The 121,896-nt window shown below is 42.1% G+C and overlaps 6 protein-coding genes and 1 pseudogene across 7 annotated transcripts; 3 read left to right on the top strand and 4 right to left on the bottom strand.

The window, feature by feature from the left end:
* Nucleotides 1-2,708: 2,708 nt before the first annotated feature.
* Nucleotides 2,709-30,163, top strand: sh2d3cb (SH2 domain containing 3Cb). The gene is made up of 12 exons (XM_084024990.1): nt 2,709-2,810; nt 6,644-7,376; nt 13,529-13,568; nt 15,007-15,135; nt 15,249-15,625; nt 16,242-16,327; nt 23,996-24,438; nt 24,615-24,730; nt 24,878-25,049; nt 25,843-25,954; nt 28,400-28,606; nt 29,238-30,163. The coding sequence occupies exons 1-12, from the start codon at nt 2,792-2,794 to the stop codon at nt 29,405-29,407; spliced, it is 2,604 nt and encodes an 867-aa protein (XP_083881116.1). The 5' UTR covers nt 2,709-2,791; the 3' UTR covers nt 29,408-30,163.
* Nucleotides 16,429-23,971, bottom strand: LOC311023272 (UDP-glucuronosyltransferase 2A2-like). Its single transcript, XM_084024991.1, has 2 exons — nt 23,180-23,971; nt 16,429-19,416 (listed from the first exon to the last, which is right to left on the bottom strand). Exons 1-2 carry the CDS (start codon nt 23,427-23,429, stop codon nt 17,822-17,824), a joined length of 1,845 nt encoding a protein of 614 aa, XP_083881117.1. The 5' UTR covers nt 23,430-23,971; the 3' UTR covers nt 16,429-17,821.
* Nucleotides 30,164-31,136: 973 nt separating the features above from the next.
* Nucleotides 31,137-35,050, top strand: tor2a (torsin family 2, member A). The gene is made up of 5 exons (XM_084024551.1): nt 31,137-31,315; nt 32,020-32,285; nt 32,511-32,686; nt 33,253-33,380; nt 33,982-35,050. Exons 1-5 carry the CDS (start codon nt 31,195-31,197, stop codon nt 34,224-34,226), a joined length of 936 nt encoding a protein of 311 aa, XP_083880677.1. The 5' UTR covers nt 31,137-31,194; the 3' UTR covers nt 34,227-35,050.
* Nucleotides 35,051-52,672: 17,622 nt separating this feature from the next.
* On the bottom strand, nt 52,673-56,475 carry ptrh1 (peptidyl-tRNA hydrolase 1 homolog). The gene is made up of 5 exons (XM_084025877.1): nt 55,816-56,475; nt 54,372-54,591; nt 53,985-54,084; nt 53,798-53,843; nt 52,673-53,673 (listed from the first exon to the last, which is right to left on the bottom strand). Exons 1-5 carry the CDS (start codon nt 56,008-56,010, stop codon nt 53,401-53,403), a joined length of 834 nt encoding a protein of 277 aa, XP_083882003.1. The 5' UTR covers nt 56,011-56,475; the 3' UTR covers nt 52,673-53,400.
* An 812-nt stretch (nt 56,476-57,287) lies between these two features.
* Nucleotides 57,288-58,929, bottom strand: LOC311023725 (natterin-3 pseudogene; annotated as a pseudogene). The gene is made up of 2 exons: nt 58,839-58,929; nt 57,288-58,379 (listed from the first exon to the last, which is right to left on the bottom strand). The product of its transcript is annotated as a natterin-3 pseudogene (transcript).
* Nucleotides 58,930-62,381: 3,452 nt separating this feature from the next.
* On the bottom strand, nt 62,382-64,625 carry LOC311023244 (natterin-3-like; the record flags this gene model as incomplete). Its single annotated transcript, XM_084024949.1, has 3 exons — nt 64,485-64,625; nt 63,667-63,760; nt 62,382-63,469 (listed from the first exon to the last, which is right to left on the bottom strand). Exons 1-3 carry the CDS (start codon nt 64,536-64,538, stop codon nt 62,382-62,384), a joined length of 1,236 nt encoding a protein of 411 aa, XP_083881075.1. The 5' UTR covers nt 64,539-64,625.
* Nucleotides 64,626-69,997: 5,372 nt separating this feature from the next.
* On the top strand, nt 69,998-71,017 carry LOC311023724 (natterin-4-like; the record flags this gene model as incomplete). The annotated part of the gene is made up of 1 exon (XM_084025714.1): nt 69,998-71,017. The coding sequence occupies one exon, from the start codon at nt 69,998-70,000 to the stop codon at nt 71,015-71,017; it is 1,020 nt and encodes a 339-aa protein (XP_083881840.1).
* Between the last annotated feature and the right edge of the window lie 50,879 nt (nt 71,018-121,896).

Here is a 121,896-nt window from a genome sequence, read left to right as displayed (position 1 = left end):
AGAGTAAAGGATGCATACAGATTCAACATTTTATTCATTTGGCTTCTCGTCTGTCATTGTGTCAAGCTGACTTTGTGCATCTGTAAAGTGGAAACCAGCCTTACAGATGTGAGTTTAATAAGAGGACAATCATTTAATAAGCAATCCATACAAATACACATTTTTAATGTGTCAATATGAATTTGTGTTTTGGACTATTTGGGTGTATACGGAGTGTCACCCATTCACAGTATCACTATTTAAAAGTGACTTATTATTACTTTTTTTATTATTCTTAAAGGAGTCATCACCTGGAAATCGCAATTTCTCTTGTTAAAACATGCATATCTGTGTTTGACCTCAGTTGAAACTTGCCTGAAAGGCTGGAGTTTGAAAGTGGCGCCGTTTTTTCGCTTCTGCTCTTTTTCCGAACAGGAATAGCACACAAGGGTGTGCATTCCTAAAGCACGAGATTTTGATTCTGCGCCTTCGGTGACGTCACCGTGGCGGCTACTTGCATAAGCCCACCCCTCTTTCACCACCCAACCCCGCCCCGTCCGCTACCTGAAATCGCCGAAGCGCCGCCATTATGTTTTGGAGTCTGCATGCAGGCAAGCCCCCCCGGCTCTGTCCTTCCTGCGGCGAATCAACGCGCGCCTCATTACATATTATACAATGCACATCCGGACCAGTCAAAACCTCGCGCGTAATCTCGCGTGATAAAATCGCGGTACGAAAAAGGGTCAGAACAAGCTCAATGTTTGATAAATTTTTTTTTTTTTTTTTCTAATAAGTTTTACGAATTGATCCAAAGCGATCCAAGGGGGGCTGGATACGTATAAAACCAGGTGATGACTCCTTTAATGTTGATTTTCAGTATGAATTGAAAACGACAAAATCAAAACTCAACTAAACTAATCCAAACTTGAACTAAACTAAACTAAATCAAACTTTAACTAAACTCAACTAAACTTTAACTAAACTAAACCAAACAGGAAGTTAAACTCCACCCAACGATTTTAGGAACTGAAACAGGAAGTGAAATTGTTCTGATGTGTCGTTCTTGTTCTAAATGCTGTTGTGTCATTTAATGACCTTCTTGCCCTCTTTCCTTATTTCTCCTTTTTCCTATGAAAAATGATTTCATGTTAGTTTCTGAAATAGAATTTTCTTTCCATTTTTCTTTGGGCTCTCAATAAAAGAACATCAAGTTTTTTTTGCATAAATATCTCTCTTGGATAATTCATTTGTTATGATATTTCATTATTTTAAGCCCAACTGTGATGTTTTTCCTAAAACATCATTAACTGCTCGTTAACCATGTTTTCTCCGGGGATAAACAAAGCAAGTGTGATTGAGAGTGTAGTTTAGTTTTATGGGAATTTAATTCTACTGAGTTGAACAGTGTAGGCCTAAAGCTAGAAAAAATATATAAATGTAAATATGTAAATATCTTGCTATTTATATGCCTTCCTATGAGATTGGCTTGTAAGTCTGGTAAAGCACAAAAGAAGTGCATGAAATTATTTCATAAATCAGATGTGTACATATTTTTCTTTACTTTGGAGAAGTAGTATTTACACAAACTTTTCTGCTTTCACAGAGCAATCTGTGTTAAAAGACTCAACTCTTTAAATAGACTCATTGCTTGACATTTCAAAATCATTAAACACGGTTTAATTATTGGATATTTTACTATAAAAAAATGCCAAATTAGCACATTATTATTTGACCAAAATGTCAATTTAGGTCAACATAATAAGCCCGACCTGGAGGAAGTATTCAAATAAAATAAAACTCTTAAAACATTTAAAATCGAACTGCAGTCAATGCTAAATTATTGTCGTGTTCGTGTATAAGCATTTCTGTGTTGTGGCCCATCATGGCACTTATACATCAATGTGTCAGGTTCTTGCTGTCAGTGACAAACCTCCTATTTCCTGTTCTCAGATCAGTTTCAGGATAACAAGACACTCTTTAAGATGAGGGAATTTCCTGAAACCATTGACAGCAAATCATTGCAGCTTTTTAAACGTTTTATGTGTCGTTCACATTAAAAACATTTTGATTAGATTTGACAGTGCAATGAAGTTATACTTCAAGAGCTTATTATTAATGATCAATTATTAGTAGAATCGGTATCTCACAGAGACACTGATGGTGGGAGGTGTTCAAACAAACACAGGACTTGCAGCCAGGAGACCTGAGTTCTAGTCCTGTCCATCGTTTTTGATGACATTAGTCGTGTTTGCGACGTGTTTTCCTTACTTATGTTATGTTGTCCATACTTATTTTACTTAGTCTACACACTTATTTTAAGACCAGTTTTAAGGGGTTTTGCTGTCTAAATCTGGTTACGTTGATGACGAGACGTTACATGACACGCCTAACAGCCTAAAATGCTTAATAATGACATGTGGAAATGTCATGCTATTTCAACAGTCTCACGGTGCCATTTGTCCATTTATTTGTGTCGCTTTCATGCCTTCCTCATGCGATTGGATTGATAAATGTAGAATCAATAAAATGTATGAATTTATCAATTAGTTGGCATTTTCTTTTCTTTTTTTTATGTGATTCTTATGAAAAATGACTCTTTTCTGGCCTTCAAGTGGAAATCTAAATCCTGTCAGAAAGTGACACGCCAACCTGTTTGCATCAGTGCAACATGAAACTTCCTCCCCCATGTTGACAAGACGGGAAGTAGAGTCACTCTGTTGAGTAAAGGGCACACGGCTCATTATCACACTGTAGCAATAAGTCGCACAATCGGTTTTTACATGAAACATATGAGGAAGTCAACGTCTGAACCATGAACACACGAAAACTCAGTAAGTTATATTTTTACTTTGCAATGCTGATATCAAATATTTGGGTTTGTTTTCCAAAATGATCTCATTTAATATGAATATGTATTCCCTGTAGCACCTGAGTATGAAGAACAGGTTTCCTTATACTCAGAGTTTTTACTTATGTAAAAGTACGAATACTTTATGTAAAAATATTCTTTACAAGTTCCTTCATTCAAAATCCTACTTCAGTATGTCGCAGCTAATTGTACTTAATGTAAGTAAAAGTACTCGTTCTGCATTAAAAAGTCCCCTCTGACTGATTTGTTATAACAGATTGGATTATTAATACTGAAGCATATTAGTCTAGTATTGAGTATTTCCATTTGATGTTACTTTGCCACATTTAAGAGATGAATATTCTTTTTTCTCCTTTCACATTGATTTGACCGCCGTAGTCATTAAAAACATGATGAGTTTCAATTTATGATTATTCAAACAGCATCAAAAATGTTTTTGAAAAAATGATTTGACTGATCAATATTTAATACTTTGTCCCTTGCATAGTCACATGGATGCATCTAATTCATGTTAACCATGAAAAAGGATCCTAATTTGATTGATTTGTTGGAATGTGGTTTCACGTCGGAGGCTCAAAGAGAACATCATTTGTAATGATTTATGTTTTATATTTTCAAGGGAGTCATTACAGTTTTTTTTAAATGTTATGCTTAAATAGGCAAATTAGTATTCTCTTGCATTACTGTCAGAACATAAATGTGAATATCAGAGAAAGAAAAAAATACAGGTTTAAACTTCTTGTTTCATTTTGTCGATGTATAAGAGTCAAAGATCTCTAGAGAGGGAACTTTGAATATCTCTGTGTATCCTTCCATGCATCAGAGAAACAGAACTGGCTAGAGCATTAAAAACATTGTGTCTCCCCTTAAATGCACAGTTTAAATCTAAAAGGGAACTTTGTGTTGCTGTCAGATATATGTAATGTGGAACAATATTTCCTTCTGAGATTTAGCAGAGAAGAACTTCAAACAAGCAGAAAATGGAATTCCTGTAAATAATATAGCCTAAAGTACAAGTACCCGTTAGTAGTAACTAGTTAAATACTCCAGTGAATGTACTTAGTTACTTTCCTAACTCTGGAAAATGAATCCTAATAGAGACAGAGACTGTTATAGGATGAGTCGAGGAAAAAAACAGGCTGATATAAGTGAATTTGTGTAATCCCGTAAAAGAAAGTGAACTATTGACACTTGTTGCACTGTGAGTGTGTGTTTGTGTGTTTGTGTGTTGGCTCTTTGTTCCACTCACAAACAGTTTTAGGTCCATTGTAAATGAATCATAGTCGTGTCTTTGTGCAGTTTGAATGGACAGACCGAGTTTAAGAAAAGACAGCGAACGTCTCCTGAAAGGACAACGCCTCACTGTGCTTCTCTTCTTCTGCTGTTTGACTTGTTGTAGTTGTCCACTATTTAAAGCTGAATTCCTCCCATGATGCATCTGAAGGCCTGTCATTCAGTCCAGCTGGAAACGTTATGACAGTAAACGAATGGCTGTGCGCTTTACGGGCTGTCAAAAAAACACAGTGCATCTGTGTGGAAAAACACTTGACTTTGGAGCAACGTCGATGTCTTCACTTTCCTTAAAAAGTAACAAACATTTCTGTGATGGTTCAACCCTGTCTGATAACGTTCCCATACAACTAAACTACACTCTAAATTCAAACCATACAGACTTCACTGGGCTAACTTTAATTTCCACAGCAGAATATATTTCCCTCGAATGTAATTCCCAACGTAGTTTATTTGTGTGGAAATGAAATCTTTAGGCGAGCAGGCTGGAGAAATGGAGACCTTGACACTGTATAGTGCTATTTTTGGATAAGTGTATCAATTAAAAAAAAAAGATAAATGTTTTGGAAAATCCTGATTCCCTGAGCAGAGGGAAACTGTTGGCCTTGGTCCATCAAAAGTGAAAGAATCCAATTTAACATCAATGTTGACGCCTGATTTCATACATATCTTTAATCATATTCAAGTGAACAGCAAACATTAAAATAAAGGAAGTAAAGTCTGATGTAACTGTTAAAAAACAAAAAACAAACATGCAGCTTCTTTGCATCTGCACCTCCGTCATCTCCCCCCTCTCTCGTTCTCAAAACCATTGGTCTATATTTAGCTGAGGAAATAAATATCTGTCAGTGTTTTGGGAGTCTAATAGGTCCCCGGGGCAGAAACATAATCAAACTCTGCTGAGAGCTCGAGGGGCTGCAGTTGAGAAGAGAAACAATAAGATTTCAGCACATGAGGGTACAACAACATTCCTCACACGGCTCCAGGGAGGAGAAAACATTTCTCTCAGAATTTCACAGGGCAAACTGAAAATTAAATGTTTGCAGCTGCTGGTGACTGAAAGGTAATTATTTTCTCTCTAAAATGGACGATTACATCTCACATCTCTAACGTATCACCTGACTAAGACCATGACTCCGAGCAGGTGGATGTAATGATGGATATCTTATCAGATTCTTCTTTAAACAGCCCGGATAATGAGGTGAACACCGATGCATCAAAGGCAGACTGGTGTTTAGAGCTTGGTGTTAAAGTTGTAAAGACATGTGAGATCCAGTTTGTTATCTCTATAAACCATTTCTGTGCTCTTCCTTCCTGCTTTCTTACAGTGCAGATGATTTTTTTCCCCGCTTGCTCTCACAACTGCTTATATTTTTCTGATACTTCTCTTTTTTCTCTTTCTGTGATAAACCCTGAACGTGGTTCCTGGGACTGAAATTATTCATACTTATCATAATGATTGGAACTACTTTGATTCATTTGGTAATTATAACTTTGAGTAAAAGTAAAAATCACATGTGAAGTTCCTCAGGGATACATTTTCAGGCCACTTTGGTTCAATATCTACATGCAGGAAGCACTAGCTCAGATTATGGAGTATTTCAACATCTCTTACCATCCCTATGCTGATGACACACAACTCTACATTCACCCAATGACTACAGTCCCTTATGTTAACTAAGTAAGTGTTTCCAACAAATCAACGAGTGGATCACTCAAAATTTCCTCCAGCTCAATGCAGAAAAGACAGAAGTAATTGTTTTTGGTCCCAGAGATGCAAAGTTGGAGGTCAGTGCTCAACTTGATTCAATGACACTACACACCAATTCCGAAATATTGTTTTAGTGATGGAATCATACTCAGAATCTTACAATATTAAAAACATAGCAAGAATTAAGGGATTTCAGTCAAAACAAGACGTGGAAAAACGTATTCATGCGTTTACTTTCAGTAGGTTGGATTATTTTATTGGTGTCTTTAAAGGTTACGCTGTTAAGTTGTAACGACGTTACGCTGTTACGTTACGCTGTTACGTTACGCTGTTACGTTACGCTTTACGTTACGCTTTACGTTACGCTACGTTGTTACGCTACGTTGTTACGCTACGTTGTTACGCTACGTTGTTACGCTACGTTGTTACGCTACGTTGTTACGTTGCGTTGTTTTGTTGTTACGTTACGTTGTTACGTTACATTGTTACGTTATGTTGTTACGTTATGTTGTTACGTTATGTTGTTATGTTATGTTGCTGTTATGTTGCTATGTTATTGTCCTCTGTTATTATTTTAACCCAAACGATTATCTTTGCTTGTGAATGCGTGCGTACTGTGCTGGTGTGATTTGAGCCAACCCTGTGTGTCTATAAAAATGAAATTATTAGTTTGATTCGTATTTGTGATTTGTTTAAAAGTAGATATCTGTTTTATGTCTTCCATAAAGTCCCTGTAATGATATTGACAAACTAATGTCTCTGTGAACATAAGTTGATGTACTTCTACTTTCCAGGTTTCAAATGGTTTGGAAACCTCACCAATCTGTCTGTCCGCCGGCCGCCAGAGAAGCCCAACATCAAAGCAGTTTCAGAGCATGATGGGATCCTCAGCGGCGCCAAATCAGCGGTGGGGGTGATATCGGTGGACGACATGGAGGCCTGCCCCCGCAGTCCCAGCTATGCCTGCTCCAGCGAGATGTACACGCATGTGGGCACTGTGCCACGCAGCCAGAGGCAGAAGAAGAAGAGCTGCAGGGCACCAAAGGAGAAGAAGAAGAAGAGAGAGGAGGAGGAGGAGGAGGGGCAGAGCCAGATGAGGGCGGGGGAGCATGTCCGAGACTCTCCTTTGCTCAGCGCCCTGTCCAGCCTCAGTTTGACCAGTCTGGACCCGCCTCTGTCTATTTCTGCATCGGCCCGGCCGCTGCCCGCAACCCCGACACCCAGACGGGCTTCACCTTTGACCTCAGCACATAAAAGCTGCTTCATTGATCCTTCAGTAGACCCCATTAAGAGCCAGACAAGGAGCAGGGATGCTTTAGAAAACGCTACAGCCGTAAGAGAGCCTTCATACATGGAAACCAATGGCCCCAAAAAAGTGGCTTCGTCGCAGGATGTTTACGTACCGATGGACCCGATAGCCGAAGCAGCTCGCAGCCAAGTGGGCGACCACACTGAGAGGCAGCGAGGTGTCACACAGGAAACCAACAAGATCGTGAGCAGCTGGCAGGAAGTGAAGCATGTCACCAGGTGAGAAAGTGGATTCATTCATTATTAGGCAGCAGAAGAGGATGCTCCCAATAACAGTTGATTGCCTTATAAAGTTCAATTCAAGGTTTAAACAAGATTGAGAAATTGTGTCAACCTGTTAGAAGAATGTGAGTATCTTGAGTCAGAATAAGGGAGATTACTGCACTTCAGATCTAAGAAAACGTTTTAAATACGTTTATTTTTGTTAAATTGTATTATATTGCAATAGATGTTTTTTTTTTAACGAGGCATAAAAGCCAATTAAACTCCTAGCAGCAAAATACCCAAAACAAAACAATTCTTCCAAAACTCTTAAAAAAACTATTTTACAAACAGAACCATGTTTGCAGGTTTGTTTTCTAGAAGTGTGACATTAGTGTGTGTAAAGCAGAGCACGTGCACATAGTTTGGTACACTTCGTAAAAACAAGTGTTAATGGTTTGGAGAGTCTCTGTTAGCGTTTAATCGCAGTTGTGCGAGCGCACATGCGCAATGACTCCCTGCCTGCCCGCTGCGCTCCAGCAGTCAGCTGGTTCTCACACTGAGCAGCGGTGCGCGTGTGACGGAGCGGGAAAAGATGTGCGAAGTTGGGGCCGTGAAATGTCGCTCGGTCCGCTGCGGAGAACCAAAGATGAGGTGAGAGACCGAATCCGAACAACCGAACTAATCCTCGTGAATATGAAGTCAGTAGACGGTCCAGGACTCAACGACTTGCTTCATATCTGAATCATCTTTCCCCTCCTTGCATGTAGTTTGTTGTTTGATGCGTTCAGGGCAGATGTTTTGGGTTAGTTCGATGCCTTATAAAACATGAAAAGCTCCTGACTAGTAAAACATTTACGACGACTAGTCTGCTTTGAAGTCGGTGGGGTACCCTACCGGGCTGGTCCGAGGTCTGGCTGAAACTGGACCGGACTGCATGTTACACAAGAGGAGGAATTTGAGCCTGCTCTGCCCTCAGTCAGACTAGTGATAAGGCTTTTATTTTTGGCAGAGATGCAGCAGCCTGTTTTTTTATTTCATCCCGTCTGTCTGACCTGATTCACACCTGCCTTTGATCTTTGACTGTTACAGGAAGCTGTCTGATGTGTGACACCAGATATGATCTTATATCATCTGGAGCTAAAATATTTTTTCTCAACCTGTTTAGATCACATCCCCGTGTATAGTTTCACTATAATTTAAATCAAAATCCATTTTCTTTTTCTTTCTGGAAAACAAAATATGAGGCCTGCATACATCAGTTATTAACCAATAATATGATGACAGCATATTGAAGATACTCTGGAAATGAGGTTTCAGTTCCACGTTAAAGTCTTCTTCAACATATGACCAGTTTTCAAATTTCTGCTGCTTATTCCATCATAATTTCTGACTGACCACTTGTCAAATAAGTATTTTTTTTTCTCAAATATTTGTGATTGAGTTTAGGATTAGATGTTAAACATTAATTCACCATGAAACAGATGCAGGGTTGCATTTTGCGAACTGTATCAAAAGTAAGTAAGTATACCAAAAGACAAAATAAAATAAAAAATAATAAGATTGACAGAGATCAAATAAATAAGAACAGACAAGTAAAACAAAATAAAATAAGGCGACAACTTGAATCTGATTGTATAGGACTGTGTCAGGTTTTGCTTTTATTTTGGAGGCCTGAAAAAAATATATCAGAGGAACATATTAAGTCATCAGTTAACACGGTCATTTGTTCAACTGAAACACCTGTTGAACGATATGATCCGGGTTGAATTCTCTAAATCTTTTTGAACATTGATTTCTGACAATCGAACACGTAAGAAGCAGATGTTTAGGCACACTAACGTTGACAACATGAGCATGAACACAACATGAGCATGAACATTAATGATGATGTCGGCTGTAAAAGGGTCTGTGCTGACAACCTTTGACCAAACTAAGCAACCAAACAGAACCAGAGAGGTGGCAGGACAGCGTTTGCCAGCTCACAGTTTGATGGCAGGCTGGCTGGTTTCAGAGCAGCTGAGCTGGCGGTTTCCTGACCAGATTGCACTATAACGACTTCTGTTTTCCACTCACTGAATCAATCAGAGCAGAATTGGTTGTTCAGGTCGACCTTGACCTTTCGTTAGAAAGCCACGTTGTGTTCGTGCCTCTGTAGTAAATCTCAACAGCCTGTTGCTGTTGGTGGTGTCACATTTGTTTTGGGTTATTTCAGGGGCTTTGAACCACAGCGAGTGTGTATGTGGTTGTGTGTGTGTGTGTGTGAGAATGTTATGAGCGTATCTCATGCAGTGGTGTAAGAGTTGGCTGACTGAAGGAGCAGGAAGTGCTGTAAAATGTTATGCTGGTTTGGGGAGCGCGTCCCCAGGCGGAGGAAGTTCCCCCCTCACTGGGCTCTTAGAGCAGCTACTTCATGACCACAACAACGTTATTTTGAAGGGTAACTAAACCCCCAAACCACTTTAAGCTAAAAAACAACGTCTCCTGTCCCTGCCGACTGTGGAGAAAGGTCCCTTTGAATTAGCCTGTGAAACGCTTATGCTATAATTGGTCATGCTAATTATAGATGCTACACGTATCCCAGCCTTGCATGCAAACTCAAATCCACAAATGTTTCTAAGAGTTCAAACTGTATCTTGTCACTATAACAGGCCTTAACAGCACTCACCCAACCATAATGAAAACAAATGCCAGCATGCTAGCGATTACCAATAGCAATTAGCATAGGCTAATTTAAAGGGCCATGATGAACAATAAAATTCAACTGTTAAAGTAATGTAGACCGAGTCCAGCAGTTCATGTGAAGCTCTGCAACTGTAGCATGGAATTAGAAAGCTAACTAGCTAGCTAACTAGCCAGTCACAGTGGAAAGCAGATTCCCATCACCAGATAACCAATTTGAAGTCTGCACTAAAGAGAGAAAAAGGCCTGTACTGTGATTGGAAAATTAATCAATGATAGACCTTAACGCATGTGTCTCTATACCCACAAGGCATTTATCTTTTGAATTTTCAGGCAGGTTGAATTCTTAATTCCAAATTAATTGAACCACATGCATTTAAATGGTTGTGTTATGAGGCATTTATTCTCACGCTGAAGCTGAAAATCACTTTTTTCCCCACTTTCATGACACAAATTTCCTCCACACAGGTGTGTTCAATTATTTTGACTGATTAAGCTCATGCTTGATCGACTGTCCTCTGTGCACCTGTTCATGGTCGGGATGTCAATCACTCTTATTGATATGTTGAGTCTGGCGACTTTAAATACATAATTAGCAACTTGACGGCAGAGGTCTATGAACTAGAAACACCTATGCAGTCTGGCATCATTCTGTTTACGTTTGGTCCTCAGAGCCTGACCCAGAATGCAATGGGGGCAGAGCCCGGTGAAGAGAAGGATGATTGTATTTTGTGTACATGTTAAGTGCGAAACCAGTTCAGGTTTAGTGTCGATAAACATCGAGTCACGGAGCCGTTATGTGCACTAGCAACAGAAGCAGAAGATTACAGCGTAAAGAGAACTGATGAAAACATTCAGGGAATGTTTGGGTGGAATACAGTTACTGTGGTGCCACATTTGTGTTCCCAGCTACAATGAGGAAGTGTTAAGAAGTAAAGCTACAGTACCCAAGGCTCATGGGTATTGTAGTATTGATACTCGTCTGGTGCCCATGAAAGAAATGTTAAAATTGGAATGAGCAGATAGGGAAAACCCACTCACTTAATCATCATTTTTTTTGCATGTCTATTCATTCTATTTAGATGAGACTACGAAAATGATTGGTTTTGTAGAATTAGATTCCAGTGTTGGCTGCGTAACTTTGTTTCCGACTTGTGTGATCCAAACATGTTGAAACGTCCAAAAGTCAACATTTATTGAAAAAAAGATAGATAATAATAATAAGATAATAATTTCTGCTCAAATACATATTTGTTTGCATTTAGCCATTCAAAAACAAGACTTTCACTGCAGCCAAAACATGTTTGTTCTCCTGTTTGCTGAAAACAAAAGGGGACACCACTGACAAGTTTTATTCTTTAAACAAAGTAGATTTAATAATTAAAAAAAACCTCACTTTTCAATCCAATCATATATAATATTGACATTGAAGATTTTATTTGAGGATTTAACTTTTTCCCCCCCAAAAAGCAGCAATTTGATCACTTTCTCTCTATGAACCACAAGGGTTTAGACTAAATAGGGAATTTATTTATTAAGGAATTCCAGCCATAGAACTGATGTAAAACTCTCTTCAATCGTATGACAACAAATTGTAGGGACGGTATAGGCGATCAGAGCACTTGTAATGATGGCCAGATGATGGAAGATATTCTCTCATGGTCACGAGGAAGTTATTTCATGATAAATCAAACTTGTTTTCTTTGTGCTGATGGAATGATTATTTCATAATCACAAAAAAAAAAAAAATGCTTGCACGTCCTAAACACCTCATCGGGAAGTCATTTTAACAAATAGTTCATCTGATGTCACCCGTTGAATTCCATACTGATGCAAGCAGTAATCCGGGAGTCTTCATGAGGTCTGTGAACATGACTTTTGACTGTCAGGGAGTTTCTCATGCATTATTTCTTACTTGTAAGATGTTCACATCTGTGTGTGTGTGTGTGTGTGTGTGTGTGCTCTCAGAGTTTTTGTTTGGGAACAAAAGGTCACCTCCCCTGACATCGCCCATGGAAATAACTATGCAGCATGTTGAGGAAGAGCAGAGTGACCCCAAAAAAGTTTCACTTTTCACCGTTTGAAAGAAATCGTAGTTTGTTTTTCCTGTTTTTCTAACGTCCGTTGAAAGTCGTTGACTCCCATAGCCTCTGGACGCGGCGAGAAGCCAGCTGGCGTGATCGCTGGATGGACTTGTGGGGTGGGGGCCTGGAGACGAAAAGGCGCTTCCGTTTACGTCACTCACAAGTCAAAAAACAGATTTCACACGGCAGCAGAGATATTCCTCGTCCTCCCTACAGAAGTTGTACTCAAGTTGTTGTGTAGCAAGCCGTTGCTGGGTGGTGTCGCATTAACACACTGCTGCAGTCAGAAAGTTGTGCAACAGGATGGATACAAAACATGTTCTGCCTTCACTGTAGCACTAACACTACTGAACTGCAACCACAGTAATACTGCTTTTACACCACTTAGGGATAGTTAATTAGACATTTTAGGACCTTTTAGGCTTTTTTTCTGTTTGAATGCGCACTGTTAATAGGAGAGCTGAAGTGGCGGCCGGCGGCACTCGCACACGCTCCCAGCTGAGAGATTGGCGAGCTCGCTACATTCCACAAGCTCTCTTAACTTTTTAAGAAATAGAAGAATAAATAAGAGACTGTTAAACGCCACAATCAACATCAGCAAAATACCTTTAACGATTTGAGTTGGATTTGGCTATCATTCTTTGGTTCATGTAGTTGTACATTGTGCTACTGATTTAACCTTTGTGCTAATGTTACTGGGTTAGTCTTTACTAGCCTTTGTGCTAATGTTACTGGGTTCTTCTTTACTAGCCTTTGTGCTAACGTTCTTGTGTGAGCCTTTGTGCTGAGGTTACCGGTCTTTGGGCTACTGGGTTAGCTTTTGTGCTAACGTTCTGTGTTAGCCATTGTGCTACTGGATTAGCCTTTGTGCTGAAGTTACTGGGTTAGCCTTTGTACCAAAATTACTGGGTTAGCCTTTGTGCTACTGGATTATCCTTTGTGCTAACTTTATTGGGTTAGTCATGCTAACATCACTGGGTTAGCCTCTGTGCTAATATCACAGGGCTAGCCTTTGGGCTAACATAACTTGGTTTGTCTTTGTGCTACTGGATTAGCTTTTGTGCTTATATTACTGGGTTAGTCTTTGTGCTAACCCAGTAGCATTGGCAAACACTGCTCATGACTGTTGCCTATAACATATTTATTTTAAGAGGCCCAAAACTTCCTAATACAGTTTTGGAAACAATTTTGTAATCTGACACAAATTAAACCTGAATGGGATACACAGTTTGGTTAATACACTTTTAATTTCAATTAATTGTACTTAATTGGTAAAGACTTTTATGTCAATAGGCACTGAACATCTCATATTTGTTAGCATAGCCCAGCCTCGGTCAGAAAACAAGCATTTCAAAAGTGATTTGCTTGTAATCTTGCTGATGTAATCTCTCTTTTGTTTTTCAGTCAGCAGGACCTGACAGACAGCAGTGGAGAATATGTGAAGGTAACTTTCTCTTTACATGACTTTAAACCTGTTTTCATCTCTTATCTCATGTATTTGTGGCTTAATTTTGCTGCGATGCCACCGTTCTCTCTCCATCTTGTTAGATGGGACACTTTCTGTTCCCAGCGCTGGCACCATTGTAAGTGAAGGTTAAATTAAAACTTTGCCACTGTGATACTCTACACACTCAGGCTCTGATTCAATCAGGACGAGTGACAGAAAAGACTCGGCGGTTCCTCTCTGGCGAAATACTTTGAAGCCGCTGCGGTTGCTGCCGGCAACCGTGGTGGCCTCAATTCGGGCGGCAGCTCTGTCTGGAAAAGGTGGACACAGAGCGCAAGAGGATTTCCAGTTCATTGACTTATAATTGGATACTTGACAAACACGCTTGTCTGAAAGCGACAAGCTGGCAATGAATGATAATGCTAATTAATTTAAGGCTATTCATTATATGGTTCCAGGTCTTTCCCCCCTCCAAGACACACACACACACACACACACACACACACACACACACACACACACACACACACACACACACACACACACACACATACACATACACTCCTTTGAGTTGTTTTGAAGTGTCCTGGCCCGGTTCCCAGCCCTTGATTCACAGTCCAGTGGGACAAACCATTCTGTCAAAAAGTGAGGGGTGGGAGGTGTCAAGATAACTAAACCAACATGTCACCTATAAAACAGTGTAATAACCAGTGTGTGTGTGTGTGTGTGTGTGTGTGTGTGTGTGTGTGTACGTGTTGGGGGGGGGGGTCCCTCAAAACAAAAGCATTCACTGCCCGTCGTTGGTGCAAACTCTTGATATACAGTATCTTCTCTTGTTTTGTGTGTGTTTGCATAAAGACTTGTTAGACAAAGCGGGCACTGAGTGATGACCCCATTGCACAATGACGTTGCCACAGTGACAAGGCCAAGACTCCAACATGGGTCTGTGTCTCGGGCCCCTGGTGTCGCCAGTGTGGATGCCAGTGTGGGAATGCCAGAGCTGTCCCCCCCATCCTCATCCTCACAAATTCACACAAAAACAACAGAGACATGTACCCACAATGTTCCCTCAGAGGATGAACAATTTAAGAAGATTTTACAAAAAGTTTTGATTTGGTTAACAAGCACAAAAGAACACACCACCACAGAGCCTCAATTCTGTTTTTGCACACACAACAAACAACGTGCAACCAACATGTGTGTGTGTGTGTTTAGGGAAATAATACAAAATTAAGAAGCTTTTTTTTTAAAGAAAGACGGACTTCTTTGCTTTTCCAGACTCTCTTCAGAAATTCGGCAGACAGTAGACCTCTGTCAGGATTTGAACCCAGAAGGTGCTGCATGAATAGTCTCAACTGATGGTATTGTTTTCTTCACTGTTTGTTTTGTTGGGTTTTTTTTACATCTGATTGTGACCCTTGTGTTTCCCTTTAAGTTCTCTAAAGACAAGTTCTGGTTGGAGCCGCCGTCGGACAAACTGAGGAAGCAACTGGAGGAGGAGCTTAAGATGAGCGGCAGCAACCTGAAGAGCCACGCCTGGTACCACGGACAAATCCCCTGGGAGGTCGGCCTCACACACACACACACACACACACATGCACGATTGCAAATCTACAGACACAAATTAGTGTGATTTCTCTCTCTCCATCAATATTAATGAATGAAATGTCCCGTCAGGTGTCCGAGAGTCTGCTGGTGAACCACGGTGACTTCCTCATCAGAGACTCTCAGTCCAGTCAGGGCGACTTTGTCCTCACCGGCCGTTGGGAGCAGAAAACACTTCACTTCGTCGTCAAGAGGACGGTGGTCCTGCTCGGCGAGACGTACACCCGGGTCCAGTACTGTCTGGAGGATGAGGCCTTCGACTCTTTACCGGCTCTGGTGCATTTCTACGTGGGGAGCAGGGCGGCGCTGACCCGGTGCAGCGGAGCTCAGATCCACCAGCCGGTGAACAGGACGCTGCCCCTCAGCTTCCTGGAGACGGCATTCTGCACCGCTATCAGCTCGCCGTCCTGTGACTGCGTGAACGGAGAGGACAGGGTCTGTCCCAGAAGGTACGGTTGAATATTTATTAACTTTTTTTTTTTCATTCAGATGAACTCAAACTATTAACTAAACCTGCAAAAGGAAATTTCTAGTGACTCATCTTGATATTATCTATCTTATTTAATTTTAGAAATTGGACACCTTGCCTTTATTAGAAAGGCAACAGGAAACAATATGTTGTATTTGTCATTCCTAGCTTTTTTTAAATTCAATTGTTTTGTCTATAAATATCAGAAAATCGTTAAAAATGTCACATTCGCAGACAACAAAGTGACACGTTTCTATTACGTATTTTGTCCAATCTCAATTTCTGGTTATAAAATGTAGAAAATCCTCCATTTAGAGGAGCTGTAACAAGTTAGTTTCTCACTTAAACAATCGCTAATCACTTTGACACACAACGATTAATCAATTGTCATGTCTCAGTTACTTTCTCCATGTTACTCCTCTCCGTTACCGTCCTTTTTTGTGGCTGATAAGTTGTATTTTTTCCAAGTGCAACTCTTCTGTGAACTCAGAACTCCCTCTCCATATAATTTAATTAGTCTGTGACAGTAAACAAATTCAAAATGAGATACAGTTTCCTGTATATTGATAACCATCTGTGTGTGTGTCTGCATGCAGTCCTTCCTCTCTCCACCAGAGGGAGCAAGACAACCGGCCTCCACTGACTGCTGCAGAATCCTCTCTCTCTACTCTCTACAACCTCAGTGAGTTAAATCCTTTTTGTTCTGAGGCTTTATATGTGAAATCACACACTGCTAAATGTTGGATATAGTTCATAGTAGTTTATTATAGTTATATAGCTTGTTGCCATAGTTGTCCTTGATAATTGGGATTTATGCAACTATAATAATAGCTGATTGTCACAATTTCACAGGTAAAATGAAAAGGCGGTTTTAATAACTAAAGCTGCTATAAAAAAAAAGGGCAAAATCGACTAGAAACAAAACCGAGGGAGCAGCTGAGTAATACAAAGGGAAAAACACCAAAGTGATGAAACTAAAAAAGAAACCAGTATGTCAAACATAGAGACCAGGAGGTAACATAGACCCCAGAGAGTAAATGAGACAATGTGACACTAACAAAGGGAAAACGTGGACTAAATACACCAGAAACAAATGAGCCAACAAGACACAGGTGGACAGACGTGAGGGCAGAGATCTGATTGGTGGAAAAAAAGGGAACAGCTGGTAGGGAGGTGCTGGTGATTCACCAAAAAAGGAGACAGGAAGTCAAACAAGCACAGGACATAAGAGGCAGCTTCAAAATATAACAGGAAATTTACTTAACAAAGTCCATAACACTGATACTACACTGATATATTTATTGACAAGGTACCGGTTTGATTAACTTATTTACATCCAAAATAAGATTGCAGAAGAATGTTTTTAATGTTGGTGCTATAGATTTAATTTTAATACATTATTGTGTCTGTATTTGCCGGAACTCTTCAGACTCATTCAATTAAATACTGCTTAGGATTTTTTTAGACGCCTCCACCAAGCACTGTGGTTTGTGTTATTTGCTGTAAAAATATATAAAGAATATTTCAGACTTTTATTTTAAAACAACTAAATATATGGCATCTCATGGTTAAGGCTCACATAAAGGCCAATAATGCCAAAAATCTTACAAAAAAATACTATGATGTAAAAAAAAAAGTGAATGCGAAAAATAAAAGGAAACTTCAAAGTCCTACAAGTGCTATCTGATTACAATAAGCCAAACGAATGCAAGTTTTGTAAGGAGATACCAATAAGCTGCTTGGCTTTGGTAGTTCATTCTAAAACCTACTTCAAGGATCACAACAGTAATTGAATATGTCACCTTTTTCTTAAGTTATCCTACATTTAACACAGACAATACCATTATTGATCATTTACACTAAATGTTCTCGTCCTTGTGCCTTCCATTAATCACATATGCTTGTGTAGTCTGTTTTTAAATGCAGAAGATTTAGAGAAAATAGGAAGAAAAGTTCTAATCACAAACTTAAAAACACATGGGCATGGACCAAAAACTGATGAATTTCCACCAAACTGCATTGTAAAATATTTACAGTTTTTTTGAGACACAAATAAAGGAAGAGACAGGAGCAAACATGAGTGTGACTGCTTCCTCCTGCTCAGGACTCTAAATACAGTTTACAAATGTTATTGTTTTCTTTACAAGAAATCAGGATGCACATCTATCTCGCAGCATCACTCCTTTTTGACTTTGCTTTGAGAAAACACTCTCCGCCACACAAACTTAACTGCAGTAACAAAAACAAGAAATACTAGCAGAACAACTGCCAGCAGACATGCCACCACGTCGATGGAGTAGTACTGGATCATGGGCATCTTGTAGGACTCGGTCCTTAGATGTGCCGCTCCCTTGTGCCTCATGACAAACTCGATCCAGAACATGGCCCGGTCCAGCGGTTTCATGGGCTGGTCTCTGTGCAGGTTGGACAGCACCTTCATCTTTTCCCTGTAGGTGGCATCGTAGAGTACCTCCTTCAGCGCCCCCAGGAAGTTGTCTTTGTTCACCGTTGCAATGTCCAGGACTTTGGCCACGCCTCTCGCTTCCATCCTGAAGAAGTTGTCGGGTTGGTCGAACATGAGGGGCAGGCCGACCAGGGGGACGCCGTGGTAGATGGCCTCCTGGACTCCGTTGGTGCCTCCGTGGGCCACAAACACTCTGGTCTTCGGGTGGCCCAGGAGGTCGTTTTGAGGCAACCAGTCCAGGACTAAGGTGTTGTTGCCGAGGGTGGACGGGCGTTTGCCTTTGTGCCTCCAGATGACCTTCTGAGGAAGTTGGGCGAACGCAGCAGCGATGTCCTCGGTGATGTCCTCGGGAAGTTTCGACACCAGAGTTCCCAGCGTCATCACGATGACGCCGTGTTCCCCAGAGCCCTGGACGAAGTCCTCCAGCTCTCTAGAGAGGGGCTTGGAGGGTTTGCACTGGAATCCCGACATGTAGACGACATTTGGCATCGTGGGTCGCGGGAACTCAAAGGTGAAGTCGTTCCTCATGAGCCAGATGTCTGCAGCCTGAAACAGCTCCATGTAATGCACATCGCTCCCGAAGTAACGGTGGACAAACGGCTTGTAGTTTGAATTGGTGACGTACCAGGTTTGAAAACAGGTGAAGAAATAGTAAAGTAAGTTTTTCACTCGCTGGGAGAACGCCATCTTATCGGTCAGCTCTGTCCCCGGTATCGGGACGTATGACAACGGGGAAGGTGCGATTGCATTATGCCCCTCCCCCTGAATGGTCCACCTCACATTAAAGACCATTGGAAGACCCAAACGGTGAGCCATAAGCACCCCTGTACCGACTGCGGGGTCCGTTAGGACCAAGTCGTATTTGGCGTCCTGCAGGCTCTGCATCAGTTTTGGGTTCTCAAACATCTCTCCGACCATCTGAATCAGCTGCTTATTCATCTGGTAGAACTGCTCCACCAGTTCGAGCTCCTGAGATATACGACTCCAAATTGAAACTCCCTGCCGACGCATGTTTATCATCATGGTCGCGAATAACCCAAAGCTTTCCTCGTCAAAACCGGCTGAGGAATTTACGGTGATGGACTTGTAGTGGGGGGACTCAGGCTTGATGTACCAGCTGTCCGATGGCCGCACCACTGTGATTTCATGGCCTCGGGCGTGAAGCTCCTCGACAAGGACTTTCATGTTGACCCAGTGGCTCCCGTCCAGAGGAAACACCAAGACTTTCCCTCCATTTACGACGGGTGAAGAGCAGAGCAGCACCATAAACGCCACCAAGGCCGGTCGGCACATTTTTGAATGAGATTCTGGCAAGAAACATGAGAACTTTAAAACAGTCAGTCAATAAAACGTCACAGAGTTACACATTGACTTAAATGACTGAACATAAATCTGGAAGCTGAACTAATTTAAAAAGAAAATTGCATGATCTTGTGTGGCAGAGGTCCTGAACTATCTAACATTGAATATGATTAGATTAGAAGCACAAACAGCTCCTCATCCACTCACGCAGGTATCTTCTGCATCTTCTCACTATTAGTCATTCATGTTTTAGAAAATAATTATTACTTTAATTATATATAATTAACATAATTATATGAACCTGTGGGTAACATTTCACTGCTTACATTTTATTTTCACTGACCAGAATATCATAAAAAATGTGATTGGGATCAGCCCTGCGACTGTTCTGTAAATACTAATGTCATTATATTGACATGACATCCAGAGTGATTTTCCATGCGTAGAGACCCATCTGTACAACAATATCTTTATTAATGTTAGACACCTTTTGATAATGGACCAAGCTGGTCCTGTAAATTGTGTTAGAAGTGGCTTTTACTTTGTTCACTTTAGACTTGTACTTTTCACTGAACTGATATAAATAACTGGTTGTGCTGGTCATTAGAGCAGTGTGACATGTTAACCTGATAAGCAGGAACCTGTTGAATCTTCAAGGCCCTCTTCCTATTATGCACAGGCCTGGCTCATCTTGAACGAGCCTATCAACACTGCAGGGGGCCTCAACAATCGCGATCATCAATAATGCATCTCTTTTCCGTTTAACATACTCATCCGCCCATTTCACGTGTTACAAATAATCACAATCACACTTTGCTTTCATTTCAAGTGCTTTGTGTATTTGTATTGAGTCTTGAGTGTTTAAAGTTTGTCTTACCAGGGTCTGTTGTCCGTCTTTAAATTGTATGTCCGTATGGGCACGAGCGGCCCGCTGGCGCGACTTTTACGAATGCTACTACTTCCGTGTTAGCAGGGAGAAAAGTGGGAAGGTGTACTATGTGTGCTATATTTAACTTTGACTCTGTCAATATTTAGCATTAATTAATATATTATTTGTCAAATGGTTTGGGCGGAGTACAAGTCTTTATGTGTATATAAGTAAGTAATTTCACTACCTCATATCCTGGTACTGAAGCACCCCTGACAAATTGGCATTTTGGTTTCTACCAATTAGGGTGATGAGCTCAGGGCACCATCTCTCTCACACCATAATGTTACATCTACATTTAACACACCCATTTCATCTTTTAACTTTTTATGTGTGTCATAAATAACATTTTTGGAGACCTGAGAGTTGAGAGCAATGGATCACATAGCAAAGTCCATGTTCTATTCATAAAGACAGAAAAAGCCAAGAAAAAACAAGGTCATTTTTTGTTAGCTGATACAAATTCTGTTTCCAAGATAATCTTGGTTTCATGTCTCCTGTTGTTGTTGAAATATTTGTTTCGTGTACAAATTGCAATTATTTTCTGTCTCTCAGCACTGAAGCAATGTCAACGGAAGGTTAATTACCGTAAATCCTCTAATATAGGCTCGGGCCTTTATTTTACTCAAGGGCATCGCCCAGGCCTTTTTTTTTAGAAGGAGGCCAGAATTAGAGACAGGCCTCTATTTCTATTTGAGCAAAACTGACTACCAGTAGAATGAATAAAAACAAGATTTTGTGTCTATTTGAACCTATAAAATACTAGGTTTATTTATTGAAAAAGTCTCCTCCCTGGCTCCGCAGCTGCCATATTACCGTAAATTACCGTTAGCCCTATGCCTAAGCCTACCGGTGACTGAAGTCTCACGTGCGAGTCAAGAGCGTGGTGATTGACATGACCAGGCTACCGTAGCAGGGCTCTCAAGTCTTACGCATTGGGCGTGAGACACGCGCATTTCAACCTGTTCAAACGCTCACACGCCACATCTAGTATTTCTCACGCAGACAAATTATTGGGATAATTAAAAAAAACGTTCTCTTATTTTACGAAAATAGTGTTTCTGAAAACATTTAATGCGAGAAATAAGCTATGCAGTTGCTGATTCGGTCTTTATTTTAGATCGACAACGGTCAGTTTAAAAGATTTTCGAGAGCTTGTGGGAGGCGGCGCCCTGTCTCTCGAAACTCGCCAGGACACAAAGGCATTGCACGGCTTCTTACATACCGTAGACAATGAATGGGAAGTGTGGAAATAACGCTGCCTGTGGACACGTACCTTTTCATAGACAATGAATGGGAAGCGTGGAAATAACGCTGCCTGTAGACACGTACCTTCAGCCAAAATCTCACGCTGAACCAAGTTAAAAAACTTGAGAGCCCTGCCGTAGCCATGGCTTGGCTTCGTGAGCAAACATTGCGCCCCTGTGGTACTTGCATGTTACTATCACAAGCATAATGTTGAGGCCTGCCCAGAAAGACATTGGTTCTAATAATAGCCCCAGCCTCCATTAGAGACCGGCCTTTATTTACCTCCGTCCAACAGCGAGACCGGCCAATGTTAGAGACCCGGCCACTAAAGCCCCGATTATGCTTCCGCATAGTGATAACGCAACGGCAACGCAACGACCACACAGTTGCTTGGAGACCGTGATGGTTCTGCGTTGGGTTTACGTGTCGAATTGCAATTCAATGCCACACCGGTAAAGGGCGCTATGTTTTTTGTAAAGACTGACCGACCGACCGAGACTCTTGACGTATATCGTCGTAGCCTCGTTAAAGCGTATTTGTTTACTTTCCGGCTTTAAACATCCACAATTTTTCAGAACTTGGTGTTTTATTTCTTTGTGCAAAAGCGAGAAGGTGCAAACAATAAAACGAGGTGCAAACAATAAAAGTAGCCTTTTAAAAGTTTAAATGGCGGTGTTTATGAGTGGAAACCGGATAGCGGTCTCCAGCGGATGTAGTTAGCGGACCAATCACAGCCAATGCCGCTGCGTTGGCGTTGCGTCACCTCGACGCGCGTCTACGATTTTTGGGAGGTACACGTCAGGCCCTTGCGTTGGACGTAAGGGCGGTCCGCAAGGACGTAAGGGGTCCGCAAGCCCCCTTGCGTTGTGTCGACACGGAAGCATAACTCAGCCTTAATGGAGTACATGCTTATATTAGAGGATTTACAGTAGGTCATTTTTCATGGTGGAAACACAAATTAAACACATCCATTTGAGATCTTATTATGCAAGGAGCTTTGTGGGGGGTGGACAGGTCCAACTACACACAGGACTTCCAACCGTGAGACCGGTGTTGGGTTTTTGTTGTCTAAACTTCACGTTGGTTTTGTTGTCTAAACCTAACAGCATTTTAAGTCCAACCATGATGTTTTTCCCGCCTAAGAGGCTTTTCTCACTAACAAAGGTTTTGTAGTGTGATGTCGTCCTGACACAAAACAAATAGTGCTCAGCATGAAACCAGAGATTATAATTTGTGAAATGCAGTGAGACCGTTTCTCGCCGTCACAAACAAACTTCTTTTCTTCTTGTAGTCCACGAACTGAACTCTAGTAACACCGTAGTTGTGAACGAGCCAGGTTGCTCAAAGCGTTCGTAAACTGCAGCCCTGCTGCTCTTGAGCTCGTAAGCACATAAACATCTGGAAGTCACTAGACTATGAGACATTAACATCCATCTGGAAGTCTTCAGCGTTCAGCTTCACATAACGACTAACACTCATCCAACATGAAGACGAAACCAATTGCAGTGCAGCATCAGTTAAACAACATTCTTTATCTTTGTATTAACGTTTCTATCGGAGGCTGTGAAATCGTGATTCTTTGATCCACTTACCGAGAGCGTTCCAGTCAACAGTTCTCACCGGTCCAGCCTTCTTCGCCGCAGACGGCCGACTGGCCGACTCACGTTCAGCTCCGAGAGAGCAGCTCGGAGGGTGTTGGCACTGAACCGGGCTAAAGTTCACGGTGTGAGTGTTATGTAGCTGCAGGTCGGTTACACAAGGTAAAATCTCGATCAAAGGGAGTCTCATGTGGCTCGGACCTTGAACTTTAGATGTCGTATCGAGATAAGGCTCATTCCTCATTCGGCAGATCAATATGGGACATAGGCAATATGCCCATAAACTAATTAAATCATATTGTTTTACGCCTCCAAAGTGCCTTTATTTGAGCATCTTTAGCCAAGTATAAAAAAACCCAGCAATAATAAATAATAGGAAGCTATAATAAACATTAGATTGGACAGGTAAAATGAAAATGTAAGGTGTTATAAAGAATAGATTTAATTCTCTCCTATTCAGCCCCATTGATGTATTGTTTTCACGTCTAGTCCTCTTTAAAGGAACCAAACTCTTAAAGTGGACTTCCTCCTCACACTATAGTTCCCACCTTCATCACTCTGCTGGTCAATGACAGGTTTGCTTCCACACTGTGCTTTTTTTCATTCCCTCCAAAACATCAATTCAATATTCTATGTGAAAAAGATCTCCTTCAAACAACTGGATTGACAAGATTACATTCAAACACATCATGATTAAAGTTATGATTTGTATTTGATGCTCAGTAGAGATGAGCAGATGAGTGTCTTTGGAGGGCTGAAAGGGATCAAGTATGAGTCCATAAGCAGCCTCCTCTCCCTCTCTTCTTCCAGCTCCAGACCCTCAGCCCAGAAGCCCGAGCCGAACAGCCGGCGTGGCTCCATCCCCGTCTCTCTCCAGGCGCATGGACACCGGCCGGCCCCTCCCTTCTCCCAACAGCACCCTCCACAGACCTCATCTGAGCCAGAACTCGCCGTCCTCCGATGCAGGTGGAAGCTGCTACACAGAGCTGCTGCCTCAGAGCTACGTGGAGAGGCTGCGGGTGGAGGAAGTGTCCGCGGGCATCGACTCACCGAGGGTGGCGGAGGACGGGAACGTGTTCTCGACCCCGGTGGTGGAGACAGTCTCTTCGTTCAGACCCAGCAGGTACCAGTCGCCGCTGATGCCCGGGGAGAATAAGCCTTTGGAGGTGGGCATCCTGCGGAGGGTGAAGGAGCTGCTGGCCGAGGTCGAGCCCAGGATAGCGGCCCAACACATCACCAAGGCCGACTGCATGGTACTTTTTCAAATAGAGCTGCCTATAGATCCCATCCCCGCTCATATTGTTCAACATATTACACATTTTTAAATCTGTACAGGAAATAGTTAGGAAGTAAGCGATGACCCATGATGACCAAATATAAAGACGCAAACACAGGAGCAGACCAATAACCTTGCGTCCATCTTTCCCAGGTTGCCAGAATTCTGGGGGTGACTCCGGAGGTGCAAAGGATGATGGGAGTTAGTTCTGGGATGGAGCTGCTCACGTTGCCACATGGCCAACAGTTGAGACTGGACCTGCTGGAGAGGTGAGTAAAGATTAAAAAATCCTGGACCACTTCCAACCTTGGATGTGGTCCAACAGTCCACCAGGGTAATTATCAGAACCTAAAAAAAGCAAACCAGCCCTATAGACATGTTTAGCAGGCATTTAAACCCTCTCGCCCCTCCTGCAGGTTCCAGACCATGGCGACCATGTTGGCCGTGGACGTGTTGGGCTGCACCGGGACGACCGAGGAAAGGGCCGGTCTGCTGCATAAGATCATCCAAATCGCAGCCGAGCTCAAGAGCACCACGGGCGACATGTTTGGCTTTGCCGCCGTCATGAGAGCGTTAGAGCTGCCACAGGTACGCATGCGTTGTCACTCTTGGATGGTTCTTGCCTGTATTGATGGAGATTGTGGAAACAGACAGGAGACATGAGGAGAGACAGATGCAACAGATATCTCTGGGTGAACATGAACAACTGTAGTTGAGAAGTGATATTGATGCCTGAGTCCCCAATTTCTTTTTTCAATTTTACAATCCATATCTTTCAAGGCCATTTTGTTTAAAAATAATTGTAAAAAGCAGCACTAACATACACCGAACATTTCAATTTAATTCCTTTCTATATTCTGAAGGTTTTTTCAGAGGGTTTTTTTATTATCATTTTTAACCTAATTTTTACATTTTATTGCTATAAATCTGGGTTTTTTATGGCTGTTGACAGAGATATTCTAAATTCCTGACCTAAAAACTTTTGAACCAAGAATCTTGAACCTGGTTTTATCCAATTTTCACATTTACGTTTTGGAAATTGATGCAAACCATTACTTATTTTTATATAATTTATCATTAGATAATGCCTCATTTGCAATTCAGAAACTTTTCCATTAAAATTAAGTTAAATTTGTTTTTATCTCATGTTGTACAGGTGAGTGAAGATCATCATCACATCGAGTCCATCAAATAAATGTCTTGCACCAAATACAATGTTGTAGCTAAAACCCTATAGATGTAATTTATGTTTAATTACGTTCAAAGAACAGTGTGAGCTAAATGAAATGGTCCAAATATATTTCCCAGTGCTCAGTTTAAAGCCCTGGTTCTTCTGGGGCCCATCTAGAGGTTTTAATGGTGATGGTGTTCTGTCTCTCAGGTGTCCCGCCTGGAGAAGACCTGGACGGCGTTACGGCAGCGGCACACAGAGGGCGCCATTCTCTACGAGAAAACTCTGAGGCCGTTCATGAAGAGTCTGAACGACGGCAGAGGTAAGGCCCGTTTGTAGAGCACACTCCCCCTTAAAGGTCCCATACAATACTGATTTTCATCAATTTCACACAGCTGTCAGAGGTCCAACAACACTGTATTTGATATGAGAACAGGCTGCTTCTGTGCCTGCACCTTTAAATGCTAATGAGCTCCGTCTGTCATCGCCTACTTGGAGAGCCACGGAGACGATGCTGCTTATGCTACGCGGCAGCATGCATCAATGTTTACGGTGAATGCATCGCTATGGCTCGCCATGTGGCTCAAGTTAAGTTGCTGGGTCCCGTATGGTTGAGAGGGTCAGTGTCGAGGCAAAGCCAGCTTTGTACTGCATGACCCCCGTTACTGAATCAGTCCGATGTGAAGTGGTTAGTACACACATACAAGCTAACATGAACCGTAGCCGGCACATTGTCATTAAAATGAAACACAAGAGACCAGACCCGGACCGTTGTGCACGGCGCTCTGATGGACACGAGAGAGGAGTTCTGCCTATGCAAATGACTCCCTTTGTTACGTAACGACGGGAGCTGAATCTGAACAGTCCTTGTACCATTCGATGGGCTGCAGAGAGGGAGTAGGTTTGATTTTGAGATTGGTGAGGACACAAAAGTGCTCCAAGGCAGCACTCCTGAAAGTTGACGTTTTTTTGCATTAGCAATCATAATTTCACGTCATGAAGATGTTATAGGTTAGATTACTTAATATTAATTAATTATATTTTATAATTATAAAATCACATGATCATCTGGAATCTGAGGTTTTATTGTATTTCCACCACAAATTTCCTTTATTTGTGTTTTTAAACCATTGCTCTCTTCTACACAAATACATGAAAATAAGAATTAAAAATAACTTTAAAAAACGTGTATCTCTTTGGCATTAAATGTTCTCTTTTATTCAATATCTGTATTGTTGAGCCTCTACCTATACACCCTTGAAGTAACTTACACTTTGACTCCTGTTGGGGCGACTGTGGCTCAGTTGGTAGAGCGGGTTGGCCAATGTTCGGAGTGTCGGCGGGTCGATCCCCGCCCTTGTCACTGTGTCATGGTCGTTGTGTCCTTGGGCAAGACACTTCACCCAGCTTGCCTCGTGTGAATGTGTATGACTGCTGTATGTTTGAGGTGGGGGTCGGAGGGGCCGTAGGCGCTGAATGGCAGCCACGCTTCCGTCAGTCTGCCCCAGGGCAGCTGTGGCTACTATCGTAGTTTACTACCACCGGTATGACTGTGTGTGAATGAATGGAACCCGGAACCCTGTCAGAGCGCTTTGAGTATCTTGAAAAGCGCCATATAAATCCAATCCATTATTATTATTAAAGAAGTCTCTTATATCCACTTTTCTTTTCTTTGACATCCTTCAAATCCTGTACAGCACACACGCACGCACACACGTACACGCATGCAAACAGACACAAACACAAATGTAAATGACACCACTGATATTAAAATCCATCTAGCTGACGTGACCCAGGAAGAACAAATACCAAACATGTTGACAACTTGCAGATAACATGCACTGCCTCCCGTCCGGTCCAACTAGCAGGTTGCAGGTAGTTTTAACAAGCAGAAGGAGTGGCAGTGGGGACAGCCAATCACATGTAAGTTAGCGAGAAACCGGCAACCGATCAGGGAGCGGTATTTAGGTTAGAGGCGGGACTTCTAGCAGAGACCGACATAACCCTTTGTGTGCCATAATCATTGACTAAACACTACGGACAGCGGTTGTATTGATAGTGACTACACAGTAGCGGCTGAATATTGGTAGGGACGTGTCCCTAGCGTCCCTACCCAATTCTACGCCCTTGGCAGAGACCATGCAGGAGGACAGGCTCAGGGAGGACCAGTTTATAGGTGTAGAGACAGGTGAAAACGTGTTTTTCTGTCAAACCTTGGGCATGGAGGGAGGACTCAGATGCAGGGCAAGCAGTTTTTAAAAGGGCTTTTATTCTTAACGTAAAAACGAACAAACAAAAACCGCTCCAACCGGAGGAAAAACAGGCTCCGGGAATAAACTATGAACAAAATGAACAAAGACGGCAAAAACACAAACTTAACTGACAAAGGCGTGACGTGACGTGACGTGACGTGACGTGACGTGACGTGACGTGACGTGACGTGACGTGACGTGAAGAGGACCGTGACGTGGATCGTGACGAGAGACAGGGACGAACTGGCACAAGACAAGGGGAGACGCAGACTTAAATACACAGAGGGATAACGAGCAACAGGTGACAACAATCAGGGACCAGGGATGACATAAGACCAGGGAACACATGAGGAAGGGCAAGTGACCTGAAACGAGAAGGGAGTTATTTTCAAAATAAGACAGGAAATGACAAGACAAAAACCCAAGACGAGACATTACCTCACCGGCGTGACATTTTCATAATATGGGACCTTTAAACAAAATCAAACCTGACCGTGTGTCTGTCTGTCTTCCAGAAAGCTGTCCACTGTCCAGCACCACCTTCCCCCATGTGCTTCCCCTCCTGTCTCTGCTAGAGAAGAGCATGGCGGTGGGTGATGGGGTGGAGCCGTGGGAGACGGTGGAGGTTGGCGTGGACGTGGTGATGTTCCACCTGGGTGCGGCGAGGACCATTGCTCAGCTGGGGGGCATCTACCGCTCCAACGCTGAGAGCAAACTACAAGGTCTGCTGGCTGCGTTATACCTGCATTTAAATGACCACACTAAACTAATTATTTAATTAGTTTAATTAAAGCGATTCAATAAATACTTAACAAACCACTACTGTGGCGCCCCTCAGTGGTCATTTGACAAAAAGACTTGACTTTAATAAACTCCTTAATCAGGCAGGACTTAACCTGCCATTAATATAATTAATTAAATAAATAAAATATTAAGTAAATTAAATTTATATATTTTATTTTTTCTTCTATTTCTGTGCATATTTATTTATTTTCACATTGACCTAAATTGTAAAGTAAATTAAGGCTTTTATTTCTATATTTCTTTCTTTATTTTTGTGTTCATTTATTTTTAATGTAGATAATAATAATAATAATAATAATAATAATAATAATAATAATAATATTAATAATAATAATAATAATAATAATAATAATAATAATAATAATAATAATAATTAGTAAACATTTCCATTCAGGTATAATGAGATTTTATTTTGTACATCTGTGGTTTTTTTTAAGAAGAATTGACAAATGGGGCTGAAATAGAAAAAAACAAAAACAAAACAAAAACAAAAAGTTTCATAAAAAAACGTATTATAAGCAAATCTGAACTGATGCGGTGATGTTGCAGGTTTCCAGGAGCAGGCAGAGGTTCGGGAGCTCTTCCTGACTGACTTCCAGATGAGGCTGCTGTGGGGGAGCAGGGGTGCCGAGGAGAGCCAGAATCTACGATATGCCAAGTTTGACCAGGTGCTGACCGCCTTGTCCAACAGGCTGGAGCCGCCTGTCAGACCGCGCTGACCCCAGCCCTGCTTAGATCCAGGACGAGCTCAGAAACCATGAGAGACACTGGAAGCATCCTGGAGGACAGACGATACAATATACGTTACTGTTTCACTGCCAATGAAAGAGACAGAAATCAACTTTATCCTGCCAGTATCTTTTATTTAATATGAGGACTTCATATATCCCTCAATGAACCAAAATGTGAACGGGAGATGTCAGTGGAAATATGTGGTACTGCTCCAGGTTGTGTTGCTTTTCGTTCTGCAAGAAAGAAAACAGGAAGTTGTTTTCTATTTTTGTGAAGGTGAGGCTGTGCCTCGGTGTGTTGTAGCCTTGTGTATAGAAATGCTTTTATGTCTGTCTGAAGGCTGGACCTTCGCTAAATCTACAACCGTATGTCATATTGTACAAACCAATAACACAATAACATTGTAGCTACATTTCCACTTTTTCTACCATCATGTGTTAACCATTAGGATTTTCCAATTTGAATATTTAATGTGATTGGGGTTGGCATTACTGGTGCTACTGGGGTCAGTTCAGCAGCTTATTTCACGTTTGCTTCCAGTTTCCTTTAATAAGTAAAGCTGTGCAGTTCTTTACGTGATCACGCCTGCTGTATATCTCATTATCACTGTGAACTGGAAGTGACTGAACTGACCCCAACCACACAAGTACAGCTCATAGGTACAGAGCATGCCTATTACCTTATAATGCATAGTATTAATGTCAAATATTTATCTAAAATGCAAATAAACATGTTTACCTCACTGTCAAGCCAGTTTGTTGGATGAAACTGTCATATACATCTGCCTGATGCAGATGTTTTGGTTTCCACTAGCTCACTCATTTACCCACTTATTTTAAGATTTTTTTTTAAACTGCCTTTTGAGGCATTGTGAAATTTGAGGTCACAAACTGACATCTTTTGGTGCGTGGTTTGGTGACCACAGATGTGTCTGTGAACATCTGTCTTGCATGCAGCAAGATATGACAACAACCTTTCAAACACTCAACGAACACAGACTCTGAATTAGAATTAAATCTATTTAATTTGGTTGTCATCCAGTCATAAAAAGTTGTATTATCCCCAACTGCCATGTTGGTAATGACCGGGAAAATCAATGAACAAAATAAAAAACATTTCCAGTTCAGTATTTCTGTCTGGCCAAGTTTTCTGTAAATTTAAAATAATTTGACTGCACCATGGCTCACAAACTAGACTATTTGCACATTAATAGCACCCTCTACTGTATAAAACCGTTCTATTTCTATTCTATTTTTACTGTGGTTTATTTATACTATACTAAGATTACAGCTCTAATATAAGTATCTAAACGATTCTTATGTTATATTATTATTTTAATCTAAAGCTTTATTTTGCGTTGAAAATAAACCTTTAGATGATTATTTGCTAATTAAACGTGTCTACGCCATGAAAACAACGTTTTTATTCTATCCTACCATGTTTTGCAATTACGTCCAGTAAAGTTACATACATTTTGATTTTAATGTTCATCCAATAAAACACTGGGTATACAGCGATAAAAGAAACAATATTATCCAGTGGTTAATCCAGTTGTTTAGCTTTCTGGACTGTGATCCTCCAACGTGTCTCCGCAAAAGACTGCCTCACGCAAATTACGCCCTGTGACAGATTCTTACTGGGAAATGTAGTCCCTTCTGTCGCTTCGCTACGTGTGTCTGGACGTCTTCCTCGAAGTAGAAGAACTACAAACTGACCAGTTGTCGTTGTGAAGCAGTTTAATTCGGGTTTTCCGTCTGCCAGCAGGCAGCCAAAAATGTTGGCCACCCTGTCTGTGCTGTTGTTATACCTTTATAATCCGGTCTGTGGCGTTTTTCAGAAACTTTACTGCAGTTTATCGGACAACTGTGAATGCGACTTTAAGCCGAATATGAGAAGTAAGACGATAACGTTCTGTCTTTGCTAGCTAATGCTAACTAGCTTGTTAGCAAGCTAGCTAGCCTTAAAAAAGGGGGAAGCATCGCAATGTTTTTCTCAAGTAACTTAAATGTATGCGATATGTTTTGTTCGTGTTTAAATATGGTTAGCTAACTAGCGTTTTAGTCTGTGGTGTTCGCGAAGAGCCAGTTAATGCTGTTGCTGTAATCTCTGCTTTACTGGTTGGCTGTTAACCACAGCAAAACACCGGAAGTCCTCTTCGCCGTTAGCTAACGTAAAGCACTGAATGTAAGAGGTTGGAAATCATTGTGGTGCAAGCTCCTGTGATAACTTATATTTTATATTTTAAATTAATTTGTATGTAGAGTTACTGTAATTCTGACACCATTGATTGGGCAGTTGAGGAATGTAATTTAAGTACATTTACATAATTCGAAGTACTTGTACTTCACACATGAGATGAATACTACATCTAAGAAATAACTATTAGTACTTTTTACTGCAGTTATCTTTTTTTTTTACCAGGATATAAATTAGCTCCTCAGCTGTAGTGATGGCTCCCAAAAGTAAATTTTAGTCGCAGTGCTAAGTTCCTGTGGCTCTGTAGATCCTGGAAAACTTTGGTCGAAAAGGGGCAACACGTTTTAAGCTGTTGAGGATGGCAACATTAACATCACAGGGGTCTTTATTTCCCAACATCCAGACCTGGAGTGGGACCTCTACAAGAATGTTTACGGACAACATCTGGCCCAGGACATCGTGTCAGAGGAGGTGGAGAGGTTCCTTAAGAATAAAACCCCCGAGCAGCCCCTGGTGCTGTCCTTCCATGGATCCTCGGGGACAGGAAAGACACTTGTCAGCTCCATGCTGGGGAATCATCTGTACGGCTCGGCAATGAGCAGCCCGTACGTCCACCAGTTTATTCCCACCCTGCACTTCCCCTTACCGGACCGTGTTGAGGAGTACAGGGTAAGTTAGGGATCATTGTTTATCTTCATTTAAGAGCAGTACTTTCAGTTTGTGACTAAATCTAAAATAAGATACAAACAAAGAACAAATTAAATGTATCTGGAGATTAAATGAGACTTATTCCAGCTTACCGAATGCTTCATTTTGTGAACTTGCAGAAAGAAAATGATGGTGGGTGGGAAAGGAATGTTTGTCAGTACTGAATTTCCCTCCTTTGGTTTGTAGGAGGAGTTGAAGAGCTGGGTGCAGGGGAACCTGACGGAGTGCGCTCGCTCAGTCTTCTTGTTTGACGAGATGGAAAAGATGCCTCCGGGTCTCATCGACGTCTTGGAGCCCTTCCTGGGTCCCTCCCATGTTGTGTTTCGCACTAACTACCGCAAGGCCATCTACATTTTCATCAGGTACACACACAATGTGCAAACTAGTGTTGCATGATATACGATACGAGAAAAGTATTGCGATTGCCTGCCGTTAAAAATGGTACGATACATCTCTTCTTAGCAACGGTACTTTAAATATGACAGTGTTTTAATAAGAGCCGTTCCTATGAGTGTGTGAGAGCAAGGCAGTGATGTGTGAGCAGCTCTGCTAGAGGACTGACTGGATCCACAAGAGATAGTTTTAACTTTGCAGCAGTCAAAACATAACTACAGGTCCCAGGATTTAGCTAGCACAGCTAACTATAAGGATGGAGTCAGTCAACAAATACATTTGAAAAGAATATTAAAGCAGAACACAAACCACTCACCGGCTGCACAGTCCCGCTCTGAGCTTTCTACATTTACTGTGGTGTCTTCCTGATTTTAGCAACTTCTCACAGAACTTCACCTGAATTTATTATCATTTTGTGTGATTTCGGAAGCCTCTCTCCAGTCTCCCGTGCTGCTGTACCGGTCTCCACTGGAACAGTTATTAGTTTATATCATAAAAGATTGACACTTGATCCGGTTTGTGTGTTTTCCTGCAGCACCACAGGAGAGGAGGTCATTAACATCATGGCTCTAGAGAGCCGTGAAGCTGGACAGGACAGAGAGGAGATCCAGTTGGCGGACTTGCAGGACACCATCGCACAGACGGTTTACAACAGCACAACCAGTGAGTGTCCTCACTTCTCAAACTGAAAAATATATTTCTCCATATTTAAATTCACATATAAAAGTTGGAAATGCATGGCATGTTGTTCAGCAGTTCACCAGCCCAATGATGAGAAATGATCATTTGCCGTTTTTGTCACTACCAGTCTTCTTTTTCATATATTTGAAAAGCCTGTTTTTTTAAATGTATGCGTTTATGGACATTCACAAAGTATATACATATGAGAAAAATACCAAATATAGGCTGGTCCATTTCTGTATCAGGCTTGTTCAGGCTTGTTACATGTTATATTCCTTATATACTCCAGCCCCCCGCGACCCTGAATACAGGTTAAGCGGTAGACGATGGATGGATGGATGGATGGATGGATTATATAAAGCCACACATTTATCTTAATTATGACCAGTTGTGCTGCTCTTCTTTGTATTGTGGCATTGGCTGAATGTCTTTTGGACTTTTGTTGATTACCTATTTTGTGACATTCATTTCTGGATTGAAGTGGAATAAATGTTCAGAACTATATTCTATTCTATACTTTTATACATTGACTGAGTTACAGTTACGTTACTAAAAGAAACTGAAATTAGTTTTCTCTCTCCAGGTGGCTTCTTCCAGTCCAGCATCATTCAGAAGAAGCTCATCACCCGCTTCGTTCCTTTCCTGCCGCTGAGCAGACGCCACGTAGAACGTTGTGTCCGCTCGCAGCTCTGCCAGCGGGGCAGCTGTGGCCGCAGTGACGTGGTGGAGGCGGTTGGCAACGACATGATCTACATGCCCGTCCCTGGACATTACTTCTCCACCACCGGCTGTAAGGCCATCGCCGCCAAAATCAACCTCTTCCTGTGAGCTGTCAGGAACTAATACATTTTTAAGGACTGAAAGGGAAACGCCGCCTGAGGTGAGTAGTGAAGAGAAACCGGATTCTCCCGAACGGAGGCCGGAGCAGCAGCATCATGGACCTCCCAAATTCAAAGCAGCTATGTGCTGTTAGTGCTGAGGTTCCCTGAAGGCATCATCGTTACACGTCCAGCTGTGAGGACAGGAGAGTTTATTCCCTGTGCATTATTCAGTGGCGCGCTCTACCTCAAACACACCTCCAGCTTTCATTTAGGAACTCTAAAGTCGGTACAGTGTGCTTTCAAAATGCCTAATGTCTATTTAATCAATATTTATTAATCTGTTTCTCAACTCCACCCTCCTTTCATGTTGATGCAGTCACACCAGAGACTCCCAGTTCACCCACAGGTGTGATCCCACCCGGAGCAGCTGGAGGTTCCCTGCTTTCTCACCTGTTAGCCGACTAACAGTTGAAAGCAACTTGGCTTTTCTGTTTTGTTTGGGAGTTCTACTTAAAAGAGATCTAAAGCAAACGTTTTGTTCATTTTAATACATCCAAATATTTTAATTTGTGGGGAAGAAATCTGTATGGTCAACACAAAGTTGCAGATGCATGCAGCGGTTAAACCAGGAGTTTAAATCTCAACTTTGTGTCCCTAAACTTTTTGGGATCTAAGGAAACTTGTATCCTAGCTGGATTATTATGATGCATTTTTGGCTTTATTTAATATGAATAATATTAGCTTGTGTGAAATTGTAAAAGGAATAAGACATTTCACTGAGCAAAACTTGAGGAATTGGCATGAAATTCCAATCCAAGAAATATATCAGAGCTTTAAGCAGGACATTTGGAGCTTAACCAAAATATATAATTAACAATATACAATAATTATAATATCTACCAATACATGTCTTGAAATAATAACCCATTTATCATTGAAATACCTGCTCCCTTAATAAATGCATCTTAGCTCAGTATAACAACGTGTGTCATACCAAACATTGTGTATGCACTCAGGATGTATGAACGTCTGGTTGTTTTCTGGAAGGCTGTTCATTTAATGGAGGAAGAAAAGGTGGATTTTTACTTGAAAATAGTTTTGCCTGGAAGTTTTCAGAGGACATCATCAGTTCTGCCAGCAGGGGGCAGCAAATGCTTCATTTTGCCAAGTGTGGAAGAGGTGACACAGAGTTCACCTGCAGCCGAGTTCTGTAAAACATGATGTTATACTTTGTGTATTTTTAATTTAAAATGTATTATAAAGATGCTGCATGTGTGTGTAGACACACTCAAAGTGCACTTTACGTCTACGGAGGATAAAATGGACCTGATGTGTTTTTAGTCTCTCTCTCTGCCTTTGTGAAGGCAAAGTGTGTGGTGAGAAGTCAGTAAGCTGAAACGAACACTTAATTCAGATATACTGCCATGAGTTTAAATTGTATACATGTACTTAATGATTGTTAACTGGTAATCATTTGTAGTCGGACAATTAAAATGCAATGAAAATCAATCTGAGTAGTAGTTTAGTACATGGAGGGGATTTTCTCAAGAGACAGATTGGTTAGTGCCAAGAGTCCACAGAAGGTTTATCAGTAAAGCTTATTTTCCCTCCTTCCAGCCAAATATTGTTTTCTGTCTGTTCTTTTCATTAAAATGCAGATACTTAAACATTGTTGAACCTTTACTGTACACAGAGAAGACAGCCTGTCTACTACCACCAGACTCTCAAATATCAGTTGTTTTTGGCAAGTAGGTTTCACTGCCTTCAGAGGCCGGGCAGTGAGAGGTTTACTAGTGGTACTTGGACTTCTTCCCCTTTTTAAGCCACGATCAGAAGACAGTATTTATAGGGTTGTTTGTGTCTTTTAGGACAATATGGCCACTAAACTTCCACTGAAGTGCCTGGACTTTGCTGCCAAAATCCAAATGCAACTTCAGGTACTGTACGGTGTTGTGAAAAAAATAAAATTTAAATGCACAACAAGACTGTTTTATTTCAGACATTCAAAATAATGTGATTGATTGTTGGTTGAACATGTACTTTTTCTCTGCACTTCCCATGATGAAATAATCATTTACAATTAGTCATACACTTTCATCATTGTTTATTTGTTCTCTTTTTCCATAAATATATTTTTGCTGAATATGTCATTGCATGCCTTCGCCCAATGATTGCTGGGATCTTCTCCAGCCCCCCGTGACCCTGAATACAGGATAAGCGGTAGACAATGGATGGATGGATGGATGTCATTGCATCAAATATTGCTACATTGCAACACGACACATCTGAATGGAGTGTTTTAGGATTAAGTCGTGTGTGAAACGTTTATTCCAGCTTTAGGAGCATTCTTTAGACATGAGTACAGCACATTCACAATATGCAACTCCACTCACTGGGCCTGAGTTTTGGTATTTCGTCAGCTCATAAAAGATGTTGTCTTTTCTCCTGTCACTGATGGAGAACCAGCGGAGCTGCTGTTTGTCAGCTCTGAACAGGAAGTAGCGGAGATGTGATCTCTTGTGACAGAGACGTATCGCCACTATCGCATCCAGCAGGAAATTAATAGTTTCTCCGTCGGAAATGAACAGGTGTCAGAGGTCTCTGTGTGTGTCTCACAGCTCACGTGTCTTGTGGGGACATTGTGGCTTGTGAGGACATTTCAGGTGGTTCACAGACGACCGTCCGGCACCTTTATGAGCCAATGGCTGCATGTATCAGCTGCAGCAGGTGGCTCCCATCAATGTCGCTGCATTTTTGTCTTAATTTGTTGTATTTTCATGTTAATTAATAGAGTTTCTTATTTTGTATCGTAGGAGGAAGTGTTGGATTAAAGTGGAGCTGGAACATAATTTCCAAAGTATCTGTAGACGTTGGGAGGAATTTGATTTGAAGGTTGAAAAGATGAGATCACAACCTTCCAGCTCTGATTGATTGATGGATGGATGCTATGATATTATTGGTTGTCACCAGCTGATATAATCACACATCATATTTTGTTTCCCAGAAAGAAAAGATATTGATTTTTGATATAAAAAAATGAAAAAATAGATTTAAAAAAAAATGTGCGGCATATATCGAGTAGCTGTGATCGGGAATGTGATCTAAAAGAGTTTAAAGGTCACCAGAACTTTCAGACCAAATGCCACCGATAAGAGGACAGCTGAGATGGAAGCTAGGCTAACCCAGCTAGCACCGAAGAGGCCGGTGGACTCTGTTTATATCAACGTTTCCCTGATGTTTAATGTTATAGTGTCGGCCACGTTTTCTGACCAGAGAATTGTTTTTGTTGTTGCTGCTGTTTCTGATGCAAATTCAAAAACATTTTTAATCGTTCAAAATAGTTAGTAGTTGTTCTTGCAGCATCAGTGAGCTACAGCTGCGTTGCTATGTTGCACAATGACAATAAATGATCCTTGAATATGCCACGTCTCTCCGCGATCCTGCAGTGATGACTTCATTACCCCCCACCACCACCATCACCACCACCACACAGGCGGCGTGAGGAACGGGGGTGGGGTGGGGGGGGGGGGTGGGGGTCGGAGGTCAGCTTAGAGGCCTCTTCCCCCCCCAGCTGCTGTATCACCATCGCCATCCTTCTGGACAATGACACACACACACACACTATCCTGTTTTCCACATGCTCCCTGTGAAACAGCTGGACCAGAGTATGGTGTGGAATAAGTCCAGACTCTACTCTATAAGTAGTCGACTTCTTTCCACTTTATGTTCTTCTTTCCTCTCTCTCCTCTCCTCGTCCCCTACTTTCACCCTTTTTTCCTCTTCCTCCTCCCCTCTGCTCCCTCATCACAAGACGGGTGTAAAAAGCCACTTTCACCTCCTACTTTACCTCCTCACCCCTCCCCAGCCCTCCCTTCTTTCCTTCCCTCCATCAGGGATGGGGGGCAACAATGGGACGCTGCTCCTTCCTCCCCCCTCCTCCCCCACCTCCACATCTGTGAGTGCCCCTCTGTCTCCTCATTCTTCTCCCTAACCGCTCCATTATTGGGCCTCTTTCACTTGTAAATGTGGCCAGCGATACTTGTGATGGGTCTTTTATGCACGCGGCCGGGGTCAGGAGCGAGGTAGGGGAGGGAGGGCGAGGGGGGGTGGGCACAATGAGGGGGTGGGTCAGGGTTGAGGCTGGGGGAGAGGGGGTTGGTTTAGGGGAGTCTTGTGCTGTTTTCTCTTGCGGGGACAATTGTGACAAAGAGTTAAATCCTTTTTTGTGTGTGCAGTCATTTGGGACGGTTGGGACGGGCCCGACTCTCGCATTCCTGCAGCCGGCAGGACGGAGAGGACGGGACTGAGACGGAGGGACGGCCGGAGCAAGAAGATGTGCTGGAGGAGAACCTCAGCGTAGTACAACGTTATGATCCACAAGACAATATGTTCATGTCGCCCAGCGCGACCTTCAAATGTAGAAGTAAAAAAGAGACTATTAGTGTTGAATACATTCATATATGTGATCTGTGTTTCTTGGTTTCCTGCATCTCCATGCTTCCCCGGTGGAAACGTGGATGCAAATTTAAGAGACTTGGGATGCCCCAATATATCTGTGTCAACAGGCTTGTTGGAGACAAACTGGGCCTGCACAGAATCAAAGAGAGAGGCATGCTGGGTAGATTTGTGTCCCACTTGTTCTGACACATGTGGACCTCGCGAGATTGAGGCAGCAACCAGCAGATGAAGGTGGTCAATAAGACTATAGGCAGCCTACAGATCCAACAGGATGTCACTCTTTCTAACTAAGCTTTGTGGCTCCGCCTCCTGCTGATGTCACATGACCCTGTCTACTCTCCCGGTGAGACGCAGCTCATCTCCAACCAGCCGACAGTTGAAATGTTTTTTCTCCCTACCTTTGAGAGTTTTGTGTATCATAAGAACGTGAGCCATGCTTGAGATGATTCAGGCTGAATTCACTGACAGACCAGTTTCTTGTAATAGATGTCACATAAAAGTGGTGTTGATCATCTGAAAGATGTAGACCTGAAGATTCATTTAAAGATGCAGAAATAAAATAAACTGTGAAAGTTAAAAATGGCTTAAAACATTATTAAGTATATGATGTCCATCCAAGCTGTTATCTTTGGGTTGAAATAATTACACATATTTTGTGCTAAATTAATCATTTTTATACCACTCAAGACTTGATTAAATGATCAAAAATCTCTTTTCATTCAAGAGTCTCTGGTTTCCAGTCAGACACATTTATGCAATTCGAGAGATGCAAGGGACCCCAGTATGGAACAACTATTCAAATACACCATTTTGGAATAAGAGAAAAATTCAAATGTAAAAACGTGTCTCCTCTTGACACACATGGCCAAAACTGTATGTGATTATCATGTTTGTAAAGGGAAGACTAGTTGGTCACATGGAACCGTTTTCATTCACGTATCTTCAGGTCAGAGGTCACGCGAGAACCCTTTAAAAATCGCCGTGCCAGATTTCCCCTTGCCAATATTTAGTCTGACATTGCAGCGTCATTCAGCCGATTTCTTATTTTTCTAGTTTCATATGAAATTAGTAGCTTTGCTCCAGCTTTAAAGCTTACTCTGCTACATCAGAAACATGAGGACTGGACTCTGCAGTAACACACACATCAGACAATCCAACAGGAAGTTCGAGGTGGCTGGATGTATATACTGTATATCCTGGCAACCTGATGAGATGAATGAGCGTCAGGTGTGTAGGCAAGTAATCAGTCGGTGAGTTCACATCTGCTGGCAAACTGACGACAGAGACATTAATACAAGTGGTTAACTGTTGTTTGCATCTGAAATAAAATGGAAAAGGCTGATATGTTTAATGACTTTGCAACTTTGCAGATACAATAAAAATGTTCATTATGTCAGCGTTAGATTTAGCAGCCAATAAAAACGGCATTTACGTTTTGTAATTCCTAAGGCTGCCTGGCGTTAATTTTTGTCTTCGCATTGACTTCATATGCAATTGTGCCGTTTTGGTGAACGCACCTTCATGCAACAGAGCAAATACCAACATTTACCCAGCTCTAGATATGATGTATGAAGTTATCTGTTCCTCTGTTGATGCTGCTGATCGGCCTCCATGGTGTCATGGCCTGGCTAGTGTTCTGGGAGATTATCTGTTATTTTAGCTTCTGTTCTGACCTCTGCCACACACACACACACACACACACACACACACACACACACACACACACACACACACGGTACACAGTAGAGGGGTGGTCTCAGTGGCAGTAGTCTCCAGGACAACAGGTGAACAAAGGGGACGTGGCGGGGGGAATGTGTGTGTGTGTGTGTGTGGAGGGGGGAGTGAGGTTGAGGATGAAGGGTGGCTGCAGGAGAGGGCTGATGGGAGATGAAATGCTGGGGGGGGTCAGGCTGACCTTGGCCTCTGTGCCGTGGTCAGATGGGGTGCGAAGGCCACCGGCCGTGAAGGAGGAGGATGAAGGAGGAGGATGAGGAGCAGGATAAAGGCTGCGACGCCTCTCGCTCTCCTCAAAACAAAGTGATTAATGACAAAGCACACAGAGAGCACCCCGGCTGACCCCTCTGAGCTCGCTGCTCAAACAGCGGCCCCGGGTCCTCGCCGTGGTCACTTTCCCAACACTTCTGATTGATGAGCGATTCCTTTCCCACCACAAATTATGGTAATAATGCTGAAGGAGGCGAGGAGCTGCAGCTCTGCAGCTGCTCTGCACGGCTCTCTGATCCCGGGGAACACGTGGGATCACCACCTTGTGTGTTCACGTCTGAAAGTAGACGTGGTTAGTTAAAGGCCGCTCCTTCAAGCTGCCAACAACATGCTTCTACATGCAGGGATTATTCCTGAAAGCCTTTAAACATAAAATACTCACCTGCATATATTGAGCATTAAAACTCGACATATACTCAGCAATGCAAAGTTGCAACAGCTGCAACTCTTTTTCAATTAAACGTATCAGGGTCCTGTTGACCCAGATGATAAAATGATCTTAGTCAATTTGAGCTCCTTTCTGATTCCGATTCTGATTCTCTGTTCTGGTAAGCGAGATGTTCGAGGTCTGAGAAAAGATCAACAGGTTCTGAGTTCTTAGCTGAGATGGATCAACATTATTATGAACACTTATTGCCTGAGACAAAAACAGCACTGATTTATCGCTGACCTCGGCCTTTCTGCTCAACGCAGTCTCACGTGTCTTTTAATCTCCTAATTGGTGAACGTAGACCCAGATTTTTCGTGTTGCATGGCACAACTCTCTCACAAATGTATTCGAATTGGAAGTATTGTCGGTGCCTGCACCAGTCTGGATGACATTTCACTCTGAAACCCATGGTTGAGTTTAGGAAAATGGAAAACATCAACAATTTGGGACGTGGTTGAACGTCCTGTGTTGTCTTTCTCAGTATTAAATAACTGATATTTTGATGCTGAGAGAAATGGACAATCCAGGTCCCTGTACAGGAAACCAATTGAATTGGTTGAATAAAAGATTTAAGCATCTGCTGACCTGCTGTCAGCCCGGGTCGTTGCCTGCAGGTCGGTCTCGGCTGCTGCATCTAAACTCGACAACACGATGCCGTGGCTCACCCTCCGTGTGATCGGAAGTGATTTCTACATTTACAGCCAGTGTTTTCTCCTCATCGTCCAGATACTTTTGCGCTTATTAAAGCGTCTTGTTGCAGGAATTGAGTGCGATGGACACGTCCTCTTCCGGCCAGGCAGTTAGTGCTGCTTAAAATAAATAAAGCAGGTGATTGGTTGGGAGGAGGCGGTGATGTCAGGGCGCCCCTGCTGAACCGCAGCTGTGCATCTGCAGCTGGGACTGAACGGTGGTGCAGTGTGGGGGTGGGGGGGACCGGCTGCTGTTTGATACCAGTCAAAAAGGGTGATGTCTGTGTGTGTGTGTGTGTGTGTGTGTGTGTGTGTGTGTGTGTGTGTGTGTGTGTCACGTATGAGCTTAAATGGCGTCTGCATCATAAAGGGACAATCTGTCTGGTGTTATGAGCATCCAACATGGCTGCCTGTTCGCCGCAGCACACGGCGGCAGTGACATTTTGTTGCAGGAGGTGATGGGTCAGAGAAGATGATGATGATGATGATGATGATGATGTGATTTTGGGGGGAAGCATCTGAGTGGAGGCGGGGGAGTGGACCGTCTGCAGCCCCCCCCCCCCCCCCCCACACACACACACACACAGGAACTCGTTGCAGCCTCGTTATGGCGCTCAGTGGTGATTCGCCCTCCGACTGTTCCTGTCAACGAGGACACACGCGAACTCTGTATGCAAACACTCACGCACGCCAAACATACAAATGGCCGCTTCGCCACCACTCATGAAGACGTCACGCGTCTTTTGGAGTCAGAAGGTCATTTCCAGCGACGGACCTTCAACCTTCATCGTACATTTCTCAGACGCCTAAGATGTTGTGTGTGTGTGTGTGTGTGTGTGTGTGTGTGTGTGGGAGGGATGCTGGGAAGGAGGTCGTGATGTGACGTCACCCCTGTGATGCTCCCACACCTCCTCCTCCTCCTCCTCCTCCTCCTCCTCCTCCTCCTCTTCTCCTACATCCAGTCCCCTCCCTTCATGTCCTTCCGCATCCTCCCTTCGTGTACGCTGCAGCGTTGGTGGCGGCGTGTGTGTTTGTCACATTGATGACACAGTCCAGGTCATGTGGTGTGGAGGTGGTGGTTTCGGGTGGGAGGAGGAGGAGGAGGAGGAGTAAGAGGAAGTGAGTGACCCGGAACAGAAAACAGCAGGACGAGAGGCTTTCAACGGTGTCCAACATGGAGGCCGAACCCGGAAGAGGAAGACTTTTTAGAGCCTTTTTTTTTAGTGCTGCGTCAATATCTGTAATCACATTTGTCCTCAGTCCGCTCAACAGCCAGATTGACCTCCGATGGAGATGAAGACAGCGATAAGTGTTTGGTTTTGAGGAAGAGGAGAGGATTTCAGGCAGAAGCTGTGAAAGATTTCATGAGATTCAGAAGAAGAAGCAGGAGGAGAGCCGGTACCATATGGAGGCCGGCAGTGGCTCTAAACCTCATCAGCAGAGGTTAAATGGCTCTAATGATCTCTCTAATCATTACACTGCTCTCCTAATTGTTTCCTCAAGATATCTTTGTCATCAATATCGCTGCCGATACCGATCAATTCCTCGCCGAGGCGCTCAGCTGCAAGTGCACCTGACGTAGCTTCAGCTGCCTCAGCAGATTCCAATGAGGGATTTGAATTGTTTATGTGGGACATAAACAGAGGGTTTGGTTTTAGATGTGAATCCAGATCCAAGCAGATCAAGGGACCACATTCTTGTTGAGTCTTTATGTAACAACATATTCACATCGGAAACATTCACATTTATATATTTTTAGCTTTTAATATAATCAAATTATTCAAACCTTAATGAGTTTTTGAAAACAGTAAGACACTTTTAGAAATGATATTTCTGCTGCACAAATTTGTAGTAATTTTTTACTGTTTTCCAAATATTTTAGAATTTTCTGGCCTCCTAAAAAAAATAAAATAACCGGAAATGTATCTTTATGAATATTTGGGCTTTTATGACAAACCTTGATGCTGTTGTAAATCCTGGTGAAATAAAGGTTAAATGAATAAGTGATAGAAAGCTATAATTATGTATTCAGATATGGCTATGATATACTAAAACTGAAACAAATTGAAGGACTTTAATTTCACGTTTTCACGAGTTTTTAGAGATAATGATTCGGTCTTGATTCCTTCACGTTGTTACAGTTTGAGACCAAAGTCACTTATTTTCTGGGTTCCAAACTTTAAATGTTGCCTGAATTCTATTCAGGGAAATTTCTTGTTTAGAAATATTTTGTTAAATGATTAAAACCATTCTAAAAAGAGGTATGTACACACACACACACACACACACACACACACACACACACACACACACACACGTTTTTAGAATGGTTTTAATCTCTCTCTCTCTCTCTCTCTCTCTCTCTCTCTCTCTCTCTCTCCCTATATATATATATATATATATATATATATATATATATATATATATATCCCTACATTTCTACTCAAGAACTGTGATTTGTGATTTGATTTTGACATGAGAAGGGTCTCCTCTCTGACCCTGCCACAATGGGACGTTCAGTGGCACTCGGTCAACATACGACTTGTGTGTTTTTCGCCCCCCCAACTTGGGTGGTGATGTTTGGACGAGTTTTTAATCCACTGTTGTGAGGCTGTGCTCCGTCCCACAGCTCCTCTGCTCCTCTGGCAACATGCTGAGAGCAGATTACAGCAGCAAATTAGCCTGAGGAGACCCGACGCATCCAAGCCGAGGTGATGCTGTGGTGTGAAAATCAAACAGACCCCTGTCTCAAAAACCCAAGGAGGCCAAAGTCGGACTGAGGGTTTGGTTTGCTCTGCCGCTGGCAGCCTTTCAGATTCCTGTCATGTCACAGTCTTCACATGTTGCCACAAGAATCGACTAAAAACACATTCAGCAAATAGTTTCACACAGTTATTGTGTGTGTGTGTGTGTTTATGTGTGTATACACATTTACACACATTTTAATTGAACTGTAAATACCAGTTTTTTCCCACAGATTTTCTGGACTGAAAAAAATTAATAAATAGATAAATAAAAAATACAAAATAAAATGAAACATTCTGATGAATACAAATATAATAAAAAAAATAAGTCACATGACTGAAACTCCAAATAAACTAAATATGGTATCCTGTTACACCAAAAAAAGAGAGAAATATTCCTCGAAAAAGTTCAATAAAAAAGCACAGCCATTTTGTAGTGCTTAAAAGAAGATATGAATTAAAATCATTATAAACCTTTCAAGAAATCTGGATACACATGAGATTTTTTTTAAACTGGAAAGCTGAACAGAAAAAAAAACATGGAAGAAAAAGAAAATCTGATGCTTCCAATTATCATTAATACTTTATTATTATTCAACAGTAGAATCAGTACAAACGAATTCCATCTTTATTGGCTTGTAATGGCATCCTTTATCAAGGATAAAGGGCTTGGATAAGGTCATGGTTTGTTAAACAAAATTAAAATGATACATTCCTGAAGAATTATGCTAATTATAATCCCCAAAACGATAACAAAAGGCGGCAACAAAAGCTCACCAGTGGAGCGACAATAAACCTTCCCTGCGAGGTTTTCAGCAGGAAAAGTGCGAATAAAGAGAGAAAGCTGCGGAGCTGGGCAATATTAGTTACACTCCAACAACTTAGAAAAAATGTCCCAGCTTGTAAAATACTCAATTATCACTCTTTATTTTTTTGGTTGGCCTCCTTCTCCTGCAGGCCCGAAACTCAATCTGCAGAAAGTGAGTTCTTCTGCTTCAGTACACCAGATAAAGGAGCGTCTCTTAGAATTAAAGTTAATTTGCGGCCCTGCAACACATGGTAACGCAACGAAAACGATGATAGTGTGCGAAAAAAATAAATGACGAATCGAAGAAGAAGAAAAAAAGAAGAAGAAGCTGATTGTATCCTGTGAAACGGGAGCAGAAGTGCAGGAGCGTCCAGCAACAGATGTCCAGGCACAATTCTCGGGTTTGGATTTGAAATTTAACAAGAATTGCGTTTGGACAATCAGCTGCTCGAGCTCAAAAACGAAATGGGAACCAACCTTTTAAAAAAGCAGACATGGGAAGAACAGACTTTAAGATTTAGGGTTTGTTTTCAGGCCTTAGAAGAGTGGTTGTTGTCGTCCTCCATCACGATTCAGCCTGAAGTCTCTGCGTTCACACTCAAGCAGCGACTAAACATCAGCCACGTTATCCAATTACAGACGCTAATTAGACGCTCTCCAATTGATCAGGAATCCCCCCCCCCCCCCCCCCCCCCCAAAAAAAAAAAAACAGCAGCCGCTGCAGCTTCCGTTCATAAACATCACACAGACAATAACTTTGAGAAGAAGAAGACAAGAAGAATCCCAGGAATCAAATCAGTTTTTGCCCAAAACTCCTCTCCGCCATATCTGCACCTGTTAAGACGCATCTCTCTCCTCTATATCCTCACTTCCATCCTTCCTTCCTTCCTCCCACCTCCAAAAAAAAAGAGGATGCAACTACCATCTAATGCTCCGATCAGCAGCACAAACCTGCAAAGAAAAGAGGGAAAAAAGAAAAGAGATGCGCTGCAGGTTGCAGGTTGCATCCTCCGCGTGTAGGTCCGGGAGAGGGACTGGAAGCAGGAGAAAGAGCCTGCTGATGGAGGGAGGGAGGAAGGGAGGCTGGATGCTTCCTGCCCAGATGGTCGCAGGAAGGACGGGGTGCGAGCGGACGGCGAGCCGCACGTCACAACCACCACCAGCACCACCGACCGCCGGTTCCTTCTGTCGCTCCCGGTCTCTTCCACCTCCTCCTCCTCCCTCTCTGGCCGATTTGCGGGGCTTTTTCTGGGGCTCCTCCAACAATAAGCCCCGGTGCGTCCGTGTCACCGAGAGAGAGCTCGGGAGTGGGGCCGGTCCGCTCTTGGTACTGAGATTTGAATAAACACACACATTCACACACACCGCGGGAGGGGGTGATAAATGGCCATTGTGCCTGGAGAAGAAGAAGAAGTAATGAATCTGCACTGAGGGAGAGAGAGAGAGAGAGAGAGAGAGAGAGAGAGAGAGAGAGAGAGAGAGAGAGAGAGAGCAAACTCCTTAAAGACACAACGGTCTCATTTCTCTCTCTCTTTCGCTTTTTCTCAATTTCCAATTACAATCAAACCCCTGTAACTCCCCACAGAACAGATGACGTTTCCCTGCTGCTGTTAGACAGTTGGAGCTCACAGAGGTTTCCCTCACTGACACGTGATGGTAAAAAACACAATAACAACAAACAAAACTCCTACTAACGAAATTCATGAAGAAAAAAACAAAAAAACAAATTGAAATTATTCTGCATCACAAGGAGCAAAAAAGTATTAGCCTACATTGATATTTTTTTTTAACAAGATCTATTCAGGCTACTTGTTGCTTAAAGTTGAGCTGAAATAAAAATGGTATTATTAATCATTTTAGATCACATCCACACTTGTTCTACGATTTAACAATATATGCTGAAAACAAACAAACATTTCTTCATGTTTAAATATTAAAATCCAATATATACTGTATATATATAATCACAATCTAAAATGATCACAATCTAAAAAGAACATATTTCGTTTTGGGATCTTTCAATCAAAACAAATATAAATGTTATATAATACGTAATATAATAAGTTGTAAATAAAAATGTGAACATCTTAATCATTTCCACGATGACTGGGCAAACTTTGCCAAATAAATGAAATGAAAAACATGTATTCATGGAGCATGTTACAAATGAAATTAGAATGTACAGCAAACACGTTTTTCTCATGAGGATGGCTGGCTAGCTAGCTAGGTATAGCTAATTAGTTAGCTAGATAGCAAGGTAGATAGGTAACTAGTTGGCAAGGTAGCTAGTTGGCTAGGTGGCTAGGTAGCTAGGTATCTTGTCCTTCTCCATAGCGGTGGGAGTTTGGCCGGAAGGGCCGCTGTTCTACAGCCTGCTGCTTGGCTCATTTTCTATAACCAGTGTAGCATTAAAGAATGTCAGAATTAGCAAGCTAGCTAACTAGCAACGGTCTGCTAGTTAACTAGCGAGCTAGCTAGCTAGATGACAGAATTAAATGTGACAAGTAGCTTCTGCCGTTCCCCTTTTCCATGTTTTGACATGATGAACGACAGGTTAGGGCTCCCACATCCATGGCATCGTTGTGGGATTCAACCGGCCCCGGTGATGAGTGATGGCGAGCTCCTCAAGTAGACCAGATGATGCAGGAAAGAATAGTGGACAAAAACAACTAATGTTACGTTAATGGGATTATGATTGGCTGCATGTAATCTGGAATATTTGTGGAATACTCATTTTCATTAGCCATGTAAACAGATTAGTAGGAATATTGTCTTTTTAGGACAAAAACAGGAATATTTGGTGCATGAAAATATTGTGTTGTGAAATTATTGTATCTATAGGCTTCTAAGCATCGCAGGCTGAGAATCCAGCATGTGAATCTTTGAGCACCCCTTGTGAGTCACTCTGTGTAAAACCATCAGCTTAAAGCTGAACGTTAACAGTTAGACAAGGGTTTAAAGGATAAATTACCCAGCAGGCTTTGCCTTCGGGGGGAACAGTGGACCCTTCCTTCCCCCCTCATCAGACAGTGGATTCCCTCTGCCTGGTTGGCTGCGGACGGTGAGGTAACATTTCCGTTGCTGGGAACATCTTTGCACGTTGGATGCTCATTTGCCTCTTAAAGGGCCCCGCTGCTGCCTTTTCATGGCCTTGTGAGAATAATTTAGTGCGGGAGGCCCGAGATCACTGGAGATTATGGCTATGAAAGGGGAAAAGGACGCGTTATTAATGCTCGCTCATCGGAAAGAGACGAACGAGAAAAAGGATCCCCCAACGGGTCTGGATTCACTGTAAGACACGGCTCTGCTATGGGAAACAGGACGTGTTCAGTCTGTTCTATAGGAACACAGACGCCTCATGAGATAGAAAATATTCCAGCTGCTCAGTTTTAGGATAATAGATATAAATACATAAGGGACTGTTGGCATAATATAGTAAAAAAAAACAAAAAAAGCAAAGCAGCTCATTTTCATTATGGGTGAAAACCTCCAAAAGTGCTGAATCCTTCCCCATAATAGTCCCCCCCACATAATAACTGATGAGTGTAACTCTAGATTGCATGGAACCAGTAATTGAGGGTCCTTTCTTCGGAGTATGTTGCCAGATCTTACACATTGAGCCTTTAAGCCCTAACTGAGATAAACTGGTGGAAGTTGTCCAAAGAGAAGAAGGTCTGAAGAGACTGCAGATGTGACTTCCTGTTAGGAATTGGGGCGGATTTCAGACATCATCAAGCATTCTCCTCACTGGTTCTATTGGAGCTGCTGGGAATCTAAGAAAATAAACAACGACGAGGACCACATGATGCCGACTTTGAGGAAGCCGACTGAAATCTTTCAGTTGACGGAGGAGGTGGTGATACTTGAGAGGGTTAAATGACTCTGACACTGCTGGTGCCCGGACCCCAGTTTGGTGACCAGAGCATCTGCAGTGACCAACGCTTCAAACTCCTCACACAGATTTACATTATATGGTGTTATGTACATCAGAAGCACCGCTGCTGGGACCTCTCCTTCCATGCTACGTAGCCAAGATGGGGACGACAAGTGACCAGTGTTCCTCACTCAACTTTTTGACATGTACACCATTGAGTTGCGCCTACGGTATAGTTATGAAAATACAACGCAACAGGACATTGATAGAGGCAGAGCACTTCCTCTCCTTCTGTTTTTAACTTTCACAATAAAAGCCTGAGGCATATACTGTAATATTCGCAGGCACGTATTTTGCATTTTCACATTGTTTGCTGGTGGCACCTCTGTGTGTGTAAAGGCCTGAAGTGAAATCTTTGGGAGATAGAATTGATCGACTGGCAAACAAATTGTATACATAATTATTGATATTTGAATAAAAACCATGAAGGCCAACCTCATGGTGGCGTGAGAGAAAGAAGCCAGGATCATCAAAGTCAGTGGGGACCATGAATATGTCGACCACATTTCATAGCAGACCATCTGACACATGTTGAGATATTTCAACCAAAGAGTTGGACGAACAGACCGGCATCACCATTCCTGGAGCCAGCGTGGCCGACATGTAAAGATTAGAGCTTTTAGAGTGTAAATGTGTGCACGATCCTCTAGCACTTCTTAATTAGCCTCAGTGGAGTCAGCGGACTTGTTTTGTGCTTCTGCAGAGTTAGCACATCTGAGGGAAGACCCCCCACCAGGACTCTGTTAGCCCGGCTACGCCTGACCGTGGAGCATGGGGGAAGGTTGGGGTCCCATTATTGAATACATTTAGGGATCTCTTCTAAAGACCCAGGTGTCCAGCCCTACTGCTGACCTCTGACCCCTGGAGAAGAAAAGTTATTGAAGCTATTGGTGAAGCTAGCTGACCGGCGAAGAGGGGCTGGGAAAGTGGCCTGATGGAGGCGAAGGGTGGCTCAACGGGGTCACAGCAGAGGGGGTTAGGAGGGTGAGGGGTGTTCAGAGTGTGTGTGTGTGTGTGTGTGTGTGTGTGGTGGGGGGTGTCATAGAGTGAAGAAGTTTCCTTTGAGCCCCCCCTCCTCCTCATGTCCACAAGTGTGTCCCTGCAGCCATTGTGACTCTGAGCTACAGCAGGACAGAAGGCCTCAAACAAACCGGGTCTAAACAATGTTTGGCCCCTTTTGTTTCTCGCCTGCCTTTCTTCTTCAGCCCTCCATCGCAATCTACTGGCCTCCTTTGTATTGATTTCCCTCATTCAGCAGCTCGTCAGCCTCTTTCCGCTGTTTTATATGCTCTTTTCTGGCTCTTTTTCATCCACCGCCTCCCCCTGCCCGAAACACCTCCCTCCTCCGGCATTCTCTGCAGTGTGAGAACGCAGTGCGCCTCTTGACTGGATGCAACTCATTAAAGACACCTAATTGATGAAGAGTGTAATTAGTGTGACAATCGGGAAGGGGAAATCAATATGTTTTTAGCCAAAAGAGCCACAATCAAGGAGGACAAGATGGAAGAGGGCCGCTTGTGAGGAGAACCGTATGTTCGGACTCCCGGTTCACTTTTAGATACAAAAGACGAGCTTTAAGAAAAGAGCTATTTGTTTTCTTGACTCTCAACTTGCTAGAACAGCATCACTTGAGAGTCTATTAACTTAAAATGCCACCACGCATCAGACCTCTGTTGTTTTGGTCATCTTCCGTTATACAACACCACTCATACAAACTCATCACATCATTTGTTTTTAGTCATTAATAACGTATGGTTTCGGCTGGGAGATGTGGCCAAAATCTTCTATCCTGATAAAGATCATTATATATCATGATAACTATATGTATCATGATATCGCATGTTATTCAAGGTAATTCAACATATACATACTCTATATGAAATAGCTACCTGGTAAATACTTATAATTATAACCAATAAGTATGTTTCAAAAGTGGAAAAGCACTTCAAAGAGAGAAAATAAAATATCAGGGTAAAAAACAATCAAATTTGCAGGCAACTCAGATATAATCAGGCTATGCTTTCGGATAAAAGTCTGTTTTTAGAAGAAACTTGAACTCCTGATGGAAAAAAATGTCAAATAACTTAAAGGTTTATAGAGGATTAAAACAAGAGCCTTCACAGTAATCTATGAAACCTTAAACATAATCCTAAAACACACAGGGGGCCAATGTGCAGATCTGTAGTTATTTCAAGGATTTTTGATTAAGACGAAAGAAGAGACTTGCTGCGAGAAGATAAAAGCACGTAGAATAGTTTCTCAGGTGGTAGAAACATGATTGGACAAGCTTTGTGATGTTGTTTCTTAAAACATTATTGTTGAAAAGGAACAGGTTGGGACAGGTGACCAATAGATGGCAGTATTTGTTCTGTGATATTCTAAGGCCCAAAAAGAAATATTTCTGTTGTATTTCTGCTGATTCTGAAGAGTGGCGCCAACTCTAAAAATGCCTTAAACCTGCATTCCCTCTACCAGCCATCAGGGGTGATTCCTCTGGTTGCAAAAAGAAGTCAGATTGCATGGAAGTCTGTGAGACAAAGACCCTACTACTCACTGGATTTATTATCTCAGTAAACATTGTAAACATGAGTTTATGGTCTCGATCTCTAGTTTCACATCTTCTTCAATACAGCATGATGTTAATTCAATACAATTATGCAATATGATGATTATATATAGTCGTTTGTTTTAAGATTGAGCTGGAGACAATTCAAAGATATCCAGTGTTTTATGTCAGACAGACAGTAGAGAACTGAGGTCAGTGGGTTTAACATGGACAACGTGGTAACCTATCAGGTACTGCTTGTTTGTGTATTTGACAACTGAAAAGGAGCAGAGTTGTTTTTTTTTGGTGGGGGGGGGATTTTATTGCAAAAACCAAGCAAAAAAATATATATAGGTCTAGCATAGCCTGGCTGTTATAACCAGGCTGAAAGCTATACGTAATAAACAGACATTTTTATCTCTCAAATTATCCAAAAACAACCAAACAAACATGATCTAAGCATGCGTGGATGTGTGAAAATGTCTGAAACAAAACAGCAGCAGCAGAGGAGCAGAGAGAAGGAGGTCCATGCTCCGTTGGTGACCTTTTATACCTGGCAGCAGACCAGGTTCAGGTGCGGCTCATCAGCAGTTAGGAGTCCTGAGAGAGAGGGGAGGGGAAGAAGGACCCCTACTGGACTGGAGGAGCCAGTTATATGAATAAAAAACAGCACATGAATGCTATTTTACAGCACAGGTGGCCGACATTAATGCTCATTATCATTACATGAGCATCTGCATGTCCGGTGTACTGATTATTATCTCATTGTTATAATGAAGCAGTGAGGAAGAGTCAATACAGCATCATGATATTTTATGTGGAAATATTGTATCTACACATGGAGGGCACAGAAGTATTGGTCTTTATTATTCAAAATCTTAATATTGCAAACCCTACAAATTTAGTTGATTAATGTCTTAACCCTTTTAGATCAGTCTTATTCACTTATCTTAATAAAAAATCCATTTCCTCATACTTTTAACTCAAAATTAAATGTTTTTTGTTCCTTTAAAACAAAATATGAAGCGTGCTTACACTAGCTAGTACCAACCAATAATATCATGACATTACTCACCACTAATATGCAAAGATTTGTTCACATATGGATGGCATATTATTTCCTGCATTTGTATACATTTTTATAAATAGAACAAATAACAAATCATCATTAAATCAGCTTTTTTTTTATTATTAAAAGTAATACCATGTACACCTCCAGCAAGGCTGTACAGTCCTCTTCATTTATTATATAATACGGAATAAATGTGGCGACGTCTTTAGTCTCTATGAGCTTAAAAAATATGTAGTGATGATGTACCCTTCATGTACAGTATCAGAAAATCAGACAAAAAAAATGTCAGATATCCTCAATAGATTCTTAGCTCCACAGAATCTGCCACATTGTTCCTGGAACCTGTTTGCAGGTTTGTGAGGTAGCGGTGTCAACCAACAACCAGACACATAGGAGTGAAACAAAACCTCCCTAATCGTGATCAATGCTCAGAATAGTTGCTTTTCAAGGAAGTTGCTGCATCCATTCGTTTAGAGTCACACCAAGAAGAATCGGACTCAGTGAGGATCCTCTCTCTGTGAAGGAGAGGCTGAGTGCTCTGGCCCCTCTCTCTTCTGTGCTGCTTGTCTGCCACCTGCTGGTGAGGAGGGGCACTGGGTGTCCTGCTGGGTGTCTTGCTGGGAGAGCTGGGAGAGGAGGAGGTCCACGCTCTGGACCAGAACAGAGTCTAGAACCTTCTTCTCCTCTGAGGAAAACCTGCCCAGGACGTGGCGATCCACGGGCGTTTTCCCCGCCGGCCGGCCGATCCCAACCCGAAGTCTGGGCATCACCTGCAGGAGAGACGGCAGATCACATGATCTACCTCCTGTACTTTTTATAGCTGTACTATGAACTGGATGTATTTTTACTATTAATGTGTACACTGTATGCATATATTATGTTTGTGTCACTCACATCGGTCTGAAGACAGTCTACACAGGAGCGGACTCCGTTATGGCCCCTGTGAACAAGATCAACATGGGATCAAACTTCATTTTACATTCTTGCAAATGCTGTTTTTTTTATTTTGCTTTGCAGACCTTCAAACTGGAGCAGGGAAAAGTATAAAGTCACAGCCGACCTGAGATCACAAGAAACCCACCTGGCACTTCCTCCATGTTTGATGACGATTTTGCCGAGAGGTTTGTCCAACTCGTCGTGGACCAGCACAATGTCTTCAGGCCTGATGCCATATTTACCAGCTAGAGGAACAAACAGCAGCTTTTTACCTCATCTGTAATAAACATCCAAATATTAACTGTCCAGTAATATGTTCATTGATAACAATGACCAACTTCTTGATGGAGAAAAGACAATATCAGTCCGAAGTCATTACATTTCTCTCCTGAATATAAATAGTGTGTTTGTTGTTGTTTTTAATAAAAGTAAATCAAAATAAACATATATAAACCTTACATATTGCCTAACACAAAAACAAACACACACACACACACACACACACACACACACACACCGACGGTGACCTCACCTGCTTTGGCCACTGACACTCCATTGACGTTCATCAGCAGCCTTGGACGGAGCAGCACCACATGTGTTTGCTGTAGCTCTGACACGATGACCTCACCAGACACCTGCTTGTCGCCACGCCAACGGTCAGCCACACCGAGGCGGGCGGCGAGCGCGCCGACCACCGCCATGCCAACGCTGTGTCTGGTCCCCTCCATCCCCGGGTTACCCAGTCCCACCACCTTTAACACACACAGACACGCACACACACGCACACACACACACACACACACACACACACACACACACACACACACACACACACACACACACACACACACACACACACACACACACACACACACACAGAGAGAGAGAGAGAGAGAGAGAGAGAGAGAGAGAGAGAGAGAGAGAGAGAGAGAGATGACTTTCACATGCATATTAAGGTATTGCTTATGATTTGGACTATCACACATTAAATGAAATGGTTGGTGATATTCTACGTTTCAACAGAGCCTCATGGCAGTTCATGAAATACAAATGATACTTCTAATTAAAATGCATTCCTTTGAAAAACATGCTTAGTGACATGAAAAAAATTGGAAGATTTGTGTATTCAAATTTAAAAACTGACAGCCTCTAAGGCTTAAAGCTATTTTATTACATTATATTATTATTCTATATTCCTGAGTTTCAAATGCACTTTGAAATTGGTTGAAGTGTATGAATTGTGCTATAGAAATAAATGTGCCTTTATGCTGTGGATGCTGACATAATGACCAAAAACACGTGTGCAGCCGCTGCCCTGTACTGATGGTACTGATGCAGCAGCAGCATCTGTTAGCAGAAATACTATAGACTCCATTGTATTGGACTCTATGACTGCTGACACACTGCAAACATTGTCTCTTAACACCAAGCATTTATTTTTGCTTGAACAGGACTCAGTGAAAAAGATAACACAGTAGACGATAAAAAAAGAAATAAAAAAAAAGAAATACCAAATGTTTGTCCTCATGGTGCCACAATGTAAATTAAATTATTATCTTGGCTGCTTTGTGTTTTCTCAGTCTTCCTCTATTTTCGTAGTTAAGCTTATCCGACAAACTGACACTATCAATTGACAAATTGCCACTAAACATTACACCAGTGGTCCAGTAAACAGAGAGAGCTCGATTCAAAATCCCCTCAATCTAAGGGAGCCTACGGGTTACAGTGTTCATTTCATATATTGCACAGAATGCAGCACTTCATTTTAATAAAATGTACGCCGAATTAAGAAGTGACTCAGACTGATCCAGAACATGTATTCAAACCTATATTATGGGATGGTTACATTGTCAAATTAGGAAAATAGCACTACATCGTCGGATTTTTGAACGATGTTTGGCAGGATTTATAAATCCAGTGAGATCAACTGGCGATCATAGGTTGAGTAAATGTAAGGTAGTAGGCTAAACACTTACCAGCCTTCGTCGGCCTTGTGTGTGTATCTCTGCTTCAACACCCATCGTCGGTGTCAACGTCTCACTCAGCAAAACTCGGTTTATGACTCTTGTTAAAAGTCGTCGCATTGTGACAAAGTTCAACAGCTTCTTAAAGAAGAGTGACAAATAAAGACAAAATCTACCTAAAACCGTGACTTGTTTCAATCGGCCCATAAAAAGACCGTCAGCTCCGGTCCTGAATTCAGATTTCGGGCGTTTTTTCCAAGATGAATATGGCGTTTCTTGTCAGAATTGCTGTTTGCTTATGATGTAAATACACCGGTTTTTCCAATGGGGTTCAATACATCTGAACTCTTAGTATTTCGCTATATTCAACTGCATTTGTCTTTGATTTATTAACTCGGCTATATCAGAAACTCCTCGGAGAACAGCAGATCTACTTTATAACCTTGTATTTATAATTATTACTACAGGAAGGGTAACTTTAACCGGTATTCTTCACGTTAGCTCGCTAAGGTTAGCTTACTATACATTGTCGGGTAACTGAAGACAGCATACCACCAACATGCACACTTAGGCTAGCATACAAACATAACATTTACATTGAGAACTGTATGCATTTTAAAGCTATTCTCAGGTCTCATGTGTGGGTACATTAGCTTGTCGTCCTGTCATGCCCCTCACAACAGTCAATGAGAGTGTTGGAAAGAAAGACAACAAGAGTCCACAGGCTTTTCTACCTGTCAGGCTACACCACCACCTAGCGTTATGATTGAGAATTACACTTTAACTCATAACAACAAAACCAAGATTTTTTTAAAGTTTATTTTGCATTATTATTGCAGTATTCTGCAATATATATATAAATAAATTATTACATCTAATAATTAAATCTTGAACTAAATAAATGAGGCAATATGTATGCATAAGCAAATGTAAAGCAAATTTAAATAAAAATACACATCTAAATAATTTCAGGGGACTTTTATTTCATAATGCCACATTTATTCATTAAATGAGAACTTTATTTCATAATTCCACATTTATTTATTTAATGGGACTTTAAATGTCAAATGTATTTATTTATTTAATTCAGAGGACTTTTATTCCATAATGCCACATTCAATTATTTTATGGGACTTTTATATCATAATGCCACATCCGGGTCTACAGTAGCTCAGAATGGATAAATGAAACATTGGCACTAGATACAAAGATTTATACTTGTTGTCCATGTATGGATACAATATTGCTAGGCAAAATATCGCAATTCTATGCTTTATCATTTCCCCCCTCCCCTACTGGACAAACAGTAAATTAAATAACAAATCAGAAAATGACTTACAAAGGGCAAGTTGGTGACAGAAACTGTCACAGTAAATAAAATACCCCAGTTCAAGAAACAAACAAAAAATAAGAAATGCCTAGAAATTCTGGATTGCATTTTATTTGGCTGTTTTATTCAACTTTTTACATTTGACAGACTGATCCTTAGTCTTGAGTTTGGGAGCAGGGAACAGCGTCAGTCACCGGCTGACATCTCTCCACCACAGCGCTGATCTCGCCGACGGTCACGCCGTCGTAGATGCCCGTGATGTAGGTCCAGTGGGTGTCTCCGTTGTGGTTGGTCCTGCTCAGCCTGCCGGTGAAGGGGATGTCGGCCGTCATCTTCCTCCCGTCCATCCTCACGGCGCAGGAGTGGTTGGGTGGAACAAGCATCTCCACGGAGATAGAGTGACTGATGGACTCCACCGTGCTGGTTCCCTCCGAGAAGGTCACCGTCTGCTCCTTGGTGAAATCCACTGTCCCTGGGCCCAGGATGGGCACTTTGGCCTTCATGGTGGAGACAGAACCATTGTGGGTCTCTCTGCCAATGTCCCAGGTCTTCTCCACCGAACTGGTCTTCTCCAGTCTCACCGTCTTCTGCACAGCTCTACACTCCAGATTGGTGACCCTAGCGAGCTGCAGGGCCTCCGGAGGATGGTGGAACAGCTCCATCTGGTCGATGCCATACTCCACATGAGAGATGTGCTGCCTGTAGCTATCTCTGTTGATAGCGAGGACCTGGTAGCTCTTGTACCAGTACTCGTCACCCTCCCAGGGGAGGAAGAAGGCCTCATGCTGGGTTACTACTTTGCCAAGACCGTACTTGTTTTTGCCCACATAGATGTCGGAGTCGGGGCAGGTTTTCACGGCGTAACTCGGGACCGAGCCATATGAATCTTCAACCCACTCCAGGAACTCAAAGTGGTCCACGTTGACCAGCACTTCAAACTTGGAGGACGCATACTCTTTGTCGCTGTACGGGTACTGGCAGAAGCTCCCTTTGCTGGGAGAGTAGAAGCCGGCCTCGCAGTTGACTTTGCACACATAGTCGGTGCGTTCGGCATAGCCATTGAAAACGGCGACGGCGCCATTCGGGAGGTGGCCGCTCCACGTCACCCACTTGAGGTTGATGTGTTCGCCAAAGATGGGGAAGGAGTGTGAGGTTGTCTCAGCATCTGGGAGCTCTCTGATTTGAGGAGGTTGAATGACTTCCCGGGAAGGGACAACATCCTCCAACATTGGGTTGAGCCACGGCTCTGTAAAGAAAATAAGAAACTGGTTTCGATATTAAACATATTACATAGTGTACATTGACTCAGAACATTTAGAAAATACAGGATCAATTGTAGATACCACATCTTGCTCTCTGTGTGTTTCTTAATGTCAAGGAAGGATCCTCTGAGAATGCTGCATCACCAAAGGACCGTTCCAACCTCCAGGATCCTGCAAATACTAGTCCTTCTTTCACAGGACTTTAAAGGATGCAAACTGTAGAACTATGTGACTATACATTTAGTTATTTCACCTCAGCAGTCAACACAATCTGTTTATGGACACATTATGCAAGGAATCGCTGAATCTTTACTAATATTGGACCTACAAGTCATGAGTTATGTAACGCTTTGGTGCTGAGGAATGAGTTGCTGATTGGTGATGCTTGACATTGAGAAACCCTCTATGTGAGTGAGTGTGTGTCCAGTCCAGATGGGACTCACTGCTGGGTTGTTCTTGCCCGTCCTGCAGCTGGGAGACGTAGAGCATCGGGTCAGTCAGCAGCGCCGGGCTGCAGAGCTGCAGCGCTGCCATGACAACAACAACACACCACCTCATCTGGACATGCAGAGAAAAACACAACCGGCATGTCAGCATCGCCGGGAATTTAGAATGAAACAAACAAACAAAAAAAGCAGCCATTTTGAAATGTAAATGCAGGGTGAACACGGGCGTAATTGAGAAAATGAATTATGGTCCCAATCTATTTAGTGTTCACAGTCATTCCAGTGAGCTTGCATGCACAAAACCAGATCCTGCAGCTAAATGGAACAGGGCCATCATTTAATTTATTAATTACTCCTGTGTCTCAGCAACAAGACAGGTAGGTAGGTTAGACAGGTAGGTAGAGACGTAGACAGGTAAGTAGGCAGTTCATAGACAGTAGACATTGATCACAGATGTTAAATACCATCATAACATTTGATTGATCTTTTTAATAGCAGATGAAAAACACATTACTTTATGTCAAATCATCTGCATTGACACTGAGAGGAATCCTCCAATTTTGTCCAACATTTGGACTGGAAATATAACGATCATCTTAGATAACAAAATATAAAAAAAGAATAACATACAACTGTATTAAACTTAGATGCACATTGTGTATTAAATGTCAAAAAAGGACAAATTGTATCCCTAAGTGTAAATGAATAAAAAGCAGCCAGATAAACAAGGCGGCAGGATTCTTAACAGTATGCCTCTGCATGTATTATTACTTTCAGAGCAGCATTAATAAATACATTTTTTATTCCTGGATACATTTTCTAGAGTAAAAAAGCAGGAACAAAAATGTCACAACAAGCAGGTTCTCAATGTGCCCTTGTTTTTTTGATCAGTTTATTGTTGATTCAAGTTCATGCAGGGAAATAATCAGACAGTGAAATGTTGTCAATTAGCACAGAGAAGCAGATTTTACCTCTCAAGTTCCTCCTGCAGTGACCCTTCCTGCAGCATGTGCTGAGTTTTAAAACCTGCCTGCAGACTTATTACCTGCAATAAACAGAGAGAGAGAGAGAGAGAGAAAGAGACAGAGAGAGAGAGCTTGCCTGATGACCCGACGTTTAAGGCGTTCAAGGTCAGACCCAGTTCAATCAGTGGACGAAGTGTCTGAGAGCTGGTCGAGTTCTCTAAAAGCCCAGGAAAGGTGCTTCATTTCCAAGCGTCCTTGGGTTTCATTAAAGGCGCTTTTTAAATTTAAGTTATTGTTATTATTATTATTATTGTTATTGTTATTATTATGTTTCAATTTCAAAGTAACTTTTTTACAAAACCATGGTGTTTTCTTTTTTTTTTTCAACAAACCAAACCAAGTAGTTTTGTTGTCCAAACCTCTATGTAGTTTTGTAACTTATTTTGTTTTGTTTTGTTCGTAAACCGCTGTTTCAAACTGTTTCAAACTGTTTCAAAATGTTTAAAACTGAGACTGTTCAGGTGATCCACAAAAATATATGTTTACCTGGAACGCAATTGAGAGTGTAGTTTAGTTGTATGGGAACGTAATTTAGTAGGAGAGAGCTGCGTTGCTTTGTGTTTAGGTTTTAATTCAAACTATTTTTCTTGTGATAGATGGGCATCTTATTTTCCTGCAGAACACGTTGCAGACTGTAATAAAACTATTCAGGTTGATAATGATAATGGGATTACTTTATTGATCCTTACTTAGTGAACAGCACTTCTTCCCCCTCCCGCTGCTGTAAATTCACTCTTTTGCCTGGATTTGACGTCCCATATCTACCGGCCGATAGAGGAGTGCATGATGTCCAAAGTGCTGCTGCTCTCTTTCTATGTTGATGACAAGATACTGTAAGTTTAGATAAGCTCAGGCCAGGAACACAGTGATCAGATCCTCTGTAATAGCGGGTCATTGATTAAGAAGGCCCTTGTTACGTAACGTCGCCGGCTGCCAAGACTCAACCAGAGGAGAAGCCGATCATTGTTCCGCACGCACAGCGCTATCGTTCAGAATCGCTGATGTCACGGCCATCTGTGTGCGTCCTTGAGACAGAGAGTTATTATCAATTTATTTATTTAGATGTGAATGAGGACTCTGTGCAAAGAAAGGCTAAGTAAAGGTCACTGACATTGACAAAACTGCAGTGTCACAGCCTTCAGCTGCTTCTGCATTCAGTAAAGTTTTAGAGAAGTTGTCATTCACACATACAGATAATGCTTTATTTCATGCTAATCAGACTGAGTGTTTTATTTAGATGTGATGAGCAATGATGTTATTTTCTCTTATTTTCACCCAATGGAAGCTAATTGAATGAAAAACAAAGCAGGTGTTTCATTGAAATAATTATGAATGTTGAAATCTTGTGTGTTTCTCTCAAATTAAGTGCAACGGTACAAATAATGGTAGTGTGGCTCAGCGTTGCTGGTCTTAGACACAGAGCTTTGAGGTAAATGCTAATATCAGCCTGCTAACAATGGTAATACTAGCATACTGATATTGTAGCAGTTAGCCTATTAGAGCAGCAAAGTCCCGTCCCTTCCTGTGTGGACCGTCCATCCATTCATCCATCGTCTACCGCTTTATCCTGTATTCAGAATTGCGGGGTGGCTGGAGCCGATCCCAGCTGACATCGGGCAAAGGCAGGGTTCACCCTGGACAGGTCGCCAGTCTATCACAGGGCTGACATGTAGAGACAGACAACCATTCACGCTCACATTCACACCTACGGGCAATTTGGAGTCATCAATGAACCTATCCCCATCCTGCATAGCTCCTGTGTCAACCATGGGACCTTATTCCAGAATAAATATGTACAGTCGTCAACAGAGAAAGTAAAATAAGTTTGCTACTTAGCTAGCTAGCAAGCCAAGCTTACGGCCATGTTGCTGACGTACACTGTGTGAGATGAGGGATGCAGTTTCACACGAAACTAAATGAAAATAAGACAAACCTGTGATCTACTTTCTCAACTTGAAATGGTATCTTATAAATCGACAAACATCATATGTGTGATTCATGCTACAATTCAAAATGATCAAAACATGATTTGCCTCTAACCGTCAACTACCATATTTACTTATTCCAAAATAATGTCCCATGGTGAACACAGGAAAGGGCGGGTGTGTCATTGGTGTCTGATAGAAAATAAGTCCACCAAATTATGTGTCTCATACCATATTGCTATTTTCAAAGCTACTGTAGCTGTCATATTTGTTGATGCTTTTATCATACAGAAGTGGGCGGGGTTTCATCTCAGTCCCTTGCAATGAGACTCAGACCTGGGGGTGAAATAACATTTGATTCCCTTTTTAATTGTCATTTTCAATGTAAATACAATAGAGGTTAAGAAAAAGTTAAAGTGTCGTGTGATTTTATTTTTAAAATGCATTTTCAACATTTTCTTTTAGACACCAGCTGAGACAAAACATGACATATGAGTATGACATTATTTTTTATTGTAACACATCATTGGCTTCCAATATTACCAGATGTTTAAAAAATGGTTTGTTTTGGTAGGTTTTCCATCAGTCTTTCAGGGGCATGGCAGGGCGTCAGGTACAGGTTCACAGCGGTCCACTACAGCCCGGACTTCTCCGATCTGGACTCCGTCGTATGTCCCAGAGATGGACGTCCACTGGGTCTCCCCGTTGCGGTAGGTGCGACTGAGGCGAGCGGTGTAGGGGATGTCAGCTTTGATCTTGCGTCCCTCCATGCGGACTCTGCAGGAGTGGTTTGGCAGGATGGAGAGCTCCACTGACACGGTGTGGCTGAGCGACTCCACCCTGGTGGTTCCCCTGGAGAACTGCAGCGTCTTTTCGCTGCTCAGCTCAATTCCCCCGGAGCCAATGAGGGGGATTTTAGCTGTGATGCTGCCAGTGATACCCAGCATGGTGGCTCGGCCAATATTCCAGGTGGTCTCCACCTCGGTGGTCTTGGAGATGGTGACTGTCTTCTGCACTGTCTGGCAATCGTTGTTGGTGACCCCTGAGATTCGCATGGTCTCGGGTGGATACTGGAAGAGGGCGACTTCATCAATGGCGTACGTGACGTCAGTGATGTGCTGGGTGTAGGCATCCCTGTTGATGGTCAAGACCTGGTAACTCTTGTACCAATACTCATCGCCTTCCCAAGGCAGGAAGAATGCTTCAAACTGAGGAACAACCTTCCCGAGACCATATTTGTTCTTCCCAACGTAGATGCCAACACCTGGGCAGGACCTGACTGAGAATTGGGGAACTGAACCATAGGAACCTTCCTTCCACTCCAGGAACTCAAAGTTGTCTTTGTTGGCCAGGATTTCAAACTCGGAGGCATAGTACTCACTGTCTCCATAGGGGTAGCGGCAGTAGGGTCCCAGGTAGGGGTTGTAGAATCCGGCCTCACACTTGTACTTGCAGACATAGTCGGTACGCTCGGTGTAACCGTTATAGATTGAAACAGCTCCGTTGGGCACAGAGCCTGTCCAGGTCAGCCATTCGAGGTTAACATTGTCACCAAAAATAAAGGAGGAAGGTAAATCTTGCTGCTGCTCCAGGTCAGCAGGAGTCAGAGGACCGGACACCTCTTTGTTACCAGTCGATTCAGGCACCTGATCCTCCAGCTCTGGGTTCAGTAACGAAGCTGTGTAAAAGACACAAACAGAAAGGTTACACGTTTGACCACACAAGCACTTTTGATCAAATTATATTATAATGAAAAAGTCATAAAATTCTCTGAGCCATAGCCAGATGACTCAAGAGTCTGGACATCTACTTAAGAATCAATTTAGCCTGCCTAGTCAGTTATACTTTTCTTGTCACAACAATGTGAAATATTGCCTTTTCTGTGCAGTGAGCTCTTCTTCACGATGTCCTGCAGACTGGCTGAGGACAGAGCCAGCAGGGTCAGCAGCAACAACATCGACAGCTTCATCTAGAGGTCAAACACAAATGTGAAAGTTTGAGTTTAAGAGAATCCAAACAACTCTTTGATTTTATACAGAAAAGGGATCAGAATTTTAGGTGGATGTTGATGTTTTATTCATAATAATTTCATCCTCATTTTGATCATTACATGGATAGAAAATAACTTTATTATTTTTTAATAATAAAACACATGCAGATATATTTGATGAAGGTAATTCTTTACTTGAAACTAATTTGCAAAATAAAATTGAAAACATAAATTAATGTAACAATCGTACCATAATCAATCAATACTTAATAATTGTTGATCATGATTAGGTCTGACTGACTGAAGGTGAAAAGAGACTGAACAGCACTCACCCTTATAGTCGCTCCCCACGGAGTCTACACAGCCAGTCACCTCCAGGTTTATATGTACTGGTTTATGGCTGAACCATAAAGCAGACTGCACTTTCACTCCATCTGACATTGACCAGTAATAAACAAACTGGCGCAGTGAGTTTTCTAACAGCTGTCAGTGTCTTTCTCAGACTAAGATATGATTTAAAAAGTTCTACTTTTCATCTCTGTTTGTTTGTCTGTCCCTTTTTCTGCAAAGTACATTTAAAGTGGAGCTGAAATATAATTTCCACTTCCATACCGTGACCTATTTCCCAGTGCAACAGGATAGTTAGGTGGGACGAAATGTTGTGAGGAAATTGATTTGATGGTTGAAAAGATTTGTTCATGACCTTCTCTAGCTTAGATCGATTGATACTGTTTTCCCTACAGGAACACATGAGCATTCTTCTCCAGGTTTAGTTTTATGTTATGGCTTGACATCTGTTAATAGATACAGTGAGGCTCCACCTGATTGTCAGACGGGAGATTGAAAAGAATAGCGGGGTGTCATCTGCAAAGCATTGAAAGGAAAAATCTGCATTTATGGGAAAATGTTTCTGTAGTCAAGAATTCTTTCAAATTTAAAAGAAAGCTGCAACAACAAATTGAAGAATTGTCATACATTTGTGTGGAGTGTTTAAAATGTCTAGGACAAAAATATGTGAAAAACATAACTACCTTTTTTTTTTTATTAAATTAATGTTCCATACTTCATTATAAACAACAGAACTTTGGAAACTGATAGTACTGAAGGTTTAGAGGAGATGAATTATCACCTGCTGTAGCCACCTTCTTTATGTAATACAATGCACAAGTCCAAGACAAGGAATACATTTAACAAAGATGAAAAATCAATACAAATCACAAAGGTGGAGATAAAGTTTCAAGTTTAATACATAATATGTTAAATGATAACACTATATGGAAAAATAAGAAAAAAAAGATTGAAAATAATAATAAAAAAATCAAATGTAATATCTAAGAGATAAAAGTGATGTGGAGGAGTCTATTTGCATGTTTCTTTATAACAACCTTGCTTTTGTCTTAACGTTGATCTCATGACCCATTATAAAACATGTGCAGGATAAGATTCAGGATTATTAACAAGTAAAGAAAAACATACTGATAAGGCAGTAACTTATCAGTTAACTCTGTCCTTTAATTATCATGCATCAATGACCTTCAATGAATGAAGTATTTGTCACGTCATCAATCTGCACGATCACCTCCAGCGAAACAAGCTCTTTACATCGACCCAAAGCTAAAACAGGAACAAAACCGCGGGGTATTGACCGAAGTGCCTCTTGACTTGAATTTAAAAAGATGACTATAGAAGGTGTAAAATAGTATCAACACGAGCTGAGTTTCAACCAGTAGGGACACTTGCTATGTATATTTATAACACAATGTATGTAGAATTAAAATACTTTGCACTGAAATGGCAGGATTTGGATCGCTACTAAACACCCAGATAGATTCATTTTCAGCGGCTTAAGTTAGTCTGGTATTGTTATTATTTCCACATTCTAATGGACGTGTGTGCATAAATTTTGGTTATGCAATGTTTAATAAATGTGATGCTGCTTGACTAGCTGTGTTAGATGACGATCTGGGGACCCACATGCCAGCTTCACTGTGACGGGAACAACTAGTGATCTTTCACTGCCACCTGATGGTTATCTTAGATATTTCAGCTCAGGGAATTTTTAAGATGGTGATTCCTCTATTTAAACTTCCTTGATGGACTATTTATTCTGCTGAAGAAGTACCAACCAAGAATTAACCAAGTTTATTGCCACAGAATATTTTTTTTATTTCGTAATCCACGTTTGGCTTTTTGTAGCAGCCAAAGAAAATCAGGATAACTTTTCATAAAATGTATATTACAATTAATAAAATGTATCATTATTAGTTTTATTATTGATAGCAGATAGTACTGATAGACAAGAAACAAGGGCAAAATCAAATAAAAGATTTACAGTTTTATTGGCACTGCTTGCAAGATTGCAGATCGTGTGACAGGAAACAGGAAACACACACACAAGGACACACACACACACACACACACACACACACACACACACACACACACACACACACACACACACACACACACACACACGGTGGACAGGGAAGAAAGATTACATGATACAATAGGCCAACGCATCCCCAAGCATATAATTGTAAATAAATGGGTGGGATTAGGGCTGTCAGGCGATTAAAAAAATGTATCTAATTAATTACAGGATTTGTAATTAATTAATCTAATTAATCGCATTTTAATCTCATATCTGCTAAAGGTACCCAAATAAAGAATTCAAATTCTAAGACATTACAAAATTGTATTGCATGACTAATCAATTGAATACACTAAGAAGAGAAGATTTGAAATCCACATTTTTATTATTGAAGTGTGTTTCATAAATGAAATTTAAAAGAAAATGGCCAAGGACATCCCAGCAAACCAATTATCAAACCCAAAAGAGGATCTGGGGTTACAGTATCAACTCCTCAAATCAAAAACTCACCCCAAGCTAACGTTAGAGGATCTGACAACAGACAACTTTAAGTAACTAACCGTGGAACTTGTACCGACGTGTTTAGCGTTTAAATGATAAGTCAAGCTGGAGCAGCTTCGGTGATAGGAGAATTCTTTTTTACAAAAGCTACAAATCACCGCATTCTTGTTGATAGTCCCGTCTTCGTTCTTTTTTATAAATAAACTTGTCATTCAAAGGCCCTCGCAACGATGTGCTCGCCTCACTCCCGACGCAGTTGTGACGTGACGAACACGTCTGGACAAGTTCCTCGGTGCTAGTGCTACCTTGACGTGCCACTGCCAAGTAGCCTACGGGTCATTCAATGGGCCAAATTTAAAATGCTCGCGCATTGAATTGCCACTCAGACCCTCAGAATTAATTGCGTTAATTTTTATAACGCGTTAATTTGCAGTTTAATTAATTAATCTAATTAACGCGTTAAACTGACAGCCCTAGGTGGGATATAAACAGGAGTGTAGCTGCTGATCCATTATGCCGCTACACTCCAGTCATTACAATTACTGTCTGCCACAAATGTATATAGCTTGATTTCAGATTTATTAATGTTTCATTTTTTCCCATTATACTTCCACAATTATCCCACAAATGTATTGAGTGTAATATCAATACATCCCATGTGTAAATCATGGTACAAAATTGAATCAATTTGTCTCTCACTGTTGATGACTGTTCATATTTTGAAATACGGTCCCATGGGGAACCAGGAAGGGACCTCTCTATAGCCTCAGCAGACATCCACCTCATGAAAGCCAGTTAGAATAAGAAAAAAAGAAGCTCAAAGGCAGATTCGACCCACCTGTTGAGAAAAGTTGAAGTGGCTCCAACACTGAATGATCTGACTACCTAAGGTGGTGTCCAGTGTTTAGTTGCTTATAATGTGTTTGATATGGCTTAATCCCATGTTTATTCAACCTGGCTGGGCTTTTTTTTTTAATCAAAGAAAGAAGGCAACATTTTTTATCATTATCTTTTATATATTTTGGTTCCACAATGTACAGAACGTATTTAGATTTGAAGTTAATAATTCAATCAATCAATAAAGCAGTCACTGGAGATCAGATAACATACACACAAACAATGTGCAATGTTACAGACTACAGTTGTGCAACATGGCAGCTCTCCTGCAAAGACAGATGTACAGTTGGGCTCATATGTTTACATACCCTGGCAGAATTTGTGAAATATTGGCCATTTGTTGGAAAAATATGGCTGATGATGAATTTTCTTTAAATTTTATTTAGGGATAGTGGTCATGTGAAGCCATTTATTATCACATATTTGTGTGTGACCTTTTTAAATCGTAGTGATAACTGAAATCACCCAAATGACCCTGATATATAGTTTACACATTTAAATGTCTATTAATGGTAAGTTTCCATACCTGTGACTTGTTCAATTGTAATAAGAGTCTGTGTATAAATAGTCAATTCGTTTTTGGCTCTTGAGAGACCCCTGCACATTTCATCCAGGGCTGCACTGACTTTGCTGGATGCGGAGCCATGGGGAAAGCAAAAGAAGCATTAACGGACCTGCGAGAAAAGGTAGTTGAACTTTATCAATCAGAAGAAGGATATAAAAAGATATCCAAAGATTTAAAAATGCCTATCAGTAGTGTTTAAACTCTGAAAAAGAAGTAAATCAGCAGGTAGACTTGTTCCACTTTAAATTGTAAAGGCAGATTTGACACACCTGTTGATAAAAGAGGTGGGTTAAGCACTGATTGATCTGCCTATCAAAGGTGGTTTCCATTCTATATTTATTTCTGTTACTTCCTCTAATTTATTTGATAAGGCTATTTTTTTAATCAGAGGAAAAGCAGTTAGCACTGCTGGAAGAAGATTTTCATTGACATCGACTGCTTCTATAACTGTTATGCATTTGATAATACATAACTTGGAAAACATATTCTGGACTCTCTGAAAGGAACAGGGAATTATATAAATGTATATATATATATATATATACTGTATATATACAGTATTTATATTGTTGGGAGCCTTGTGTCTATGAAACAATTCATGGATGCAGATGGAATTGTTTCTGAACATTGAGATGGGGGGTCTTCTGTTTGCGAACTCGAGATTCCATTGTGATTGGTCAACTGCAGTTGCTTCGTTGAGCAGACCAACATGGAATCTACCTCTTTCTCCACGGACCTCGACCTGATCTCCTCTTTCTACTGAGACGTTGACCTCCTGTTCTTTCTCCTGGGATTCCGCCCGGACAAGCGGTCTCCCCACCTCCCTCTTTCTCGTGGGATTTGGACCTGAACACAACTGCTCGCCTATTAGTGAAAGCGTACACTGTCTTTCAACCCCACAGCTGCAGATATTTTACAGTGTATTATTGCCAAATCCTTGTTAACGCATAAACAACATATTCCTTTTTATTTTTTGATTTCTTCTTGTTTTATTATCGATTATGGATGACCAAACTAAGAGGAAGAACCAGTTATTGTTAAAAAAATCGAGTCTACCAAGGCAGATTGAATTTCTTTTCATTCTGTATATATCCATCTTGAGACGTCTACTCTAACATCTCTGGACCGTTCATTGTTTACTGTTCAACATAAGAGCCAAGACAAAGTGAAAGTGTGTTTGCTCAGTGACTCAGCCTCAAAGCACCAACAGTATATAAACCTAACGGCGACCAGAGGTGCATCAAGTGATGGGCATGGTGAGTACTCTTTTTTATTGCGTTTTTACCTCAACTGTTAAATTACAAACACAATTTAAAAATATCTCTCTCAGTAGATCAGACATATACATTATTATTTATTTATTATTGTTGTAAATACTTTGCTTATTTGAAAAAACAGATTCACCGTGTACAAACAGTTGGGACTCTTGGTGCTTTGGTTTAATGCTGCTGTTGTGATTCTGTCCTTCACTTCGTTTCCAGATGAAGATGTCAGTGTTGCTGCTGTTGGTCCTGCCGGCTCTGTCTCTGACCAGTCCTCTGGGCAGCAACACAGAGCAGGGAAATGGTAAACACAAACTCTAGCTCTATATATTTTGGGGGAATGGCAAATTTACAAGATTATGAAGTCATACATTGAGATAAACAAAGATATGTAAAGGCAAGTCAAATTTATGAAAAAAAGCTCACATGTTTACAAGATTATGAGGTGAAAAATTCATAAAAAATAACCCTGATTTTCTCTGAGATTAAAGATGCATGATAAGTAGTTCTATTACTCTTATTAAGACAGCACCACAAATAGGAATAGCAATGCATTTTGTGCAAAAATGGAATTATGGAAATAAATGAAATGCATTTTCACACTAACAGATGGACCTCGTATGAATGTTGCTGAGCACAGGCAGAAGAGGCAGCTTCAGTCCTTCTCCGAAGTGTCTGGCGATGGCTTTAACCTGGAATGGGTGACCTGGACCAACTCTCTCCCAAACGATGCCGTTTCAATTAACAATGAGTATGTTGATCGCATTGATTATGTCTGCAAATACATGTGCGAACCTGGCTTTTATACCCCTAGCAAAGGTCCTTATTGCCAATATCCCAATGCAACAGAAGTACATTTTGGTTTCCCGTTTGAGATCCTGGTGAACAAAAACAACGTTGATCTCCTGGAGTGGAAGGAGGATTCGTCCGGTTCAGTGCCCAAGAATGCAGTCAGAAGCTGCCCCAATGGGGATAATTACGTAGGGAAGGACTCATATGGACTTGGGAAGGTTTCTACTAGTAAGAAGCATTTCTATCTGCCATGGAAGAGTACTGTATATCAGTACAGCTCCTACCAGGTCCTAACCATCAATGAGAATGTAATCAGCCAGGAGGTCTTTGATGTCAGGTACAACATTAATGGGTCTTCAATCTTCCATCTTCCTCCAGAGACGGTGCGGCAAACATCCATCAGTAACTACGAATGCCGCCCTGTGGTGAAAACAAATTCCCTCTCAAAAATGAATAAGGTGGAGCACTTGTGGGACCTAAAATTTTCTGTGCAAGTTGGTGTTCAAATGACATTTAAGGCCGGTATCCCCTTGATCTTCTCCGACGGTATTAGTTTCAGCACCGAGGTGACGTTCCAGTACTCCAAGGGAAAGACAGTGACAGAGGCCATCACCGATTCTGTTTCTGTGGAGATCTCAGCCCCGCCAAACCAGTCCTGCATGGTTAATATGGTGCAGTATAAGTTCAAAGTTGATATCCCCTTTACAGCACGCCTCAGACGCACATACGGTAACGGGGATATCCAGACCATACCTATCACTGGGACATATGAGAGTGTTCAGGTTGGAGAAATCCGGGCCGTGGCGGACCGATGTGCACCTCTAATCAACTCCAAGTCTTGCACATGAATAAAGTAGCAAATTTGCAAGTTTATAATGATTTATGCCAGCTAACTTCCGATGAATGTCACATTTATTTTTCTAATTAATACATCACATGTGTGACAACGCCTTTTTAAGCTATGGTGATGATGGCTGTTAATGCTTATTGTTGTTTTTTTTTATATGGGCCAAATTGTCATCTTAGATGCTAACGGTAGCTTTTACTTGTTGTCATTGCAACGGCAAAGTAGTTAATTAGGTTACAACGTTACCATCAATTAAAAGTAATCAGTTACGTTACAGCGTTACCTGTGAATAAAAGTAACGAGTTAGAGTTCTTATGCGTTACCAAAAATTAAAAGCCGTTCACATGTGTGACAACACCTTGTTAAGCTATGGTGATGATGGCTGTTAATGCTTATTGTTGTTTTTTTTTTATATGAGCCAAATTGTCATCTTATGGGTGTTTATTGATCGGGTGGTTGGACTTAGATGCTAACGGTAGCTTTTACTTGTTGTCATAGCAACGGCAAACATCCGTGCAAGCAACGTGTTTACTTCCTCTATGACCTCAATAATAAAGTAAAGTTCTTCATAATTCTTTTGTGGAAAATAATGAAATTTGGTGACTCATTATCTTCAATTTTTATGATCGCACTTCCAGATGTTGTTTAGCCCTAGACACTAGACTGAAGATACTCAGTAACCTGCTACATTTACATTTAGGGCATTTAGCCGACACTATTGTCCAAAGCGACTTACAATAAGTACATTTGTCGTAAGAAAGAAACCACAACCAGTGTTGGGTATAGTTACTTTGGAAAGTAGTTAATTAGGTTACAACGTTACCATCAATTAAAAGTAATCAGTTACGTTACAGCATTACCTGTGAATAAAAGTAACGCGTTAGAGTACTCATGCGTTACCAAAAATTAAAAGCCGTTTGCAGCGCCTCGCACATGCTGCAACTTAACTGACACACACACAGCCTCCTTTAAATGCACCGAGAAGTTGTGACAATGATGAATAACGTCAGTCATCCAAACAAATTAACTCTGCAGGATAACAATAAAGACAGTTAGCACTATGCCAAATAGCGCTTTATTGATTCATATTTTTTTTTGATCACACAACATATTAATCAAAATTGAAAAGGCCTAAATTCACTTTACCATCGTCCACTTACATTTACTCTTCAAAGTAGTGATTAAAACGTAGCAGAAGAAGATTTTCGAAACGTCTGTTCGACAGTCGATTTCTCCTGGGAGTAAGAACGAGACTCCACGGGTGCGCTGGAGGGTGGTGGGGTATTGAAGCGCTGACACAGGTAACGTAGGTCAGCAGCAGGGCACAAACGCATCGCAGCGCTGCGCCTCCGCTGACACGCACAGGTGGCACACTACTGTCTGACAAAAAGCAGGCTGCAGTCGGGATTTTCCTTTCCGTATCCGAAGTTACTGATTGCTTGACGCACAAAACTAACGTGTTACATTACACGTTACACTGCACCATTTTCAGGAACTTGTGTAGGATTACACACCGGAGTTGGGGTAGAAGATTGCCAACAAGGTTACATGAGGTATATGTGTATATGGGAACAGCAGTGGGAAGCTACAGAATTATTTAAAAACATGATAATAATAATGGTGGACTCGCCCTTTAACATCAAGCTGAAATGAAAACGTAATTTTAACCGCACGTATTTAAATCAGCGAGTACCAAGGAGAGAGAGAAAGTGGTGAGCTAATCTTTTGAATCATCAAATTCCTCCCGACCTTATGTCCTGCCTGTGTTTACTTGTTTCCTGTTTCACTGGGAAATAAGATTGTCTGTATGCCAGTCAATCAAGTATCTGAATGAACAAGGAGACAGGTGAATGATGATTCGTGGTTGTGGTTGTACCAAAGAAAAAAGTGCAACGTGTATATATATATATACATATATATATATATATATATATATATATATATATATATATATATACTGTATATATACTGTATAAAAAAATGTGTGAAATATTAACATAAAACAAATACAATTCTGGTAGAATTACTAAATCTCCTTTGGGTTAGACATCTATGACCGAAATGTGTGTGTTGGATTCCATAGTTACATGTCTGCGACAGGCACAAGTTTTCTACGTTTTCACCCAAAACTGACTGACACAATTTTGGCATTGGGAGCGAGTTGGAAATATTATATTATATCGACACAAGCTGAAGATTCCCTGCCATTCACACCCACTATAACATCTGAAACTTCACCAAACTCAAACTGCAAAAAACCGTACGGACCATCGACTTGAATGTTTGACCCAATAAAGTCCACTGTCTTGTGAATGTTTTAAACGTTTAATCACGTTTGGAAGTTGGCGAACTTTTGTGGTGCTGAAGTCAATGAAAAACCAATGTAAACAGTTTTAAAAGCAGTGGTTACTATGGCAACCTGAAAGTTCTTTTCTTTTTTTTTCATTTTGGAATGTACAATGTGCTTTGATGTCTTTGATGACTGGTGACATCACGTGACACCGGAGTGTATAAATACGAGCAGCGAACAGAACTCAGCGTGGAGTTATTTGAGTTTGGAGAGAGAGAGAGACCTTTTGAGAGATAGTGAATTGAGAGTGAATAGATAGTGAATTTTTCTTCATTTGAGTCGATCATCGAGAAGCATAACCGCTACGCCCCGCTCTCGTCTGGGCCCAGCCGACTCGTCGCGTCCCCCGCTGCCGCTGAGGACTGGCGAACCACAAGCCGCCGCCGGCGCGTCAAGAAGCACCGCCGCCGCACAAGACGGACTTATGCACATCGACAAAGTAAGAGGCTATCAGTCTGGGCAGAGACATAAGTTTGATAGTGTAGGATATGCTTGTAATTCTTGTTAACGTGTTTTAAGTTTTGATCACGGACCGCCGAGTCTGTTGCTTTCGGTGTTGTTGTATTTGAATGCTGATTGTGTACCCACGCCGCCAAACTTATGTCTCTGGGCAGAGACATAAGTTTGATAGTGTAGGATATGCTTGTAATTCTTGTTAACGTGTTTTAAGTTTTGATCACGGACCGCCGAGTCCGTTGCTTTCTGTGTTGTTGTATTTGAATGCTGATTGTGTACCCACGCCGCTGGGTTTGAATTCGGTAACAGTGTGTCCAACCTCGGACACATTCACGAGCTCAGTAAGTGATCTACCATCAGTTAAAAGACCGGGGTCCCGCCGAACGAACGCCAGTTCATTCACGAGCTCCCATGTGATGGTAATCGCTTATTGATCCTTTGTGCATTACGCGCGCATTCTCTCTCTCTTTGTTCCAGCTAACACACATGTGCACACACATACACTGCCCCCACACGTATCCTCCGCCAGCTGTTTCCGTCTCCGGACGCCAAGGAAATAGATCCATCTGGTGGCTGTACCCGGCCATCTCTCTCTCTCTCTCTCTCTCTCTCTCTCCCTCTCTCGCTATTCTATCTGACGTCAGCGGCCCCGCCCCTGAACGCTGTGAGGAATAGCTCCATCTGGTGGTCACGCCCGGCCATTTTTCTCTCTCTCTCCACACACACACGCACACACACACACACACACACACACACACACTCCACGTGTGTCTCTTCCTTTGTTTAGCTTAGCTTTGTGTGTTAGGTAGTTAGATAGTAAGGCTTTGTTAATTGCAGTGTTATTGATTGTAATCACTATTAGTAAAGCTGCCCTAGAGAAGGAAGTGGTAGCACTAAAGCAGCAAAGTGCTTGTCGCAGGAGCAGGAATCACCCAAAGAGTACTACTGGCGCTTCAGGCCCACCTATGCTCAGGGCCGTACCTACCCAGGACTGGAGGAAGAGCCTGCCTTCCAGGCTCTTTTTTTGCATAACATGCACGAAAGCGTGCTGGGCCATGTCCCCATGCACTGCAGGACACACCGCCTCTCCAGGCAAGACGTTCGTAATTACACAAAGATGGTTTGGGAAACCCACTTAACATTTCAAATTAATTCCCTAACTCAGGTGTGTCAAACTGATCCAGTAAAGGGCCGCTGTGGCTGCAGGTTTTCATTCCAACCAAGCAAGAACACACCTGACTCGACTTATTCACCTACCTGATTTGCCTTCACACCTTGATTGGTTGGATCAGGTGTGTTCTTGCTTGGTTGGAATGAAAATCTGCAGCCACAGAGGCCCTTTACTGGATCAGTTTGACACACCTGCCCTAACTGTTCCTGCTGTGTATTTCAGTTAGCGTGCCTTTGGCAAAGAATTAAGTAAGCAGCCTACAGTAAGTCTGAGTTGCTGTATAGAATCATTAGAGGGTGAAGCTGACCTCTCTAAAAGAGAACCGCCAGTCACCTTATCAGGTGATTTGCATAACCCCCCCTCCTTTCTCTCCGGACACAATGGAGACCCCCTGCAAACAGTTCATCTCATCTGTGGCACAGAGCCTTCAGACAGGCTACTCTGAGTTTTTGCAGAAATTAAACCTCAGTGAGTGCCAAGCGGAGATCAACTTGTTACTGAATAGCAGATCTGATGTAGTTACATCATCCAAGAGTCCATTGTTAAAATGCTTGCTACTGACTTTCTACCAACAAGCCTGTCTCTTGGTTCAGAGTAAAGCTGCCCTAGAGAAGGAAGTGGTAGCACTAAAGGAGCAAAGTGCTTGTCGCAGGAGCAGGAATCACCCAAGGAGTACTACTGGCGCTTCAGGCCCGCCTATGCTCAGGGCCGTACCTAACCAGGACTGGAGGAAGAGCCTGCCTTCCAGGCTCTCTTTTTGCATAACATGCACGAAAGCGTGCTGGGCGATGTCCCCATGCACTGCAGGACACACCGCCTCTCCAGGCAAGACGTTCGTAATTACACAAAGATGGTTTGGGAAACCCACTTAAAATTTCAAATTAATTCCCTTACTCAGGTGTGTCAAACTGATCCAGTAAAGGGCCGCTGTGGCTGCAGGTTTTCATTCCAACCAAGCAAGAACACACCTGACTCGACTTATTCACCTACCTGATTTGCCTTCACACCTTGATTGGTTGGATCAGGTGTGTTCTTGCTTGGTTGGAATGAAAATCTGCAGCCACAGAGGCCCTTTACTGGATCAGTTTGACACACCTGCCCTAACTGTTCCTGCTGTGCATTTCAGTTAGCGTGCCTTTGGCAAAGAATTAAGTAAGCAGCCTACAGTAAGTCTGAGTTGCTGTATAGAATCATTAGAGGGTGAAGCTAACCTCTCTAAAAGAGAACCGCCAGTCACCTTATCAGGTGATTTGCATAACCCCCCCTCCTTTCTCTCCGGACACAATGGAGACCCCCTGCAAACAGTTCATCTCATCTGTGGCACAGAGCCTTCAGACAGGCTACTCTGAGTTTTTGCAGAAATTAAACCTCAGTGAGTGCCAAGAGGAGATCAACTTGTTACTGAACAGCAGATCTGATGTAGTTACATCATCCAAGAGTCCATTGTTAAAATGCTTGCTACTGACTTTCTACCAACAAGCCTGTCTCTTGGTTCAGAGTAAAGCTGCCCTAGAGAAGGAAGTGGTAGCACTAAAGGAGCAAAGTGCTTGTCGCAGGAGCAGGAATCACCCAAGGAGTACTACTGGCGCTTCAGGCCCGCCTATGCTCAGGGCCGTACCTAACCAGGACTGGAGGAAGAGCCTGCCTTCCAGGCTCTCTTTTTGCATAACATGCACGAAAGCGTGCTGGGCGATGTCCCCATGCACTGCAGGACACACCGCCTCTCCAGGCAAGACGTTCGTAATTACACAAAGATGGTTTGGGAAACCCACTTAAAATTTCAAATGAATTCCCTTACTCAGGTGTGTCAAACTGATCCAGTAAAGGGCCGCTGTGGCTGCAGGTTTTCATTCCAACCAAGCAAGAACACACCTGACTCGACTTATTCACCTACCTGATTTGCCTTCACACCTTGATTGGTTGGATCAGGTGTGTTCTTGCTTGGTTGGAATGAAAATCTGCAGCCACAGAGGCCCTTTACTGGATCAGTTTGACACACCTGCCCTAACTGTTCCTGCTGTGCATTTCAGTTAGCGTGCCTTTGGCAAAGACCACGTTTGGAAGTTGGCGAACTTTTGTGGTGCTGAAGTCAATGAAAAACCAATGTAAACAGTTTTAAAAGCAGTGGTTACTATGGCAACCTGAAAGTTATTTTCTTTTTTTTTCATTTTGGAATGTACAATGTGCTTTGATGTCTTTGACTTCTTTGATGACTGGTGACATCACGTGACAACGGAGTATATAAATACGAGCAGCAAACAGAACTCAGCGTGGAGTTATTGGAGTTTGGAGAGAGAGAGAGACCTTTTGAGAGATAGTGAATTGAGAGTGAATAGATAGTGTATTTTTCTTCATTTGAGTCGATCATCGAGAAGCATAACCGCTACGCCCCGCTTTTGTCTGGGCCCAGCCGACTCGTCGCGTCCCCCGCTGCCGCTGAGGACTGGCGAACCACAAGCCGCCGCCGGCGCGTCAAGAAGCACCGCCGCCGCACAAGACGGACTTCTGCACATCGACAAAGTAAGAGGCTATCAGTCTTGGCAGAGACATAAGTTTGATAGTGTAGGATATGCTTGTAATTCTTGTTAACATGTTTTAAGTTTTGATCACGGACCGCCGAGTCCGTTGCTTTCTGTGTTGTTGTATTTGAATGCTGATTGTATACCCACGCCGCCAAACTTATGTCTCTGGGCAGAGACATAGGTTTGATAGTGTAGTATCCTACACTATCACTATCACACTTGTAATTCTTGTTTTAAGTTTTGATCACGGACCGCCGAGTCCGTTGCTTTCTGTGTTGTTGTATTTGAATGCTGATTGTATACCCACGCCGCCAAACTTATGTCTCTGGGCAGAGACATAGGTTTGATAGTGTAGTATCCTACACTATCACTATCACACTTGTAATTCTTGTTAACGTGTTTTAAGTTTTGATCACGGACCGCCGAGTCCGTTGCTTTCTGTGTTGTTGTATTTGAATGCTGATTGTGTACCCACGCAGAGACATAAGTTTGACAGTGTAGGATATGCTTGTAATTCTTGTTAACGTGTTTTAAGTTTTGATCACGGACCGCCGAGTCCGTTGCTTTCTGTGTTGTTGTATTTGAATGCTGATTGTGTACCCACGCTGCCAAACTTATGTCTCTGGGCAGAGACATAAGTTTGATAGTGTAGGATATGCTTGTAATTCTTGTTAACGTGTTTTAAGTTTTGATCACGGACCGCCGAGTCCGTTGCTTTCTGTGTTGTTGTATTTGAATGCTGATTGTGTACCCACGCCGCCAAACTTATGTCTCTGGGCAGAGACATCCGCCTCTCCAGGCAAGACGTTCGTAATTACACAAAGATGGTTTGGGAAACCCACTTAAAATTTCAAATTAATTCCCTAACTGTTCCCGCTGTGCATTTCAGTTAGGGTGCCTTTGGCAAAGACCACGTTTGGAAGTTGGCGAACTTTTGTGGTGCTGAAGTCAATGAAAAACCAATGTAAACAGTTTTAAAAGCAGTGGTTACTATGGCAACCTGAAAGTTATTTTCTTTTTTTTTCATTTTGGAATGTACAATGTGCTTTGATGTCTTTGACTTCTTTGATGACTGGTGACATCACGTGACAACGGAGTATATAAATACGAGCAGCAAACAGAACTCAGCGTGGAGTTATTGGAGTTTGGAGAGAGAGAGAGACCTTTTGAGAGATAGTGAATTGAGAGTGAATAGATAGTGTATTTTTCTTCATTTGAGTCGATCATCGAGAAGCATAACCGCTACGCCCCGCTTTTGTCTGGGCCCAGCCGACTCGTCGCGTCCCCCGCTGCCGCTGAGGACTGGCGAACCACAAGCCGCCGCCGGCGCGTCAAGAAGCACCGCCGCCGCACAAGACGGACTTCTGCACATCGACAAAGTAAGAGGCTATCAGTCTGGGCAGAGACATAAGTTTGATAGTGTAGGATATGCTTGTAATTCTTGTTAACGTGTTTTAAGTTTTGATCACGGACCGCCGAGTCCGTTGCTTTCTGTGTTGTTGTATTTGAATGCTGATTGTATACCCACGCCGCCAAACTTATGTCTCTGGGCAGAGACATAGGTTTGATAGTGTAGGATATGCTTGTAATTCTTGTTAACGTGTTTTAAGTTTTGATCACGGACCGCCGAGTCCGTTGCTTTCTGTGTTGTTGTATTTGAATGCTGATTGTGTACCCACGCCGCCAAACTTATGTCTCTGGGCAGAGACATCCGCCTCTCCAGGCAAGACGTTCGTAATTACACAAAGATGGTTTGGGAAACCCACTTAAAATTTCAAATTAATTCCCTAACTGTTCCTGCTGTGCATTTCAGTTAGGGTGCCTTTGGCAAAGACCACCGTTTCATAGAAACACTCGCACCCGGAACCCGGGACCGTTACCCCAGACTTTGTGCAGCACTCCTGAAGGAATATAGCCGGTACTAGGATCCTGCCTCCGCCACGCTCGGTGCCCTCGCCGTTCTACACAAGGAGCAGGAATCACCCAAGGAGTACTACTGGCGCTTCAAGCCCGCCTATGCTCAGGGCCATACCTACCAAGGACTGGAGGAAGAGCCTGCCTTCCAGGCTCTCTTTTTGCATAACATGCACGAAAGCGTGCTGGGCGATGTCCCCATGCACTGCAGGACACACCGCCTCTCCAGGCAAGACGTTCGTAATTACACAAAGATGGTTTGGGAAACCCACTTAACATTTCAAATGAATTCCCTAACTGTTCCTGCTGTGCATTTCAGTTAGCGTGCCTTTGGCAAAGAATTAAGTAAGCAGCCTACAGTAAGTCTGAGTTGCTGTATAGAAACATTAGAGGGTGAAGCTGACCTCTCTAAAAGAGAACCGCCAGTCACCTTATCAGGTGATTTGCATAACCCCCCCTCCTTTCTCTCCGGACACAATGGAGACCCCCTGCAAACAGTTCATCTCATCTGTGGCACAGAGCCTTCAGACAGGCTACTCTGAGTTTTTGCAGATATTAAACCTCAGTGAGTGCCAAGAGGAGATCAACTTGTTACTGAACAGCAGATCTGATGTAGTTACATCATCCAAGGGTCCATTGTTAAAATGCTTGCTACTGACTTTCTACCAACAAGCCTGTCTCTTGGTTCAGAGTAAAGCTGCCCTAGAGAAGGAAGTGCTAGCACTTAAGGAGCAAAGTGCTTGTCGCAGGAGCAGGAATCACCCAAAGAGTACTACTGGCGCTTCAGGCCCGCCTATGCTCAGGGCCGTACCTACCCAGGACTGGAGGAAGAGCCTGCCTTCCAGGCTCTCTTTTTGCATAACATGCACGAAAGCATGCTGGGCCATGTCCCCATGCACTGCAGGACACACCGCCTCTCCAGGCAAGACGTTCGTAATTACACAAAGATGGTTTGGGAAACCCACTTAACATTTCAAATTAATTCCCTAACTGTTCCTGCTGTGCATTTCAGTTAGCGTGCCTTTGGCAAAGAATTAAGTAAGCAGCCTACAGTAAGTCTGAGTTGCTGTATAGAAACATTAGAGGGTGAAGCTGACCTCTCTAAAAGAGAACCGCCAGTCACCTTATCAGGTGATTTGCATAACCCCCCCTCCTTTCTCTCCAGACACAATGGAGACCCCCTGCAAACAGTTCATCTCATCTGTGGCACAGAGCCTTCAGACAGGCTACTCTGAGTTTTTGCAGAAATTAAACCTCAGTGAGTGCCAAGAGGAGATCAACTTGTTACTGAACAGCAGATCTGATGTAGTTACATCATCCAAGGGTCCATTGTTAAAATGCTTGCTACTGACTTTCTACCAACAAGCCTGTCTCTTGGTTCAGAGTAAAGCTGCCCTAGAGAAGGAAGTGGTAGCACTTAAGGAGCAAAGTGCTTGTCGCAGGAGCAGGAATCACCCAAGGAGTACTACTGGCGCTTCAGGCCCGCCTATGCTCAGGGCCGTACCTAACCAGGACTGGAGGAAGAGCCTGCCTTCCAGGCTCTCTTTTTGCATAACATGCACGAAAGCGTGCTGGGCGATGTCCCCATGCACTGCAGGACACACCGCCTCTCCAGGCAAGACGTTCGTAATTACACAAAGATGGTTTGGGAAACCCACTTAAAATTTCAAATGAATTCCCTTACTCAGGTGTGTCAAACTGATCCAGTAAAGGGCCGCTGTGGCTGCAGGTTTTCATTCCAACCAAGCAAGAACACACCTGACTCGACTTATTCACCTACCTGATTTGCCTTCACACCTTGATTGGTTGGATCAGGTGTGTTCTTGCTTGGTTGGAATGAAAATCTGCAGCCACAGAGGCCCTTTACTGGATCAGTTTGACACACCTGCCCTAACTGTTCCTGCTGTGCATTTCAGTTAGCGTGCCTTTGGCAAAGACCACGTTTGGAAGTTGGCGAACTTTTGTGGTGCTGAAGTCAATGAAAAACCAATGTAAACAGTTTTAAAAGCAGTGGTTACTATGGCAACCTGAAAGTTATTTTCTTTTTTTTTCATTTTGGAATGTACAATGTGCTTTGATGTCTTTTACTTCTTTGATGACTGGTGACATCACGTGACAACGGAGTATATAAATACGAGCAGCAAACAGAACTCAGCGTGGAGTTATTGGAGTTTGGAGAGAGAGAGAGACCTTTTGAGAGATAGTGAATTGAGAGTGAATAGATAGTGTATTTTTCTTCATTTGAGTCGATCATCGAGAAGCATAACCGCTACGCCCCGCTTTTGTCTGGGCCCAGCCGACTCGTCGCGTCCCCCGCTGCCGCTGAGGACTGGCGAACCACAAGCCGCCGCCGGCGCGTCAAGAAGCACCGCCGCCGCACAAGACGGACTTCTGCACATCGACAAAGTAAGAGGCTATCAGTCTTGGCAGAGACATAAGTTTGATAGTGTAGGATATGCTTGTAATTCTTGTTAACATGTTTTAAGTTTTGATCACGGACCGCCGAGTCCGTTGCTTTCTGTGTTGTTGTATTTGAATGCTGATTGTATACCCACGCCGCCAAACTTATGTCTCTGGGCAGAGACATAGGTTTGATAGTGTAGTATCCTACACTATCACTATCACACTTGTAATTCTTGTTTTAAGTTTTGATCACGGACCGCCGAGTCCGTTGCTTTCTGTGTTGTTGTATTTGAATGCTGATTGTATACCCACGCCGCCAAACTTATGTCTCTGGGCAGAGACATAGGTTTGATAGTGTAGTATCCTACACTATCACTATCACACTTGTAATTCTTGTTAACGTGTTTTAAGTTTTGATCACGGACCGCCGAGTCCGTTGCTTTCTGTGTTGTTGTATTTGAATGCTGATTGTGTACCCACGCAGAGACATAAGTTTGACAGTGTAGGATATGCTTGTAATTCTTGTTAACGTGTTTTAAGTTTTGATCACGGACCGCCGAGTCCGTTGCTTTCTGTGTTGTTGTATTTGAATGCTGATTGTGTACCCACGCTGCCAAACTTATGTCTCTGGGCAGAGACATAAGTTTGATAGTGTAGGATATGCTTGTAATTCTTGTTAACGTGTTTTAAGTTTTGATCACGGACCGCCGAGTCCGTTGCTTTCTGTGTTGTTGTATTTGAATGCTGATTGTGTACCCACGCCGCCAAACTTATGTCTCTGGGCAGAGACATCCGCCTCTCCAGGCAAGACGTTCGTAATTACACAAAGATGGTTTGGGAAACCCACTTAAAATTTCAAATTAATTCCCTAACTGTTCCCGCTGTGCATTTCAGTTAGGGTGCCTTTGGCAAAGACCACGTTTGGAAGTTGGCGAACTTTTGTGGTGCTGAAGTCAATGAAAAACCAATGTAAACAGTTTTAAAAGCAGTGGTTACTATGGCAACCTGAAAGTTATTTTCTTTTTTTTTCATTTTGGAATGTACAATGTGCTTTGATGTCTTTGACTTCTTTGATGACTGGTGACATCACGTGACAACGGAGTATATAAATACGAGCAGCAAACAGAACTCAGCGTGGAGTTATTGGAGTTTGGAGAGAGAGAGAGACCTTTTGAGAGATAGTGAATTGAGAGTGAATAGATAGTGTATTTTTCTTCATTTGAGTCGATCATCGAGAAGCATAACCGCTACGCCCCGCTTTTGTCTGGGCCCAGCCGACTCGTCGCGTCCCCCGCTGCCGCTGAGGACTGGCGAACCACAAGCCGCCGCCGGCGCGTCAAGAAGCACCGCCGCCGCACAAGACGGACTTCTGCACATCGACAAAGTAAGAGGCTATCAGTCTGGGCAGAGACATAAGTTTGATAGTGTAGGATATGCTTGTAATTCTTGTTAACGTGTTTTAAGTTTTGATCACGGACCGCCGAGTCCGTTGCTTTCTGTGTTGTTGTATTTGAATGCTGATTGTATACCCACGCCGCCAAACTTATGTCTCTGGGCAGAGACATAGGTTTGATAGTGTAGGATATGCTTGTAATTCTTGTTAACGTGTTTTAAGTTTTGATCACGGACCGCCGAGTCCGTTGCTTTCTGTGTTGTTGTATTTGAATGCTGATTGTGTACCCACGCCGCCAAACTTATGTCTCTGGGCAGAGACATCCGCCTCTCCAGGCAAGACGTTCGTAATTACACAAAGATGGTTTGGGAAACCCACTTAAAATTTCAAATTAATTCCCTAACTGTTCCTGCTGTGCATTTCAGTTAGGGTGCCTTTGGCAAAGACCACCGTTTCATAGAAACACTCGCACCCGGAACCCGGGACCGTTACCCCAGACTTTGTGCAGCACTCCTGAAGGAATATAGCCGGTACTAGGATCCTGCCTCCGCCACGCTCGGTGCCCTCGCCGTTCTACACAAGGAGCAGGAATCACCCAAGGAGTACTACTGGCGCTTCAAGCCCGCCTATGCTCAGGGCCGTACCTACCAAGGACTGGAGGAAGAGCCTGCCTTCCAGGCTCTCTTTTTGCATAACATGCACGAAAGCGTGCTGGGCGATGTCCCCATGCACTGCAGGACACACCGCCTCTCCAGGCAAGACGTTCGTAATTACACAAAGATGGTTTGGGAAACCCACTTAACATTTCAAATGAATTCCCTAACTGTTCCTGCTGTGCATTTCAGTTAGCGTGCCTTTGGCAAAGAATTAAGTAAGCAGCCTACAGTAAGTCTGAGTTGCTGTATAGAAACATTAGAGGGTGAAGCTGACCTCTCTAAAAGAGAACCGCCAGTCACCTTATCAGGTGATTTGCATAACCCCCCCTCCTTTCTCTCCAGACACAATGGAGACCCCCTGCAAACAGTTCATCTCATCTGTGGCACAGAGCCTTCAGACAGGCTACTCTGAGTTTTTGCAGAAATTAAACCTCAGTGAGTGCCAAGAGGAGATCAACTTGTTACTGAACAGCAGATCTGATGTAGTTACATCATCCAAGGGTCCATTGTTAAAATGCTTGCTACTGACTTTCTACCAACAAGCCTGTCTCTTGGTTCAGAGTAAAGCTGCCCTAGAGAAGGAAGTGGTAGCACTTAAGGAGGAAAGTGCTTGTCGCAGGAGCAGGAATCACCCAAGGAGTACTACTGGCGCTTCAGGCCCGCCTATGCTCAGGGCCGTACCTAACCAGGACTGGAGGAAGAGCCTGCCTTCCAGGCTCTCTTTTTGCATAACATGCACGAAAGCGTGCTGGGCGATGTCCCCATGCACTGCAGGACACACCGCCTCTCCAGGCAAGACGTTCGTAATTACACAAAGATGGTTTGGGAAACCCACTTAAAATTTCAAATGAATTCCCTTACTCAGGTGTGTCAAACTGATCCAGTAAAGGGCCGCTGTGGCTGCAGGTTTTCATTCCAACCAAGCAAGAACACACCTGACTCGACTTATTCACCTACCTGATTTGCCTTCACACCTTGATTGGTTGGATCAGGTGTGTTCTTGCTTGGTTGGAATGAAAATCTGCAGCCACAGAGGCCCTTTACTGGATCAGTTTGACACACCTGCCCTAACTGTTCCTGCTGTGCATTTCAGTTAGCGTGCCTTTGGCAAAGACCACGTTTGGAAGTTGGCGAACTTTTGTGGTGCTGAAGTCAATGAAAAACCAATGTAAACAGTTTTAAAAGCAGTGGTTACTATGGCAACCTGAAAGTTATTTTCTTTTTTTTTCATTTTGGAATGTACAATGTGCTTTGATGTCTTTGACTTCTTTGATGACTGGTGACATCACGTGACAACGGAGTATATAAATACGAGCAGCAAACAGAACTCAGCGTGGAGTTATTGGAGTTTGGAGAGAGAGAGAGACCTTTTGAGAGATAGTGAATTGAGAGTGAATAGATAGTGTATTTTTCTTCATTTGAGTCGATCATCGAGAAGCATAACCGCTACGCCCCGCTTTTGTCTGGGCCCAGCCGACTCGTCGCGTCCCCCGCTGCCGCTGAGGACTGGCGAACCACAAGCCGCCGCCGGCGCGTCAAGAAGCACCGCCGCCGCACAAGACGGACTTCTGCACATCGACAAAGTAAGAGGCTATCAGTCTTGGCAGAGACATAAGTTTGATAGTGTAGGATATGCTTGTAATTCTTGTTAACATGTTTAAGTTTTGATCACGGACCGCCGAGTCCGTTGCTTTCTGTGTTGTTGTATTTGAATGCTGATTGTATACCCACGCCGCCAAACTTATGTCTCTGGGCAGAGACATAGGTTTGATAGTGTAGTATCCTACACTATCACTATCACACTTGTAATTCTTGTTTTAAGTTTTGATCACGGACCGCCGAGTCCGTTGCTTTCTGTGTTGTTGTATTTGAATGCTGATTGTATACCCACGCCGCCAAACTTATGTCTCTGGGCAGAGACATAGGTTTGATAGTGTAGTATCCTACACTATCACTATCACACTTGTAATTCTTGTTAACGTGTTTTAAGTTTTGATCACGGACCGCCGAGTCCGTTGCTTTCTGTGTTGTTGTATTTGAATGCTGATTGTGTACCCACGCAGAGACATAAGTTTGACAGTGTAGGATATGCTTGTAATTCTTGTTAACGTGTTTTAAGTTTTGATCACGGACCGCCGAGTCCGTTGCTTTCTGTGTTGTTGTATTTGAATGCTGATTGTGTACCCACGCAGAGACATAAGTTTGACAGTGTAGGATATGCTTGTAATTCTTGTTAACGTGTTTTAAGTTTTGATCACGGACCGCCGAGTCCGTTGCTTTCTGTGTTGTGGTATTTGAATGCTGATTGTGTACCCACGCCGCCAAACTTATGTCTCTGGGCAGAGACATAAGTTTGATAGTGTAGGATATGCTTGTAATTCTTGTTAACGTGTTTTAAGTTTTGATCACGGACCGCCGAGTCCGTTGCTTTCTGTGTTGTTGTATTTGAATGCTGATTGTGTACCCACGCAGAGACATAAGTTTGACAGTGTAGGATATGCTTGTAATTCTTGTTAACGTGTTTTAAGTTTTGATCACGGACCGCCGAGTCCGTTGCTTTCTGTGTTGTGGTATTTGAATGCTGATTGTGTACCCACGCCGCCAAACTTATGTCTCTGGGCAGAGACATAAGTTTGATAGTGTAGGATATGCTTGTAATTCTTGTTAACGTGTATTAAGTTTTGATCACGGACCGCCGAGTCCGTTGCTTTCTGTGTTGTTGTATTTGAATGCTGATTGTGTACCCACGCAGAGACATAAGTTTGACAGTGTAGGATATGCTTGTAATTCTTGTTAACGTGTTTTAAGTTTTGATCACGGACCGCCGAGTCCGTTGCTTTCTGTGTTGTTGTATTTGAATGCTGATTGTGTACCCACGCAGAGACATAAGTTTGACAGTGTAGGATATGCTTGTAATTCTTGTTAACGTGTTTTAAGTTTTGATCACGGACCGCCGAGTCCGTTGCTTTCTGTGTTGTGGTATTTGAATGCTGATTGTGTACCCACGCCGCCAAACTTATGTCTCTGGGCAGAGACATAAGTTTGATAGTGTAGGATATGCTTGTAATTCTTGTTAACGTGTATTAAGTTTTGATCACGGACCGCCGAGTCTGTTGCTTTCTGTGTTGTTGTATTTGAATGCTGATTGTGTACCCACGCAGAGACATAAGTTTGACAGTGTAGGATATGCTTGTAATTCTTGTTAACGTGTTTTAAGTTTTGATCACGGACCGCCGAGTCCGTTGCTTTCTGTGTTGTTGTATTTGAATGCTGATTGTGTACCCACGCAGAGACATAAGTTTGACAGTGTAGGATATGCTTGCAATTCTTGTTAACGTGTTTTAAGTTTTGATCACGGACCGCCGAGTCCGTTGCTTTCTGTGTTGTGGTATTTGAATGCTGATTGTGTACCCACGCCGCCAAACTTATGTCTCTGGGCAGAGACATAAGTTTGATAGTGTAGGATATGCTTGTAATTCTTGTTAACGTGTATTAAGTTTTGATCACGGACCGCCGAGTCTGTTGCTTTCTGTGTTGTTGTATTTGAATGCTGATTGTGTACCCACGCAGAGACATAAGTTTGACAGTGTAGGATATGCTTGTAATTCTTGTTAACGTGTATTAAGTTTTGATCACGGACCGCCGAGTCCGTTGCTTTCTGTGTTGTTGTATTTGAATGCTGATTGTGTACCCACGCCACCAAACTTATGTCTCTGGGCAGAGACATAAGTTTGATAGTGTAGGATATGCTTGTAATTCTTGTTAACGTGTTTTAAGTTTTGATCACGGACCGCCGAGTCCGTTGCTTTCTGTGTTGTGGTATTTGAATGCTGATTGTGTACCCACGCAGAGACATAAGTTTGACAGTGTAGGATATGCTTGTAATTCTTGTTAACGTGTTTTAAGTTTTGATCACGGACCGCCGAGTCCGTTGCTTTCTGTGTTGTGGTATTTGAATGCTGATTGTGTACCCACGCCGCCAAACTTATGTCTCTGGGCAGAGACATAAGTTTGATAGTGTAGGATATGCTTGTAATTCTTGTTAACGTCTTTTAAGTTTTGATCACGGACCGCCGAGTCCGTTGCTTTCTGTGTTGTGGTATTTGAATGCTGATTGTGTACCCACGCCGCCAAACTTATGTCTCTGGGCAGAGACATAAGTTTGATAGTGTAGGATATGCTTGTAATTCTTGTTAACGTGTTTTAAGTTTTGATCACGGACCGCCGAGTCCGTTGCTTTCTGTGTTGTGGTATTTGAATGCTGATTGTGTACCCACGCAGAGACATAAGTTTGACAGTGTAGGATATGCTTGTAATTCTTGTTAACGTGTTTTAAGTTTTGATCACGGACCGCCGAGTCCGTTGCTTTCTGTGTTGTTGTATTTGAATGCTGATTGTGTACCCACGCCGCCAAACTTATGTCTCTGGGCAGAGACATAAGTTTGATAGTGTAGGATATGCTTGTAATTCTTGTTAACGTGTATTAAGTTTTGATCACGGACCGCCGAGTCTGTTGCTTTCTGTGTTGTTGTATTTGAATGCTGATTGTGTACCCACGCAGAGACATAAGTTTGACAGTGTAGGATATGCTTGTAATTCTTGTTAACGTGTTTTAAGTTTTGATCACGGACCGCCGAGTCCGTTGCTTTCTGTGTTGTGGTATTTGAATGCTGATTGTGTACCCACGCCGCCAAACTTATGTCTCTGGGCAGAGACATAAGTTTGATAGTGTAGGATATGCTTGTAATTCTTGTTAACGTGTATTAAGTTTTGATCACGGACCGCCGAGTCTGTTGCTTTCTGTGTTGTTGTATTTGAATGCTGATTGTGTACCCACGCAGAGACATAAGTTTGACAGTGTAGGATATGCTTGTAATTCTTGTTAACGTGTTTTAAGTTTTGATCACGGACCGCCGAGTCCGTTGCTTTCTGTGTTGTGGTATTTGAATGCTGATTGTGTACCCACGCCGCCAAACTTATGTCTCTGGGCAGAGACATAAGTTTGATAGTGTAGGATATGCTTGTAATTCTTGTTAACGTGTATTAAGTTTTGATCACGGACCGCCGAGTCTGTTGCTTTCTGTGTTGTTGTATTTGAATGCTGATTGTGTACCCACGCAGAGACATAAGTTTGACAGTGTAGGATATGCTTGTAATTCTTGTTAACGTGTTTTAAGTTTTGATCACGGACCGCCGAGTCCGTTGCTTTCTGTGTTGTTGTATTTGAATGCTGATTGTGTACCCACGCAGAGACATAAGTTTGACAGTGTAGGATATGCTTGTAATTCTTGTTAACGTGTTTTAAGTTTTGATCACGGACCGCCGAGTCCGTTGCTTTCTGTGTTGTTGTATTTGAATGCTGATTGTGTACCCACGCCACCAAACTTATGTCTCTGGGCAGAGACATAAGTTTGATAGTGTAGGATATGCTTGTAATTCTTGTTAACGTGTTTTAAGTTTTGATCACGGACCGCCGAGTCCGTTGCTTTCTGTGTTGTGGTATTTGAATGCTGATTGTGTACCCACGCAGAGACATAAGTTTGACAGTGTAGGATATGCTTGTAATTCTTGTTAACGTGTTTTAAGTTTTGATCACGGACCGCCGAGTCCGTTGCTTTCTGTGTTGTGGTATTTGAATGCTGATTGTGTACCCACGCCGCCAAACTTATGTCTCTGGGCAGAGACATAAGTTTGATAGTGTAGGATATGCTTGTAATTCTTGTTAACGTCTTTTAAGTTTTGATCACGGACCGCCGAGTCCGTTGCTTTCTGTGTTGTGGTATTTGAATGCTGATTGTGTACCCACGCCGCCAAACTTATGTCTCTGGGCAGAGACATAAGTTTGATAGTGTAGGATATGCTTGTAATTCTTGTTAACGTGTTTTAAGTTTTGATCACGGACCGCCGAGTCCGTTGCTTTCTGTGTTGTGGTATTTGAATGCTGATTGTGTACCCACGCAGAGACATAAGTTTGACAGTGTAGGATATGCTTGTAATTCTTGTTAACGTGTTTTAAGTTTTGATCACGGACCGCCGAGTCCGTTGCTTTCTGTGTTGTTGTATTTGAATGCTGATTGTGTACCCACGCCGCCAAACTTATGTCTCTGGGCAGAGACATAAGTTTGATAGTGTAGGATATGCTTGTAATTCTTGTTAACGTGTATTAAGTTTTGATCACGGACCGCCGAGTCTGTTGCTTTCTGTGTTGTTGTATTTGAATGCTGATTGTGTACCCACGCAGAGACATAAGTTTGACAGTGTAGGATATGCTTGTAATTCTTGTTAACGTGTTTTAAGTTTTGATCACGGACCGCCGAGTCCGTTGCTTTCTGTGTTGTGGTATTTGAATGCTGATTGTGTACCCACGCCGCCAAACTTATGTCTCTGGGCAGAGACATAAGTTTGATAGTGTAGGATATGCTTGTAATTCTTGTTAACGTGTATTAAGTTTTGATCACGGACCGCCGAGTCTGTTGCTTTCTGTGTTGTTGTATTTGAATGCTGATTGTGTACCCACGCAGAGACATAAGTTTGACAGTGTAGGATATGCTTGTAATTCTTGTTAACGTGTTTTAAGTTTTGATCACGGACCGCCGAGTCCGTTGCTTTCTGTGTTGTGGTATTTGAATGCTGATTGTGTACCCACGCCGCCAAACTTATGTCTCTGGGCAGAGACATAAGTTTGATAGTGTAGGATATGCTTGTAATTCTTGTTAACGTGTATTAAGTTTTGATCACGGACCGCCGAGTCTGTTGCTTTCTGTGTTGTTGTATTTGAATGCTGATTGTGTACCCACGCAGAGACATAAGTTTGACAGTGTAGGATATGCTTGTAATTCTTGTTAACGTGTTTTAAGTTTTGATCACGGACCGCCGAGTCCGTTGCTTTCTGTGTTGTTGTATTTGAATGCTGATTGTGTACCCACGCAGAGACATAAGTTTGACAGTGTAGGATATGCTTGTAATTCTTGTTAACGTGTTTTAAGTTTTGATCACGGACCGCCGAGTCCGTTGCTTTCTGTGTTGTGGTATTTGAATGCTGATTGTGTACCCACGCCGCCAAACTTATGTCTCTGGGCAGAGACATAAGTTTGATAGTGTAGGATATGCTTGTAATTCTTGTTAACGTGTATTAAGTTTTGATCACGGACCGCCGAGTCTGTTGCTTTCTGTGTTGTTGTATTTGAATGCTGATTGTGTACCCACGCAGAGACATAAGTTTGACAGTGTAGGATATGCTTGTAATTCTTGTTAACGTGTTTTAAGTTTTGATCACGGACCGCCGAGTCTGTTGCTTTCTGTGTTGTGGTATTTGAATGCTGATTGTGTACCCACGCCGCCAAACTTATGTCTCTGGGCAGAGACATAAGTTTGATAGTGTAGGATATGCTTGTAATTCTTGTTAACGTGTATTAAGTTTTGATCACGGACCGCCGAGTCTGTTGCTTTCTGTGTTGTTGTATTTGAATGCTGATTGTGTACCCACGCAGAGACATAAGTTTGACAGTGTAGGATATGCTTGTAATTCTTGTTAACGTGTATTAAGTTTTGATCACGGACCGCCGAGTCCGTTGCTTTCTGTGTTGTTGTATTTGAATGCTGATTGTGTACCCACGCAGAGACATAAGTTTGACAGTGTAGGATATGCTTGTAATTCTTGTTAACGTGTTTTAAGTTTTGATCACGGACCGCCGAGTCCGTTGCTTTCTGTGTTGTTGTATTTGAATGCTGATTGTGTACCCACGCCGCCAAACTTATGTCTCTGGGCAGAGACATAAGTTTGATAGTGTAGGATATGCTTGTAATTCTTGTTAACGTGTATTAAGTTTTGATCACGGACCGCCGAGTCTGTTGCTTTCTGTGTTGTTGTATTTGAATGCTGATTGTGTACCCACGCAGAGACATAAGTTTGACAGTGTAGGATATGCTTGTAATTCTTGTTAACGTGTTTTAAGTTTTGATCACGGACCGCCGAGTCCGTTGCTTTCTGTGTTGTGGTATTTGAATGCTGATTGTGTACCCACGCCGCCAAACTTATGTCTCTGGGCAGAGACATAAGTTTGATAGTGTAGGATATGCTTGTAATTCTTGTTAACGTGTATTAAGTTTTGATCACGGACCGCCGAGTCTGTTGCTTTCTGTGTTGTTGTATTTGAATGCTGATTGTGTACCCACGCAGAGACATAAGTTTGACAGTGTAGGATATGCTTGTAATTCTTGTTAACGTGTTTTAAGTTTTGATCACGGACCGCCGAGTCCGTTGCTTTCTGTGTTGTGGTATTTGAATGCTGATTGTGTACCCACGCCGCCAAACTTATGTCTCTGGGCAGAGACATAAGTTTGATAGTGTAGGATATGCTTGTAATTCTTGTTAACGTGTATTAAGTTTTGATCACGGACCGCCGAGTCTGTTGCTTTCTGTGTTGTTGTATTTGAATGCTGATTGTGTACCCACGCAGAGACATAAGTTTGACAGTGTAGGATATGCTTGTAATTCTTGTTAACGTGTTTTAAGTTTTGATCACGGACCGCCGAGTCCGTTGCTTTCTGTGTTGTTGTATTTGAATGCTGATTGTGTACCCACGCAGAGACATAAGTTTGACAGTGTAGGATATGCTTGTAATTCTTGTTAACGTGTTTTAAGTTTTGATCACGGACCGCCGAGTCCGTTGCTTTCTGTGTTGTGGTATTTGAATGCTGATTGTGTACCCACGCCGCCAAACTTATGTCTCTGGGCAGAGACATAAGTTTGATAGTGTAGGATATGCTTGTAATTCTTGTTAACGTGTATTAAGTTTTGATCACGGACCGCCGAGTCTGTTGCTTTCTGTGTTGTTGTATTTGAATGCTGATTGTGTACCCACGCAGAGACATAAGTTTGACAGTGTAGGATATGCTTGTAATTCTTGTTAACGTGTTTTAAGTTTTGATCACGGACCGCCGAGTCTGTTGCTTTCTGTGTTGTGGTATTTGAATGCTGATTGTGTACCCACGCCGCCAAACTTATGTCTCTGGGCAGAGACATAAGTTTGATAGTGTAGGATATGCTTGTAATTCTTGTTAACGTGTATTAAGTTTTGATCACGGACCGCCGAGTCTGTTGCTTTCTGTGTTGTTGTATTTGAATGCTGATTGTGTACCCACGCAGAGACATAAGTTTGACAGTGTAGGATATGCTTGTAATTCTTGTTAACGTGTATTAAGTTTTGATCACGGACCGCCGAGTCCGTTGCTTTCTGTGTTGTTGTATTTGAATGCTGATTGTGTACCCACGCAGAGACATAAGTTTGACAGTGTAGGATATGCTTGTAATTCTTGTTAACGTGTTTTAAGTTTTGATCACGGACCGCCGAGTCCGTTGCTTTCTGTGTTGTTGTATTTGAATGCTGATTGTGTACCCACGCCGCCAAACTTATGTCTCTGGGCAGAGACATAAGTTTGATAGTGTAGGATATGCTTGTAATTCTTGTTAACGTGTATTAAGTTTTGATCACGGACCGCCGAGTCTGTTGCTTTCTGTGTTGTTGTATTTGAATGCTGATTGTGTACCCACGCAGAGACATAAGTTTGACAGTGTAGGATATGCTTGTAATTCTTGTAAACGTGTTTTAAGTTTTGATCACGGACCGCCGAGTCCGTTGCTTTCTGTGTTGTTGTATTTGAATGCTGATTGTGTACCCACGCCGCCAAACTTATGTCTCTGGGCAGAGACATAAGTTTGATAGTGTAGGATATGCTTGTAATTCTTGTTAACGTGTTTTAAGTTTTGATCACGGACCGCCGAGTCCGTTGCTTTCTGTGTTGTGGTATTTGAATGCTGATTGTGTACCCACGCCGCCAAACTTATGTCTCTGGGCAGAGACATAAGTTTGATAGTGTAGGATATGCTTGTAATTCTTGTTAACGTCTTTTAAGTTTTGATCACGGACCGCCGAGTCCGTTGCTTTCTGTGTTGTGGTATTTGAATGCTGATTGTGTACCCACGCCGCCAAACTTATGTCTCTGGGCAGAGACATAAGTTTGATAGTGTAGGATATGCTTGTAATTCTTGTTAACGTGTTTTAAGTTTTGATCACGGACCGCCGAGTCCGTTGCTTTCTGTGTTGTGGTATTTGAATGCTGATTGTGTACCCACGCAGAGACATAAGTTTGACAGTGTAGGATATGCTTGTAATTCTTGTTAACGTGTTTTAAGTTTTGATCACGGACCGCCGAGTCCGTTGCTTTCTGTGTTGTTGTATTTGAATGCTGATTGTGTACCCACGCCGCCAAACTTATGTCTCTGGGCAGAGACATAAGTTTGATAGTGTAGGATATGCTTGTAATTCTTGTTAACGTGTATTAAGTTTTGATCACGGACCGCCGAGTCTGTTGCTTTCTGTGTTGTTGTATTTGAATGCTGATTGTGTACCCACGCAGAGACATAAGTTTGACAGTGTAGGATATGCTTGTAATTCTTGTTAACGTGTTTTAAGTTTTGATCACGGACCGCCGAGTCCGTTGCTTTCTGTGTTGTGGTATTTGAATGCTGATTGTGTACCCACGCCGCCAAACTTATGTCTCTGGGCAGAGACATAAGTTTGATAGTGTAGGATATGCTTGTAATTCTTGTTAACGTGTATTAAGTTTTGATCACGGACCGCCGAGTCTGTTGCTTTCTGTGTTGTTGTATTTGAATGCTGATTGTGTACCCACGCAGAGACATAAGTTTGACAGTGTAGGATATGCTTGTAATTCTTGTTAACGTGTTTTAAGTTTTGATCACGGACCGCCGAGTCCGTTGCTTTCTGTGTTGTGGTATTTGAATGCTGATTGTGTACCCACGCCGCCAAACTTATGTCTCTGGGCAGAGACATAAGTTTGATAGTGTAGGATATGCTTGTAATTCTTGTTAACGTGTATTAAGTTTTGATCACGGACCGCCGAGTCTGTTGCTTTCTGTGTTGTTGTATTTGAATGCTGATTGTGTACCCACGCAGAGACATAAGTTTGACAGTGTAGGATATGCTTGTAATTCTTGTTAACGTGTTTTAAGTTTTGATCACGGACCGCCGAGTCCGTTGCTTTCTGTGTTGTTGTATTTGAATGCTGATTGTGTACCCACGCAGAGACATAAGTTTGACAGTGTAGGATATGCTTGTAATTCTTGTTAACGTGTTTTAAGTTTTGATCACGGACCGCCGAGTCCGTTGCTTTCTGTGTTGTGGTATTTGAATGCTGATTGTGTACCCACGCCGCCAAACTTATGTCTCTGGGCAGAGACATAAGTTTGATAGTGTAGGATATGCTTGTAATTCTTGTTAACGTGTATTAAGTTTTGATCACGGACCGCCGAGTCTGTTGCTTTCTGTGTTGTTGTATTTGAATGCTGATTGTGTACCCACGCAGAGACATAAGTTTGACAGTGTAGGATATGCTTGTAATTCTTGTTAACGTGTTTTAAGTTTTGATCACGGACCGCCGAGTCTGTTGCTTTCTGTGTTGTGGTATTTGAATGCTGATTGTGTACCCACGCCGCCAAACTTATGTCTCTGGGCAGAGACATAAGTTTGATAGTGTAGGATATGCTTGTAATTCTTGTTAACGTGTATTAAGTTTTGATCACGGACCGCCGAGTCTGTTGCTTTCTGTGTTGTTGTATTTGAATGCTGATTGTGTACCCACGCAGAGACATAAGTTTGACAGTGTAGGATATGCTTGTAATTCTTGTTAACGTGTATTAAGTTTTGATCACGGACCGCCGAGTCCGTTGCTTTCTGTGTTGTTGTATTTGAATGCTGATTGTGTACCCACGCAGAGACATAAGTTTGACAGTGTAGGATATGCTTGTAATTCTTGTTAACGTGTTTTAAGTTTTGATCACGGACCGCCGAGTCCGTTGCTTTCTGTGTTGTTGTATTTGAATGCTGATTGTGTACCCACGCCGCCAAACTTATGTCTCTGGGCAGAGACATAAGTTTGATAGTGTAGGATATGCTTGTAATTCTTGTTAACGTGTATTAAGTTTTGATCACGGACCGCCGAGTCTGTTGCTTTCTGTGTTGTTGTATTTGAATGCTGATTGTGTACCCACGCAGAGACATAAGTTTGACAGTGTAGGATATGCTTGTAATTCTTGTAAACGTGTTTTAAGTTTTGATCACGGACCGCCGAGTCCGTTGCTTTCTGTGTTGTTGTATTTGAATGCTGATTGTGTACCCACGCCGCCAAACTTATGTCTCTGGGCAGAGACATAAGTTTGATAGTGTAGGATATGCTTGTAATTCTTGTTAACGTGTTTTAAGTTTTGATCACGGACCGCCGAGTCCGTTGCTTTCTGTGTTGTGGTATTTGAATGCTGATTGTGTACCCACGCAGAGACATAAGTTTGACAGTGTAGGATATGCTTGTAATTCTTGTTAACGTGTTTTAAGTTTTGATCACGGACCGCCAAGTCCGTTGCTTTCTGTGTTGTTGTATTTGAATGCTGATTGTGTACCCACGCCGCCAAACTTATGTCTCTGGGCAGAGACATAAGTTTGATAGTGTAGGATATGCTTGTAATTCTTGTTAACGTGTATTAAGTTTTGATCACGGACCGCCGAGTCTGTTGCTTTCTGTGTTGTTGTATTTGAATGCTGATTGTGTACCCACGCAGAGACATAAGTTTGACAGTGTAGGATATGCTTGTAATTCTTGTTAACGTGTATTAAGTTTTGATCACGGACCGCCGAGTCCGTTGCTTTCTGTGTTGTGGTATTTGAATGCTGATTGTGTACCCACGCCGCCAAACTTATGTCTCTGGGCAGAGACATAAGTTTGATAGTGTAGGATATGCTTGTAATTCTTGTTAACGTGTATTAAGTTTTGATCACGGACCGCCGAGTCTGTTGCTTTCTGTGTTGTTGTATTTGAATGCTGATTGTGTACCCACGCAGAGACATAAGTTTGACAGTGTAGGATATGCTTGTAATTCTTGTTAACGTGTTTTAAGTTTTGATCACGGACCGCCGAGTCCGTTGCTTTCTGTGTTGTGGTATTTGAATGCTGATTGTGTACCCACGCCGCCAAACTTATGTCTCTGGGCAGAGACATAAGTTTGATAGTGTAGGATATGCTTGTAATTCTTGTTAACGTGTTTTAAGTTTTGATCACGGACCGCCGAGTCCGTTGCTTTCTGTGTTGTGGTATTTGAATGCTGATTGTGTACCCACGCCGCCAAACTTATGTCTCTGGGCAGAGACATAAGTTTGATAGTGTAGGATATGCTTGTAATTCTTGTTAACGTGTTTTAAGTTTTGATCACGGACCGCCGAGTCCGTTGCTTTCTGTGTTGTGGTATTTGAATGCTGATTGTGTACCCACGCAGAGACATAAGTTTGACAGTGTAGGATATGCTTGTAATTCTTGTTAACGTGTTTTAAGTTTTGATCACGGTCCGCCGAGTCCGTTGCTTTCTGTGTTGTTGTATTTGAATGCTGATTGTGTACCCACGCCGCCAAACTTATGTCTCTGGGCAGAGACATAAGTTTGATAGTGTAGGATATGCTTGTAATTCTTGTTAACGTGTATTAAGTTTTGATCACGGACCGCCGAGTCTGTTGCTTTCTGTGTTGTTGTATTTGAATGCTGATTGTGTACCCACGCAGAGACATAAGTTTGACAGTGTAGGATATGCTTGTAATTCTTGTTAACGTGTTTTAAGTTTTGATCACGGACCGCCGAGTCCGTTGCTTTCTGTGTTGTGGTATTTGAATGCTGATTGTGTACCCACGCCGCCAAACTTATGTCTCTGGGCAGAGACATAAGTTTGATAGTGTAGGATATGCTTGTAATTCTTGTTAACGTGTATTAAGTTTTGATCACGGACCGCCGAGTCTGTTGCTTTCTGTGTTGTTGTATTTGAATGCTGATTGTGTACCCACGCAGAGACATAAGTTTGACAGTGTAGGATATGCTTGTAATTCTTGTTAACGTGTTTTAAGTTTTGATCACGGACCGCCGAGTCTGTTGCTTTCTGTGTTGTTGTATTTGAATGTTGATTGTGTACCCACGCAGAGACATAAGTTTGACAGTGTAGGATATGCTTGTAATTCTTGTTAACGTGTTTTAAGTTTTGATCACGGACCGCCGAGTCCGTTGCTTTCTGTGTTGTTGTATTTGAATGCTAATTGTGTACCCGCGCCGCCAAACTTATGTCTCTGGGCAGAGAAATAAGTTTGATAGTGTAGGATATGCTTGTAATTCTTGTTAACGTGTATTAAGTTTTGATCACGGACCGCCGAGTCTGTTGCTTTCTGTGTTGTTGTATTTGAATGCTGATTGTGTACCAACGCAGAGACATAAGTTTGACAGTGTAGGATATGCTTGTAATTCTTGTTAACGTGTTTTAAGTTTTGATCACGGACCGCCGAGTCCGTTGCTTTCTGTGTTGTTGTATTTGAATGCTGATTGTGTACCCACGCCACCAAACTTATGTCTCTGGGCAGAGACATAAGTTTGATAGTGTAGGATATGCTTGTAATTCTTGTTAACGTGTTTTAAGTTTTGATCACGGACCGCCGAGTCTGTTGCTTTCTGTGTTGTTGTATTTGAATGCTGATTGTGTACCCACGCCACCAAACTTATGTCTCTGGGCAGAGACATAAGTTTGATAGTGTAGGATATGCTTGTAATTCTTGTTAACGTGTTTTAAGTTTTGATCACGGACCGCCGAGTCCGTTGCTTTCTGTGTTGTGGTATTTGAATGCTGATTGTGTACCCACGCCGCCAAACTTATGTCTCTGGGCAGAGACATAAGTTTGATAGTGTAGGATATGCTTGTAATTCTTGTTAACGTGTATTAAGTTTTGATCACGGACCGCCGAGTCTGTTGCTTTCTGTGTTGTTGTATTTGAATGCTGATTGTGTACCCACGCAGAGACATAAGTTTGACAGTGTAGGATATGCTTGTAATTCTTGTTAACGTGTTTTAAGTTTTGATCACGGACCGCCGAGTCCGTTGCTTTCTGTGTTGTGGTATTTGAATGCTGATTGTGTACCCACGCCGCCAAACTTATGTCTCTGGGCAGAGACATAAGTTTGATAGTGTAGGATATGCTTGTAATTCTTGTTAACGTGTATTAAGTTTTGATCACGGACCGCCGAGTCTGTTGCTTTCTGTGTTGTTGTATTTGAATGCTGATTGTGTACCCACGCAGAGACATAAGTTTGACAGTGTAGGATATGCTTGTAATTCTTGTTAACGTGTTTTAAGTTTTGATCACGGACCGCCGAGTCTGTTGCTTTCTGTGTTGTGGTATTTGAATGCTGATTGTGTACCCACGCCGCCAAACTTATGTCTCTGGGCAGAGACATAAGTTTGATAGTGTAGGATATGCTTGTAATTCTTGTTAACGTGTATTAAGTTTTGATCACGGACCGCCGAGTCTGTTGCTTTCTGTGTTGTTGTATTTGAATGCTGATTGTGTACCCACGCAGAGACATAAGTTTGACAGTGTAGGATATGCTTGTAATTCTTGTTAACGTGTTTTAAGTTTTGATCACGGACCGCCGAGTCCGTTGCTTTCTGTGTTGTTGTATTTGAATGCTGATTGTGTACCCACGCCACCAAACTTATGTCTCTGGGCAGAGACATAAGTTTGATAGTGTAGGATATGCTTGTAATTCTTGTTAACGTGTTTTAAGTTTTGATCACGGACCGCCGAGTCCGTTGCTTTCTGTGTTGTGGTATTTGAATGCTGATTGTGTACCCACGCAGAGACATAAGTTTGACAGTGTAGGATATGCTTGTAATTCTTGTTAACGTGTTTTAAGTTTTGATCACGGACCGCCGAGTCCGTTGCTTTCTGTGTTGTGGTATTTGAATGCTGATTGTGTACCCACGCCGCCAAACTTATGTCTCTGGGCAGAGACATAAGTTTGATAGTGTAGGATATGCTTGTAATTCTTGTTAACGTGTTTTAAGTTTTGATCACGGACCGCCGAGTCCGTTGCTTTCTGTGTTGTGGTATTTGAATGCTGATTGTGTACCCACGCCGCCAAACTTATGTCTCTGGGCAGAGACATAAGTTTGATAGTGTAGGATATGCTTGTAATTCTTGTTAACGTGTTTTAAGTTTTGATCACGGACCGCCGAGTCCGTTGCTTTCTGTGTTGTGGTATTTGAATGCTGATTGTGTACCCACGCAGAGACATAAGTTTGACAGTGTAGGATATGCTTGTAATTCTTGTTAACGTGTTTTAAGTTTTGATCACGGTCCGCCGAGTCCGTTGCTTTCTGTGTTGTTGTATTTGAATGCTGATTGTGTACCCACGCCGCCAAACTTATGTCTCTGGGCAGAGACATAAGTTTGATAGTGTAGGATATGCTTGTAATTCTTGTTAACGTGTATTAAGTTTTGATCACGGACCGCCGAGTCTGTTGCTTTCTGTGTTGTTGTATTTGAATGCTGATTGTGTACCCACGCAGAGACATAAGTTTGACAGTGTAGGATATGCTTGTAATTCTTGTTAACGTGTTTTAAGTTTTGATCACGGACCGCCGAGTCTGTTGCTTTCTGTGTTGTGGTATTTGAATGCTGATTGTGTACCCACGCCGCCAAACTTATGTCTCTGGGCAGAGACATAAGTTTGATAGTGTAGGATATGCTTGTAATTCTTGTTAACGTGTATTAAGTTTTGATCACGGACCGCCGAGTCTGTTGCTTTCTGTGTTGTTGTATTTGAATGCTGATTGTGTACCCACGCAGAGACATAAGTTTGACAGTGTAGGATATGCTTGTAATTCTTGTTAACGTGTTTTAAGTTTTGATCACGGACCGCCGAGTCCGTTGCTTTCTGTGTTGTTGTATTTGAATGCTGATTGTGTACCCACGCCACCAAACTTATGTCTCTGGGCAGAGACATAAGTTTGATAGTGTAGGATATGCTTGTAATTCTTGTTAACGTGTTTTAAGTTTTGATCACGGACCGCCGAGTCCGTTGCTTTCTGTGTTGTGGTATTTGAATGCTGATTGTGTACCCACGCAGAGACATAAGTTTGACAGTGTAGGATATGCTTGTAATTCTTGTTAACGTGTTTTAAGTTTTGATCACGGTCCGCCGAGTCCGTTGCTTTCTGTGTTGTTGTATTTGAATGCTGATTGTGTACCCACGCCGCCAAACTTATGTCTCTGGGCAGAGACATAAGTTTGATAGTGTAGGATATGCTTGTAATTCTTGTTAACGTGTATTAAGTTTTGATCACGGACCGCCGAGTCTGTTGCTTTCTGTGTTGTTGTATTTGAATGCTGATTGTGTACCCACGCAGAGACATAAGTTTGACAGTGTAGGATATGCTTGTAATTCTTGTTAACGTGTTTTAAGTTTTGATCACGGACCGCCGAGTCTGTTGCTTTCTGTGTTGTGGTATTTGAATGCTGATTGTGTACCCACGCCGCCAAACTTATGTCTCTGGGCAGAGACATAAGTTTGATAGTGTAGGATATGCTTGTAATTCTTGTTAACGTGTATTAAGTTTTGATCACGGACCGCCGAGTCTGTTGCTTTCTGTGTTGTTGTATTTGAATGCTGATTGTGTACCCACGCAGAGACATAAGTTTGACAGTGTAGGATATGCTTGTAATTCTTGTTAACGTGTTTTAAGTTTTGATCACGGACCGCCGAGTCCGTTGCTTTCTGTGTTGTTGTATTTGAATGCTGATTGTGTACCCACGCCACCAAACTTATGTCTCTGGGCAGAGACATAAGTTTGATAGTGTAGGATATGCTTGTAATTCTTGTTAACGTGTTTTAAGTTTTGATCACGGACCGCCGAGTCCGTTGCTTTCTGTGTTGTGGTATTTGAATGCTGATTGTGTACCCACGCAGAGACATAAGTTTGACAGTGTAGGATATGCTTGTAATTCTTGTTAACGTGTTTTAAGTTTTGATCACGGACCGCCGAGTCCGTTGCTTTCTGTGTTGTGGTATTTGAATGCTGATTGTGTACCCACGCCGCCAAACTTATGTCTCTGGGCAGAGACATAAGTTTGATAGTGTAGGATATGCTTGTAATTCTTGTTAACGTGTTTTAAGTTTTGATCACGGACCGCCGAGTCCGTTGCTTTCTGTGTTGTGGTATTTGAATGCTGATTGTGTACCCACGCCGCCAAACTTATGTCTCTGGGCAGAGACATAAGTTTGATAGTGTAGGATATGCTTGTAATTCTTGTTAACGTGTTTTAAGTTTTGATCACGGACCGCCGAGTCCGTTGCTTTCTGTGTTGTGGTATTTGAATGCTGATTGTGTACCCACGCAGAGACATAAGTTTGACAGTGTAGGATATGCTTGTAATTCTTGTTAACGTGTTTTAAGTTTTGATCACGGTCCGCCGAGTCCGTTGCTTTCTGTGTTGTTGTATTTGAATGCTGATTGTGTACCCACGCCGCCAAACTTATGTCTCTGGGCAGAGACATAAGTTTGATAGTGTAGGATATGCTTGTAATTCTTGTTAACGTGTATTAAGTTTTGATCACGGACCGCTGAGTCTGTTGCTTTCTGTGTTGTTGTATTTGAATGCTGATTGTGTACCCACGCAGAGACATAAGTTTGACAGTGTAGGATATGCTTGTAATTCTTGTTAACGTGTTTTAAGTTTTGATCACGGACCGCCGAGTCTGTTGCTTTCTGTGTTGTGGTATTTGAATGCTGATTGTGTACCCACGCCGCCAAACTTATGTCTCTGGGCAGAGACATAAGTTTGATAGTGTAGGATATGCTTGTAATTCTTGTTAACGTGTATTAAGTTTTGATCACGGACCGCCGAGTCTGTTGCTTTCTGTGTTGTTGTATTTGAATGCTGATTGTGTACCCACGCAGAGACATAAGTTTGACAGTGTAGGATATGCTTGTAATTCTTGTTAACGTGTTTTAAGTTTTGATCACGGACCGCCGAGTCCGTTGCTTTCTGTGTTGTTGTATTTGAATGCTGATTGTGTACCCACGCCACCAAACTTATGTCTCTGGGCAGAGACATAAGTTTGATAGTGTAGGATATGCTTGTAATTCTTGTTAACGTGTTTTAAGTTTTGATCACGGACCGCCGAGTCCGTTGCTTTCTGTGTTGTTGTATTTGAATGCTGATTGTGTACCCACGCAGAGACATAAGTTTGACAGTGTAGGATATGCTTGTAATTCTTGTTAACGTGTTTTAAGTTTTGATCACGGACCGCCGAGTCCGTTGCTTTCTGTGTTGTTGTATTTGAATGCTGATTGTGTACCCACGCCACCAAACTTATGTCTCTGGGCAGAGACATAAGTTTGATAGTGTAGGATATGCTTGTAATTCTTGTTAACGTGTTTTAAGTTTTGATCACGGACCGCCGAGTCCGTTGCTTTCTGTGTTGTGGTATTTGAATGCTGATTGTGTACCCACGCAGAGACATAAGTTTGACAGTGTAGGATATGCTTGTAATTCTTGTTAACGTGTTTTAAGTTTTGATCACGGTCCGCCGAGTCCGTTGCTTTCTGTGTTGTTGTATTTGAATGCTGATTGTGTACCCACGCCGCCAAACTTATGTCTCTGGGCAGAGACATAAGTTTGATAGTGTAGGATATGCTTGTAATTCTTGTTAACGTGTATTAAGTTTTGATCACGGACCGCCGAGTCTGTTGCTTTCTGTGTTGTTGTATTTGAATGCTGATTGTGTACCCACGCAGAGACATAAGTTTGACAGTGTAGGATATGCTTGTAATTCTTGTTAACGTGTTTTAAGTTTTGATCACGGACCGCCGAGTCTGTTGCTTTCTGTGTTGTGGTATTTGAATGCTGATTGTGTACCCACGCCGCCAAACTTATGTCTCTGGGCAGAGACATAAGTTTGATAGTGTAGGATATGCTTGTAATTCTTGTTAACGTGTATTAAGTTTTGATCACGGACCGCCGAGTCTGTTGCTTTCTGTGTTGTTGTATTTGAATGCTGATTGTGTACCCACGCAGAGACATAAGTTTGACAGTGTAGGATATGCTTGTAATTCTTGTTAACGTGTTTTAAGTTTTGATCACGGACCGCCGAGTCCGTTGCTTTCTGTGTTGTTGTATTTGAATGCTGATTGTGTACCCACGCCACCAAACTTATGTCTCTGGGCAGAGACATAAGTTTGATAGTGTAGGATATGCTTGTAATTCTTGTTAACGTGTTTTAAGTTTTGATCACGGACCGCCGAGTCCGTTGCTTTCTGTGTTGTGGTATTTGAATGCTGATTGTGTACCCACGCAGAGACATAAGTTTGACAGTGTAGGATATGCTTGTAATTCTTGTTAACGTGTTTTAAGTTTTGATCACGGACCGCCGAGTCCGTTGCTTTCTGTGTTGTGGTATTTGAATGCTGATTGTGTACCCACGCCGCCAAACTTATGTCTCTGGGCAGAGACATAAGTTTGATAGTGTAGGATATGCTTGTAATTCTTGTTAACGTGTTTTAAGTTTTGATCACGGACCGCCGAGTCCGTTGCTTTCTGTGTTGTGGTATTTGAATGCTGATTGTGTACCCACGCCGCCAAACTTATGTCTCTGGGCAGAGACATAAGTTTGATAGTGTAGGATATGCTTGTAATTCTTGTTAACGTGTTTTAAGTTTTGATCACGGACCGCCGAGTCCGTTGCTTTCTGTGTTGTGGTATTTGAATGCTGATTGTGTACCCACGCAGAGACATAAGTTTGACAGTGTAGGATATGCTTGTAATTCTTGTTAACGTGTTTTAAGTTTTGATCACGGTCCGCCGAGTCCGTTGCTTTCTGTGTTGTTGTATTTGAATGCTGATTGTGTACCCACGCCGCCAAACTTATGTCTCTGGGCAGAGACATAAGTTTGATAGTGTAGGATATGCTTGTAATTCTTGTTAACGTGTATTAAGTTTTGATCACGGACCGCTGAGTCTGTTGCTTTCTGTGTTGTTGTATTTGAATGCTGATTGTGTACCCACGCAGAGACATAAGTTTGACAGTGTAGGATATGCTTGTAATTCTTGTTAACGTGTTTTAAGTTTTGATCACGGACCGCCGAGTCTGTTGCTTTCTGTGTTGTGGTATTTGAATGCTGATTGTGTACCCACGCCGCCAAACTTATGTCTCTGGGCAGAGACATAAGTTTGATAGTGTAGGATATGCTTGTAATTCTTGTTAACGTGTATTAAGTTTTGATCACGGACCGCCGAGTCTGTTGCTTTCTGTGTTGTTGTATTTGAATGCTGATTGTGTACCCACGCAGAGACATAAGTTTGACAGTGTAGGATATGCTTGTAATTCTTGTTAACGTGTTTTAAGTTTTGATCACGGACCGCCGAGTCCGTTGCTTTCTGTGTTGTTGTATTTGAATGCTGATTGTGTACCCACGCCACCAAACTTATGTCTCTGGGCAGAGACATAAGTTTGATAGTGTAGGATATGCTTGTAATTCTTGTTAACGTGTTTTAAGTTTTGATCACGGACCGCCGAGTCCGTTGCTTTCTGTGTTGTGGTATTTGAATGCTGATTGTGTACCCACGCAGAGACATAAGTTTGACAGTGTAGGATATGCTTGTAATTCTTGTTAACGTGTTTTAAGTTTTGATCACGGACCGCCGAGTCTGTTGCTTTCTGTGTTGTGGTATTTGAATGCTGATTGTGTACCCACGCCGCCAAACTTATGTCTCTGGGCAGAGACATAAGTTTGATAGTGTAGGATATGCTTGTAATTCTTGTTAACGTGTATTAAGTTTTGATCACGGACCGCCGAGTCTGTTGCTTTCTGTGTTGTTGTATTTGAATGCTGATTGTGTACCCACGCAGAGACATAAGTTTGACAGTGTAGGATATGCTTGTAATTCTTGTTAACGTGTTTTAAGTTTTGATCACGGACCGCCGAGTCCGTTGCTTTCTGTGTTGTTGTATTTGAATGCTGATTGTGTACCCACGCCACCTAACTTATGTCTCTGGGCAGAGACATAAGTTTGATAGTGTAGGATATGCTTGTAATTCTTGTTAACGTGTTTTAAGTTTTGATCACGGACCGCCGAGTCCGTTGCTTTCTGTGTTGTGGTATTTGAATGCTGATTGTGTACCCACGCAGAGACATAAGTTTGACAGTGTAGGATATGCTTGTAATTCTTGTTAACGTGTTTTAAGTTTTGATCACGGACCGCCGAGTCCGTTGCTTTCTGTGTTGTGGTATTTGAATGCTGATTGTGTACCCACGCCGCCAAACTTATGTCTCTGGGCAGAGACATAAGTTTGATAGTGTAGGATATGCTTGTAATTCTTGTTAACGTGTTTTAAGTTTTGATCACGGACCGCCGAGTCCGTTGCTTTCTGTGTTGTGGTATTTGAATGCTGATTGTGTACCCACGCCGCCAAACTTATGTCTCTGGGCAGAGACATAAGTTTGATAGTGTAGGATATGCTTGTAATTCTTGTTAACGTGTTTTAAGTTTTGATCACGGACCGCCGAGTCCGTTGCTTTCTGTGTTGTGGTATTTGAATGCTGATTGTGTACCCACGCAGAGACATAAGTTTGACAGTGTAGGATATGCTTGTAATTCTTGTTAACGTGTTTTAAGTTTTGATCACGGTCCGCCGAGTCCGTTGCTTTCTGTGTTGTTGTATTTGAATGCTGATTGTGTACCCACGCCGCCAAACTTATGTCTCTGGGCAGAGACATAAGTTTGATAGTGTAGGATATGCTTGTAATTCTTGTTAACGTGTATTAAGTTTTGATCACGGACCGCTGAGTCTGTTGCTTTCTGTGTTGTTGTATTTGAATGCTGATTGTGTACCCACGCAGAGACATAAGTTTGACAGTGTAGGATATGCTTGTAATTCTTGTTAACGTGTTTTAAGTTTTGATCACGGACCGCCGAGTCTGTTGCTTTCTGTGTTGTGGTATTTGAATGCTGATTGTGTACCCACGCCGCCAAACTTATGTCTCTGGGCAGAGACATAAGTTTGATAGTGTAGGATATGCTTGTAATTCTTGTTAACGTGTTTTAAGTTTTGATCACGGACCGCCGAGTCCGTTGCTTTCTGTGTTGTGGTATTTGAATGCTGATTGTGTACCCACGCCGCCAAACTTATGTCTCTGGGCAGAGACATAAGTTTGATAGTGTAGGATATGCTTGTAATTCTTGTTAACGTGTTTTAAGTTTTGATCACGGACCGCCGAGTCCGTTGCTTTCTGTGTTGTGGTATTTGAATGCTGATTGTGTACCCACGCAGAGACATAAGTTTGACAGTGTAGGATATGCTTGTAATTCTTGTTAACGTGTTTTAAGTTTTGATCACGGTCCGCCGAGTCCGTTGCTTTCTGTGTTGTTGTATTTGAATGCTGATTGTGTACCCACGCCGCCAAACTTATGTCTCTGGGCAGAGACATAAGTTTGATAGTGTAGGATATGCTTGTAATTCTTGTTAACGTGTATTAAGTTTTGATCACGGACCGCTGAGTCTGTTGCTTTCTGTGTTGTTGTATTTGAATGCTGATTGTGTACCCACGCAGAGACATAAGTTTGACAGTGTAGGATATGCTTGTAATTCTTGTTAACGTGTTTTAAGTTTTGATCACGGACCGCCGAGTCTGTTGCTTTCTGTGTTGTGGTATTTGAATGCTGATTGTGTACCCACGCCGCCAAACTTATGTCTCTGGGCAGAGACATAAGTTTGATAGTGTAGGATATGCTTGTAATTCTTGTTAACGTGTATTAAGTTTTGATCACGGACCGCCGAGTCTGTTGCTTTCTGTGTTGTTGTATTTGAATGCTGATTGTGTACCCACGCAGAGACATAAGTTTGACAGTGTAGGATATGCTTGTAATTCTTGTTAACGTGTTTTAAGTTTTGATCACGGACCGCCGAGTCCGTTGCTTTCTGTGTTGTTGTATTTGAATGCTGATTGTGTACCCACGCCACCAAACTTATGTCTCTGGGCAGAGACATAAGTTTGATAGTGTAGGATATGCTTGTAATTCTTGTTAACGTGTTTTAAGTTTTGATCACGGACCGCCGAGTCCGTTGCTTTCTGTGTTGTGGTATTTGAATGCTGATTGTGTACCCACGCAGAGACATAAGTTTGACAGTGTAGGATATGCTTGTAATTCTTGTTAACGTGTTTTAAGTTTTGATCACGGACCGCCGAGTCTGTTGCTTTCTGTGTTGTGGTATTTGAATGCTGATTGTGTACCCACGCCGCCAAACTTATGTCTCTGGGCAGAGACATAAGTTTGATAGTGTAGGATATGCTTGTAATTCTTGTTAACGTGTATTAAGTTTTGATCACGGACCGCCGAGTCTGTTGCTTTCTGTGTTGTTGTATTTGAATGCTGATTGTGTACCCACGCAGAGACATAAGTTTGACAGTGTAGGATATGCTTGTAATTCTTGTTAACGTGTTTTAAGTTTTGATCACGGACCGCCGAGTCCGTTGCTTTCTGTGTTGTTGTATTTGAATGCTGATTGTGTACCCACGCCACCTAACTTATGTCTCTGGGCAGAGACATAAGTTTGATAGTGTAGGATATGCTTGTAATTCTTGTTAACGTGTTTTAAGTTTTGATCACGGACCGCCGAGTCCGTTGCTTTCTGTGTTGTGGTATTTGAATGCTGATTGTGTACCCACGCAGAGACATAAGTTTGACAGTGTAGGATATGCTTGTAATTCTTGTTAACGTGTTTTAAGTTTTGATCACGGACCGCCGAGTCCGTTGCTTTCTGTGTTGTGGTATTTGAATGCTGATTGTGTACCCACGCCGCCAAACTTATGTCTCTGGGCAGAGACATAAGTTTGATAGTGTAGGATATGCTTGTAATTCTTGTTAACGTGTTTTAAGTTTTGATCACGGACCGCCGAGTCCGTTGCTTTCTGTGTTGTGGTATTTGAATGCTGATTGTGTACCCACGCCGCCAAACTTATGTCTCTGGGCAGAGACATAAGTTTGATAGTGTAGGATATGCTTGTAATTCTTGTTAACGTGTTTTAAGTTTTGATCACGGACCGCCGAGTCCGTTGCTTTCTGTGTTGTGGTATTTGAATGCTGATTGTGTACCCACGCAGAGACATAAGTTTGACAGTGTAGGATATGCTTGTAATTCTTGTTAACGTGTTTTAAGTTTTGATCACGGTCCGCCGAGTCCGTTGCTTTCTGTGTTGTTGTATTTGAATGCTGATTGTGTACCCACGCCGCCAAACTTATGTCTCTGGGCAGAGACATAAGTTTGATAGTGTAGGATATGCTTGTAATTCTTGTTAACGTGTATTAAGTTTTGATCACGGACCGCTGAGTCTGTTGCTTTCTGTGTTGTTGTATTTGAATGCTGATTGTGTACCCACGCAGAGACATAAGTTTGACAGTGTAGGATATGCTTGTAATTCTTGTTAACGTGTTTTAAGTTTTGATCACGGACCGCCGAGTCTGTTGCTTTCTGTGTTGTGGTATTTGAATGCTGATTGTGTACCCACGCCGCCAAACTTATGTCTCTGGGCAGAGACATAAGTTTGATAGTGTAGGATATGCTTGTAATTCTTGTTAACGTGTATTAAGTTTTGATCACGGACCGCCGAGTCTGTTGCTTTCTGTGTTGTTGTATTTGAATGCTGATTGTGTACCCACGCAGAGACATAAGTTTGACAGTGTAGGATATGCTTGTAATTCTTGTTAACGTGTTTTAAGTTTTGATCACGGACCGCCGAGTCCGTTGCTTTCTGTGTTGTTGTATTTGAATGCTGATTGTGTACCCACGCCACCAAACTTATGTCTCTGGGCAGAGACATAAGTTTGATAGTGTAGGATATGCTTGTAATTCTTGTTAACGTGTTTTAAGTTTTGATCACGGACCGCCGAGTCCGTTGCTTTCTGTGTTGTGGTATTTGAATGCTGATTGTGTACCCACGCAGAGACATAAGTTTGACAGTGTAGGATATGCTTGTAATTCTTGTTAACGTGTTTTAAGTTTTGATCACGGACCGCCGAGTCCGTTGCTTTCTGTGTTGTGGTATTTGAATGCTGATTGTGTACCCACGCCGCCAAACTTATGTCTCTGGGCAGAGACATAAGTTTGATAGTGTAGGATATGCTTGTAATTCTTGTTAACGTGTTTTAAGTTTTGATCACGGACCGCCGAGTCCGTTGCTTTCTGTGTTGTGGTATTTGAATGCTGATTGTGTACCCACGCCGCCAAACTTATGTCTCTGGGCAGAGACATAAGTTTGATAGTGTAGGATATGCTTGTAATTCTTGTTAACGTGTTTTAAGTTTTGATCACGGACCGCCGAGTCCGTTGCTTTCTGTGTTGTGGTATTTGAATGCTGATTGTGTACCCACGCAGAGACATAAGTTTGACAGTGTAGGATATGCTTGTAATTCTTGTTAACGTGTTTTAAGTTTTGATCACGGTCCGCCGAGTCCGTTGCTTTCTGTGTTGTTGTATTTGAATGCTGATTGTGTACCCACGCCGCCAAACTTATGTCTCTGGGCAGAGACATAAGTTTGATAGTGTAGGATATGCTTGTAATTCTTGTTAACGTGTATTAAGTTTTGATCACGGACCGCCGAGTCTGTTGCTTTCTGTGTTGTTGTATTTGAATGCTGATTGTGTACCCACGCAGAGACATAAGTTTGACAGTGTAGGATATGCTTGTAATTCTTGTTAACGTGTTTTAAGTTTTGATCACGGACCGCCGAGTCCGTTGCTTTCTGTGTTGTGGTATTTGAATGCTGATTGTGTACCCACGCCGCCAAACTTATGTCTCTGGGCAGAGACATAAGTTTGATAGTGTAGGATATGCTTGTAATTCTTGTTAACGTGTATTAAGTTTTGATCACGGACCGCCGAGTCTGTTGCTTTCTGTGTTGTTGTATTTGAATGCTGATTGTGTACCCACGCAGAGACATAAGTTTGACAGTGTAGGATATGCTTGTAATTCTTGTTAACGTGTTTTAAGTTTTGATCACGGACCGCCGAGTCTGTTGCTTTCTGTGTTGTTGTATTTGAATGTTGATTGTGTACCCACGCAGAGACATAAGTTTGACAGTGTAGGATATGCTTGTAATTCTTGTTAACGTGTTTTAAGTTTTGATCACGGACCGCCGAGTCCGTTGCTTTCTGTGTTGTTGTATTTGAATGCTAATTGTGTACCCGCGCCGCCAAACTTATGTCTCTGGGCAGAGAAATAAGTTTGATAGTGTAGGATATGCTTGTAATTCTTGTTAACGTGTATTAAGTTTTGATCACGGACCGCCGAGTCTGTTGCTTTCTGTGTTGTTGTATTTGAATGCTGATTGTGTACCCACGCAGAGACATAAGTTTGACAGTGTAGGATATGCTTGTAATTCTTGTTAACGTGTTTTAAGTTTTGATCACGGACCGCCGAGTCCGTTGCTTTCTGTGTTGTTGTATTTGAATGCTGATTGTGTACCCACGCCACCAAACTTATGTCTCTGGGCAGAGACATAAGTTTGATAGTGTAGGATATGCTTGTAATTCTTGTTAACGTGTTTTAAGTTTTGATCACGGACCGCCGAGTCCGTTGCTTTCTGTGTTGTGGTATTTGAATGCTGATTGTGTACCCACGCCGCCAAACTTATGTCTCTGGGCAGAGACATAAGTTTGATAGTGTAGGATATGCTTGTAATTCTTGTTAACGTGTTTTAAGTTTTGATCACGGACCGCCGAGTCCGTTGCTTTCTGTGTTGTGGTATTTGAATGCTGATTGTGTACCCACGCAGAGACATAAGTTTGACAGTGTAGGATATGCTTGTAATTCTTGTTAACGTGTTTTAAGTTTTGATCACGGTCCGCCGAGTCCGTTGCTTTCTGTGTTGTTGTATTTGAATGCTGATTGTGTACCCACGCCGCCAAACTTATGTCTCTGGGCAGAGACATAAGTTTGATAGTGTAGGATATGCTTGTAATTCTTGTTAACGTGTATTAAGTTTTGATCACGGACCGCCGAGTCTGTTGCTTTCTGTGTTGTTGTATTTGAATGCTGATTGTGTACCCACGCAGAGACATAAGTTTGACAGTGTAGGATATGCTTGTAATTCTTGTTAACGTGTTTTAAGTTTTGATCACGGACCGCCGAGTCCGTTGCTTTCTGTGTTGTTGTATTTGAATGCTGATTGTGTACCCACGCCACCAAACTTATGTCTCTGGGCAGAGACATAAGTTTGATAGTGTAGGATATGCTTGTAATTCTTGTTAACGTGTTTTAAGTTTTGATCACGGACCGCCGAGTCCGTTGCTTTCTGTGTTGTGGTATTTGAATGCTGATTGTGTACCCACGCAGAGACATAAGTTTGACAGTGTAGGATATGCTTGTAATTCTTGTTAACGTGTTTTAAGTTTTGATCACGGACCGCCGAGTCTGTTGCTTTCTGTGTTGTGGTATTTGAATGCTGATTGTGTACCCACGCCGCCAAACTTATGTCTCTGGGCAGAGACATAAGTTTGATAGTGTAGGATATGCTTGTAATTCTTGTTAACGTGTATTAAGTTTTGATCACGGACCGCCGAGTCTGTTGCTTTCTGTGTTGTTGTATTTGAATGCTGATTGTGTACCCACGCAGAGACATAAGTTTGACAGTGTAGGATATGCTTGTAATTCTTGTTAACGTGTTTTAAGTTTTGATCACGGACCGCCGAGTCCGTTGCTTTCTGTGTTGTTGTATTTGAATGCTGATTGTGTACCCACGCCACCTAACTTATGTCTCTGGGCAGAGACATAAGTTTGATAGTGTAGGATATGCTTGTAATTCTTGTTAACGTGTTTTAAGTTTTGATCACGGACCGCCGAGTCCGTTGCTTTCTGTGTTGTGGTATTTGAATGCTGATTGTGTACCCACGCAGAGACATAAGTTTGACAGTGTAGGATATGCTTGTAATTCTTGTTAACGTGTTTTAAGTTTTGATCACGGACCGCCGAGTCCGTTGCTTTCTGTGTTGTGGTATTTGAATGCTGATTGTGTACCCACGCCGCCAAACTTATGTCTCTGGGCAGAGACATAAGTTTGATAGTGTAGGATATGCTTGTAATTCTTGTTAACGTGTTTTAAGTTTTGATCACGGACCGCCGAGTCCGTTGCTTTCTGTGTTGTGGTATTTGAATGCTGATTGTGTACCCACGCCGCCAAACTTATGTCTCTGGGCAGAGACATAAGTTTGATAGTGTAGGATATGCTTGTAATTCTTGTTAACGTGTTTTAAGTTTTGATCACGGACCGCCGAGTCCGTTGCTTTCTGTGTTGTGGTATTTGAATGCTGATTGTGTACCCACGCAGAGACATAAGTTTGACAGTGTAGGATATGCTTGTAATTCTTGTTAACGTGTTTTAAGTTTTGATCACGGTCCGCCGAGTCCGTTGCTTTCTGTGTTGTTGTATTTGAATGCTGATTGTGTACCCACGCCGCCAAACTTATGTCTCTGGGCAGAGACATAAGTTTGATAGTGTAGGATATGCTTGTAATTCTTGTTAACGTGTATTAAGTTTTGATCACGGACCGCTGAGTCTGTTGCTTTCTGTGTTGTTGTATTTGAATGCTGATTGTGTACCCACGCAGAGACATAAGTTTGACAGTGTAGGATATGCTTGTAATTCTTGTTAACGTGTTTTAAGTTTTGATCACGGACCGCCGAGTCTGTTGCTTTCTGTGTTGTGGTATTTGAATGCTGATTGTGTACCCACGCCGCCAAACTTATGTCTCTGGGCAGAGACATAAGTTTGATAGTGTAGGATATGCTTGTAATTCTTGTTAACGTGTATTAAGTTTTGATCACGGACCGCCGAGTCTGTTGCTTTCTGTGTTGTTGTATTTGAATGCTGATTGTGTACCCACGCAGAGACATAAGTTTGACAGTGTAGGATATGCTTGTAATTCTTGTTAACGTGTTTTAAGTTTTGATCACGGACCGCCGAGTCCGTTGCTTTCTGTGTTGTTGTATTTGAATGCTGATTGTGTACCCACGCCACCAAACTTATGTCTCTGGGCAGAGACATAAGTTTGATAGTGTAGGATATGCTTGTAATTCTTGTTAACGTGTTTTAAGTTTTGATCACGGACCGCCGAGTCCGTTGCTTTCTGTGTTGTGGTATTTGAATGCTGATTGTGTACCCACGCAGAGACATAAGTTTGACAGTGTAGGATATGCTTGTAATTCTTGTTAACGTGTTTTAAGTTTTGATCACGGACCGCCGAGTCCGTTGCTTTCTGTGTTGTGGTATTTGAATGCTGATTGTGTACCCACGCCGCCAAACTTATGTCTCTGGGCAGAGACATAAGTTTGATAGTGTAGGATATGCTTGTAATTCTTGTTAACGTGTTTTAAGTTTTGATCACGGACCGCCGAGTCCGTTGCTTTCTGTGTTGTGGTATTTGAATGCTGATTGTGTACCCACGCCGCCAAACTTATGTCTCTGGGCAGAGACATAAGTTTGATAGTGTAGGATATGCTTGTAATTCTTGTTAACGTGTTTTAAGTTTTGATCACGGACCGCCGAGTCCGTTGCTTTCTGTGTTGTGGTATTTGAATGCTGATTGTGTACCCACGCAGAGACATAAGTTTGACAGTGTAGGATATGCTTGTAATTCTTGTTAACGTGTTTTAAGTTTTGATCACGGTCCGCCGAGTCCGTTGCTTTCTGTGTTGTTGTATTTGAATGCTGATTGTGTACCCACGCCGCCAAACTTATGTCTCTGGGCAGAGACATAAGTTTGATAGTGTAGGATATGCTTGTAATTCTTGTTAACGTGTATTAAGTTTTGATCACGGACCGCCGAGTCTGTTGCTTTCTGTGTTGTTGTATTTGAATGCTGATTGTGTACCCACGCAGAGACATAAGTTTGACAGTGTAGGATATGCTTGTAATTCTTGTTAACGTGTTTTAAGTTTTGATCACGGACCGCCGAGTCCGTTGCTTTCTGTGTTGTGGTATTTGAATGCTGATTGTGTACCCACGCCGCCAAACTTATGTCTCTGGGCAGAGACATAAGTTTGATAGTGTAGGATATGCTTGTAATTCTTGTTAACGTGTATTAAGTTTTGATCACGGACCGCCGAGTCTGTTGCTTTCTGTGTTGTTGTATTTGAATGCTGATTGTGTACCCACGCAGAGACATAAGTTTGACAGTGTAGGATATGCTTGTAATTCTTGTTAACGTGTTTTAAGTTTTGATCACGGACCGCCGAGTCTGTTGCTTTCTGTGTTGTTGTATTTGAATGTTGATTGTGTACCCACGCAGAGACATAAGTTTGACAGTGTAGGATATGCTTGTAATTCTTGTTAACGTGTTTTAAGTTTTGATCACGGACCGCCGAGTCCGTTGCTTTCTGTGTTGTTGTATTTGAATGCTAATTGTGTACCCGCGCCGCCAAACTTATGTCTCTGGGCAGAGAAATAAGTTTGATAGTGTAGGATATGCTTGTAATTCTTGTTAACGTGTATTAAGTTTTGATCACGGACCGCCGAGTCTGTTGCTTTCTGTGTTGTTGTATTTGAATGCTGATTGTGTACCCACGCAGAGACATAAGTTTGACAGTGTAGGATATGCTTGTAATTCTTGTTAACGTGTTTTAAGTTTTGATCACGGACCGCCGAGTCCGTTGCTTTCTGTGTTGTTGTATTTGAATGCTGATTGTGTACCCACGCCACCAAACTTATGTCTCTGGGCAGAGACATAAGTTTGATAGTGTAGGATATGCTTGTAATTCTTGTTAACGTGTTTTAAGTTTTGATCACGGACCGCCGAGTCCGTTGCTTTTTGTGTTGTGGTATTTGAATGCTGATTGTGTACCCACGCCGCCAAACTTATGTCTCTGGGCAGAGACATAAGTTTGATAGTGTAGGATATGCTTGTAATTCTTGTTAACGTGTTTTAAGTTTTGATCACGGACCGCCGAGTCCGTTGCTTTCTGTGTTGTGGTATTTGAATGCTGATTGTGTACCCACGCAGAGACATAAGTTTGACAGTGTAGGATATGCTTGTAATTCTTGTTAACGTGTTTTAAGTTTTGATCACGGTCCGCCGAGTCCGTTGCTTTCTGTGTTGTTGTATTTGAATGCTGATTGTGTACCCACGCCGCCAAACTTATGTCTCTGGGCAGAGACATAAGTTTGATAGTGTAGGATATGCTTGTAATTCTTGTTAACGTGTATTAAGTTTTGATCACGGACCGCCGAGTCTGTTGCTTTCTGTGTTGTTGTATTTGAATGCTGATTGTGTACCCACGCAGAGACATAAGTTTGACAGTGTAGGATATGCTTGTAATTCTTGTTAACGTGTTTTAAGTTTTGATCACGGACCGCCGAGTCCGTTGCTTTCTGTGTTGTGGTATTTGAATGCTGATTGTGTACCCACGCCGCCAAACTTATGTCTCTGGGCAGAGACATAAGTTTGATAGTGTAGGATATGCTTGTAATTCTTGTTAACGTGTATTAAGTTTTGATCACGGACCGCCGAGTCTGTTGCTTTCTGTGTTGTTGTATTTGAATGCTGATTGTGTACCCACGCAGAGACATAAGTTTGACAGTGTAGGATATGCTTGTAATTCTTGTTAACGTGTTTTAAGTTTTGATCACGGACCGCCGAGTCTGTTGCTTTCTGTGTTGTTGTATTTGAATGTTGATTGTGTACCCACGCAGAGACATAAGTTTGACAGTGTAGGATATGCTTGTAATTCTTGTTAACGTGTTTTAAGTTTTGATCACGGACCGCCGAGTCCGTTGCTTTCTGTGTTGTTGTATTTGAATGCTAATTGTGTACCCGCGCCGCCAAACTTATGTCTCTGGGCAGAGAAATAAGTTTGATAGTGTAGGATATGCTTGTAATTCTTGTTAACGTGTATTAAGTTTTGATCACGGACCGCCGAGTCTGTTGCTTTCTGTGTTGTTGTATTTGAATGCTGATTGTGTACCCACGCAGAGACATAAGTTTGACAGTGTAGGATATGCTTGTAATTCTTGTTAACGTGTTTTAAGTTTTGATCACGGACCGCCGAGTCCGTTGCTTTCTGTGTTGTTGTATTTGAATGCTGATTGTGTACCCACGCCACCAAACTTATGTCTCTGGGCAGAGACATAAGTTTGATAGTGTAGGATATGCTTGTAATTCTTGTTAACGTGTTTTAAGTTTTGATCACGGACCGCCGAGTCTGTTGCTTTCTGTGTTGTTGTATTTGAATGCTGATTGTGTACCCACGCCACCAAACTTATGTCTCTGGGCAGAGACATAAGTTTGATAGTGTAGGATATGCTTGTAATTCTTGTTAACGTGTTTTAAGTTTTGATCACGGACCGCCGAGTCCGTTGCTTTCTGTGTTGTGGTATTTGAATGCTGATTGTGTACCCACGCAGAGACATAAGTTTGACAGTGTAGGATATGCTTGTAATTCTTGTTAACGTGTTTTAAGTTTTGATCACGGACCGCCGAGTCCGTTGCTTTCTGTGTTGTGGTATTTGAATGCTGATTGTGTACCCACGCCGCCAAACTTATGTCTCTGGGCAGAGACATAAGTTTGATAGTGTAGGATATGCTTGTAATTCTTGTTAACGTGTTTTAAGTTTTGATCACGGACCGCCGAGTCCGTTGCTTTCTGTGTTGTGGTATTTGAATGCTGATTGTGTACCCACGCCGCCAAACTTATGTCTCTGGGCAGAGACATAAGTTTGATAGTGTAGGATATGCTTGTAATTCTTGTTAACGTGTTTTAAGTTTTGATCACGGACCGCCGAGTCCGTTGCTTTCTGTGTTGTGGTATTTGAATGCTGATTGTGTACCCACGCAGAGACATAAGTTTGACAGTGTAGGATATGCTTGTAATTCTTGTTAACGTGTTTTAAGTTTTGATCACGGACCGCCGAGTCCGTTGCTTTCTGTGTTGTTGTATTTGAATGCTGATTGTGTACCCACGCCGCCAAACTTATGTCTCTGGGCAGAGACATAAGTTTGATAGTGTAGGATATGCTTGTAATTCTTGTTAACGTGTATTAAGTTTTGATCACGGACCGCCGAGTCTGTTGCTTTCTGTGTTGTTGTATTTGAATGCTGATTGTGTACCCACGCAGAGACATAAGTTTGACAGTGTAGGATATGCTTGTAATTCTTGTTAACGTGTTTTAAGTTTTGATCACGGACCGCCGAGTCCGTTGCTTTCTGTGTTGTGGTATTTGAATGCTGATTGTGTACCCACGCCGCCAAACTTATGTCTCTGGGCAGAGACATAAGTTTGATAGTGTAGGATATGCTTGTAATTCTTGTTAACGTGTATTAAGTTTTGATCACGGACCGCCGAGTCTGTTGCTTTCTGTGTTGTTGTATTTGAATGCTGATTGTGTACCCACGCAGAGACATAAGTTTGACAGTGTAGGATATGCTTGTAATTCTTGTTAACGTGTTTTAAGTTTTGATCACGGACCGCCGAGTCTGTTGCTTTCTGTGTTGTTGTATTTGAATGCTGATTGTGTACCCACGCAGAGACATAAGTTTGACAGTGTAGGATATGCTTGTAATTCTTGTTAACGTGTTTTAAGTTTTGATCACGGACCGCCGAGTCCGTTGCTTTCTGTGTTGTTGTATTTGAATGCTGATTGTGTACCCACGCCGCCAAACTTATGTCTCTGGGCAGAGACATAAGTTTGATAGTGTAGGATATGCTTGTAATTCTTGTTAACGTGTTTTAAGTTTTGATCACGGACCGCCGAGTCGGTTGCTTTCTGTGTTGTTGTATTTGAATGCTGATTGTGTACCCACGCCGCCAAACTTATGTCTCTGGGCAGAGACATAAGTTTGATAGTGTAGGATATGCTTGTAATTCTTGTTAACGTGTATTAAGTTTTGATCACGGACCGCCGAGTCTGTTGCTTTCTGTGTTGTTGTATTTGAATGCTGATTGTGTACCCACGCAGAGACATAAGTTTGACAGTGTAGGATATGCTTGTAATTCTTGTTAACGTGTTTTAAGTTTTGATCACGGACCGCCGAGTCCGTTGCTTTCTGTGTTGTTGTATTTGAATGCTAATTGTGTACCCGCGCCGCCAAACTTATGTCTCTGGGCAGAGACATAAGTTTGATAGTGTAGGATATGCTTGTAATTCTTGTTAACGTGTATTAAGTTTTGATCACGGACCGCCGAGTCTGTTGCTTTCTGTGTTGTTGTATTTGAATGCTGATTGTGTACCCACGCAGAGACATAAGTTTGACAGTGTAGGATATGCTTGTAATTCTTGTTAACGTGTTTTAAGTTTTGATCACGGACCGCCGAGTCCGTTGCTTTCTGTGTTGTGGTATTTGAATGCTGATTGTGTACCCACGCAGAGACATAAGTTTGACAGTGTAGGATATGCTTGTAATTCTTGTTAACGTGTTTTAAGTTTTGATCACGGACCGCCGAGTCCGTTGCTTTCTGTGTTGTGGTATTTGAATGCTGATTGTGTACCCACGCCGCCAAACTTATGTCTCTGGGCAGAGACATAAGTTTGATAGTGTAGGATATGCTTGTAATTCTTGTTAACGTGTATTAAGTTTTGATCACGGACCGCCGAGTCTGTTGCTTTCTGTGTTGTTGTATTTGAATGCTGATTGTGTACCCACGCAGAGACATAAGTTTGACAGTGTAGGATATGCTTGTAATTCTTGTTAACGTGTTTTAAGTTTTGATCACGGACCGCCGAGTCCGTTGCTTTCTGTGTTGTTGTATTTGAATGCTAATTGTGTACCCGCGCCGCCAAACTTATGTCTCTGGGCAGAGACATAAGTTTGATAGTGTAGGATATGCTTGTAATTCTTGTTAACGTGTATTAAGTTTTGATCACGGACCGCCGAGTCTGTTGCTTTCTGTGTTGTTGTATTTGAATGCTGATTGTGTACCCACGCAGAGACATAAGTTTGACAGTGTAGGATATGCTTGTAATTCTTGTTAACGTGTTTTAAGTTTTGATCACGGACCGCCGAGTCCGTTGCTTTCTGTGTTGTGGTATTTGAATGCTGATTGTGTACCCACGCAGAGACATAAGTTTGACAGTGTAGGATATGCTTGTAATTCTTGTTAACGTGTTTTAAGTTTTGATCACGGACCGCCGAGTCCGTTGCTTTCTGTGTTGTTGTATTTGAATGCTGATTGTGTACCCACGCCACCAAACTTATGTCTCTGGGCAGAGACATAAGTTTGATAGTGTAGGATATGCTTGTAATTCTTGTTAACGTGTTTTAAGTTTTGATCACGGACCGCCGAGTCCGTTGCTTTCTGTGTTGTGGTATTTGAATGCTGATTGTGTACCCACGCCGCCAAACTTATGTCTCTGGGCAGAGACATAAGTTTGATAGTGTAGGATATGCTTGTAATTCTTGTTAACGTGTTTTAAGTTTTGATCACGGACCGCCGAGTCCGTTGCTTTCTGTGTTGTGGTATTTGAATGCTGATTGTGTACCCACGCAGAGACATAAGTTTGACAGTGTAGGATATGCTTGTAATTCTTGTTAACGTGTTTTAAGTTTTGATCACGGTCCGCCGAGTCCGTTGCTTTCTGTGTTGTTGTATTTGAATGCTGATTGTGTACCCACGCCGCCAAACTTATGTCTCTGGGCAGAGACATAAGTTTGATAGTGTAGGATATGCTTGTAATTCTTGTTAACGTGTATTAAGTTTTGATCACGGACCGCCGAGTCTGTTGCTTTCTGTGTTGTTGTATTTGAATGCTGATTGTGTACCCACGCAGAGACATAAGTTTGACAGTGTAGGATATGCTTGTAATTCTTGTTAACGTGTTTTAAGTTTTGATCACGGACCGCCGAGTCCGTTGCTTTCTGTGTTGTGGTATTTGAATGCTGATTGTGTACCCACGCCGCCAAACTTATGTCTCTGGGCAGAGACATAAGTTTGATAGTGTAGGATATGCTTGTAATTCTTGTTAACGTGTATTAAGTTTTGATCACGGACCGCCGAGTCTGTTGCTTTCTGTGTTGTTGTATTTGAATGCTGATTGTGTACCCACGCAGAGACATAAGTTTGACAGTGTAGGATATGCTTGTAATTCTTGTTAACGTGTTTTAAGTTTTGATCACGGACCGCCGAGTCTGTTGCTTTCTGTGTTGTTGTATTTGAATGTTGATTGTGTACCCACGCAGAGACATAAGTTTGACAGTGTAGGATATGCTTGTAATTCTTGTTAACGTGTTTTAAGTTTTGATCACGGACCGCCGAGTCCGTTGCTTTCTGTGTTGTTGTATTTGAATGCTAATTGTGTACCCGCGCCGCCAAACTTATGTCTCTGGGCAGAGAAATAAGTTTGATAGTGTAGGATATGCTTGTAATTCTTGTTAACGTGTATTAAGTTTTGATCACGGACCGCCGAGTCTGTTGCTTTCTGTGTTGTTGTATTTGAATGCTGATTGTGTACCCACGCAGAGACATAAGTTTGACAGTGTAGGATATGCTTGTAATTCTTGTTAACGTGTTTTAAGTTTTGATCACGGACCGCCGAGTCCGTTGCTTTCTGTGTTGTTGTATTTGAATGCTGATTGTGTACCCACGCCACCAAACTTATGTCTCTGGGCAGAGACATAAGTTTGATAGTGTAGGATATGCTTGTAATTCTTGTTAACGTGTTTTAAGTTTTGATCACGGACCGCCGAGTCTGTTGCTTTCTGTGTTGTTGTATTTGAATGCTGATTGTGTACCCACGCCACCAAACTTATGTCTCTGGGCAGAGACATAAGTTTGATAGTGTAGGATATGCTTGTAATTCTTGTTAACGTGTTTTAAGTTTTGATCACGGACCGCCGAGTCCGTTGCTTTCTGTGTTGTGGTATTTGAATGCTGATTGTGTACCCACGCAGAGACATAAGTTTGACAGTGTAGGATATGCTTGTAATTCTTGTTAACGTGTTTTAAGTTTTGATCACGGACCGCCGAGTCCGTTGCTTTCTGTGTTGTTGTATTTGAATGCTGATTGTGTACCCACGCAGAGACATAAGTTTGACAGTGTAGGATATGCTTGTAATTCTTGTTAACGTGTTTTAAGTTTTGATCACGG

This window comes from Eutrigla gurnardus, assembly GCF_963514095.1.
Source record: "Eutrigla gurnardus genome assembly, chromosome: 13".
NCBI lineage: Eukaryota > Metazoa > Chordata > Actinopteri > Perciformes > Triglidae > Eutrigla > Eutrigla gurnardus.
This window is presented reverse-complemented; position numbering and strand designations above follow the sequence as displayed.

Bases quoted from the DNA above. Each gene is read 5' to 3' on its own strand.
- sh2d3cb (XM_084024990.1), top strand. The intron at 15,136-15,248 runs GTCGGCCTCACA...ATGTCCCGTCAG, and splicing joins ACGGACAAATCCCCTGGGAG to GTGTCCGAGAGTCTGCTGGT. The intron at 28,607-29,237 runs GTCTGCTGGCTG...GTGATGTTGCAG, and splicing joins CGCTGAGAGCAAACTACAAG to GTTTCCAGGAGCAGGCAGAG.
- LOC311023272 (XM_084024991.1), bottom strand. From the start codon at position 23,429: ATGAGGAATGAGCCTTATCTCGATACGACATCTAAAGTTCAAGGTCCG. The intron at 19,417-23,179 runs GTAAGTGGATCA...GTTTCTTGCCAG, and splicing joins TGTTGACTGGAACGCTCTCG to AATCTCATTCAAAAATGTGC.
- tor2a (XM_084024551.1), top strand. From the start codon at position 31,195: ATGTTGGCCACCCTGTCTGTGCTGTTGTTATACCTTTATAATCCGGTC. The intron at 32,286-32,510 runs GTAAGTTAGGGA...TTTGGTTTGTAG, and splicing joins ACCGTGTTGAGGAGTACAGG to GAGGAGTTGAAGAGCTGGGT. The intron at 33,381-33,981 runs GTGAGTGTCCTC...TTCTCTCTCCAG, and splicing joins GGTTTACAACAGCACAACCA to GTGGCTTCTTCCAGTCCAGC.
- ptrh1 (XM_084025877.1), bottom strand. From the start codon at position 56,010: ATGGGCCGATTGAAACAAGTCACGGTTTTAGGTAGATTTTGTCTTTAT. The intron at 54,592-55,815 runs GTAAGTGTTTAG...TGTGTGTTAAAG, and splicing joins CACAAGGCCGACGAAGGCTG to GTGGTGGGACTGGGTAACCC. The intron at 54,085-54,371 runs GTGAGGTCACCG...TTGTTCCTCTAG, and splicing joins AGTGTCAGTGGCCAAAGCAG to CTGGTAAATATGGCATCAGG.